A 144,179-nucleotide genomic window follows, 5' to 3' on the forward strand; every position below is an offset into this window, starting at 1 on the left:
GTGTCCCTAGCCTGTTTTCCAGAAGCTGGGAATGGGCCACTTGATGATTACCTGTTCTGTTCATTCCCTCTGGGGCACCTAGCATTGGCCACTGTCAGAAGACAGGCCACTGGGCTAGATGGATCTTTGATCTGACCCAGTATGGCTGTTCTTATAAAGTGACAGATGTCATGATAATTAACTATCTGCATACATGCTTCCCGCATGATGCTATGGCTACGAGGGCTAGCACTGTCTTTGGATGTATGAGTAGGAAAATACCAAGAAGTGAGGTGACATGACCTGTGTATAAAGCATTAATGAGATTATAGGGAGACAATTTGTTAGTAGATAGTTCTTTATATTTGACAAGGCATAAACACCCTTCAATAGGCTGGAAGATAAAGCTCATGGGAGGATTCTCCAACATTTGAAGTATTTCAGATTGGATGACTTTCTAAAAGATATGCTCTAGATCAACCAGAAGTTATGAACTTGATGTAGTAATTATTGGTGAAATACCATGGCTTGTGTTATACAGCTCAGGCTAGATCTTCATAATGGTCCCTTTAGGCTTTAAAATGCATGAAAAAGAACAGCTTATTTTGTATACACCATTCCATAAATGTAAGCCAGACCTGTGAGATTCCCACCATAGAACCAATATCAGTTCCAGGGGAGGGCGGGGGGGGGGTGAGGAGGGCGAGGGGGGAGGCGGTGGCAGCGGCAAGGAGAGTCTTCATGGAAATTTGTCCAGCTGCCAACTCAAGTCAAAAGAGGAAAGTCCATCAGTCTGGAATGGAAGAGCGCATGAGCAGATATATTTTCAATACACTTGTTTAGCACAGGACAAAAAACAGTGTATATATTTCAGGAAAGAATTATACTTCATCTTTTTAAAAAAAAATCTCAATTTTATTAGGATGTTAGTAAATTATACAGGATAAAATTCAGGAATCCATCAGTAATGGTCATCAATGTGTGCTCATTTTTATTTTACTTACATACACTCATGTGAATTTACTCACAATTTCATTTCTTTTCATTTTTATTCACTATCTTCACAAAATGGATGCAGCACGTCTTCCATCAGTAAATTTAATGAAAAACATTTCTCTTAGGCAAGGCACAAAGAATTTAGACAAATTTTCAGTAATTTTTGATTAATTCCAATTTTTTTTTACATTAAGTACAAAGACAAGTTAAATAGTCACAAAATATTTCAATGTTACATAAAATCAGTTGTGACTGCAGCATAATGCACAAATCAAAGCAGTCCAAGATGTAAACTGTTTACCATAATTACTAAATAAAAGAGCTTGTTCTGTGTGAACATTTTCAACAACCTCTATCATTAATAAATTAATATTACTGCTCCTTTGTTTTAACCTCTCATTTGAAAACATTTAGAAATTCCATAGCAAATAATGGAAAATTCCAAAAATGAAAAGAGCTGAGATAAAAACTATTTCAAGGCCATTTGACAGCCTTAAACCAAGAATACACACAACCAAAAATGAGTTAATACTTTAAAATAACTCTAGTTAGACATTTAGAATGAACACTTCTAAGCATATGAATCTGTAAGAAAATATGGAAAACTAGCAACAGTTTCAGAGGTGTTCTCGTCTTGGACAAAGTAGTACGGTAGTTACAAACAATGTTCCAACAATTGTAGAAAGTAATATTTCTAAATTTGTTGTGATTACATTTCTTAGGTGACCAAAATGCTCAGGACAACCATCTAAGAACTTATTTACAAAATAAAAGCTTATTTCAGTTTCAAATGTATAAAAATCAGTTTTGGCACTACCAATAAGGCAATGCACAATATATCCCTTACATAGTAAATAATACAATGAAAGGTAAAATTAACTGAAAAGAAATTCTATGCAATATTATTTAAAGGGACACTGTCAATTTAAAAAAAATCACACACGTGTACACCATTAAAAGTCAACATTAGCAAATAATTACCTCATACGGAGATCAGAGATAGTGAAGATTTTCTTTATATTTGCAACAGAAAATATCTGTACTATATTTAATACCACTGTGCATTGCTTTTTGGTAGTGTCTGATGTTTTCATGACTATCAATTTGTAGAACTAGTTTTCTTACCTACAATTACTAGCAACACATTAGGAGCCAGATTCTAAATCCATGGAATGAAAAGAAAACAAGTCTTCTTGTTCTCAAGTTTTGCCACTGGCTTTTACAAGAGCAAGGAGAGTTTTGTCACTCACAGGAGAAAGAAGATAAATAGACAAAATACATTTTAAAAATGTAATCTCTGTTATTTCTCCTAATAATTTCTTTTTACATTTCCATCAGCTTGGCAATGAAAATTAATTAATCCAGTTTCAGTTTCTCAGTGTTGTAATAGTTAGGCTGAAAAGATTGCAAGCAAAAGTTTATTTGTAATCACTTGTTTCCACTGGAATTCTAATAAATCAAAGAAAATTTTCATTAGCCTTGAAATTTTTAAGAGCTTTTTCAAAACCTAAAGGTTAGGGACAAACTTGAATTCACAGTGTCCCTTTAAAGCTGAGCAAGCATAAGATTATTTTAGACTACCAAGAAGCCTATAACACTTGGTTATGCAAACAAAACCTAATAAGTCAGCATGCATATTTAAGACAAAACAAAAATTAAGTTTTATAAGATGTTTAAATAATCCAAAGGCAAAAAAAAAAAAAAAAATTTACTCTCCTTAAGAGCATTCTCATAAAACGTGAAAACTTTGGAACACAAATCAAGTTAAAATATTCTGTTCAATGTTCATACAAATAACATTCCTACAATTACAAGCATACATACAATCAAGATACTTTTCATTGTTACCTAATATTTAATTACTTAAATTTACAAGACAAACATAAATAAAGCTGTTAAAACAGGCAAGTACAGTACTGGTCTGTTATTCAGCACAAATTGTTTTGTACTTCTTTCTTCTTGAAACCCCATCAGGTTAGGAGTTTGTGAAGTCATTCTTCAAATCTAAAAATAAAGATCAAGAGAATTAGATTCCTATGTACATGTACAAATGCTTTATATTACTGAGACACATACAAAATGATGAAAAGTTCTATTTCTCATTCTGGTCAAGGAACACAATTACCATTGAATGCTAAGCCTTAGAAGAGGCCACAGTCTTTTAGGTTATTTTTTATGATGACGTCAGTTACAGCATCAAAAACAAACTGCACATTCTTGGTATCTGTGGCACATGTGAAGTGAGTATAGATTTCCTTTGTGTCCTTTCTCTTGTTCAGATCTTCAAATTGACACTGGATGTATGCAGCTGCCTCTTCATAAGTGTTGGATCCTGAAGGAAGGGAAAAAGTTGATCAATAAACATTAAATTTTAGACTAAGGGCTTGTCTACACTTACTGGGGGTTCGACATGCGACGACTGATGCACTGGCGGTTGATTTAGCGGGTCTAGTGAGGACCCGCTAAATTGACCGTCGATCGCTCTTCCGTCGACTCCTGTACTCCACCTGAATGAGAAGTGTAAGGGGAGTCAATGGGAAAGCGTCTCCAGTCAACATCGCATAGTGTGGACCCCGCGGTAAGTAGATCTAAATACGTCGACTTCAGCTATGTTATTCGCGTAGCTGAAGTTGCGTAACTTAGATCGATCTCCCCCTGTAGTGTAGACAAGGCCTAAGCAGCAATGAATACTATACACTTTGAAGGAAGCCATGAACTATTTTTTTTTAAAACTGCTGGACAGTTTCTTTAAAAAAATGGAAGAATTGTATGCAGTTTTAAGTAACCTCACAACTACTGTTTTAAGTATAAAACTTGCTGGTGGTAAAACATACTGGATTATTAATGCTTTAATTTTTATCTATCTAGCTATCTATCATCTATCTATATCTATATCTATATATCTATATCTATATATATGGCTATGGACTCAATCCAACTCCCATTTACTTGGAAGCTTTACCCTTGACTTCAATGGGAGGTCGATCAGGTTATTAAAGAGCTATAACTGCTCTGCAAATAGAAATGATGGTTTTGTTTCCATGGAATTGTTTGTTCATGTTTTCAGATTAAACACTAAGGAAAATAAATACTGAGGGAAGCAAAAACAAAACAAAAAAAACCTTCCCCCATTCCATTTTTGTTTACACTCACTTTTCTTTTTCATGGGGCTTTCTTCCATCTCCACCTGCCTAAATTTGTATTTGGCCTATTCCCTCTTTTCTCTCCCAGTTTTAATTACTTTTTTCAAGTAAGTATTCTCTGCACAACAGAATGATAGAATTTCATATAATTATATAAATCTACCAATAGGTAGTAGAAATCTAAATACAGACCACTGCTGAATTACATCATCCTCTCTTCCTAAAGAATTCTTGCATATCATGTTTTTCCTTCCAATGTGTTTAAAAAAAATCTAAATGCCCTAAACCTCTTTAGGAGAAAATCCTATGATTTGGAGCAAAATGGAGTACAGGAAGAGCCTAAGCAGAATAAATTGGAAAGGATCTCACCACGAAGAACGTTTAAACACTTTAAATACTGAACAATGAACCAAATATTTGTGTGGATTCTCCCCCAGTGTTTCCAAACATTCCATGTATTTGAAAAGATGTTTGACATTAGCTTTCAATAAACCATGAATGTAACAATACTTTTGATTAGTTAAATATTTTAAATTCTTGTTTAATGTTAGTAATTGTCCAACTATGTCCTCAAACCATCATCTTACAATACATCTATGTTGGAAAGACTATCAGAGTTGCCATTTTGTAAGCAGTTACAAGTTTGGGACAGTTTTCTCCCCTTATATGTACAGTTTTTCGTATCTTTGAGGTTCAGTTAACTATATTTTGGAATATGTTTAGACCTGGTTGTGATTTTTCAGGCTGTCAATGCTCGCAGCCCAGAGATAGTGAGTACTGGTCTAACAGGAGCATTCCTGCTCTACAATGAGCAGTTATAAGGCTAAATTCTCTTAGCCTTACTCATATTCATTGTTCTATTGACTCAGCTGGGACTACTCATGTAAATAAGGAGAGAAGGATTTGGCACATACTTTGAAGTGACTAAAAGTGGCATAGTGAAGTTTCATGTTTTTGTTACTCAACTTCCATATGAAATTGGCTCAGTTTACAACTAAAAAACGATCTCCCCTAACTACTAGCTACAGACGCATCTTTGATTCCAGATTAAACTGTTTCTTACTGGTTCATGCATAAAACCAGTAATAAGACTCCATAACGGAAGTGACTTGACTTCCCACGTAAGTAGCAGAATACCTGCATATTCAGGGTAGCAAATAGTGAGGGGACTCCTTTTGATTTTTTCTTCAAAGAGATCCTTCTTGTTTAGGAAAAGAATAATAGAAGTGTCTGTAAACCATTTATTGTTGCAGATGCTGTCAAACAATTTCATGCTTTCATGCATCCGATTCTGCAATTGAAAAGAAGATACTTCAGCCTACCCTCCATTATCCTTTTCAATAGTAATGAAATCAGGAAACATATACATGTTTGATATGGTGAAACTCTTCTAATCGAGTAATAAAATCTCCTGTAAAAGTCTTTTTGTATATTGAATCCCAAAACCCTACCCTAATGCTGTATGAAACAGAGAACAAAATAATCAAAGCACAATTTCCTATTATAATTGTGGCGGCGTTCAGGTGAGTAAATTATTTTTTCATTTACTTATGACTGAAGTTTTGAATATTGAATGTCTAACAATTGCACAGTTTAGTGTCACTCTTCCACATATAGCTGCAAATGTCATAAAGAAAAAGAATTCCAGCGAAGCCAGTGACCTTTAAGTGGAAATTGATTACTGAATAACTCCTCTTAAAGAAGTTAAAAAAATCAAATATGGCAGCCCTGCCAGATAGTCAAGTACTCCAGTGTTACCAGGAGATCAAATGAAAAAGTGCTTTACTCACAAACATTTTCCAGTCATGCATATAGCCTCTGCCATGCTTTTAACTGTTTACATCAGTAGACTACCACCCACCGGGGACACAATTTGCCTAGGCTTGACTTGAAGGCTACTTCCTTACCCCCCAAATTACAGTCTACAGGAGAGTCAGCACCACAGAAGTCCTTTACTTATTAAGCCAGCTAGAGAGCAACACAGATTAGGATCACTCTTGTCAGCTCCATGAATAAAGAGTGGTGCTAGTTTGTGTCTGTTTTCGCTAGGGGAGTCTGATCCTGAAAGAAGAGAAAAGAAGAGTTGCTGGAAAGAAAAACCAAAGAAACGAAGACATAGCAAGAGGAGACCAGCAAATGCAGGGAAAATTTTCAGAGAAAGAGACATATAGAAAGGAAGATTGAAGGACTGGAAACTTTTTTTTACCTAGAAAGAAAACACAGGGAAAAGACAAAGTGGTGGTCTAAATAAGCCATATGGTTTTCCACTAAAAATTGTTTGAATCACCAAAATTTGTCTTAACAACCCCCTACTATGCAATTTAAAACAAGTGTTCACCTCTGTTACCTAATTTAAAAATAGAATGTCTTTTGGAACATGGAAAAGAGCTACCTGTAAACCAAAGTATTCATTAAGAATTTCTTTCTAGATATTTTCTTATGCCAGTAATATTCAAAGAGATGGCATTTTCTTCACCATTTCTACTGTCCACCGGGACACTTGCAAGTGGAAATTACTTCCTTGTGAAAACAGAGGACACACTTTTCATAAAGGGTTTAACTTCTTTCAAGATCATTTAATTTTTATTTCCTCTTCTCCCCCTTCCTTCAAGATTAGTTTACTTGCCATTTCCTCATCTTCTGCTAGGACCAAGTCATAATCACTGAGCGCTACACAAAAGATTATTGCTGTAACTCCCTCAAAACAATGAATCCATTTCTTCCGCTCTGATCTCTGGCCTCCCACATCAAACATTCTGCAAAACAGAAAAATAAAATAGTGTTAAAATTCCAGCCTTCTGAATACTATACATAAAATTAAAGAGCAGACTGTACTAGTCTGATCACACAATTTTATGGCGAAAAGGCATTAAAGTTTTAGAGTAATAGCCTAGTGTTGAAAATTAATTTTAATAAAGCCTTAAAAATCTCTTCAATACAATAATTTGCATTACTTTCTAGCAAAAATTACTTTGAAATTAAAGCAAATAAAATGCCCTGCAGAAGTAAACATGATCTGTACTACACAGTTTCTCTGCAACTGTTTATGGCTGCAAGATGTCAAAACACTGCAAAATATGCACCTGGATTTAGTTTTATTATACATGTACTTGAATGAAGAGCTTTTCAACTTATTTGGCTTAGTGAAAAAAATGCGATCTCTAAAAATACAATAGACCATGAAAAAATGTGTTTTCTTAGACAAATACTCTCTAAGCTAGGGTGCAAAATCCTGTACATTCAGGAGCACAGAGTAATTATGTGTTTCACTACTTTGGGGGGGGAAGTTTTATAAAAACACTTGGATAATACTCTGAAAATTGAGTAAAAATTACATTTCCGGTTTTTATTTTCACTGTTTCAACATTTCTAAATCCAAGTCACACGGTTTATCACTCAAACTATAATTTTTCTAACTTTCAGCTTTTCAAATTCAGCCTAGAAATCAAGTTGGATTTTGACTCATGCACAGACATACAGCTGGGGTTTGGCAAACACATCAGTTGCTAGTGTTTAAAACAGAAAAATCCAGTTCTCTTTCCTATAGCTAATCGGGTTGATCTTTAAAGAACTCTAATATATAACCTGAGGTAAGCATTTCAGTACCCAAGAGATGTTCAAGATGTTTTAGTCAGCGTGGATTTCTCTGTTGGTGGGCATGCACCTTATGGGTGGGAGATCTGAGTTTTTGAATAGCACTGTTCTTTGAGATCATGCATCGAGGCCTGTGGCCTCCTGATACCACTGTACAAGGCATAAAGGGCAAAGTGGCCACAACTCTCCCTCAGTTTCCTCACAATTCAAAGCTTGTGTTAGCTGAGGACTCCTAAAAGCAATCTGAAGTTGCAACTCAGGCTGGATCTTGGGCTCTGAAGCCTAGAGTGGAGTGGACTAAGAAGCCCAAGCTGCAACTTCAAAGCGCTATCTACATAGCTATTTTTAGACCACTAGTGCAAGCCCCACTATCTAAGTCTATTGACCTAGTATGGAAGGCTCTGGATGTCGTGGGCTGTGTAAACATGTTCTAAAGCAGAGGTTCTCAACCTTTTTCTTTTTGAGCCCTCCCCGCAACATGCTATAAAAACTCCATGGCCCACCTGTGCCACGATATCTGGTTTTCTGCATATAAAAGCCAGGGCCAGCAAGCAGGGCAATTACCTGGGGCGCCATGCCACAGGGGCCCCCACAAAGCTACATTGCTCAGGCTTCAGCCCCAGGTGGCGGGGCTCAGGCACCTAGGCTTCAGCCCGATGCGGTGGGGCTTTGGCTTTTTGCCCTGGGCCCCAGCGAGTCTAATGCTGGTCCCTTCTTGGAGACCCCCAACAAACCTGCTCGTGGCCCCCAAGGGGTCCTGGTCCCATGGTTAAGAACCACTGCTCTACAGGCCCTGAAAGTATTCAAAACTGCAATTTAAATATTCATCATTACAATTTAATCTTTACTTTGGAAATTGTCTTTGCCATGTTTGATATACATGGAGTTATTTGCACCAAAACAAAGCTTCACGATCAAGTTTGTTGAGAAATTATAAAAGACCTATCAAGAACTGCATGGAAAGAAAATTGCTTTGCTGTATTTCTGCAAAATTAAAATTTAAGGTTTTAAACAGATACGATAAGTAAAATCCAAAAAGAACCAGCTTAACTTCTGAGATACAGCTTATCAAAAGGGGATAAAAAACTTGCTGCTACTATTTTAGATTTATTCAGTGCTCAGAAGCACATTAGGTGCTTACAGACAATGAAGAAATGTTGCCCTACCTCAGAGAACCTTTTTTTAAAATGTAGACATGACAAAACCAGGAGGGATGGAAGGATAAAGTGTACAATAAGCTAGAAGTCTACAATGTTATGTGGTTATTTATTTATGAACCCTGATATATTAAAATATGTCTCTCTTCAAAACTTGTCCCTGTCCATTTGCATCTAAAAAATTCTGCTCAGAAGCAAGTTACTTTTACTGATTCCTCACGTCTATAAATCCACTACTGCTTGTTTAAAAACAAACAAAAAAAACAACCCTCCCCCTAAAATCCTAATGACTTCCCGCACTCCTTTTTAACTACTACAGTTTAACCCTTGTGATGTTCTGCCTATAAACTCTAAATTTTATGGAGTTCTAGCCTTTTTTAAAAAGAAAGCAATCAGGCAACCAATTAGGCACAGCCTAGCCGGATGACACCTTTACATCCAAAGTAAAAGTTAAAAAAAATCTACAAAAAGTATGAATAAGTAATCTAACAAGATGTCAGAAATTTGAAAGCCAGATCTTCAGCTTCCTGAGGAACAAACAGAACTGATAACTAGGGGCCAATAACTCACAATTTGTACTACTGTCACTCCCAGGGGTTTCAAATTCCCTGGCTTTGCTAATCAGTTTGCTTATCACTCTACACCTTAGGCTAGATCCGGGTCAGCAACCTTTCAGAAGTGGTGTGCTGAGTCTTCATTCATTCACTCTAATTTAACGTTTTGCATGCCAGTAATACATTTTAACGTTTTTAGACGGTTTCTTTCTATAAGTCTATAATCTATAACTAAACTATTGTTGTATGTAAAGTAAATAAGGTTTTTAAAATGTTTAAGAAGCTTCACTTAAAATTAAATTAAAATGCAGAGCCTCCCGGATCAGTGGCCAGGACCCGGGTAGTGTGAGTGCCACTGAAAATTAGCTTGCACGCCACCTTTGGCACGTGTGCCATAGGTTGCCTACCGCTGGGCTAGATATTCAATAGTGAGGCTTTTTTAATTTTAGCACTGGAAAAGTAAATTTCACACAGAATTCGGGAGACAGAGGGGAGAGGATTCATTTCCATCTGCCGCAACAGCTACATTTTTTCATGGTTGAACAAAAACAATTCAATATACTTAAAACCTTCTAAAGTACAGAAATGAAATAAATTTCCAATGTAGTAAAGTCTTAAAACTTGGATTTGTCAAATGATACCATGCATTTCTATCAATATAAATACTGATGGGTTTTTTTTTTAAAATGGGAACAGACACAACGGTTTAGATATTTAGAACAGAAGTTCAGCTAGTGCACAAGAATCACAATTATCTAGTAAATATATTTTTATAACAAATGCTACTCTATAGTGAATCAATACTAAGTTTGTTGCTCTTCTCATTACAAGCCAATTCAGTGTACATAAAGCAAGAAAAACACTTATCTCCAGTTCCAAAACAACTTCTAAGCTTTAAAGCAGACTGAAAGAACTGATTTATGATTTCTTTTTCGAAGTCCAAAAATGGAAACTAAATAGAACATACTATTTTAAGAGGAAAGTCAACTTAAAAACAAAACCCGCACACTTCTGCCAACATATTGTATTTACTATTGCTTCAATTAATACCTAAGATCACATAGCAGATTTATTTATTTCATTACACTTTATTATGTGCCTTTGACAGTAGTCTAGTCAGTTTGTTTCCTCTGCAGAGTCAGGTAGCTAGTCATATTTCCCCCTTATTTGTGTGAGCCTTTCATATAGCAACAGAGGAGAGAAACACTTTAAAAAAGTGTGACTGTAAAACCACAAGATTTTACAGGCTGGAATTAGGGGCAAGGTTAGTAATCTACTTGTAAAATAAAATCTAAACTAAGTTAAAATTGATCTAAGAACTCTACCACAGACTTTAAATGAAAAGTTACATTGCTTTGGTAAGCCATCCAATTAATAAGATTTGCATGCGACCTTAGCAAAGTCACAATCATCCAGACCAATTGAAAATTGATGTTCAAGGTCTATTTCTACCTTCAGATACACGTAGAATAACTTCACTGAATTCAATGGAAACTGCATCATTTATCCAAGGACAAAATTGTTAGTGATAAATCACTAATAAACAGCATCCTCATTTTCAAAAGACTGGTTGGCCTAGCAAGGATTTAAAAAATGTTTGTTAAGTTAAAATGCAGCTGGACTCCATTCTTTTAAAAATATTTTTTACTAACACATCAAGAGCGAATAAGAGCCCAATTTTGGTCTTCAAAACTGTAATTCTGGATTTGACCATTTCTTTCCCCTCACATTTACACTGGAAGGAAGCCACATATTCCTACTAAGGTATGTTTGTATGTCAGCAAGGAGTGAGGCAGATGGAGCAGCCAAAGTGCCTATTTATTTGTATTACCATAGGAGCCTTAGAGCAGCCAGTTGAAGCTTCGCGAGACCTGGGGCTGGGAATGAGGTTGGGGAGGGAGAAAGGTATATTTGGCTCTTCCCTCAATCCACCTAAAGAATATGGGAGGGGAAAGAGAAACATCAAACACCTCAAAGCCAGGTGAGAAAAACTGAAGGGACATCTGTGTCCCCTCGTAAGAACAGATTCATTAAAGCAAAGAAGTGATGATTTTAACCATCTAATCTGACCAAGCCAAGAATTTCATCCAGAAATTCCTCCACGTCAATACCCTGTGTTTGAGCTGACGTATATTTTACAAAGACATCTAGTTTTGACTTAAGACTTCAGGTGATGGAGAAGCCACAACCCTTGATAAGCTGTTCCAATAGTTAAGTACCCAAACTTAAAAATGTGTGGTTTATCAATAGCCTGAATTAATCTATTTTAGGCTTCTTAGGCAGTCTCTGATCTTGTCTGCTAGAATAAAGAGCCCTTTACAGGTACTAACAAGTGATCAAGTCACCTCTTAACCTTCCCTTTGATAAATTAAATAGATTGAGCTTCCTAAATCTTTCACTGAATGGTGAGTTTTCCAGACCTTAACTCATTTTTGCAGCTCTCTTCTGAACCCTTTCCAATTTTTCAACATCCTTTTTAAAGTGTGGACACCAGAACTGGACACACATTCCAATAACGATTTCACCAATGCTGTTTAGGGGTAATACTACCGCTCTATTCCTGCTCAATGTTTCCCAGCTTATACAACCAGGTACCCACCATGGCCCTTAAATACTCTTCGGAATCACTGCTTTTGAGGATACAGTTTGCCATAGGGGTAAGATCCAGGCTCTGGTCTGGCACGCCATCCTCGGGCATACTCTCAAAAGGTCCGCTTAGAACCAGTCAACTGTATCACGGGCCCAGACATAGAGGCTGGGGAGGTGTACGGCACATGCTTCCTCCTGAAGCCCTTGTTCCTCTGCCGGCCGAAGTCCTGTCTCTGCTGGTATTGCAGCAGGTAAAATCGGCTCATAGGTTGGGACTTGTACTGTTTGCGCATTGGGGCGGAGGTGAAGGCCCAACGACTTAAGAGTGGCCCTTTTTTAAGGTTGTGAAGCCAAGCGTCAGTTTGTTTGGAAAAGAGGGAATTCCCCTTAAATGGAAGGTCCTGAATTGTTTGTTGGACCTCGAGGGGCAGTCCAGAGGTCTTAAGCCAAGAGCTCCGTCTCATGACCATCTCTGTGGACATAGTTCTAGCTGCCGCATCCAAGGCCTCCTTAAGGGATGCTTTGACCACAGCCTTACTCTCCTCTATAAGGGCCACGAATTCAGATAAAAGAGTTCCTTAAACGTTATCATCACTGACCAGAATTAAAATCACAGCAGCCCATGCCCTGGTGGTTTGATATCCTCAGCAGGAGGTCCTCTGTGGAATATTCCTTCCTGCCCAATAAACCCCGTTTCCCAGCCTCTCTCACTTTGGGTGATGGGCCTTGCTGCCTTTGTGTCTCTCATTTGTTCGCAGCAGCAATGACTAGGAATCCTGGAGGGGGATGGGTGTATAGATACTCATACCCCTTGGGGGGTAAAAAGTACTTTCTTTCCACCTGCTTTGCTGTGAGCTGGAGCGATGCAGGGGGTGGACACAGAGCCCTCATAAATTGCAAGATGGCCAGATTCAAGGACAGGGCCACTTTTGCTGATCCTGAAAGTGCTAATATGTACACTAGGGCAGGGGCTGACTCTGCGATCTCCTCTAACTGTATCCCCAGGTTCTGGGCTACATGACGCAAAAGTTCTTGGTGAGCCTTTTAATCATCCTGAGTGGGTGCTATGGTCATCCCCACCACGGCCTTATCAGGGGAAGACGACAATGAGGCTTGGATTGACACCAGGCCTTGCATGTCCTTTCTTGTTGGTGGGTCCTCCACAGGGTATCCTGTGCTTCAGCCACCTCGGCACCCAGAACCAAACCCCATTCTGAGGGGAATAGTGGGGGAGCTCTCACTTTTGAGGGCGCTGAGTGGGATCACACTACGTGAGAACCTTGGTATGGTTGAACCATCCAAGGGGTCCACATTGGCCACAGGAGTAGCATTTATCATTGGGTCGGTGGCCATGCTGATGGGATGAGCCCTAGTGCCACGGCTGTGGAATGCCCATGGTCAACTCGATGTCTGCTCCCTTCTGACCGAGGAAGTACTTGTTGCCAAATTGGGCTGCTGCTACGATGAGGGGCAAAGTGCTGCCTCCATGAGAAGGATTTTGAGTCTGTTTTCTCTCTCCTCCTTTGTCCTGGGCTTAAAGTTTTTACAAATCCAGCACCATTCCTGAATATGACAGTCTCTCAGCTTTCATGCAGGTCACTAACTGGCATGGGCTTGTGGCACGCCACGCATTGTTTGAAGCCATGGGACCGAGGCATGCTCCAGTGTCTCAGGAGGACTACTCCTGCAGGACAGGAACCTACTAAGGGCTTGTCTACACTGGCAATTAACAACGCTGCAACTTTCTCACTCAGGGGTGTGAAAGAACACCCCCAAGTGCAGCAAGTTGCAGCGCTATAAAGCGCCAGTGTAAACAGTGCCCCAAGCGCTGGAAGCCAAGCTCTCAGCACTGGGAGCTATGCCCCTTGTGGAGGTGGTTTTTTTAGAGCACTGGGAGAGCTCTCTCACAGTGCTGCACTGCACAATGACCAAACAAGGCACGTAAAGCGTTGCCAGTGTAGGCTAGCCCTAAGTACCCTAAGCACCCTAAGCGATCTAACTATTTGTTAATTTATTCTAATCCTAACTATTTACATGCCATTTAAAAATCTATTTACAGGATAAAGAAAACCACTCAGGAGAATCACTTGCAAAGCAAGAGACAAACAGCGTTCCAGCAACCGTCACAGGCGGTAAGAAGGAACTGAAGGTGTGGCAGGACGTCACATACCTATATACTACAGTATGAAGGTGCCACTCCAGGGGGCACCAGAGTCAAGCCGATGGATACCACTAGGGGAAAAACTTCTGGTGACGGTGCACGCACACCTACATTGGAATAGACATGAGCAAGCAGTCAAAGAACTCCAGTTACTATAAGGTAAGTAACCTTCATTTCTTCTTTGAGTGCTGGTCCCTATGGGTATTTGCTGTGGGTGACTTCCTGTGATGCTTCCCAGGGAACCCAGGGTTGTGAGGCACCTTGCTACCACCTGCCCTTAGTCTGAGGAAATCCTGTCTGTGCCTGCCAGAGTCAGTTCTCCAACTGCACTGATCTAGGCAACATGCACTCCTCTCTAGATCTACGCAGAAACTACTCTCTCCCCACAGGTTAGCCAAAGGCACACACCAACCCCCAAACATCTCCCCAGAGTGTCCAGCCCATTCCATTGGACACTCACAATATTCACAGGTCCGCTGCTTCCAAAGAAACAGTATTTCCCCCAACTTACAGTTGCACCTCAGATCATCTCTGTGCTTAACCTTTAGATATATTTACAGAAAAATCAAATAAAAATTTATTTAACAAAGAATAGCGATTCAAGTGATAGCAAATAGAAATACTGGAAACATGGTTATATACAAAATAAAATAATGTACATTTTAGAGCCTACAGATAATTAACAAAATAGTCTCATGTCTAGCATATTGCTTAACAGCGCTTCACCTGATACCTCTTTTCATGAGGCACAACACTGTCAGCTTGATGGGGTCTAAATTAGCTGTTACCACTCAAGAAACAGATTGTGGAGTCATTGTGGATAGTTCTCTGAAAACATCCACTCAATATGCAGTGGCAGTCAAAAAAGTGAACGGAATGTTGGGAATCATTAAGAAAGGGATAGAAATAAAAAAATATATTGCCTCTATATAAATCCATGGTACGCCCACATCTTAAACACTGTATGCAGATGTGGTCGCCCCATTTCAAAAAAAGATGTATTGGAATTGGAAAAGGTTTAGAAAAGGACAACAAAAATGGGGTATGGAACGGTTTCCATATGAGGAAAGATTAATAAGACTGGGACTTTTCAGCTTGAAAAAGAGACGACTAAGGGGGGGGATATGACAGAGGTCTATAAAATCATGACTGGTGTGGAGAAAGTAAATAAGAAAGTGTTATGTACGCTGTCTCATAACACAAGAACTAGGGGTCACCAAGTGAAATTAACAGGCAGAAAGTTTAAAACAAACAAAGGGAAGTATTTTTCTTTCATACAATGCACAGTCAACCTGTGGAACTCCTTGCAAGAGGATGTTGAGAAGGCCAGGACTATAACAGAGTTCAAAAAAGAACTAGATAAATTCATGGAGGATAGGTCCATCAGTGGCTATTAGCCAGGATGGGCAGGGATAGTGTCCCTAGCATCTGTTAGCCAGAAACTGGGAATGGGAGACAGTGGATGGATCACTTGATGATTACCTGTTCTGTTCACTCCCTCTAGGGCACCTGGCATTGGCCACTGTTGGAAGACGGAACACTGGGCTAGATGGACCTTTGGTCTGACCCAGTATGGCTGTTCTTATGTTAGCTTGCCTCCTCAGTGAAGGATCCATCCTTAGAGGGTTTTTAAGGCCCAGCTTGACAACGCCCTGGCTGGGATGATTCAATTGGGGGTGGTCCTGCTTCGAGCAGGGGGTTGGACTAGATGACCTACTGAGGTCTCTTCCAACCCTAATCTTTTATGATTCTATGAACCAGAGTGTCTCCTGGTACCCTAGAAACAAATATCAAGACAATCATTTATCCTTACTCATAAACAGGACATCCCCTGCTTACTGTTTCTTCTTGGCTTTCCTCTTATTGATTTCGCAATCTCCTGATTAGCACCAGGCTCAATATGCATACAGTCATACACTGTGAGGCAGACAATACCTAATACGCATATGACCAGACAGGGAGATAAACATCTGTTACCACCTGTCTGAAAAAAAAGTGTTACTAACCTTTCTGGAACTACTGTTCTTCGAGAGGCGTTGCCCATTCCGCATTAGGTGTGTGCGTGCTGTGAAGTCACCAGAAATTTTTCCCAGTGATCCCCACTGAGTCGGCTCTAGCTCTCTCTGGTGTTGCGTGCTCATGTGCCAGTATAAGGGGCCCAGCCAACCTTGCACCCTCTCAGTTCCTTTTTTGCCAGCCAACTCTGACAGAGGGTTAGGGGGTCGTGGAACGGACATAGAAGATTAGGGTTGGAAGAGACCTCAGGAGGTCATCTAGTCCAACGCCCTGCTCAAAGCAGGACCATATGCAACACATCTCTAAGAGCAAGTTATGGAAAGGTTAGGAACTGTTTTTCTTCGAGTGCTTGCATATGTCCATTCCATGTTAGGTGACTCCCAAGCAGTACCATAGGAGGTGGGATCGGAGTTCATGGACATGCTGACCGCAACACAGCTCGACCAAACCTGGAATCATCTCTAGCTTGCTGGGTGATGGCATAGTGGCAAGAAAACATATGTACCAATAACCAAGTCACCATTCTGCAGATGTCCTGGATTGGCACCTGGGCCAGGAATGCTGCTGAGGAAGCTTGCGTCCTTTTAGAATGGGCCATCACTATAGCCAGTGGTGGGAACTCTGCCTGCTCGTAGCATGTGTGAATGCATGATGTGACCCAGGATGAGATCCTCTGAGCCGAAATAGGAAGGCCTTTCATCCTGTCCGCTACTGCCACAAAGAGCTGTGTGGATCTACGGAATTTTTTGTCCTCTCAATGTAGAATGCCAAGGTACATCTAAAGTCCAATGTGCGGTGACGTTGCACCTCCCTGTTCGTGTGCAGTTTTGGGAAGAAAACTAGCAGAAAAATAGCCTGATTACGGTGAAATTGCAAAACCACCTTTGGGAGGAATGCAAGGTGAGGGCAAAGCTGTCCCTTGTCCTTAAAGAAGGCTGTACAGGGCCCTGATCTCCTGGCTAAAGTGATAGCCACCAAAAAGGCCACCTTCCAGGAAAAGTTTGACAAGGGGCATGTTGTCAGCAGCTTGAACAGGGGGTCCCCATGAGTTTTGACAAGACCAGGTTCAGAACCCACAGGAGAATGGGCTCCCAAATCTGAGGGTATAGTCTTTCCAGGCTCTTGAGAAAACAAACAGTCATCTCAAGCGAGAAAACTGATCTGCCATCCACCGGGGTGTGGAATGCAGAAATCGCTGCCAGGTGTACTTTAACTGATGAAATTGCCAGACCTTGCTGTTTCAGATGTAGCAAATACTCCAGAACGGCCTGCAGAGATGACCACGTGGGCGAGACACCTTGCTGGGAAGAGCAAATGGAAAAACACTTCCATTTGGCGAGGTATGTAGCTCTGGTAGAGAGCTTCCTGCTACCTAGCAGAATCTGGTGGACTTGCTCTAAACAGGCCAGCTCCTCAGGATTTAGCCATAGAGCTTCCAAGCTGTCAGGTGAAGGAAGTTGACGTTTGGGTGGAGCATTCAACCGTGGTCCTGCTATATCAGGTCTGGGAGGAGAGAGTGGCATCAGAGTCGCTACTAAAAGGCCCAACAGCATGGCAAACCAGTGTTCGCAGGGCTAGGCTAGGGCTACAAAAGTGACCCGCTCTCTGTCTTGCTTGATCTTCAAATAGGACCTTGTGCACTAGAAGAATGGGGGTGGGGGGAGAGGAAGTGTCCAGTCCAAGAGAGCAGGAAAGCGTCCATAAGTGAGCCCTGGCTGTGGCCTCACAGGGAGCAGAATGGGTGACATTTCCTATTCTGCCTGGTTGAAAACAGATCTACCTGTTGAGTCCCCCACTGACAGAAAATGATCTTTACTAGGTCAGAGTAATAGGGACCACTCATGGTGATTGGAAAGGTGATCTGCCAGCTTGTTGCGGGCTCTTGGAAGATGAGAAGCTTTGAGATGGATTGAGTGTGTTATGCAGAACTCCCACAAGCAAATAGTTTCCTGACATGGGGGGTGGCGGAAGGAAAAAAAGGGGGGGGTGAGCTCCTCCCTGCTTGATGAGTTGAACATGGCTTCCATACAGTCAGTGAGTACTAGCACATTCTGTTCATGATGTGGGCGAACACCTGACAGGTCAGGCAGACTGCTCTTAGCACCGATATTTGTATGTAGGAAAGCTCCTCCTGGGACCACAGGCCCTGCATCCCGAGGTGCCCTAGGTGAGACCCTCATCTTAGATCTGACGCATCCGAAATTAGGGATAATGAGGGCTCGGGTCTGTTGAAGGGAATCACCTGAGCGGACCAACAGAGGATCTCCCCCACCAGTTGAGGGAGGAAAGGACCGGGCAGGAACCATGAGTCCAAGTGATGGCAACTTAGTGAGTACACCAAGGCTAGTCAAGCCTGAAGGGGTCTGAGGCATTGCCTCGCATGCTGCATTACGTATGTGCACGTGGCCATGTGGCTAAACTATTAATGACACCATTGTTTGGAAGTGGGCTTCTGGGAGGAAAGCCATGTCCTGGGAGAAATCAAGCACTGCTCTGTGATAAACTCTATCCTCTGTACAGGCCTAGCACCTGAAAGGTCGACTGTATGAGGTAGATACTGGCCTGCACCTGGGCCTGGGACCGGCCTTTGACCAGCCAGTCATTGAGGTTCAGGAAGACTTGTAGCCCTCTTTTTCTCAGGAAGGCCAACACTACTGCCATGCATTTCATGCAAACCTCAGGGATGCTGAAAGGCTGAATAGGAGAATCATAAATTGGTATTGAGTCTGGTTTACTGTGAACCTGAGAAACCTTCTGTGGACTTGGAAAATCAAGACGTGGAAATAATCATCTCTCAAGTCGAGGATGGTGTACCAGTCCCCCGGATCCAGGGAGTGGATAATGGCGGTCAGGGAGACCAGGTGGAACTTCAGCTTTTTGGAGTAGCCGCTAAGACGGCTCAGGTCTAAAATGAGTCAGAGACCCTCCTTGGTCTGTGGAATTAGGAAATACTAGAGTAAAACCTCTTCCCTCTTAAGTCACGAAGAACCTCTCTGGCTTCCACTCAGAGGAAGACTTGCATCTCCTGTGCCAGAAGTTGCTCATGAGAAGGAAAGCATGTGGGAGGTGGTAGTAGAAATAAATGTAAGCATATAACCCCTTTCCACACAGTTCAGCACACAGTGGTTTGAGGTGTTGAAGGGGGGCAGGCGGTCTGAAAACTAAAGGTGGATGTGATCTAGTGGCATGGGAACTGGTATAATGCCCTAAGGAATCCCATCAAAAGTTCTGTTTGGCTGGTAGGCCTCAGTATCCCAGGTAGGGAGGCTGAGGCGGATGGGGGCAGCTGCCTGCATCTAAAACCCCTGCTTCATTTTTTTTTGCAGGTCCTGATGGGGCGATGGAGCTGAGAAACAGGGGCCTGAAGTGTTTCCTCAAAGGCACCATAAAGACCCAGAGACTTGAGGGTGGCTTTGGAGTCTTTCAGACCATGGAGCTTTGCATCTGTTTGCTCTGAAGAGCGAAGCGCCTTCAAAACAGAAGATCTGAATAGACTGCTCGACCTCCATTGGAGCCAAGAGCATCTGTGCATGACCACTGTAGAAGCCATGGATCTAGCCGCCCAGTCTTTTGCATCCAGGGGAACCTGCAGGGAAATCCTGACTACATACTTACACTCATCTACCAGAGCAGAGAACTCCTGCCTGAACTCCTGGGGAATTGAGTCCTTGAATTTTAACATCTAGTCACAGACGTTAAAGTCATACCTCCCCAGCAACACCTGCTGGTTGGAGCTGCAGAACTCCGTAGAATAAACCTTTGTACCAAAAGGTCTAGTCTGAGTCTTTCACTTCATGGGTTGCTACTTGACTCCCTTGTCCATCTCTGTGGTCTCGGCAGCCGACGAGACCACCAAGGACCTGGGAGGGTGATGGGAGTACAAATAATCGTACCCTTGAGTGGGAACAAAAAATACTGTATTTTCTGGCGTATAAGACTACTTTTTAACCCAGGAAAATCTTCTCAAAAGTCGGGGGTCGTCTTATACGCCGGGTGTCGTCTTATAGGGCGGGTGCTGAAACTTCCGAGCCGGACTGGAGAATCTGCGGTCGCCGCATATGGTGGGGGGAGCTCAAAAACGGCCGCGGCCGCATCCCCGCCCGATGACGAGGTGAGGGGGCGCCTCACCGGGAAGGTGTAAGTGAAGGGTGGAGCAAGCTGCAAGCGTCCGGGACGCCTGGGGTATGGAAAAAAGAGAGAGAGCGGCGATGTGCCCAGAAAAACACGCCTCTTTCACCCGTCTGGCCCGCCCTTGTATCCTATTACCGTACCTCCTTCTCTGCCTCTCAGATCTCGCTCCTGAGGACTGCAGTGAAGCGGCGCAGGCGCGCATGTGCAAGATCTGAGAGGCAGAGAAGGAGGTAATAGGATACAAGGGCGGGCCAGACGGGTGAAAGAGGCGTGTTTGCGCTACCACTCTGATAGTCTTGGAGACAGGGAGGGCTGGGCAGGCAGGGATAGCTGACCAATCCAAGCAGGCTTTGTATACAACAACCAGCCAATCGCCGGTAAGGTACATCGCTTGCCGTGATTGGGTGGTTGTTGTATACTGGGTACCGCATACAGTACAGCACCAGTATCTGTACCTGTTCATACAGTATAGCACCAGTACATACAGTACAGTATACAAATGTTCAACAGTCAAAACCCCATCATGGCTCCACCGGCAAGAAGAAAGAAATATGAAGCCAGTTTCAAACTTAAAGTTGTAAACTTTGCCATGGAACATAATAACTGTGCTGCTGCAAGACAATATGGAGTAACAGAAAAGATGGTTCGGGACTGGAAAGCAAATGAAAAAGCATTAAAGAGTATGCCAAGGGGTAAGTGTGCATTAAGAAGAGGCACTCCACATTGGCCAGAACTCGAAAAACATGTAGCAGACATGGTGAATGAGCATCGCCAAAATGGTTATGTAGTGACACGAAATAAAATACATTTGTTTGCACTTCAGTGGGCCAAATCTAACCCAGATCACAGCAACAGATTTAAGGCCACTGTATCCTGGTGTACTAGATTCATGGGAAGGCATAATATGGTACTGAGGCAAAAGATGAAAATCGCCCCAAAATTACCTGCAGATCTTGATAGCAAAGTAAATAGTTTCCATCGATACGTAATACAACAGCGCACTAAACATGGCTATGCGTTAAGTAGTATTGGAAATATGGATGAAACTCCAATGAATTTTGATATGGTTGGAAATAAAACTGTCCATCAAAAAGGTGAAAAAACAATTTTAATTAAAACAACAGGACATGAGAAGTCCAGTTTTACAGTGGTACTAGGATGCACAGCTGATGGCGCCAAACTGAGACCAATGATTATTTTTAAAAGAAAAACAATGCCGAAATTCAAGTTCCCTGTTGGTTGTTTTGTACATGTGAATGAAAAAGGCTGGATGGATGAAGAAGGGGTAAAGCTATGGCTTGATAATGTATGGAGCAGGCGACCAGGTGGACTTATTCAAAAATGTAGTCTACTGGTGTGGGATATGTTCAGGGCTCATTTAACTCCCAGCACCAAGCAAATGCTTGCAAGACTAAACACAGATGCGGCAGTTATTCCTGCAGGATTGACATCGTTGGTACAGCCACTGGATGTGTGCCTAAACAAGCCATTTAAAGATCACATTCAAGAACAGTGGAATGAATGGATGGTTAGCGGCGAAAAGTCATTCACAAAAGGAGGAAACATGCGTGCTCCACAGTTGGATGTTTTGTGCAAGTTTGTCATAAAAGCCTGGAATGATATTGATGCAGAAACAGTAATCAAGTCTTTCAAGAAGTGTGGCATATCAAATTCATTAGATGGTATGGAGGACGACTACTTGTGGCAAGATGAAGAGGAAGCCGAAGCTGAGACCACACCATCTGATACGGAATTCGATCCATACGATGACTGCCTTACAAATGTATCACAAGATGTCATTGATGAACTTATGATATCAGATGACGAACAGGAGGATTTTGAAGGCTTTTAAAGGGAAACTGTCACGCCAGCAAAACCTGTAAAAATACCGTAGCTTGCAGTTATGATGGGCGTTGCTAACTCGCCAGGGACTTGCCCGGCACTTGCTCTCTCTCTCTTGTTTGTTATCTTCCTCCTATCATCATCAGTTCCAGTTTGGTTGACAGCTTAGAAAACAAACAGCATGGCAGCTCCCATGGGTTTATTGTCTTATCCTTCCTTTCAGCTTTAGAGTGAATTAGGAAAAGTTTAATCCACTTGCACTGTTTTATGTTTACATGTTTGATGACAAACAGCCTTATGTTTATAAGTGACAGTTTTCCTGCTAAGTACCTGCATGTCATAAGCATTTGAATTAAAATTACCATATTGAAATCAAATCTGATGTTTTTTTTAATTTTTTTTTGGTGTGCGTTGGAAGAGGGGTAGTCTTATACGGCGAGTATATCCCAAACTCTATATTTTAACTGGAAAAGTTGGGGGTCGTCTTATACGCCCAGTCGTCTTATACGCCGGAAAATACGGTACTTCTTTTCGGCTCTGAGGTGGGAGGCAGGGAGGATTAGGTTTGCCACAGGGCTTTAACTGGTCCCGTGATGGCCTCACTGAGAGGGAATGCCTCCTTCAATGGGGGTGCCACGCTCAAAGTATCATCCAGGTTGTTGGAGGACTATCTCCACTTTCAGCCCAAGGTTCGAGACCACTCTTTTCAACAGCTCCTGCTGAGCTAAGTCATAGTGGGGAGGTGACACGCCCACCCGACACTGCCTCATCCGGGGAGGACGATGAGTAGGCCTGCACCAGCAGGGGGTCCCCTCTTCTTCTTCTGCACCGATCTGATCCTGAGGGTCTAGACTTGGTACTGGAGTCCAGATCGGGTGTTGCTCGATGGGATGGAAATGCTTTCCTCTCTGAGACCACTGAGCATGAGCTCCTGGAGTCAGGAAAAAATCCCCCGGGTTCAAAAATGGCCATTGCATCTACATAGGCCAGTGCCCACTGCGCCAAGCACTTGGGGGTAGCCCTACACCTGGATCCACAACCTGATAAGGCTGACTGGGGTGGTACTGGGAAAAGTTCCTTGGCTGGGAATACAACTCCACTTCTGAGTCCAATGACGAGCCTTCCTCCAGGACCCACAGAGGAGCAGTACCATTCGGTGCCAGGGAACGGTGCTGAGGCAGGGAGACCTGAGTCGAGACCAACAGGGACAGTTTCCCTCTTGACGGTACCGAACAGGAGCTTGGGGCAACATGCTGCCTTCTGCTCACTGGCACCGACATCGCCAATTCTTGTACTGCCAGCGACAGTGGTACTGAAAGTACCAGCAAGTCCCTGGCTTCAACAAACGCCTCCGGGGTTGATGGCACCACAACTCTGCTGGTGCCACAATGTCCCTCCGGTGCCAAAGGTTGATCTGGGACCAGACTCAACAGAGCTTGCGTATAAGACAGAGACAACGAGCCCTCTGAGTCGGGGCAGAGGAGTGGCCACACTCAGCTGTGCTCTCCATGCTGGGCTTTCTTCAGAGTCAGGGAACACCTTCTCTCAGCCACCTGCTTATGTTTTTTCTTCGGCATAGATGATGGGAAATGGTGCCAAGAGACTCTCACAGTGGAAGGAGCACTCCACACCAACACCGAAGTGTCAAGTCGACCAGCTCAGCTCCAACAAGGGTCGGCACGCCACCTACACCAAGATCTTTTGGCCACAGCATCACACTGGGAGCTCACGTTCAGCTGATTATCCACCAGCACCAAATCTTTTTCAGAGAGTATCTGCTTTCCAGGAAAGAATCCCCCATCCTGTAATTGTGGCCTATATTCTTTGTTTACATTCAGCCACATTAAAATGCGCATTGTTTGCTTGTGCCCAGTTTACCAAGCTATCCCAATTGCTCTGAGTGACGTGTCTTCTTCATTATTTACCACTCCTCCAATTTTTGTGTCATCTGCAAACTATCAGTGATGAGTTTATGTTTTCTTCCAGGTCACTGATAAAAATGGTAAATAGTGTAGGGACAAGAACCGATTCCTGCAGGACCCCACTGGAAAGAGACTCACTCGAGACAATTTCCGATTTACAACTGCAGTTTGAGACCTATCAGTTAGCCCATTTTAAATCCATTTAATATGTGCCATGTTAATTTTATATTGCTCTAGTTTTTTAATCAAAATATAGTGTGGTACCAAGGCAAACACTTCACAAAGCCTAAGCATATTACATCAACACTATTACTTTCATCAACCAAACTTGTAATCTCATGGAAAAAGATATCAAGTTTGACAGGATCTATTTGCCATAAACCCATGTTGATTTACATACTACACAGACAGCACATATAACTCTTCCCCTGTATCCTTTTCATGCATTTGCTTTGCTGAGAGAAGTGGAGGAGATTCCAAAATGTTTAGTTTCAAAACACCTAATGCAAAGAAAGATAACATCTCTTAGTAAGACTTGGTGCAGAGATGTCTGCACCTTAGAAGTTTCTTGAACTCTCTTTACAAAAGCTCATTTTTTCTTCATGAAGAAAAAAAATAGATTTGAAAAAGTAGTCAGTAAACAAAGAATCATGTTGCAAACTTGGATAGAAATCAGCATTTAGCTTTACTAGAAAAGATATTTTGGTCGTTTCACTTCCCAAATAGTGAATGTTCATAGTCTGTCAGCTCTTCAACTGATTTTCAAGTAGAAGAAAAGCTGATTTTTCAATCACTAGTTCTTCAACATTACACAAAAGGGATTATTTGAAAGGAGTTTATATGTGCACATTATTCATGTAAACATGTAAGCTTACACGGGAATTAAATAGGCTTTCCTGGTGCTGCAATTCAATATTAAATATGCCTCCAAGAAGTTGTGTTATTTCATTGTACTTGGTCTCACTATGAAAGTCATTTCCCCAATCCCTTCTCTTCCCGCTGACACCCTATCTTCTCTGAAAATAATTCCAAATGCCAAGAAATAAGTTGTGACAAAAATAAGTCAAAGTTGTTAATCAACATTTAAAACTTTGAATAAAACATATCACAGGGGTTATGTGTACAGCTTGAATACTCACTTAAAATGAAGATCTTTGAAAGTAAAATGAGTTTCCACTATTCCTGTAGTTTTCACTCTAGTCCTGAGAACATCCTGTTGAGTCGGGATGTAACTGGTTTGTGCTATCCTGTCCAAATCATTCAAGTAACTAAAGATAAAATAAACACCGCTTTTAATTATTTAAAAAAAAAGTTGAGATTTGCACAGATAAAGGTATTTTATCTGTTATAAAAGTTAACATATCTAAAAATCCTCACATCTATTCAGCACATTCAGTTTAGCGCTCATCATAGACATGTGCGGGGACAGTATTCTTTGGGGTAAAAACAGAGAACCTGCATACTACATTCACATATTACGGGTTATTTATCAGTTTAAAAATAGAATTTGGCAAGCCTTTACTAGTTAAAAAAATGCATACTGAAAAATATTAAGAAAGAAAACATTTAAGCAATTCATTCCATCTTAAATAATTCTTCCTTCTAAGTCTCAGAACCCGTGTGGTTTTCTTTCAGTTGGTGCAAGCAATTATAAAGTAGGAAAACATGTAAACAAAGAATACATATTATCTTTACACCTGTCTACAGAATTAAAGTATTTTAATATGCTGTCCCTTAATGGGAATTATTAAATGTATGAAGAATGTTCCAACCAAAATACTGAATCAACAGATGTTCATGTGACTTAATGCTCTATGATTCTGTTTATTGACTAGGTGGCTGGTTTGGCACACTGTAACACAGTAACTTTCCTTCTAATCAGATAGTCTTGAAAACAAAGCCTTGTGTTTTACTTTCTGAAATTCTTGAGATGCATGCCATCAGTTCAGTGCTTTAAATACAGTACATATGTGATTTTATTTGCATTCACTTTGAAAAGGAACAGAAAAAAGGAACGGCTACCTATGTGAACAGAAATTATCAACTTCAGGGACATAATTAGGGGTTAAGTAAACTGTGCTGTCATTATAAAATTGCAGGAAAGAGAAGAGAAGGTTACTGGAGGTTCTTTGAGATGTGTGCTCCCTATATGTATTCCACTGAGGGTTATGCACATGTGCTGGAGCTTTTCAAAGTACTATTGCTTGACTGTCCGCACAGGCACCTTTGTATTGCCTTGTGGGTTCGATCAATTGTATTAGTACCGATTGTATTCCATGGAGGGTGATTGACAAGAGGGTGCAAGGAAGATGGTGGAACCGTAGAACCGAGGACTACTGCACCGAATGAAGCATCCGTCGCAGCATCACGTACTAGAGGATAGTGAGAAGGAAAGGTATGTACTGAACTCCACGTGGCTGCCTTACATATGTCCACAAGGGATCTATCATGGAACATGGCTCTGGTTGGTGCTTGTGCTCTCATGGAATGGGCTTGTATCCCATCTGGTGGGGAGTTCCCTGACAATTGATAGCGACACTTAATGAACCCTGAGACCCACTGAGAGATTCTCTGGGTGGAAATGGCGTGTCCTTTAATTCTCTCAGCTATGGCAACAAATAGCCTGGGAGACTTTGAGAATGGCTTCGTCTTTTGTAGGTAAAAGGCTAGGGCCCTACACACATCGAGGGAATGAAGCCACCGTTGCTCATTAGTGGTTTTGGAAGGGAGGTAGGCAGATGTATGGGTTGGTTGAGATGGAATTGGGAAACCACTTTGGCAGAAACTTGGGATGCAGTCACAGTGAGACCTTGTCCTTATCTAGTGTGGTGAAAGGGGAGGAGGGGAGACACCATAGTTTGTCCAGTCTGACCAATCGATGACCAGAGCGTTGATCAGTGAGTGAGCACCGAGTCTTCTCCTGGAGCAATACTGGGTGCACTTGGTGTTGGTGCCAAAAGGTCTCTGATTAGTGTACCCCAACGACCAAAGTTGTCTGTGATTATCATTTCGTGCAACTCCCATTTGTGGTCGGTTGTAAAGTTCTTGCTGAGAGAATCTGTGATCACATTCTGGGTGCCAGGCAGGTAGGCTGCTGACAAAAGGATATGATGTGCAATGCACCATTCCTAGAGGTGAATTGCCTCCATACACAGCGCTGGGGACTTGTGCCACTTTGTTTATGTAGTATACTGTGGTGGTGTTGTCTGACATGACGAGGACATGGCAATAGCAGATAGCTGGTAAGAACACGTGACATGCTTTGTGTACTGCTCAAAGTTCGATTATGTTTATGTGCATCCTGGACTCTCGCATGGGTCCAGATACCTTGTGTCATGTGATCTCCAATGTAAGTGTCCCAGCCCAGTGGTTCTCAACCAGGAATACACGTACCCCTGGGGGTATGCAGAGGTCTTACAGGGGGCACATCAACTCCTGTAGGTATTTGTCTATTTCTACAACGGCTACATAAAAAGCACTAGCAAAGTCAGCACAAATTTCATACAATGACTTGTTTATACTGCTCTATATACAATACACTGAAATGTAAGTACAATATTTATATTCCAATTGATTTATTTTATAAGTATATGGTAAAAATGAGAAAGTAAGCAATTTTTCAGTAACTATGCTGTCACACTTGTATTTTTATGTCTGATTTTGTAAGCAAGTAGTTTTTAAGTGAGGTGAAACCTGGGGTACGCAAGACAAATCAGACTCCTGAAAAGGGCACAATAGTCTGGAAAGGTTGAGACACACTGCACCAGCCTGTGAGTGACACACCCAATATGAATATCACAGTCGGCAAGGATGGGAGGAAGGGCATCCCGGAGCAGACTTGTAGTGGGTCTGTCCACCACCAAAGAGAAGAGATGACACTGAGTGGAATGTTAAGTAGGGTGTGCACAGATCGGTGCATAGGAGAATAGATTCTTTGCAGACATAGCTGTAGACAGTGAAGATGCAGACGGGTGAAGGGCGTGATGTATGTGCACGCTGCCAAGTGCCCTAGAATGGAAAGGCAGGTCTTGGCAGAGACCAAAGAGTTGGAGATTATCAGGGCTATTTGGTTCAGTAGGCTTTGGAATGTGACCTGTGGCATACAAGCTCATGCAGAGATCACATCAATGTGAGTTCCTATGAATTCCAGGGACTAAGGAGGGCACAAAGTTGATTTTTCGACATTGATGCTCACTCTTAGGGAGAAGTAGAAGCAGCTGGGATATCAATGCTTGAGCTTCCTCTTTGGACCACACTGCCATCAGCCAGTTGTCCAGATAGGGGAAGACAAGGATTCCCTGACATCATAAGTGAGCCGCTACCACAGAGAAAACCTTTGTAAAAACTCACGGGGCAGCAGTGAATCTGAATGGGAGAACCCTGTATTGGAAGTGTCGTTGCCCCACTTTGAACCTCAGGAACCTTCTGTAAGTCATATGTATGTTGATATGGAAGTATGCATCTTGCATGTTGAGAGCCACATGCCTTTTTCCAGTGAGGGAATGATGGCCACAAGCGTGACCATATGGAATTTCAACTTGCAAATCGAATGGTTGAGGTGTCAGAGATCCAAGATTGGTCTCCATCCTGCTTTCTTCTTGGATACCAGGAAATAGTTGGAGTAGAACTCTGTGCCACAAAAGGCTGCCAGGACTGGCTCCCCTGCTCCTCTCTGCAGGAGGAAGTCCACCTTTAGGGTAAGAATATGGTCATGAGGAGGGGGGCAGGAAGGGGATGTGGAGGAGGCGTCATCGAACTCTATGGTGTAGCCACATCGAATGACATCCAAGACCCCTATGACCATTGTTATATAACTCTCAAGCAGAGAAAGAGTTTGAAACAACCCTCGAAAGGGGCGGAGGGTAGGAGCACTGGTGTGCAGAGTGACCGATAGCGCTCTAAGTACACTAAGAGACCACTTTCGTGATGACAGAGTGTTGTGCAGAGGTCTGCGTTGCCGGAATAGGCAGACATGCTCAGAGTATCTTAGGGCACTTCTGAAGAGGTTCGTAGGCCCACTGACGGCCAAAGCGTGGAGTTCTGTATTGTTGGGCTGATGGTGGGCGATAAAATTTCCTCCTTGGTGCTGGTGTATCTATGCCCAAGGATCGTAAGATGACTCTAGAGCAGTTGTGAGCAACCTGTAGCCTGTGGGCTGCATGCGGCCCATCAGGATAATCTGATTGCGGGCTGCGAGACGTTTTGCGGACGTTGAGCATCCGCAGGCACACCCTACCCCTCTTCCCCCCCCCCGCAGCTCCCAGTGGACGCAGTTCACTGTTCCCAGCCACTGGGAGCTGCAGGAAACGGTGGCCTGTCCAACCATGGGCTGCAGGTTGCCCACCACTGCTCTAGAGTTTTTTAGTTAGTGTAAGGAATCATCAGTTTTCTGGTTGAAGAGGTGTGATTCATTGAAGGAAAGGTCCTCAGTAGCGTTCCGCACCTCTCTAGGGAAACCTAAGGAGTGTAACCAGGATTCCTTCCTCATGACAATTCCAGTCACCAATACACGCAAGGACATGTCCGCTGAACCAACTGCAGCCTGAAGCATGGACTTGGTGACAAACTCGTCTTCCTGTACAATTGCTTGGAATCAAGTACAATCCTGATGAGGTAACTTATCTGCAAATTCCTCCATCCAGCCATAGTTCATAAAGCCATTCTTGGCCATCAGTGCCAAGTAATTAGAGATCTGGAACTGCAGTCCAATTGAGGATAAGACTGTTCGACCCATGAGGTCAGGTCTCTTACCCTCCCTGTCTGCCGAGACGGAGCGTGGGTATTGTTGTTTGGTCTGCTCTAATGCAGCCTGTATTACCAAGAAGTTAGGTGGAGGGTGTGAAAATAAAAGTTCTGGTCATGGGTGGTGGGGGAGAGGGTAAGAGAGGCTCAGTATCTTTTTGCAGCCCCCTTTGGGGTTGGTACACACGTGTCCAGGATGTGCCATACATTGCGTGCTGGTTGAAGAATAGCATTATTGATTGGTAAGGCTATCCTTGCCAGTACTAATGTGTGCAGAATATCTAGTAACTGGTGCCGACTGTCCCACACCTCTTCCCGTGGGATCTCAAGGACAATGGCTATCTCCATAGAAGTTCTTAAAACTGACGATAGTAATCTGGTGGGGAGGAAGGTGTTGATGACATAGCTGCATCTGGAGATGACAAAGGGAATCTCTCCTGATCTGCCAGTACCATTGGAGCCGGCCTGATAGGTGCCTCATCTAACCCCATTTCTGAACCTCTGCCGGACAAAGGGCGGGAGGGTGAAACAGTGGAGTTCTCCTGAGCCGAACGAGACTATCCTGGAGGAATATACTGGGGCCATGAGCTCCAATATGGCCAACCCAGTTGATCCTGCTGCTGTTATGCTTGTGCCCAAGGAGACAGATACCAGCTTCTTGGGTAAGGGTAAGGTGGAAACTGCTATGGAGCTGTTGGAAGTCTCCGGTAGTCGTATTTCCTGAATGGAAGTGGCAGACCATGCTGAACGCCCAGATTGTCAGATTCAGGGAAGTCGGAGTCTTGCATGAATGCCAGTGCCGACGGAATGGGAGGTGTTAGAGGGGTACGGCCAGCAGGTGATATATGTAACGCATGAGATGGAGCTCTCTACAGAGGTGAGTGCATCAGAACATGCGTTCATATAGCTTCCTCCAGGGTGAACGGTTCGTGAGGGCTGAAACTGCTTCCGAGTTTCCACAAAGTCAATAATAACCAGAACCAGTAAAGGTATCTGGGATGCGACCAACCAAAGCAGGAGGGGTACGCAGATCTGGCACCGGGACCGGCAGATCCGGCAAGTGGTGCAGCCTCTTATCACTCAGGCGAAACCACAAGACAATACAAGGGCAAATACGCAGACCACTGAGCAAAACTACTTTGAAAAGCTTCGGCTCCAGGCGCATGTGGAATATAATAGGGACCATCACTCAAAAAGGAATGACAATTTCCCCAATAAAGCTAGTTACCTAAAATATTGAAGCCCTAGAGACTTTGAGGGATCTTATTAGAAGTAGGAAAACGACGCACAAAAATGACTTTCCAGTTCTTTTGGTCATGGATGTGTTTTCTTCAGGCTCATCTTTCTATTAAGTTATTTGCTATCTTGAGTTTCATCCTGTTTGTCCCTATTCTTGATGGCTTGAAGAGTCTAGAAAGTTCAAGCTGTCCTTCAGGTTCAGAGCAGATAAAAGCAGGCTGGAGATCTCTACAGCAGTGTTTTTCAACAACTGATCCGTAGACCAATGCCGGTCCCCGAGATCTCCCTGACAGAGTTTAGGAAGGCAGCAAGCCAGTCCCTGGTATCAAAAAGGTTGAGAAACACTGATCTATAGTATCTCAATGCACTAATGGCATCATGCTTTTGTTCATTATATATGGATTTGAATCGGTCACTTTGTTATATTTTTGAAAATTAAACCAATCATTTAGCCTGTGTACCGATCAGTATTGGTAATTCATGGTTTAGATATGCTTCAGCCACTCTGTCCCGATCCTTTTCCTTTCTACTGCAAAAAAAACTAGTAGCAGCAAATTTGAAGAGCACTCAGGAACAGAAGATTTATTAAACTTAGTGTACTTTCAGATAATTCAAAATCATGATTTACACATCACAAGCCTGTAATTGCATCATCTTATTACTATTATCATTCTCCTTCTACCCTATTTTCCATCTGTTTTTCCTCTCTTGCTGCATCTAGTCTTAATTAGTTTTAAACTCATTGGGGCAAGAACTATATCTATCTATGCATTTGTACAGTGCCTAGCACAACAAAGACAAATCCTGATTGGTATTTTTGGATGCTACCACAATATTAACGTAATGGAAGTGAAGCAAAGTTCAATTGATAATGCTGATTCAGAGCCAACAGTCATGAAAGGTTTCCGTATACAGAACAAGTAGCCTTGAGACCACAACAACTCACCCCACCCCACCCCCAATATATGGGCAGAAATATAACAACTGGCCATATAAAGCATTCGAGAGTACCTGTTAGTTTTTATTTCTCACATTAACTGCTCTGGGTACTGTTCACAGATTTGACCTGTTAATTCCAGCACAACACTTAGGTTCCCCACCCAATTCCTTTTCTTCGAGTTCAGACTTTACTTCAGGACTGCTGCAACTGTCTGATCCCAGAAAAGGACCTCTCTGTCTAGGTATTTCTAAGACTCCCATCAACATAGTATCAGTTCTACACTTACTAAGCTGCAGAGTCATTAAGCTGGTATTCCCTGGATCTATTGAAACAGGCTTGAACTCCACTATCTTTCCACAATCTCTTGATGACTCCTGCAAGTTCCGTGGTCATAAATCCTTCCTCTGCTGCTCCAGCTAGTACAAAGAGTTGTCGGGCATCATCCTGTAAGAAACATGGAAACAGAAAACTTGAGGGGGAAAAAAAAAACTAGAGCAGAAATCCATACCATTCCTTTAAGTTAATAGAAGGATTTAAAAGCATCAGCCCAGTCCACAGCAAATGGATGAATTAGTAGACTAAGGAAATGAGTATGTCTACACAGCCCATGACAGTGACCTCCCGACCCAGGCTGGCAGACTAGGTCTCACAGAGCTCATGCTACTGTAACCCACATGCCTAATAGGGAGATCTCTTTAAGAGATCTATAGGGGTGGGGTAGGAATAAGTTGTGTCTGGGTCCTTATTGTTAGGCAGATGCACAATTAGATCTCCACACTCAGAAGTTTCTGGACTTGGATGTGGCAGTTTTGGGAATGCTAAATAGGTTCCCTGTTGCTGAACTCAGACTCCATGAGGGCAAGTAGTCAGGGCAGCTTCTTTACAAAAGGCCATATGCCCTATGTAGTTTGGGAGAAGTTGAGCTTCTGGAGCAGAAAGCAGACTGTTTTCCCTAACGCTAAAGCATTTTGCAGCAGTTAAAACTCTATATACTGATTAATTGTTTAGCTAACTAGCTAACGGAGTTCATTTCAGCAGAGCAGGAGGAAGAGTCTTCATGGATTTCAACTGAAGATTTCTACAAGCAAGTGGTGGGAAGATGTTGCTTTTAACTCAGCAGACTATATAAATTTCATGATCAAAGACTAATAGAGACTCAGGTGAACTCAACCTAAGCTTTTGGGAACTCAATTTCTTTTAACTGGGTTTCTGTGGGGACTGACCTGTTTAGATTTAATTTGTAAAAAGCAACAGAGGGTCCCTGTGGCACCTTTAAGACTAACAGAAGTATTGGGAGCATAAGCTTTCGTGGGTAAGAACCTCACTTCTTCAGATGCAAGTGCTGCATAAGCACGAAAGCTTATGCTCCCAATACTTCTGTTAGTCTTAAAGGTGCCACAGGACCCTCTGTTGCTTTTTACAGATTCAGACTAACACGGCTACCCCTCTGATACTAGATTTAATTTGTTTTCTTTATTTATGCTTATGTACAAACTGTGAAGATAATGTATGTGGATTATAAAGTAGCCATGTTATGTTGTGAAAAATATATTAACTATGTTTCTTTATCATAAGATTTTATAAAGTTGGTACTTAATTAAGTTTACTCCTTTTGTTCTTTCTGGGACTTGAGTGTGGGGAGGTTGACCCTGTACAATCCTTGCTGAAACAACAAAGAGTCTGGTGGCACCTTAAAGACTAACAGATTTATTTGGGCATAAGCTTTCGTGAGTAAAAACCTCACTTCTTCGGATGCATAGCTTCCTTGCTGAAAAAATCTTTAGAGACTGAATCTGGGTCTCTTACTGCTTTTCTATGGGAGCTGGGGTTTTTAAGGCACTGGAGACGGGCAATGAAGTGAACTCTAGCCCACCCAAAGGTTACACTAACACACTAAAAATAGCAGTGTAGACAGCACTTTGAAGTTGTAACTCAGGCTGGAGCTCGGGCTCTAAAGCCCACCCCTGTGCCTGGGCTTCTAAGCCCAAGCTGCAACAGCAACACATCTATTTTTAGAACAGTAGCACAAGTCTGAGTCTGTCCATCCAACTGTAGAAAATAAAAGCCTATTGTTAATTGAGGCTTTTATATATCGACACATTGGTAGTAAATCAAATATCTGCGTGAAGACACAACATTTTATTGATAAGGAAATTTGTAAGATTTCAACAAGAAAAATAAGTGGAACCAGCATATTTCAAGTTGAAGCCAAACTCCAATCTCATTCTAGTCCTCAAAACCAACTGGATACAGTTATATTTACACTCAAATTTTTACAGATACATTTACGTGAATTCTGAATTTGTAGTACACTATTTTTTAAAGACCTACAAAAAAAATCAGCTGTGAGTAGAAGCCATAAATTGCTAGCTCTCCTCAAAGCATTCCTCCTCTTCTGTCAGCAGATGCATCAGGTAACCAATCGTCTCAATATACTAGAAAAAGTTTTCTTCATTTTTCCCCAAAAATACTAGAGGTATTAACCTGCAAGCCTATTTTACCCAGCAAGAATTCATTCTCTCTCAATGCTGGCCAACATCGAGCAGCTAATAGTTTTTAATAGAACAAATATGAGGGGTTTAAAAACTAAATTGTTGAATAAAAGGCAGAATATAGAAAACTATTCAACCATGAGTAATTTTTGTGGTACATGTATTGCATTTTATTTCTCCTCCCATTTCTAGATATGGTGAGAATGAAGAGCAGTTCTTGTTTTGAGGGGGGTTAACCATTATGTTATCATATTAGAACACTATGGAATTCATAAGTCATATCATAGTATCACTAGTTAAAAAATTCTTATCTTACACTTATGCTGCTCTGACCTTCAATACACACAAGTCTAACCACAAGAAAAAAAAAACCCTTCCTTACAGCTTAATTTTCAGATCTGTTTGAAATGATAGCACAGGAATGGCATCTCCCAACATCACGAGAATTGTAGGTCATTGTCTTTTTGCTCTGATTCTCCCACAGGCAAGGCTTGCTTGTTTGTCACCAACTCAAATATGGGTTCCAGTTCTCCAGGAAAGAGATTGCAGTTCAAATTTTGCCTTCATTTACAAGAGCAAAACTTTCACTGAAGGACAATTAGACTGACAGGTGTAACTGAGGGCAGAATTTGACCACAGCTGTTCTATACACTTACCAATATAGAGATGAAAAAACCCTGCCCCAAGGAGCAGACAATCTCTACAATGGATTACATAAACAACTGAAGTAGTAACAGACACCAAGAAAGGACATTTGTTAAATACACAGATATTCTCTTTATGAATATATACATATGAGTAGTTGAAATATTTGTTTTATTTTGAAGTATAAGCACACTTTTTTGAGAGTGGCAGAGGTGATTTCTCTGGAATGATTTGAATAAAACAGTGGAGTCTTGACAAGAGAACTGAGAAACATACTATAAGCAAAGGGGAGCATGGCAGGAGACACAGAGACAGCTCCTGCAGCAGAATATGGAAAGTAGGTCTCAATTAGACTGGTATCTTTGGTGGAATGGAAAGGGATAAGAGACTTTGGATTCAAAAGGTGACCATGTTAGAAATGTAAGTAGGGGCTGCATGATGCAGGGCACAATTTATAGAGCACAGAACTATTTATGAAGCTAGCAATCACCTGCATCTCTTCATCCCACCTCCAATTGCATCAACAAATCTACTTTTTGTTATCCTTCAGTGCCACATTTCCCTTTACAGAAACAGTAGACACACCAAGTGTGGCTGTATTAGGGGACATTAGGATCAACTTTTCTTTTTATGAAGTTAAGTAATGTGGGGTTTCTTCCATCCTTCACAAACAGTCTGGAATAGAGGGGCTTCCCTTCAGGAAAAAGGTTACTAAGTTTTCCGTAACTACTGTTCTTTGTGATGTGTTGCTCATGTCCCTCAGTGGTATCTGGCAGACTGGCTCTAGCGCCCTCTGGTGCCATGCGCTCATGTGCTGGTATAAAGGGCCTGACTGGCCCCTCACCCTCTCAGTCCCCTCTTGCTGATTACACTGGTCTACAATTTTTGAGAAGTCGTCTGCTTCAGAGATAAAATGTGCTATTTGTTATGTATTTTGATGTGCTGAATGCAAATATGACAATTAAAACTGATTGGCTACTGTTTCTAAGATATTTAAGTTTTTACATTTTACGTCTATGTATATTGTCTAGATAGTAGAGTTTTAATCAAATTGTAAACCTAGGTCTTTTCATTTTATGGTTGCTTTACATAATAATATTTCACCTGTCCTGTTTATGTAACACTTGAAAAAATCAGCAAAAGGGTTATATAAATAAAATTTATTATGAAACAAAAGGCAAAACACAATTATGTACATAGTTTAGTCTTATTCAGTGTCTACTCGGCGCTTCTTGGCTTGTCTCTTGTATTCATTAAATGGAGCATCTCTTGTCACTGTCCAGCAATAGTCTGCAAGCATTGATGGGCTCCATTTGCCCTGATAGCGTTTCTCCATTGTTGCAATGTCCTGGTGAAATCGCTCGCCATGCTCGTCGCTCACTGCTCCATAGTTCGGTGGGAAAAAAATCTAGATGAGAGTGCAAAAAAAATGTATCTTTAGTGACATGTTGCAACCAAGGCTTTTGTATGCCTTGAGGAGGTTTTCCACCAACAACCTGTAGTTGTCTGCCTGGTTGTTTCCGAGAAAATTTATTGCCACTAACTGGAAGGCTTTCCATGCCGTCTTTTCCTTGCCACGCAGTGCATGGTCAAATGCATCATCTCGAAGAAGTTCACGAATCTGAGGACCAACAAAGACACCTTCCTTTAGCTTAGCTTCACTTAACCTTGGAAATTTTCCACGGAGGTACTTGAAAGCTGCTTGTGTTTTGTCAACGGCCTTGACAAAGTTCTTCATCAGACCCAGCTTGATGTGTAAGGGTGGTAACAAAATCTTCCTCGATTCAACAAGTGGTGGATGCTGAACACTTTTCCTCCCAGGCTCCAATGACTGTTGGAGTGGCCAATCTTTCTTGATGTAGTGGGAATCTCTTGCACAACTATGCCATTAGCAGAGAAAACAGCAGTACTTTGTGTATCCAGTCTGCAGACCAAGCAAGAGAGCAACAACCTTCAAATCGCCACAAAGCTGCCACTGATGTTGGTCATAGTTTATGCACCTCAAAAGTTGTTTCATGTCATCATAGGTTTCCTTCATATGGACTGCATGACCAACTGGAATTGATGGCAAAACATTGCCATTATGCAGTAAAACAGCTTTAAGACTCATCTTCGATGAATCAATGAACAGTCTCCACTCATCTGGATCGTGAATGATGTTGAGGGCTGCCATCACACCATCGATGTTGTTGCAGGCTACAAGATCACCTTCCATGAAGAAGAATGGGACAAGATCCTTTTGACAGTCATGGAAACCCTAACATCACCTGCCAGGAGATTCCACTGCTGTAGTCTGGAGCCCAACAGCTCTGCCTTACTCTTGGGTAGTTCCAAATCCCTGACAAGGTCATTCAGTTCACCTTGTGTTATGAGGTGTGATTCAGAGGAGGAGGATGGGAGAAAATGTGAGTCCTGTGACATTGATGGTTCAGGACCAGAAGTTTCATCCTCTTCCTCGTCTGACTCAAGTGAGAATGATTCTGGTGCATCAGGAACCGGCAGTCCTTCTCCGTGGGGTACTCGGCGTATAGCTGATGGAATGTTTGGATAATGCACAGTCCACTTTTTCTTCTTTGACACACTTTTCCCAACTGGAGGCACCATGCAGAAGTAACAATTGCTGGTATGATCCGTTGGCTCTCTCCAAATCATTGGCACTGCAAAAGGCATAGACTTCCTTTTCCTGTTCAACCACTGGCAAAGATTTGTTGTACAAGTGTTGCAGCATATGTGTGGGGCCTACCTCTTGTCCTGATCTCCAATTTTGCAGCCAAAATAAAAGTGATAGGCTTTCTTAACCATAGTGGTTATACTGCGCTTTTGTGATGCAAAAGTCACTTCACCACAAACATAGCAGAAGTTATCTGCACTGTTCACACAAGTACGAGGCATCTCTGCTCACTTTGGCTAAACAGAGATGTGTCCCTTTGCAAAAACAAACACTGACAAATAAGAGAGCACGACACTGTATGATTTCTAAAGCTGATATAGGGCAATTTGTTCAGCAGTGATGTAAGCTTCGTTATGATTGCATCATCCATGACTTCTAGGAATAACATGATGCAATTCATATCATGTATGACACAATACCAGCTTCAGATTGCATCATTCATTGTTTTGCCTAAAAAGCAAGTACTGTCCAAACCCAGTCATAGATTTAGTCATAGATCCAGTCAAAGATGTATTTTAGTCATTTCTGGTTTAAATTGAGATCCCTTCCCTTTATAACTCACTTATCCTCCGCCATTCCCAAATCAAGGGTCGTATATACTGACCCAATAGCATATCTTGAAAACTAGAGCCAATCAACAATTTTAAGCATCATTTTCGTTCTCAGGGACCCAGAATTAGTAAAGTTTGACTACATTTATTTCAGAAGCATTTTGGCTGTAGAGCAGTGTTAACTCTGACAGAGGGGCAGGAGGGTGGGTCGTGGAATGGACACGAACCACACATTTTGAAGAACAATAGTGACGGAAACGTTAGTAACCATTTTTTCTTCTTCAAGAACTTGGTCATGTCCATTCCACTTTAGATGACTCACATGCGGTACCCAAGGAGGTGGGTTTAGAGTTCATAGACATGCAGATTGCAACAGTACTCTTCCAAACTTGGCATCATCTCTGGCCTGTTGGGTGATGGTGTAGTGGGAGCAGAGAGTATGTACTAACAACAATAAAGCAGAAAGAAAAAGCCTCAAAACACACTCCCCCCGATTTCTTATTTTCCATACCAAGACTACACTAACAGATTTAGCTGTACCAAAGTCACTTCCAGGAAAATATATTTTCTAACTCCTCATTTAACGCTGTAGTTATGTTCCTGAAAAATGAAACTTTAAGTGAAATGATGTTAAACAAAACCAATTTTCCCATAAGATTTAATGTAAATGCGGGGGTTACGTTCCAAGGAAATTTTGGGGGGGGCAGACAAAAGGCATTATATACTGTACAGTACTGTACTGTGGTTGGGAGGTGCCCCTGGCTTACCCCACACAGGCACAGCCTGCTGCAGGCAAGGATGCTAGGAAGCACCTTGCACAGCGGCAGCTTTCCCACAGAAGAACAGGTGCCGAGTTTGCCGGGGGATACTCCAGGCCCGCCTCTTCCTGGCCCTGTTCCACTCCAGGCCCACCTGTTCCACCCCCACTCCACCTCCTCTCCAGAATACGCTGCATCCCTGCTCCTCCCCCTCCCTCCCAGCACTTCCCTGCTGTCAAACAGCTGTTTGGTGGTGCTTAGGACTTTCTGGGAGGGAGGGGGAGAGCGGGGACACAGAACTTCTGCCTCCTCCCCATCCCTCCCAGAAAGTCCTAAGCGCCACCAAGGGAAAGTTGGTGCTCTTCCACAGAATCTTACAAGCAGTGGACAGAGCAGGCAGCCAAACGACGTTATAAGGGAGCATTGCACAACTTTAAATGAGCAGGTTACCTAATGGAGCAGCGACTCAACTTTGAAACAATGTTAAGCAGGGGACGTTAAGTGAAGCGTTACTGTGTGTGTGCGCGTGTGCACACACACAGCCTTTCTCTGCTTGCTGAAGGGTTTAAACAAAGTGAATGTTGATACTACAGAGCTATATATGCTGAAGGTTTAGTCCCCCCATCAAGCACGCCAATTAGTGATAAACCAAGTCCACAGAGCTACTTAAATTACTTATTTTCTCAGAGTCAAAATGTAAATTTGCACTGCAGCAAGAATTCAGAGCAATAGTATCAACTTAATTTTCATATTATATATATATAATTATATAGTGAAATTGTATATATGCACCCAGAACTCTGGACTATTGTAATATTTTACAAAATAAATAGCATTGGGTTTGTCCTGTTCCTACAGGACAGGAAACAAGTGATCTGACTGTAAATTTATGCATTACACAAAGAAAAAAAAGTCACAAAACTTAGTCATCTCCTCCTTATGAGCCACAAATTTCTCTCTCCATCTACTTCTTGTTACCACTATTAACATAGTAATTACTTTTGAATACCATCACAATAAAGAGTCTCCACCCACCCAAAAGCTGTCAGTTCAACATTTACACCTGGGGGAATTCTGCGCCACTCCAAAATTCATGTCTAGTGAATAATTTTTCCCCCTGCAGGAAATACATTCTTCCCAAGAATTGCTGCCATTCCACTTTCACCCACTAGAGGCCATTGTGGCGCCAGAACAGCCAGAAACATGAACCCAGCCACCTGTTCTGGCGCCACCGCAGCCTCTGATGGGCAAAAGGTAGAACTGCAGAATTCTGGGGCAGAATGATTTTCTGTTGGGAAAAAAAATTCTGTGCATGTGCAGTGGTGCATAATTCCCCCAGGAGTAGAAGATCATCACAGCACCCTGCCCATGGAGCCAGGTTAAGGCACACCGAGTGGGGTACATGGTGTTGCTGGGAGGTGGTCACAGACTGGGATTCAGAATGGCTAGTGGGGGGGAGGAAGGGGAAGACTGGGCATGGGCTCAGGGGCTAATGGGGTGACAGCATTGTGCCAGGGGCTGAATGGGAGTGGGGGTGCAAGGCCATATGGGGAGGAAGCTGCAGGGACGGATGGGGAAGGGTGTGCAGGGACAGGGGCAGATATGTGACTGAATGGGAGAGGCTTTGGGTCAGCCAGGGTCTCCATAGGGGAGGCTCCCCAACTATCTAACAATCCCACCCCCACCAAATCCTGTTCCATACTTCTCTCACCCACACCCAACAACCCTCCAGGTTCATTCCAGGCTCTTCCCTCTCCCTCAGCCCCTGTTACCTCTGACTCCCCCAAGCCTTTGCACTGCTTCAGATGGGTGCAGGAAATACAGTTCTGTAGTGTAATTTAAATGAACTACTCAAAGTTCTGTATTAATATGCCTAGTAAGGAATCTATTTGTCAAAAAAAATTACGAAAATCTTTTTTTTTTGTCTGTATTGTTACAGACATACTTTTTGACAGGTATTTTGAAATAAATTACCAAAATAATTGAAACTGGCATGATTATATTGTGTTATTTTGATAAATAAAATATGTACAATTTTGCAAAATTTTAAAATATTGTGCCTAGAATTTTTAATTTTTTGTTGCAGAATTCCCCCAGGAGTAAACATTGGTCTCTCTCTAATGCTACTGAATTATTTTCTACTATATTACCACCTAGAAGCTTCAATCAGAGTCAGGGCTCCATTGAACTGGTGCTATACAAACACACAGCATGAGACAATCCCTGTCCTAGGGAGATTACAAAAGGCAAGACACAACCAGTTGGAGAACAAACTGAGCAACAGGTGAGGAAAATGAGGGTAACAGTGAGAGAAACAAGGTCATATAGACTAGCTGTGTGCATAATTGGCAGGTTCTGAGCACATTATTATATATTAGTTTTCTTGTTAGATATGAAACAAGAAAATTTATATGATCTAGTAACTCCTATTAGTCAAACCATTATTATTTCTGTCTTACCCATCACTACAAACTTAATGTCAAAAGCAAAGCAGCATTATCTAGTAATCTGAATATAGGACTGGAATCTGAAGATCTGGGTTCTACTCCCAGCTTTGCCACTGACTTGGTGGCCTTAGACAGCTGAAAATCTCTGTTCACACTCTTCCCTGCAAAATTATGATAATGGCTACTTCATAGGGGCATTGTGGCTATAGTCATTAATGTTAGAAAAAAGTGTTTTTAAGACTTACATAAAAGAGGCATAAAAATGCAAAGCGTCAACATATAAAATGGTGCTGCTTTCCTGATAAAACCATTTTTCTTCCCCTTGTTCTTTGTTCCTACCCACCCCCTTTCTGTCATTCAAACTTGCAATCTTGACTTGTGAGGAAAAAGTAAATATGGCACAAGACCCTAAAGTACTAAATAATAAATAAAACATGTAATACAAATAAATACTTTACAAGTTTCTTTCAGTACATGATCTGCAGAATCTCTCCCCTTCCTCTATGTCCCTTCTGCGAAGACTAGCCCATACTGGGGCTACTTCCTGCTTCAGCTGTTGCAGCCAATGAATATTCCACACACTGACCTTGACCTCCATTGAGTGCAATAACTTTTTATACATTCCAGGGTACGGACTGACACTTTAGGTGTTAAGTCCAACATCTGGGTGTTACTGAGGTCCTCAAAACCCCTTCTTACCCAATCCCTAATTCTGTAGACACTTGAAATCCTGGGTGCTTGAGTATTCTTTGTTGAAAGTCCCTAGATACTCAAATTTCTGCAAGTGTGTATGCACACAGATGTCTCAGTCTAGGTGCGTGGGTACCTCTTTTTATGCTTTAGCTTTCAAACTAGGCATTTCCCCACCAAACTCACCTGCAGGGCCTGATCTGGCAGGTGTGCTCAGGGCATGCCTAAACTCACGCAATTCTCCCATGGTACAATTCTCCCATGTGTAGAAGCAATCTGAAAACAAATTTCCCATCTCTCAGGTGAGTGCCCGAAGCACTGTACTATGGGATATTCTGGTGCAGAGTCTCAATTTTCCCTGTTGAAACTGTTCCAATGTCTATAAATGAATAAATAATTATGCATTCGGACAGAGGAGCAGAATGACTGTGCAGAGTAGCAGTTAGGGCATTCACTTGGGAGGTAGGAAATAAGTTCAAATCCCTTCTCCACATGAGGCAGAAGGACAATTTGAATAGCCATCTATCACGTAAAGTGCAATGCCATTTATGGTGCTCTATAAATCAAACCTCCTGCAAAGGAAAATGGTCATTTATTTGGAATGTTAAAAGTGGACTATTAATATTTTTGTTTGTCTGCACCCATTAGGTAAGACAAGGTACGTTTGTATAAATGTTGCCAAAGTTCTTTAGAGTCTGTAAAAAGAACAGGAGTACTTGTGGCACCTTAGAGACTAATAAATTTATTTGAGCATAAGCTTTGGTGGGCTACAGCCCACTTCTTCAGATGCATAGAATGGAACATATAGAAGGAGATATATGTACATACAGAACATGAAAAGGCGGAAGTAGCCATATCAACTCTAAGAGGCTAATTAATTAAGATGAGCATTTATCAGCAGGAGGAAAAAAAAAAGAAAAAAAACTTTTGTAGTGATAAGCAAAATGGACCATTTCAGACAGTTGACAAGAGGTGAGAGGATACTATCTATTTCCCCATGTTAAGTATCCTCACACCTCTGTTAGTCTCTAAGGTGCCTCAAGAACTCCTGTTCTTTTTACGGATACAGACTAACATGGCTGCTACTCTGAAACTTTAGATTCTGTGTTATTCTGAAAAGTATTTTTCTCGCTTTAAGGAGTTTTGGTTTTTTCTCTTCTCTTCTTTTTTGGAGTGTGGAGGGGGAAAAAAGTTCTAATATCTTTACCATGAAGTAACAATGGACAGAAAATGATGTTTGAATGACATATGGCATGTTAGCTGCATATCTACATTTGTATGTACTTCAATACTCACAGCCCTGGTTGGATCACAAAAGTCTATCTTCAATCTCCCCATTGCTCTAATGATAGCAATAATGGACTGAATGGTATTACTGTAGACAACAGCTTTGTATTGTTTACATTCTTCTTCTGAATAACCAGCTTCATGGATAATCCTATGGAGGAAAATAATATTAAGTCTTCTATTCAAATGCAAGCAAATAAATAATTTCAGTTATATCTTTTAACCATACTTACTTCATTTGCTTTACAATTGTGCTTTTCCCTGATTCTCCAGCTCCTGAAAAATAAATGTGTAAAAATTACTAAAAGACATCCTTCTTGACTTCCCTTCGTTTCCAAAGCTAGCAGTTAAAAAGTCAGTTTTCACATTTCAAGAATTCCTTAACAACTGATATATTACTGAAAATTTTTAAAACACAATTGTTACAAGTTACCTTTTAACACCAGGCAGGAAGTTTAAATTACAATTTCTTGCTTTTGACACTTACAATAGGAGGAGATCTGAAATGCCTTTATATTCCTAGCTATACTCCATCAAGCCACAAAATCGTCTCATTTAAAAAAATTGCAGGAATTTCTAATGCAAACAAATGGCCAAATACATATGTGTAGAATCCACTAACTAAACCAGGGGTGGGCAAACTATGGCCTGGGGGCCACATCCAGCCCTCCAGACGTTTTAATCCGGCCCTCAAGCTCCTATTGTGGAGTGGGGTCCGGGGCTGGGGGATTTCACCCCCCATCTCTTATCCAGCTCCAACGAATATGGGCAGTCAAGGGGCTCCACTCGCTGCCCCCGCAGCTCCGATTGGATGGGAACCATGGCCAAAGGGAGCTGCAGGGGTGACGCCTGTGGACGGGGCAGCGCGCAGAACCACCTGGATGTGCCTCTGCATAGGAGCCAGAGGGGGGACATACCGCTGCTTCTAGGAGCTGCTTGAGGTAAGTGCTCCCCAGAGCCTTCAGCCTTGACCCCCTCCCATGCCCCAACCCCTTGTCCCACCCCTCACCCCCTCCCACCCTCTGAACCCCTCGGTCCCAGCCCCACTCCAGAGCCCACACCCACAGCCGGAGCCCTCACCCCCTCCTACACCTCAACCCCCAATTTAGTGAGCATTCATGGCCCGCCATACAATTTCCATACCCAGAAGTGGCCCTCAGGCCAAAAAGTTTGCCCACCCCAGAACTAAACACCAACAAGTTGACAATCTTTTCCCTCACGTTTTCACAATACCTCCCCTGAAAGACAGTGTAATCAAAATGTCATTAGTGTGACATCTAAAGGCTTGTCTATGGGGCCCCGCAATGCAGGCTATGGGTGTGTGAGTTGCAAAGCATACTAAAGTGTTTACCGGAGCTGCCCCACGTAGACGAACTGAAAGACACAATGGGACCACATTAACAAAAACTAAGTACACCTTTTAGTACACGGTCAATCATTTCATTCGTCAGCTTCTGGCACTTAACACGCCTTTCAGCTTGACTTGGGCTAAAAGTTGTATGAGATTCAGTCTAAAAACAATTTATACTTTTTAAAAGTTATGAAAATCATTTGTGTAAGTAATTTGTTATTCATATGAAATATACAGCAATGAATGATTCCCTCCCCTCCACATGTAAGTAGTTTTTGGGTTTTTTTCTGTGCCTGGGACGGTACATTTTACCACAATCTGAAGAGCGAGAGAGTGTGTGTACATGCACATACACACACTACATACATATTCTCAGAGGTTCTTCTCAAGACTCATATGGGATGACCTTCATAACTCACTTGTAGTTTCACTACTCATGAATAACGCAGCCATCCCAGACTCCTATTGATAGAACCCTTATATGGTACCACATAATCACATTCCATACAGTCACAGATAGACATGATAAGTAAAGGAAGGGAGAGAAGGGTTCCCCAACACCACCAACGAGCTCTAGGGACAAATATTTCCCCACCTCAACTGACAGGGAGGGAGAGAGGATTGACTACATAAGTCCTCCAACTTTAGTATCAACTTCTAGTAAATGTGTCTAATAACGTTGGTGCCTCCTGCCTACCATACATTGGAAAGGAGAAGAATCTTTCTCCCCCATCCCATAATTCCATCCTACTTCAGGGCTTGTCTACACCAGCATATCTGCACTTGTGCAATCCTCCACTGTACTCATGTAAAAAGTGACAAACTGGGGCAAATTGTACTAATGCAACTAACACTAGAGGTTTGCATGAGTGCAGCTACATCACTAAAAATAAATAAATAAAAACAACCAAAGAAAAAATATACCCACTATGTCAGAACCAAGTGTGCCATGGAATCACAGGGTTATGGAGGAGGACTTGAAACTTTTCTTGAGGGAATTTTCAATCTACAAAATCATTCCGGTCAACAGTTCTATCTACCGAGATCAGGGTCTCCCCGTACCAAGAATGGATGAGGGGGAGAAGTTTTAGATACTGAACAATAGCTTTGCCTTGTGGGGCTACTATATTTTAAAGGCAGCCTTGTTAATCCACCTCTCTCTCCCCAAATTAAACAATCCCCAAATCACAATTTTCTCCAGGGAACCCAGACTGAGAAAAAGATATTTGCCCTTTTTGTATCTGATAATTAGCTTTTTTAGGTGGTGAGCAAGAGCTTATTGTTGGCATGTGCTATATTCCAAGGTGGAAGGAACAATTTCTACCTAACATTCCATATCATCTGAATCATATTGGTCTGAGATTAAGAAGTGTCCTCCATCCTTACAAGGAGAAAGGGAGGTGGACACTTAGCAAGCCCCACAGGACTCAGAGCTTCAGTGAACAATACTCTGATTTCCATTTGGGATAGAAGGGGATCATGAGGCATCATGCCCCAGCTTCCTCTCTTTCTGCTTGCTCTCACTTTGGAAGACACAGGTCAAGAACTCCATACACTCTGACTATATAGTTCCTGTAACTATCTGCAGAGGGCACACACCTGCAAGAACAGGAGAAGCCCTGCCACTAGTGGCTGCTGGTTTGGTTTCTCCACTACTGTACTGTTCGCTACAAGAAGAAGAAGAGGAGTCCAATGGAGCTTGAGCTAGTCTTTTATCAGTGGAGGAGGAAACCTTTCCTTTATTTTCCGTGTCCAGGATCTTTGCCCCCAGTCGCCCTTCTGCCCCTCATCAAAACCAAGAGCTCTGTGCTGACAGCTTGGAGTGCATCTGCAGGCAGAAGAACTACAGCTTATAAATTATCCCCCAAGTCCCTGCTAGTTTCCCCCTGACCACTTTCCTAGGAGCTAGGTATGTGAAGGAGCCAATTTCTAGGGTTGCTGATGCTTGACCAGTTCCTGCGTTTGATTCCTGCTCCCTGATGAAGGAGGGTGAATCTTTCTGCAGGAGCCTCTGCTGTTAGAACTGCTCCTGCCTCCAGGATAGCAGGACGTGTGGCCCTCCTTGGCCTTGAGAGAGAGATTATACCAGAGGTATTTCCAGAAAGCTTATGGGGGGGCTTCTCCAGACCTCCCTAAGTTCTTTGCTAAAAACACTGTCCTTTCTCAGCATGGGAGCTCAGACTTTTGCCAAGCAAAGGCAGAACCTGTACTTTTTTCCCCCAACACAGGCCCATCCTTTTTCCTGGAGAAGTCTAAGGCCTGGTCTACATTAGGATATTAGGTCAGGATAACAACATTGGAAAGGGATATGAAAAATCCACATCCCTGAGCAACACAGTTAAATCGACCTAACCCCAGGGGTAGACAGCACTAGGTCGAAGGGAAACTTCTCACATTGACATAGCTACTGCCTCTCAGGGAGGGGAGTACATACGCCGAGAAGGGAATCCCTCCCATTGGTGTAGGCAGAGTGTTCACTGAAACGCTGCTGTACACCGCTGTTGCATTTTAAGTGTAGCTAAGCCCTTAGACAGGGGAAGCACTAGGGCTAAGCATACACTGGACCTGTACCCTCTTTTCCTTAACTCTTCCTTACCCTGGGTGGCATAGCTGGTGTTGTGAAAGGGACTGCCTCAGTAAATGGGTAGGCAGCTGGTTGAAGGGGTGTCTGAGCACCCCTTGCCACCTTAAAGGGACCAAGTCCTAAGGTATTGGGGTGTTTTTATAGGGCTTCCTAATTTCCTCCTCTCTTCATGAGGAGAGACGCTTCTCTGCTTAAACTAAATCTGAGCCACCTCTGCACTTCAGTGAGGTAAGGCACGCTAGACTTAGCTGGTGCCTGGCATTGGACCTGGTTATGGTCAGTTACACTGGCCACCTATTAAGGGAAAATTCAGTATACATGAACTGTGGGCCGCAGCCTGTCAGTGTGTCAAGTGTGCTGCTAGGGCAGATGGACAACGAAGTGTGTAACAGGAGCTGCTTAAGTCCTCAAAGGCCTATTTCTTACTTCTAGCAGAAACTTGGTAGAGACAATGGTCTCCACCTGCTCAGCACAAACAAATGACACCACCAATCAAGCAAGCAATATTAGCAGTAGAATGACTATACCTAATCAGGTGAGGAATCTGTGCGAAGCCAAGTAGAAACAACTAAGATGTTTGTACACCAAATGCAAGGAGCCTGGGTAAAAAAAATGGAGGTACTAGAATAACTGGTGGAAGGGGAAACAGATATTATAGGGATAGCAGAAACATGGTAGAACAGTAGTTATAACTGGAGTAAAGGTATTGAAGGGTATGTGCTCTTTAGGAAAGACAGAAATAAAGGTAAAGATGGTGGAGTAGCGTATATTAAAGATGAGTAGACTGTAAAGAAATTAGAAATGATGGAATGGATAAAAACAAACAGTCTGTGTCAAAATCTCAAACTACAGAAGATTAGATGGGCTCTATTTTTATCTATCTTCAGTTGCACTAATTTTTTCAAATTCAGTCGATCACAAGTTAAAATAACTACCTTATATACTTGTTCATAATTTTTTTTTAGTAAAAAAGGAAAGCACCAGAGAAAGGGATCAGCTTATGAACGGGTATAGAGACGGAGAGGTGGGACACAGCCCCTCCCCCCAACAGAGGGAGCCAGGAGAGGAGCACAACCAGCAGAGCCAGAAGGGAAGAGGCAGGGCCAGAGTCTCTGCTTCTGGCCATGCTGCTCTCCCCCCAGCCTCTGAAGCAGCCGCAGTTCCGGGGCTGGCACGCTGCGGCCGTGACGCCTAGCCCGCCGGAGCAACTCCAGCCAGGCTAGAGACATCCTCCCCTGGCCCTCCCCAGATAAGGTGGGAAGGGATGGGATGGGGAGAGTGTGGGGTCCCGGGCTAGGGGTGGGGTCATGTGGGGGGTGGTCACAGGGGTCACTCCCCTGACCCCCAGTTTCTCCCCCCCCCCCAAAATTTCCCCATCAGTTGCTGTCCCGGCCCATCAGGGTAAGCAGCTGGCGCGCCGGGACACTTTGTTTACTTAGGTTTACATCCGTGCCTGCAGACACTCGAGGTAAACAAACCATGATGGCCTTGGAACCAAAGTTTGCTGACCCCTGAATTATAGGGTCAGCTTATGAACGGGTCATAAAAAATATTCCATTTTTACTTATCTTAGGGGGTTCGGCTTATAAACAAACCAGCTTATGATCGAGTTTATATGGTACATACATAACTTTCTCAGGAAAAGCGACTAGGCCTGGTAAAGCCTGATAAATAGTATTTCAGAATGATCAAATAAAACCATTTAAGAAGCAGAACAGTATATATATAGTATATATTACAGTATATATAATTATCACAATAGTATCAAAGTAGAATATAATGGAGACGTTGGTCGTGATTTCATAGCTCATGTTGGATTTAAACTTCCATTTTAAGACCCATTTTCAATATCCCTCTAACTTGACTGGAGAAATTAGTTTATATGCTTAAATTAGGTTTGAAGTAGAATTCTTCTACAGATTTAGAAGTCTACAATTAAAAACTGAAATGGTAAGAGAGCAGAAGTTAAGAGTTTCATGACTGTAGACACACCACATTATTTAGAAATTGAGAATGCTAGAAAAAAAAAAAATGTTTGCAGTGTGGTTGTAGCCCTGTTAGTCCCAGGATAGGAGAGAGAGAGAGAGAGAGATGTGGAAGAAACCACTGTGGAATGGGCCACCTGAATATTCTGAGAAACTCTACTTCCCCACACACACACACCTACTGCACATGCCTAGCACATCTCTTATCACCCCACATTAAAACCCATATGGAATTTCACAAAAAAAATTGCCACCCATACTTGATGGAGACCACACCCTGAAAGAAATTGTTCCTGAATACCCTCTTCTGGCCTTGAAACAATCCCCCATCCTTGTCATCATCAGAAACAAGTTCCCCACATAAGAGGACAGTCCAACTCAAAATGGCGCCAGACCCTGACATAACAGATGCAAAACATGCAGACATATCTCCACCAGTATGATGATCAACACCCCCCCACCACACAAAACACACCCGTCAAGATCCCTGGGTCTTATACATGTCTATCACAACATGCATCAAATACCACAAAAACAAATATGTGAGTGAAACCAGAGAATCACTACACTCTTGAATAAATTTCCACAAAACAAAAACACCCTATCAACTCAAGGGCGAACACTTTTCACAAAATGATCATTCCGTATCTGATCTCTCTGTCCTCATCCTCAAAAGAAACCTGCACAACACCTTCAAAAGATGTGCCTGGGAACTTAAATTTATAACTTTGCTAGACACTAAAATCATGGACTCAATAGACACCGGTTTTACGTCTCATTGCAACAGTCTAAGGGCATAGCTACATTAGAGAGTTTACAGTGGTGCAGCTGCACCGATTAAACAGATCTTCATCAGTTGCTTATCAATTAAAGTTTCCTTATATGAATAACTAAAGTTTTGAGTGTTAAGAACTTAACTGCATTCCAATCTGCCATGAGTTGGAGGATGACAGATTTGGGTGGGTCATAAGGGAGCACAGAAGGGAAGCCCCAAGCTATATTACGCTGGCACCTTAGGGATATGACTGGGATATACTAAGGTCTAAGCACAGAGATCTCCTTTTGCAAACATTAAAAGAGGAATGATTGTGAATTGAGGATGGGGCTAAGAGGAAGCCAATGAAAGAGTTTGGCTGGAAGCTGGAGCTGCGGAACAGAGCTGGTTCTGCATTTCCAATTCAATCTGGCTCAGGAATAGAGCCGGGGAGTTAATAAAACAATCTTATTTGCTCCAGGAAAACAGGTTGCAAGCAGGGCAGAGAAAGTTTTAACTGACACAAACTTGGGGATTGGTCCTGCTTTGAGCAGGTGGTTGGACTAGATGACCTCCTGAGGTCCCTTCCCCTGATATTCTATGATTCAGACAGCGCTCAGCTTTTCAGGTGAAACAATAGAAGTCTGTCACTGTATTAAATCAGAAACAAAAAGGACAGGAAATTCCAAAACAAAACTAAAGTTACAGTTAAAGTTGCAAAGCACCATTGTGAAGTATCAATGAACACATCTGTGTTAAAAGCCAACCTATACACATTAAAAATTATGGAAATAGGCTAAACACCCTATGCACATTCAGACCATAGAATAGAAACATTCTCAATCACCAGCATCCAAATCACCTTAACTCTGCCCTTGGGTGTGTTTGTTTTTTAAACAGGGGAAGGGTTAAGGTTATGTAGATGTTGGTGACTAAGCCCTGGTCTACAATAGGAAATTTGGTCAGCATAACTTTTGCTTGGGGTGTGAAAAATCCACACTCCTGAATGCCACAATTAAACCCACCTAACCCACAGTGTAGACAGCGCCAGGGCAATAGAAGAATTCTACTGTCAACCTAGCTACCGCCTCTGGGAGAGATGGACTACCTATCCTGACAGGAGAAGCCCTCCTATCAGCATAGGCAGAATCTTCACTGCAGCATTTTAAGCATAGGCATGCCCTGAGTTTTTTTGTTTTATTTTATTTTAATACCAGGGTGAATAAAAATTAATTATGTTAAAAAAAAAGATTTTTTTATTTAAATTGGATTTTTTTTTATAAAAAGATTTTTTCCTCAAAAAGCAATCTAAATATAGTTTTAATTAAGATACATTATAGCTCAAAGATAGCTTATCATAGAATAGGGATTATAAATTATAATTCGATAGTATGAGACGATATATTCATGTCATGTTTAAAGAAAGTTTTGTAAATAAGTTCCAGTAGTTCACGGATTAGGGACCAATCTTATGGGGTTCCAGGAGCTTCTGTATTGCTGATGATGTTTTAAAGAAAGTCACACCAGTGAACTGGTGGAAGTCACTTAAGATTCACTTGGATTCAGAGACTGTTGAAGTGATAATCTCACTTTTAACAGCAGTAACTGCTGCCGGTGTAGAAAGAATATTTTCTTCCTTTGGACCAGGGATGGCAAACCTGAGCCTGAGAAGGAGCCAGAATTTATCAATGTACATTGCCAAAGAGCCACAGTAATACATCAGCAGTCCCCCATCAGCTCCCGCCTCCAACCCACCGGCAGCCCCACCAATCAGTGCCTCCCCCTCCTTCCCCATACCTCCCGATCAGCTGTTTCGTGATGTGCAGGAGGCTCTGGGGGGGAGGAGGGAGGAGCAAGGGCACAGCAGGCTCAGGGGAGAGTGCAGGAAGGGGTGGAGTGGGGGCATGGCCTGTGGCAGAGCCAGGGGCTGAGCAGTGAGCACCCCCCAGCACACTGGAAAGTTGGCGTCTGTAGCTCCAGCCATGGAGTCGGTGCCTATATAAGGAGCCGTATATTAACTTCTGAAGAGCCGCATGTGGCTCCGGAGCCACAGGTTGGCCACCTCTGCTTTGGACTAAGTCATTCCAAATTGAGAAATCATTTGGGACCTGAAAAAGCAGGAAACCTTGTTTTTCTTTTCCAGATTATGAACAAATAGGAAAATGAAGGCGAAGACGATGGAGTTAGCTGCAGAAGCCAATATTTTAAGTTTCTCATGTTGACCTGGCTGACATTCGATTTAATTTTTTTTTTTAAATATTTCATTTAACTATTTTAGTTAAACAATTTTAACAAAAACAAACCTGATTTTAAAAAACTTGAATGTTTAACTAAATTAAAAAAATAATATGCTTGTTTTGTTAAAATATGTTTGCTGTTGAAGAAAAAAAAAAATCCAGAATACATAACGTTGTTGTTTTAGTTAAATGTCTGTCTGGTGATGTTCTCCTCCTAAAACAAAATGGCAAGAAAATCCTCCAAATATTAATGATTATCCTATTGAATTGGAGATAGTTCACCTCCCAAAGACTTCATAAATATTTGCACTTCAATTTCCTTTGGTAAATGAAATAACCAATCATTCATTTTCTGATATAGCTGTAAAACTAATCAGAAAAGTTTTCAATATAAATCACTTTAAAAATGTATAGTGTGTACCTTCTAAAAATGAAACCTACATCTATCTCTGAGTTGTGAAGAATATCTATTAAGGTTATAACAACCAACAAGAATGTACTTTTATGTAGAAATCCATGATTAAATCGAGTCTTTCTGACTAGTGATTTAAATCAAATCCACCCTGTTTAACACATTGATGTTATGTCTTCTCTTGAACCGCTCTTACTTTTTTTTGTTTTGGAATTTACAAATTACTTGAAATGCAATCATTTGAGAGAAGCTTGAAGGACTAAAGAAGAAAGTTGTCTACATAGTACCTACAGACTACAGAAAATAAAATATTACAGTAACTCACCCAGGAAGTAATGAAGCATGAAATAAAGATCAGAATATTACTATTAGAAGCCACAAGAATAACATGACAGAATTTGAAGTGATAATCACACTGATTTGTTGGACAGAAGATTTGAGATAATTCAAGATCTAGAAATCAGCCAGTGTTCAGATATTAGGTAGAAACAGAAACCATGTGTATGCCAAACTTTCAATGCACTCTCACTTTTGGTAAGCACTCTGGAAAACTAAGGAATTAATGCTGCTTTATTTCTTCCTCGATAGGTCTTTATTGTTCTAGACAAATCCTTAGAGTCAGTCTCTCACAACAATAACTCATTTAGCTGATTACAAAGAATACGTACTACTTAAGGTTACTTGTATTTTATTTACACCCCTATCATCTAGGGTAATTATGCAACAACTTATTTAAGTATAGAGAATATAATGATTTACCACAAATAGGCCTCTGTTAGTTTGTTTTGGTTTGTTTAAAGTAGTCAAATTGAACTTGAATACCTAGATTATTATACCTAGATTCATCAAGCCTGGAGCAAGCAAGAAAAAGTAAGAAAAGGTAATTCAGGATTTTTCATTTGGACCATTATTTCTACAAGAGTACGTTATAAGTAGTCCAATGTTTCAGAAGAAAATTGGAATTTAAAAATAACCCTAAGAATAGCATTCACCCTCCATAATTTCCACTTTTATCAATCTTTAAAAGACAAACCTTTAAACCCGTATTTATCTCTGGATTCCTGACCTGAAATTTAAGTTAAATTTAACATGATATCTTCAGATCATCCCCAATTCTTTCCATATTAAGGCTTAAACACATCCACACATCACTGTGTCAAATAAAGTGCTTACCCATCAGTTTCAAAAGAACATTCCAAATATAAAATGATGCATTTTGTCTTCCTACATCTACCGACACTCTAAAAGCAGAATGTGGCAAATTACCCAAGGGCCAAATCATGGACCCAAAACACAACCCAAACAAACAGACCATGGGTTGGGGAGAAGTGTTTTCCCAGGTTTCAAGTTTTTTCCAATATGTTCACCATATCTTAACAGAGACTGACTAGTTGGCCACATTCCCTCCCATCTGCAATTGCAAAGATCACCTCACTTCCCCCTTGGCACCTACACCAAATAAAATCTCTGAACACAGTAATTGTTTATATAGGAAATATTAGTATTAACATTATAATAGCACTCACCAGACCCATTATGTTGGGTGCTATGCAAATACATATTAAAAAAACCACTCTGGCCCTAAAGAACATTGTTCTATGCTCTGATCTTGCTCAGTTTCACATGTTAGCAACTTTCCTCATATAAGCAGTCCTGCTGAAGCAGATTACAACACACACACACAAGTGGCTTTAAGAAATTAAAGGAAATAGAAGGGAAGACAAGGATAGGAATGCACAGCTATAGTTAGCCATATGACAAACTAAACTCCAAGCCAGAAGTAATTTTTTTTATTTTAAACAAGGAATATTCATAGCATCAGTATTTCCTACTGACCACCAGTCCAGCTATTGTCTGTCAGAAAGTATAATGTTCTGTGTAACTGCAAGTCTACCTCTGCTCCAGAACCTTACTGGTCAACAGCTGACCTCCGCTGAATACAAGGAGTGCCTAGACTTCTGCTGTGATACATCCAGAACAAATTTACTCCATAGTTCTTCACTTCCCTTCTCTGGGAAAGAGAATATGAAGTAAGACTCACTAAGCAGGAGGTCTCAGGATCAGCATCCGTGGTCCATGAAACCAGTACTATTTTGCAGAGAGGGCCACCTGGTAACAAGTCTGTGATTGAGCAAAAACACCAAGTGTATTGCATAAAGGTGTATAGAAACAAACCCTCTTTCAGATGAACTTTCTGCTGGACTGGAGTCATCATCTCCTATATGACTTCCCTTTCATTCCCCTGACACTCAACGTATACCTGCGATTGGCCTGGATCAGATGACTCTGGCTTCCTGGGGTTTGGGCTGTGGGACTAAAAATTGCTGTGCAGATGTTTGGGCTTGAACTGGAGCCCAAGCTCTGGGATCCCACGAGATTGGGTCAGCCACAGGTCTTTTATTCCAAGGTAAATGTATGGTCAGAGTCGTAAAAATGTAAGAATGGACAGAACAAACTCATATTAACAGCCCCACTGTGGCCTCGTCTGCACTGGTATCCAGATCTCCTGCAAGTGGCCAGAGAACCACCATATCCACTGCTTTTGTTCCCAGATCTCCTGTCTCAACAGAAAAGGAGGATTCTGCATTCCAGCCTAGACACACTCCAGTTTGCAGTGTTGAGGATAATATGCTGACTAATGTTGACCACGTCTGCTCTCAGAGGCAGAAACCTCTCAAGCCATCCTCTTACAATCCAGGAAGGTTTCCACCCTAAAATGTTGTCTGTCCCCTCCACCCCTCAAAAAGGAAACGGTTTACTATCTGTGTCACTGGTAAAGGACTTGCTCCATCTCGAGCTGGGGTCTCTGCAGTCCTAGAGTACTAATATTTTCACCCTCTACAACTGAAGTCTGAAGGCATAACCTTCCTAAAGGTCTATATAGCAGCAATATCTGCTCATGACAATTATGTCGTCTCTCATCCTACAATCTTCAAATTCCTTAATGGCACAGCGAAATTGTTTACCTTTATTAGGGAGCCCATGGTTTCACAGGGCCTAAATACAGTCCTATCAAAGCTGATGGGCCTCTCATTATAAGCCTCTGGCACAAACCTCTCAACATCAAAATGGCATGCTCATACCAATTACATTTTCTAGGAGTGTGAGTGAGTTAGTACTTTATAGCCCATTCCACTTTACACTGTGGTTCTTAGGAGACCCCATCCAAGCTTCACACCTCAAATGGATTCAGATTTCCTCCTCTCTCAATATATTTCCCTCCCCATGTTCTTACCCAGATTCCATTCCCACTCAGGAAGATTATCTCCATTTCCTAGATGTAAAGAGGTTCTGTTTTTACTTGGGGAAAAAAAAATCTTTAGAAAATCAAATAGATTGTTTATAGCATATGGGGACAGATGTCAGGGATAATTCATTATGAAAGACTCTCACTGGATTAGATGTATAGAACATTAGCAGTATATTTTATCTTTAAAACCAGTAATCCATGGTTTAAACCTCACCAAGACCTCCCACATTATCAGTGGCATCTCTTAGGCAGGTTCCTCTGGTGGAGATAAGCAAAGCAGAAACTTGGAGTTCAGTTCACCGTTTCACCAGATGCTTGCTACTCCTTGGATTTAGCATGGCACTACAATGACCAGTTTAGGAGAGCGGTGCTATTGTCCATATTTAGCTAAAAACTCCTAACCCACCATCATCTTGGTGGAGTACCGCTTATGGGAGGCCCTCAAAGAAGAAAAGTCATTTATTAATAACAGTTGCTCAAAGAAGGGCTGTGTGTATTCACCATATTGGCCCACCTTCACCTCTACTTCAAAGTTCTACATATCACCACAATTTGGCAGTCAGGGAGAAGGAACTCTAAGGCGATTGCAGTGCACTCCCTTAGACAGAAGAGCAATAACATCACCCTCACAAAAGATCCCTCAAGAACCCTTTAACTGACATGGCTTTTCAAGGCAGTTCCGCGGCCTGGTATCTGGGGAGCCATATCCTACAAGTGGGACTACACTGAGGCCCTGGAAGAAGAAAGCTGGGCTTGCCCTAGGGCGCCGCTTTACATCGGAGCAGTGCCATCAACACTGGATGTGTTGCATTGGCATAGTACCAGCAGTACAAAAATCCCTAATGTAGCCAAACCTTTAATCTTTAACCTTCTTGAATGAAGAGCCTAGGTACGAGCCTAAAACTCTAGCCAATGTTCCAAAGCAAACTATTAAGGAACTCTGATATAGGGCCCTATTTTCAAAACTCAAGTTCTAAGTTACATATGCAAAATGTGTTTGCACGTGCAAATGTATGTTTCACATAAAAGAAAGTTTGTGATAAATTATACACACATCACAAAAAACACTGATTAAAAATAAATTGGGAAAATGATTACAAACAGGTTAAATATAAAATATTTAATTGCTTGACAGAGCTTTGAAATACAGCAAAGATTCAAATTACCCGAGCAGAGGTTCATGTCCTCCAACAGTTTCAAATAATTTGCTCTATCAGTCTTCCCTGCTTCTGCTGAGGAATGGTTCTCCTTTAAAAACAGAGCCATACCCCTACACGCCCCGCCCCTTCTATGGCTAACCAGTTGGCTTCATTAAGGCTTTAACACATTAAAATTTATGTTTGTAGTGTGCAAAAAGCAGCAGGCACCCACAAGTGTGAAAATTTCGGTTTAAATCCATAAAGGTAGATACCTTAATAGAAGTGACTTGCTAGTTTTCGGAGGATATTAAGACTAAATCTAGTTTGACACACCCACAAAAATGCCACTGAACAGCACAGAAAGACAAAATTCAACTATTGTAGAATCCAGGGCAGAGGCAAAACACCACCGCTACTAACAAGGTCTGAGGTGTTAAATCATATTAGTTGGGAATCCCAGGCAATGACCTTAAGAGCTTTAGCAGCAAATAATGGTTTTGCTACGAGTTTACTGGATTTGTCAGGGATCAGTAAGTGAACCACCATATAGCTGACAAATCCACTTCCAAGACAAATATATAACGTCAGGGAATAAAGAGGACACTGGTCCAAGCTTTGGGACTTTATATTCAGTCCATCACTAGTCGCAAGAAAGCAATGGTGAATTCATCAGTGACTATTAGCATCAGACATCTCATTAACCATTAAAGCTACAAATGCCTAATCCTATTGACATATTTATATCCAGCTTCTCAACACTGTAGGGCGTTTCTAGTACTAGCAGATCCTAAGTTCAGACCTTAAAACTGTGTACATCGTTCAGTTACTATCTTGCTATCAGCCACAGAAATTCATATATAATTTTAATAGCTGCTATCTTAAAAAGTGGTAGAGCTATCTAGACTGTAAACTAAGAAAGAGACTCTCTTTATTGCATGTTTATGCAGAAATTCACAATAGGACTCTATGTGAACATAAATAATAATATAACTAGAAATTGAAAACCAGAATGAAGCATTCATCTCCAGCAGTTCACAAACTATTTGCTGCTAAAGTCTTGTCAGAATTGACATTTGAGGAAATTTAAGATAGTCACTTGCATGATCAGCAATATTCAGAAGATCAGTTTCTCAACTTTCTAATGCTAGATGTTTCTGGGTTACAATTTTCCTAATGTGGATGCAGACTGAGATGTAGAAATCCTGGAGGGAGGGGAAGGGGGCGGGGGAAAACATGGATCATTCAAATGCTTTCAGAATGGCTCGCTTCCTCAACACAAGTCCTGCTTTTTGACCATAGATCAGAAAGGTTTCAATCCATGTGTTAATATCTATTTTACTTCCTGTTCTATAAGACAGCAAAACACTTCTACATAAAACTCCTCCATCCTCCGACTCAGACCACTTCTGGTGAAAGTATTGTAACATATAGTGATAGGAAGACTGTTACCACAAACAGGCTCATACAACAAAGGCCTCATCGACACTAGAAAAGTTAAGCTCAGTTATTTATTATGGGTACAGCTCCACCAGTAGTAACAAAGTGGTTTATGGGTCCCATTTTGCCTAATGCAGGAATCTTAGAAAAGTTATTTCAGTTTCAAAACTGGATTTTCAAACACAAACATCTCAGAACTGTTAAATTTAAGAGATGCATCTCATCTGAAACAAGAGTTTGTAAAGCTCATCATCATTAAAGGACCAATAGTTTATTAACAAGGAAGAAAAATTAATGAACAGTTCAGAAAGCTCCTGCAAGCTCTTATGTAAGTAAGTACTTAACTTTACTCATGTGAGCAGCCCCAATGACTCCAATGGAGTTACCCATGTGAAAAAAGTTAATCATGTGCTAAGTGTATGTAGGACAAGGGCCTAAGAATATTCCGTTTTAAGTCTACATTTAGCCATTAGATTTCCAATAGCTACATCACACACAACCCCACGGAGGTTTAAAACAAAAACAAAAAAATAGACAAACTTTTCTTAATCATTGTTTCACCAATGATAAGCACATTTCAACAGTTCCAACATGTAACATCTTCATTACTGCGTACTGCATGCTTCTGTAAAGGCAGCCCGTTTAGAGCTGATTGCAGAGATTTTTTTCACCGTTTTTCTGTTGCCTAGTTCCTGTAAGCTCCTACTAAATATTTAATTAGGTGCCTTTGCTAGGTATATTGATGTCAAGTACAATACATGTATCTTTAAAAATTATATAAAACAGGATTATTACACACTACCATTTGACTTCAAAAATCCTTCTATTATTCCAGTGAACTGCAATATTTGCTAGTAAAATTCCTTGAAAATATGTTTATAAAAGGCAGGTAGCTCACATTTTTCCCATTAACACCTTATTTTCTTATTTCAATATCCCTTTTTTAAGGAAAAAGATTGTACTTGTATAACGTCAGCACCGACAGATTAGAAATTCCAGTTATCTGGAAGCTGCAATGTCTTGTCAGTTACCCCTGAATCTAGGGGAGAAAAGCAAGCTGTTTTCCCACCAGAGTTAACACTGTGGTATGGTTCTAAGAAGCATCTTCTGTTCATTCTTAAGCCTGATAAGCCAATCAACTGATTAGATGGCAGAACTGTAAGGAACAGTATTAAGTTCTAAGAGGACAAATACCTTAAACCATAACAGCTAAACTAAAATAAATGCAATAGACATGTAAAGATGTGCTTTTCCTATTAGAAGCAATATCGGCTATTAATAGACCTGACTTTATACAAGTATGGTAAAAATATCACTGCTAGGTTGAGTCAATGGTTCTCAATCATACTGGGTCTATGACCCAGAGAAATGGCCAAAACTGACTCACAACTGACCACACCCATAATCCTTTGTGCTTGTAGAGATGTGGAAGCGGGATCACAGGATGTTTTTTATATCATTTTGTGTGTTGGCAGACAGCATGCTGATTGAGATGCTTCTCTCCACCACTTACACAGCACTCAACCTCAGGGAAGCAGTGCCTCCAGAGATTTTGCAGAAAAACCCACCACCTCTGGCATCCCACTTTCCATGCCCAGAGCTACATAGCAACTGGGTTTGGGGCAAGAGACAACAAGCTTGGGAAGGAGAAGACAAGGAAATAACCTGCTTCTTCCTTTTCCTCCCCAGGAAACTTCACACACCAACCCAACCCCAATCAATGGGTGAGAGGCATAAGATGTCTCTTTGCACCTCAGAGACAAAGAGCTGAGTCCAAATCTTCTTGTGTCAAGAACACAGATTCCTGAGGCACAAGACTGTCTCAGCATGAAAAAAAATTTTCTCTGTCCCACTAGTCAAATTGCTTGTCCATGCCCTAATTATTTTTCAGCTCAACCATGTCACCCTTATTTTGAGTCATTTCACTGACTTCCAATTTGCCTGTGTAATAAATTCAAAATTCTTGTCCTCACTTTCAAGACCTTACATTATTCAACACTTCTCTACATTTCTGACTTGATCTCATTTACTGTTCCCCACCACCACAAGTGCTTATTCCACCACAAGTGCTGTTCCCCACCACCACAGTTCAACACAGGGCCAACTGATATCTTTGGTCATGTTGTAATAAGGTTAGTCTAAACAAAGCTTGACGGTAAATACCGAAAAGTCTAGGGACAAAACTTTCTTGATGACAACATCGGGTCTCCAGGCTATCAATTAAGTTCTCTACACTCTTCTGATGGAAAGCCGTTACACCACTGTGTGCTAAACATTAAGACTGTATACAGTTTTGCGCCAGCTGTGTTGGTCCCAAGAGATTAGAGAGACAAAGTGCGTGACGTAACATAACGTTAAACCCAGACCTGAAGAAGAGCTCTGTGTAAGCTTGAAGTCTGTCTCTCACCAACAGAAGTTGGTTCAATAAAATATATTATCTCACACACCTTGTCACTCCAACAGTAAAATAAAGTAATTTAAATTAAGGTTAAAAGAAAGTTAAAAGTGTACTAAAGTTAACATCCAACCCTGCTAAACAACAACTTCATACGCTTCTGTCAGACAGTTTAAAAAAAAAAATCTTATAAAGTTCTGAATATTAGAAAGTTTGGAAGAACACTTAGGTTATGTCTACACTAGAGACCCAAGTTGCACTGCTGTAAAATATCCCATGTAGCCGCTCTATGCTGATTCACTAGGCTTTTTTTATTGAAAAAAGTTTTTTGATCAAAGTGAATGTCTGTTTTTTCAACCAAAAAGTAGACAACAACAAAAACTGTTAGAAGTTTTCAATTGTCAGAAACTGAATCTTTTTTTACCTCTTCTATGAAAAACAAAAAAATTCATAGTAATTTTTAATTTTGAAGTTTCCTCAAGAAAACAATGGGCATTTGCCAGCTTTATTTACTACAATTCAGTAATAAATTTTACAAAATATACACCAGAGAGATTGTATACCCTAAAGATACGATTGTTGGAAGATCACCCCTAAGAATGTGGGATATTTTGACTCAAAAAGATTAAAAAAAAATCAAGAATAAATTACCACAACCTAGTGTCTCTAAGGCAGTGGTCTCCAAAGTGTGAGGCATGCCCCCTTAGGGCACAGCAGGGCCCTGAGCACCACCCAACCCCACTCCGCTCCCAGACCAGCCCCCAACCACAGCACGGCCCTACTCCAACTCCAGCCCTGGCCTAGCAGCAGCTTCGCTCCCAGCTCCCCGGGGCGTGGACAGATTCCATTACAGGTAAGGGGTGGGGCACAACATAAAAAGTTTGGGGACCACTTTCTAAGGCCTACCTTAATTGCACTGGCTTGACTAAAAGTGTGATGTTAAACTGATTTAGCTAAAGCAGTGCAACTTTGTGTTTAGACAACATTTAAACTCAATTGTTATTTAACATTGGGAAGATAAATCAGGATCAAATCCAATGAGACAATCCACACAAAAAGTTACCCTAAATCAGTTTAACATCAAACCTTTAGTTTCACCGATACAATTTCTGCTCTTATACAAGCCCTTAATAAAACATACAATGAAAAAAAGCTAGAAATACTAATATTTTCAATATGTATAACACCTAGCATTTGAATATGTGTTAGCACAAGAACCAACAAGAAACACTTAGGTCAGGGTACTGAAATAAAAATAGTTTTTGTAGATTCTAGAGCATTGGTTCCCAAACTGGGGAGCGTGAAGAAATTCCAAGAGGGGCATGAGGCTGCCGGGCCCTTGAGCTCCCGGCCGGGGAGGCTAGCCCCCAGCCCTTCCCCTGTAGCTATGCCACTGCGCGGGCAGCGCGGCTTGCGCGCGCCCGCCCACCTCGCGCCCGCCGACCTCCCAGGCTTTCCAATAAACCTGTCCTGCTGCTATGAGCAGCCTGGTAAGGGGGTGGGGGAGAGTGGCAGGAGGTCCCAGAGGGCAGTCAGGGAACAGGGAGCGGTTGGATGGGGTGGAGGTTCTGGGGGGATGGTCAGGAGACAGGGAGCGGGGGGAGGGCAGAGGGTTGGATAGGCGTGGGAGTCCCAGGGAGCCTGTCAGGGGCGCGGGTGGATAGGGGTTGGGGCAGTCAGGAGACAGGGAGTGGGGGGGGAGGCTGGATGGAGGGGAGTCCTAGGAGGGGGCGGTTAGGGGACAAGGAGCGGGGGGGGGGGGGGTTGGATGATAGTAAAGAAGAGGTGGGGGGCGTGAGGGTTTCTCAAAAATTAAAAAGGGGGCATGATGCCAAAAAGTTTGGGAACCACTGCTCTAGAGTAATTTTGTCCCTAGCCTCTGTTTGCCAGAAGCTGGGTATGGGGGACAGGAGATGAATCACTTGATGATTATCTGATCTGTTAATTCCCTCTGGGGCACCTATTATTGGCCACTGTCAGAAGACAGGATACTGGGCTAGATGGACCTTTGGTCTAACCCAGTATGGCAATGCTTATCTAGCAAGAAAAAACACCAGAAGAAATAAACCAACTTTGGTGCAGGACAGATGGCGAGCCACACAAATAGGTCAAGAGGTATTCCCTGAATTATGGGCCTGTTCATGCAGTCCTTAATTATGTAAAATCTTAGTCCAATTATTTTCAATGGGTTCTTCCTGCGTAAGAACTTTAGGATCCAGACCCAATAAAAATTAACCCTCTGGTTTTCACAGCCCATTTTATAGCAAGCTTTCAACTCCTGGGTTATGCTATTCTCAAAATGTATTGGTATGAGCGGATTAGCTATATACACTGGGACTGCATGAAAACTGTATAGAAGAATATGTATTTTCCTATATTACAAACCCTGAATTTGTAAAACTTTTAATTAAGAAGAAACAGTTGCTGAGAGGACATTATTATTTGTGAAATACAAAAGTGAAAATACAATTATTTAAAAATCATGCTTTTTAAAGGGTACGTTCAAAGTGCTTCTATGGATGTCATGCAAATGTTTGTGCATACTATAACTGCACAAGTTAAAAACGCCACAGAAAATAATGAAATGTTTAAAAAAAATTTCAGTTGGAGCTTGTAGGCACTACCATAATAATAAAACAATCAGTTTCTATCACCTTCAAGAACAGAAACACTAGTACGTCTACACTTTTAACACTGACCCCCACATACTTTTAACCTTTCATGCAACAATCAATGGCTGAGGAAGCACTGCACTAACCAAACCGGCCTGACACTGAAAAAAAAATCAGTTGTTTCCTTCATAAGAAAAACGTCAAGTGCATGAATGCAGTGTAGGACTACATTTGTTTTTCTCCATACAAGGTTTGTTTCACCTCTACATCTATGCAGGAGAGAACTTAAGTTTCCTGTGCAATAGATATCCAATGTGCCATTTTAAAAGTTAGAATAGAAAAGAAGAAGAATTGTTTCGTGTGCAAAAAATATATCAGAGTAGTATTCTGGCAGTCAACATTTCCTGAGAAAAATCAGAAAACTTTTCTTTTTGAAATTACCATTAACTACTAACGCAGCTCTTAAAAGGCAGAAAAACCATGCAGTTCATTGAGTTTGTATATGTGAGTTAATACATTCCTGTTCAGTTTGTACTTTTAAAATATATAATATAAGATACCTCACAATAATAGCGTAGTGCAAATCTCACTTCCCTCATTTGTGGGTTGATACTTTTAAAAGTATCTTCTGCTTATAACAAAGGATTATGCCACATCTACTTTAGTGAAGGGTTTAAAATGCTCACTTCCGATTTTCTGAAACCTCTTAAAAACTTTCTGGTTTACACATCCCCTCATTCTCCAGACACTTGTAAGTCTGTTAAAAATATGTCAAAAAACCCCACCCCAAATAATCATGGAAAGGACAAACAAACTACTGCATTCATACACTTGTGGCAGGAGACAAATATATAGTGATTCATTGAATTACACATCGCAAAAAAAACCCAGTCACAAAAGGTCATTTAAAAGTAGATATTTAAAGTGTAGGCAAAATAAGTGTTCCTCGTGGAAGCAGAGCATTTGGAGAGTAAAAGCTGTACCTTTTTGTGTGTCCCTTTAATGCCTGCTGTTTCAAAAGGCGGGTGTGAAATGAATGGGCATGTCTACAGGGCGTAAATGTTAAAAGTAAAAATCGTCCAACCCAAGGGTGCTGTCTACCACACTGATCATTACAGTTTCCAAACACTCTTCTTCTAAGCCAGCAGAGGCCAAGCGCGCCGCTCTACGGGGGGGGGCGGGGGGCGCTGCCTTCCCTATCCCCTCTCCCCGAGCACTTGTAAGAGGCATGGAGGCCACAAGAGCATCCACGGTCCCGTCCGCGAATGATCATCATACAGGGCAACATCTCCGGTGCCACACGCCACGTCTCGCCCTCGGCAGCGGGCGCGCAGGAGTGTTCCCCGGAACCGTGCCAGGCCCTGGGGAGGGAGTTACCGGCTGCCACCAGCGCACAGGCGAAGCAGGATCCCTGCCCCGAGGAGCCCAGGCCCGGCAGGCGCAGAGCAGCGGACCCGGGGGCACCGGGCCCACGGGCCGGGAAAGGCGGCAGCCCCGTCCCTTACCTAGGAGGAGCAGCTTGACCTCCCTGGCCGCCTTCTCGCCATCCTCCCGCAGGTTCCTGTCGATCATCTTACTCCGCTCCACCGCCGCCTTGTCCTCCGCGCTCAGCGTGCAGCCCATCTTGGGGGCGGTAGGTGGTTAAGGATCCCCCCGTCTAGATGTCCGGGTGACAGAGCTCACCCCACACACGCGCACCGGGGGGGCACGCTACACAGACAAGGCTCAGAGCCGTTTCTGTCCGGGCGTGAGTGGAGCCAACGGTCCCCGAGAGCAGGGACCCGCTGCCGCCCTCCTCTTCCTGAGCTCCCTCAGCCCAGTGATGCTGCCCAGCCCCAGCTCCCAAGGCGCCGCCTGTCTCTCGCTCTCCTCAGCAGCGCGCGCACTCCAAACAACACCTCGCGGGGGGGGGGGGGCGCGCGCGCCGCTCGCTCGCGTACAGGCTTTCTCGCTCTAGGTCGGGGGGGGGGAAGGCAGTGCGCGTGCGCAGGACAGCTCGGGTTAAAAAAAGCCTGGGGGGAAACTGGGGAGATGGAAAAGAAGGGGGTAGGAAACCCGGATGAAAAATGGGAAAGGGGCAAACCACCTCTCCCAATCCACTCTGCGTCGGCGTGACGTCACCGGGCCGACAGTTTTTAACGAAAATTCTGTTAACGGAGAGAACGGAAGAGAACCGTTGAAGGGATTTGAATTTCAACGGTTGCAGTACCAGACTCTACCAGTCTTACTGAAGGGAGGAGTCACCCATGCAAGACTGTACCAACAGGAGCGGGGGAGTCCCCCAGTTGACTGGAGAAAGTAAGCCCCGCCCACCCGTTCACTGTGGCTATGCCGGCCAGGGGAGCGCATCACTCAACCCCGACCGAGCTCCCTGCAGTGGGGGGGGAAGAGCCCTCCAGTAACCCCCAGGGGTCAAAACTCATGAAACTCTTTTAAAAGGGAGCGAGGAGCCGCTAGGAACCGCCCTGTCGCTCGCTTGCTAACAGAAGGAGAGGAAGGAGGGGCCTGTAGCCCCCCCTTCTCTCCTGTGAGAAGAGCGTGGGCTCCTGACGGGAGGGGAGGGGATGGGGTGCTTTGGCTTCAGCAGCTCCAATTGGTTATTCTGCCCTTGAAAGGGGGGGGACAAGTGGGTTGGGCAGCCAATCAGAGGGCTCAAATTCGCTAGGGGGGTGGAACTTCTGCCATGATGAGAGAAGTCAACGTCTCTCCATGGCAGGAGTTGACCAGAGGCGTGGCTGGTCCCAGCACTGACCTATTCTCCATGCGGCTGCCACGCCACCCATCTGGGTTTCACCCAGCCAAGTATCAGAGGGGTAGCCATGTTAGTCTGGATCTGTAACTCTTTGTTGCTTTTTACCCAGGCAGTTCATTTTGGGGGTTCTGGGTCCAGCTGCCATTTAGGGTTGCCTGGTGCCCAAAAAGGGGACCTGGCTGTGTCTGGTCACATGCACTGAATGGACACCAAAAGTTGGGTTACCACACGGCTGGGGGAGATGCGGATCATTAACCCATTCCAGACCCTGCTCAGCCAGGGCTGCCTCCTACCTGTAGGCAGGCTCCTTGTCAAGCAGAAACAGCTCCAGCCCCAGCCCTGGAGCAGAGGGACTCCTGGGGAGCAGAGGGGTGAAGGGATATCTAGATGATTCAGAAAGTGGAGGGGGAAGAGGTATGAGCAATAGGGATGGGCCTTGGGGGAAAGAGGCAGAGCAGGGTTGGGGCCTTGGAATCCGGTTACTAACCATTAGAAAGGTGGCAACCCTAAGCAGTAACTGTGGTTCACGGTCCCTGGACTGCACTCCCCCTGTTTCCTTGCCATCACAGTGCCCTCACCCAGCTGCAGCCATACTGGGCCCACTCTGCCTTTTAGGCCCTTGGGTGCAGGGGAGGGTAAATGGGGTGCAAGGGCATGGGCCCAGCCAGCTGAGCTTGTCCAAAAGAACCTGGGCTCCTGCACATGGGGTGCACACGCACTAGAAGCAGAATCGATACGGACAACACAGCTCCAAGAACCACTGTTACTGAAGAAGATGTCACATTCTCTCTTGGGAATAGTGAGCAGTATTGTATAGTTAAAGATGAGAAACTTGTAGTTCCTTCTGATTTTCACACACTAAAAAAATCCCCTCTGTGAAAATGTCCACAACTGACTTCAACTGAAATGTGCTTGTTAGGTTTTTTAAGTTTGAGTTTATTTGGTATCAAATTATGGTTGAAAAAATTTCATTTGTAAATGAAGAAATTATTCCCCATTAAAATATCTTAAACTCTCAAACTGTCTGAACATAACATTTCAAACTTGGTATGATTTAAGTCCTCACTCAGCAAAGAAAATGAAGCCAAATTTGAAGAAAAATGGTTTGGTTAACCAGCAGCGGGAAACAGCTGCCTGGGCCAGAAGTCTTAAATCTCAAATGTATAATTAGCAGAATAAAGGGAAGATGCATCTCTCCTCATTCGCCCTCCTTCACCACAAGAATCTGCTTCCTGCCCTGCTCTTCCCACCCCAATTAGTTCCCAACTCTTCCAGCCACATGTGCTTTCCATGCTCAATTTTGGTTCACTTCTGGCACCTTCCCCCAACCACCCTCTTCCCCAAGCTATTTTCCATTAAAAAAATGAACAACTTTTTACTAGCTCTGCTATTTATTAGTGTTATTACATATCAAAATAAACTATGGTCTACTGTGGCTTTTGCACTGCCATGTGAGAGACCTAGTGTCAGTCTCATTTCTCAAACCAGAGACTTTTGGGAGCAGCTGCATAATTTACTCATTTCCAAGAATGAAGGGGGTGACTAATGCTACCATAGTGATCCTTAAAGTAGATTAAAATGGATGGAGGAATGGTGGCCATGAAATAAAATCAGGGGGATTTGGGTCACTAGGTTAGCTATTTGAGGGGTTGCAAAAGTGATGTGTATGAACTTGCAGATGAGCTTTTGTAAAATAACCCAGTTCCTTTGTACATATCTACTAATTTAAGAAGTTATTCTGATTCAATCACTTTTAACTTACTCCTTTTGAGCTAAGAATCACAGCATGTTTGTATTGTTCATCACAGTGGCTCAAATTTTGACAATAGGACAGATCATTCCCCCTGAGACAGGGATTTGTTATAAAATTTGGGGTGGAAGTATACAGAAATGAAGAATTTCATCTCCACAGTATCATTTCCCACATATGCAAAAGCCTGGGTTTTGCAAGTGAGATGAAGCAAAGGATTAGAGGAAGCAGATAGCAGACAGCTGCTCTTTTTGGTATCATACCCTCCCTAAAAATCGGAGCTATTTTACCACTTTCTCCTCTCCCTGAGGGAGAGACTGGGGCAGCAGGCAATAGGGTAGTTCATGGGAATAAGGTGGAATCATGGAAGCCAGTGGGCATGAGGTACATAGGATGTAGTAAAGGAATTCTGTGGCTTTCAGAGGTTGAACCCCCTTCCATGAGGCCCAGGGAGGATGGAGCTGAATGAACTCCGATATGGCCCCTCCTATCCAGCTACTGAATAAAGCTGAAACTACTATAGCTGGGTTAGATAATTGAGTCTCAGGACACAACCAGGCAGACCTGAGGGACTAGGTACAGACCTGATCAAGTGCACCTCAGGACTCTGGAGCCACGCTACCCACTTACACCAAACAGAAAGTGGGGTTTAGTGGATGGAGAAGTGATGTGGTAAAGGGACATTTGCCTATTGGATGCTGATACCAGCAGGCGGGGAACAGAATTAATGGACTACTGCCATGGGAAAGTGTTTTATTATTGATATATTGTTGTTGGGTTTTCCCTAATTGATGCTGTTTCCTTTTCCCCAAATAAGGTTTTAAATATTTAATACACAGATTCACTGCCTGCGAGTGGAGGATTATTGCCTATTAAGTACACCAGAGGAAAGTACGTAGTGATCCCAGAATTTCTGATTGAGGGCTTGAGGTGGTGGTGTTTGGTTAGTTTTAAGAGACATCCCTAGCTATTTGAATCCAGACGTTGCTGCAGATGACATCTAGGAGAAGGGTCATATTATGATCTACGTATTTTATATCTATATAGGGCTAAATTGTGCAACCCATACTCTTGTTGGTGACCACTTAGCCAAATAGTCTCACTGAATTTCATGTGAAAACCCATGGAAGTGTTTCCAACATGAGTAATGGTTGCATTGTCTAGCCCTTATGTAAGCAAGGGAATAGTCCCGCTATTGTGGGGAACTTTCCTGGCTTATACACTACCTCAGTGAAGTGGGTTAGTATAAGGATCTGAGTCCTCGCTCCCACTTCCTTTACCCAGAGGCCTGCCTGACCTCAAGGGCTTCCTTTCCACTCTCCTGTGTGGCAGAGTCCTCATAACACAAACAAGGCTGGGCCCAGGATTCCTGCGGGGGCTCGACCCCCCAACCTTTTTGTTGTCACTTAGGGCAGGGGCTAGGGTGTCATTCTAACTTTCTCTGGCCCAATTAATATTTAGTTATTCAATTATTTAATTAAATTGGAAAAAACTTCAACAGGAGAGACTGAGGGAAACCAATATTAGCATAATCCATAGGGTAGTCAGTGGTAGCAGCATGTGAAGTTAGATAGCCTCTGATTGTGCCCCAGGCACAATTTAGGCAGCCAAATGCCTATCTTTTCCTGGTTCATGAATCACACACAGATAGCTGCCTCCCTGTAACCCAGACTTAGGCACCAAACTCTATGAGATGGGTGGGGCTTATCATACCCCTCTCACCAGCATCGCCTATTGACTAGCTTAAGCAGCTCCCTGCCTAGTGTGCTGGTTTAGTGGGTTGCACTCTAAGGAGCCTATCTCTCCCCATTCATTATATAGGGAGTGTGGGTGCCTACTCAGGCTTTGTGGATTGCAGCGCTCTTTCTGTGATTTTATAGGTGCCTAAAAGTTAGGTATTGTGACACTTTGTCCAACACCTAGTTCCCATTTGTGTATCTGGACCCATGAAGCCACTAATACCCTTCAGCACACCACCTAGTAATATATTTGTAGTTGGAGTCCCACCAAGAGATGGTAAATTGTAGGTCTTGAAGGTCTTCGTAAATAATTTACTCTCCTATTTAATATTATACAATAAGTCATTGCATGCCTTAGAAAATTACACTCATGTTGGAAATTAAAATTCATGCCAACATTTGTAAAATAACCAGTACAGGAATGTAGCTAATAAAAACCTAAAATAGTCAGGAGTTGCCTCAGATGATAATAAACCAGTTTAGAGTACGTCCCAGTTCATTAATTTCATTGGTGAAGAACAGCATCCAGATGTTAAATGTAACACCTCTGTAGGGATGGCTTTTCCACTACTGACTTCATCAAATCTAGATCATCAACTTGCCTGTCTACATTTAATGCAAACCAGAATTTTGTTGCAGCCAAAAGCACTAAACAACATGTGGTTTATAAATTTTATTGTATCATAGTCTACCTAACATTATCCAGCTGAGCAGGCAACTGGACAGTATAATAATTTGAATATACTGATAAGATTGCAATGAATGCAAGTAATTACTATAAGTGCTGTGGGGGATTTCAGTGAAAGTAAAATGTAATGTGTTGCACAAGAGAAACAGTGTTGGATAGAAGAGGAGCTGTGAGAATGCCTTATAATGTAGGGCTTGATTCTGCCCTCAGATATATAGTGCAGCTTCTGTTTACTTCAGTGGAATTAGTTCTAATTACACTAGTGGAAAGGAGAATCAGTTTTGTGTGAGCATGCTATGCAATCCAGTAATCCTTACAGATAATTTCTGGCAAAATATTTGCAATTAAAGTGTTTTTAAATGCCTGAAATAACAGTGATAGAGGGGCATTTGGTGCTTAGTTTATTTTAAATTAACCTTTCAGAAAAAAAGTCAGGTTTCCCACAAGTCACACTGGTCAGCTCTCAGTTATCGTGACTCCAGAGACCAATGGTCTGAGATGTCATAGATATGAAGACTCTACTAGAGAAAGTTATGGCATCAGGCCATAGCTGCTCTAGTAAATGGATTTCTTGTAGTATCATGCATATGTTTTCAAAAGGCTTTTTATTAAGATATAATATGAAAAATCATACCAAAGAAGGCCCCATCCCCTACCATTCCCATACAACCTGAACTGATAATGAAATAATCATGATTTGGTGTCCTGAATGCCCCAAGTAAGCAAGAGGGATAGGATATTTCTTAGCCCCTACAAAATAACAAATAATTAAATTAAGAAGTAATGCTTCTCAAAAACTTGTAAGTATCTAAAAATACTAACCTGGGCTTCTGCAGGGATATAATGTCAGTCTTGATGTGACATAATTATGTGTTCAGGATCATCACAGCAGAACAGGAATGATTGCCGGAACTAGGAGAATTAGGCATTTTTAAAAAAAGTTTAAAGTTAGTTAAGTGTTAAGTCAAATCATGATTATTTCACTTTTAGTCATATTTGCAGTTCTCCTTTAGGCACGGACAAATGGAGTTTCCTTCACAGTAAACATCACATTCATCACTAGATTTAAATACCTAGTAGACACACACATCTGATGTGAATTTGGCAACTCATGAACAATTTTTCTTGTCAGCAAAAATATTGCCAAAGTTGAGTAAAACATTCTTTTCGCTGTCTGAAAGCCCTTGAAATTTTCAGTGCAACTTTTTTGTGGTGCACTTTCAGATATTGAATTACAATGACATTTTTTCAGGTTTCCTTATTGGCAGAGTCTACTTGATATGTTCAAGATTGTCCACAGAAACCATTTTGCCTTGCTTCTCCAGGCATATGTAGAGTGAATGGGATATTCTTCCCAAAAGACACTAGAAGGCAGAGCAATCCTAAAATCCAAAAAGACACAAGGGGTGAGCCGCTGACACCCTGCTCTGGCCTCTTTACATCTGGTAAAAGGGCCGGAGCTGTATAAAGGGGCCCTAAACTTGCCAGTTCTAGCTCAGGGAGAATTCCTGTGACATAGGCACTGTGGAAGACAGCCGAAAGACTTTCCTTTGAAGACCCCCTTTTAAGCCCTGGCATATCGGGTGTAGCTGGGGTAGGAGGGGTGAGTTGGGAGTATGTTGCAGATATTCCAGGCATATTACAGATCATAAGGCAACCCAGGGAGGTTACCATAACTCAGACAGGTCCCTGAGGCTGTCCAAGTTACTCCTGGGGCCACTTCAGTCCCCAACACAGCCCAGGAGCAAGAGGGCACAAAGGTATCTTAAAGGTAGTTTGGACTCTCTCCCTGCTGTCTGAAAGTTCTGTGCTGCAGCTATAAGAGGTGCAGCACAGAATCCCATCTCAGATGGGAAACAGTGATGACCTGTTAACCTCACCAAAGATAATACAAGGATGGGAGAATGTCCAAGGGAGGATGCACTGAAATTTGCATATTCTGTTTATTAATATTAAACTCATAGAAATGTAGGGCTGGAAGGGACCTTGAGAGGTCTAATCCCCCCATGCTGAGGCAGGACAAAGTATACCTAGAGCATCCCTAGTAGTTGCTTGTTTAACCTGTTCTTAAAAATCTCTAATGATGGGGATTCCACAACCTCCTTTGGTAACCTTTTCCAGTCCCTAAGTATCCTTATAGTTAGAAAGTTTGTCCTGATTCCTAAGTCTCCTGTGCTGCAGATTAAGTCTATTATTTCTTGTACTGCCTTCAGTGGACATGGAGAACAGTTGATCACCATCTTCTTTATAACAGCCCTTAACATATTAGAAGACTGTTACTGGGTCCCCCCTCAGTCTTTTTTTCTCAAGACTAAAAATACCTAGTTTTTATAACCTTTACTCCGTGGTCAGGTTTTCTACTGAAATTTAAAAACACTGAAATTTGCATATTATGTTTATTAATATTAAATGTAGACTGTGCCATTTGAACCTTTTCATTCAATTATGTTAGTCATTAATCAGTAAAGGCCAGATTGTGCAAGCCTTACTCATGTTGGTTAACACTTATTCATGCAAGCAGTTTCATTTAACTGGTGTAAGTAAATGTTCATCAACATAAGAGTTGTGCATTTGGACCTTAAGGTAATGTATGTTTGAGAGTAAAAACCTGAATTCAGCCTTGTTTAGCCGTCTTGGTTGGGTAAAAAGGTGAAGTGTTGAAAAGATGAGGAAGAAAAGAAGTTCAGAAGAGGAAAAGAAAATGAAAAAGAATTATCAAAGGTTTATATAAACAAAAAGGATATGAATCATATTTCATACAGACCTTGTCTTTATTTCTACATAGTCTTTAGAATATATGGAAGACAAAGACTGCTCTGAATCAGAATTATAGAATCATAGGACTGGAAGGGAGTTCAAGAGGTCATCTAGTCCAGTTCCCTGCACTCATGGCAGGACTAAGTATTATCTAGACCATCCCTGACAGGTGTTTGTCTAACCTGCTCTTAAAGATCTCCAATGATATAGATTCCACAACCTCCCTAGGGAATTTATTCCAGTGCTTAGCCACCCTGACAGTTAGGAACTTTTTCCTAATGTCCAACCAAAACCGCCCTTGCTGCAATTTAAGCCCATTCCTTCTTGTTCTGTCCTCACAGGTTAAGGAGAACATTTTTTCTCCCTCCTCCTTTTAACAACCTTTTATGTACTGGAAAACTGTTATGTTCCCTCTCAGTCGTCTCTTCTCCAGACTAAACAAATTCAATTTTTTCAATCTTCCCTTATGGATAATGTTTTCTAGACCTTTAATCATTTTTCTTGTTCTTCTTTGGACTTTCTCCAGTTTGTCCATATTTTTCCTGAAATGTGACACCCTGAATTGGACACAATACTCGAGTTGAGGCCTAATCAACATGAGGTAGAGCAGAAGAATTATCTTGTGTTTTGCTTACAACACTCCTGCTAATACATTCCACAATCATATTTGCTTTTTTTGCAACAGAGTTACACTGTTGTAGGCTTGTCAGCCCTCCAGGATTGGCCTGGGATCTCCAGAAATTAAAGATTAATCTTTAATTAAAGATTGTGTCATGTGATGAAATCTCCAGGAATACATCCATCCAAAATTGGCAACCCTACACTATTGACTCATATTTAGCTTGTGATCCACTATGACCCTCAGATCTCTTTCTGCAGTACTCCTTCTTAGGCAGTCATTTCCCATTGTGTAGGTGTGCAACTGATTATTCCTTCCTAATTGAATTACTTTGCATTTGTCCTTATTGAATTTCATCCTATTTACTTCAGACCATTTCTCTAATTTTTCCAGATCATTTTGGATTTTAATCCTATCCTCCAAAGCACTAGCAACCCCTCCCAGCTTGATCTCATCTGCAAACTTTATAAGTGTCCTCTCTATGCCATTATCTAAATCATTGATGAAGATATTGAATAGAACCAGACCCAGATCCCTGTGGGACCGCACTGGATATGCCCTTCCAGCTTGACTTTGAACCATTGATAACTACTCTCTGGGTATGGTTTTCCAACCAGTTATGGTCCCACCTTATAGTAGCTCCCTCTAGGTAGTATTTCCCTAGTTTGTTTATGAGAAGGTCACGTCAGTCAGTATCAAAAGCCTTACTAACATCAAGATATACCACATCTATTGCTTCCTCCATTCACAAGGCTTGTTACCCTGTCAAAGATGTTATCAAAAGTTATCAAAAGTTAAATTGCCATAAAATTATTACAACTGATATCCCCTATTAGTTAACAAACATTGACACTACACACATATAATTCATAAGAAAAATCATTCAAATATATCTAAAATACCTAAAAATGTAAAATTAAAAATGACATACTAGTATTAACACAAGAGTACCAGAAAGATTATTAGAGTTAAATTTTTCTGCTCTTGAATCTGCAAATTTAAGAACTTCAGGCTTTTTAAACAAAAGTTTCTGTTCCTTTAAAGATCTTAATGGTTGCCGGGTGAATGGTAAAGTATATGTTATACGCTGATCTTTCAATAGTTTTCTTGTGGGATTGAATGCAGATTTCTGCCACCATAAATGGAGAGAAAAGTCATGGAAAATTACAGATTTTCCTGTTTGAGTCAGTAAAGATCTCTCTTCCACAGCAACCTGTAAAATTCTGTCTTTAAAGTTCTGAAGGCAGATAACGATAGTTAAGGGTGAAGGCTGTCTCTTACAACCATGCTTCGTATTCCTGGAGACTTTAGGTAAAATCCTAGCCCACTTAACTTGTACAGATTTCAGTGGGGCCAGGACTTCACTCTTTTTTTTCCCAGGTGTTGCATAATGGTGTCTATTGTTTGAGTTCATTCAGACAACATTATCATTTTGTTGCACTGCTGTTAGTTGATTTTAAAATTTGTCTGTCCTTTTAGTTGATCACTCTAAGGTGGATTGCAGAGTCATTTGGATTTCTGAAGACTTCCAGTCCATTACTATGATCACCGCTAAGGTAATTTCTTTTGTAGTTGCCAAAAAGCTATATTTTTCAATGTGAATGGATCCACCATCTCAACTGTCTTCCTGATCCATTCCCATTTCTTTTAAATCTGCAAGTTGTGATATCAAGTTGAGCAGGTTAATCTTTGAGTAGTTTCCACAGATGTTTAGAAAGTTATTTCTGTGGTCTGATCAGCTGGGAAGCTAAAAAAATAGTGCTTTGGAAGAAGATCTTAAAAGAATTCAGCCAGGAGCTCTTAGGGACACAGCTTAGCTGTTGTACTGTTTCATGTCATACAATTTAAGGCCAGAATGGACCACCAGATCATCTTATCTAGGCCTCCACATCACAGGTTACTAAACTCCACGCAGTTACCCCTCCACATTGAAGGCAATAACCTGCAATAATCTAAAGTCTTAGTGCTCTGAGGAGTCTAAACTATTGTATGCCACAGGCAGCGAATAGGAGGGACTGAGATGTACCAATGCCCACGACCCTATCAAGCAACCCATGCTGCAGAGGAAGGCAAAAAACCCTAAGGTCCCTGCTAATCTGATCTGGGGGAAATTCCTTCCAGATCCTGAAAATGGCAATCTCATTGACCTTGAGCCTGTGAGCAAGATCCACCAGCCAAGCATCTGAGAAAGAATTCTCAATACTGCTTCAGAGCACCAGCTACCACCGTCCAGTGTCTTATCTCCAGCCAGCTCCATCTCTGCTTCAGAGGAAGGAGAAAAAACAACCCAGAATACACTGGGGAGAAAAAAATCCCTCCTGATCCTTCCAGGAGATCAGCTGAAATAGCCATTACAGAATTTTTTTTGTTATTTTTTAAGTCAGAAGGGATAATCTCAATGTTATTGATATTGACACATATATACAAACACTCTGAAATAGTAAGATAATAAAAGGTACATCACCAACTTGAATCTTTTTTTACTAACTTAAAAACATTCAATTTTCAGACAAAGTCCCCTTTTAAATAGTGTGTGATCTTTTCTTGCCTTTAGTTAATACAAATAATTTTTGGGATCAACTCTCCAGTTACAGGTATAAAAGGAAATGCACATGAAGCTTTGTGTCCTTAAAGAGACATTAAAATTAACATACTATCATGGCAAGTCTGCAATAAACCACCAGGATGAGCATGCTGCCAAATAGATCTAAAAACTGCATCTGTATAATAATAGTATAGAAAAATGGAGGTTTGAGTGATTTAAATGGCAGATAGGAAAACAAATTAATTAAGCCAATTTAGGACCATTTCATTAATCTTATAAATTTTAGGGGTGTTGATTAATCACAGTGAACTCAAAAAAATTAATCGTGATTAAAAAAATTAATCGCGATTAATCGCAGTTTTAATTGCACTGTTAAAAATAGAATACCAATTGAAAGTTGTTAAATATTTTTGGATGTTTTTCTATATTTTCAAATATATTTATTTTAATTACAACACAGAATACAATGTGTACAGTGCTCACTTTAGTGCCCTCAGGAATCAAATTATATTTTATTACAAATATTTGCTCTGTAAAAATGATAAACAAAAGAAATAATATTTTTCATTTCACCTCATACAAGTACTGTATTGCAATCTCTTTATCGTGAAAGTGCAATTTACAAATGTAGATTTTCTTTTGTTACCTAACTGCACTCAAAAACAAAACACTGCAAAACTTTAGAGCCTACAAGTCCACTCAGTCCTACTTCTTGTTCAACCAGTCGCTAAGACAAACAAGTTTGTTTGCATTTATGGGAGATAATGCTGCCCACTTCTTATTTACAGCATCACCAGAAAGTGAGAACAGGCATTCGCATGGGACTTTTGTAGCTGGCATTGCAAGGTATTTACGTGCCACATACGCTTAACAGTCTTATGCCCCTTCATGCTTCGGCCACAATTTCAGAAGACATGCTTCCATGTTGATGATGCTTGTTAAAAGAATAACGTGTTAATTAAATTTGTGACTGAACTCCTTGGGGGAGAATTGTATGTCTCCAGCTCTGTTTTACCTGCATTCTGCCATATATTTCATGTTATAGTAGTCTCAGATGATGACTCAGCACATTTTAAGAACACTTTCGCTGCAGATTTGACAAAAGGCAAAGAAGGTACCAATCTGAAATTTCTAAAGACAGCTTACAGCACTCGACCCAAGGTTTAAGAATCTGAAGTGCCTTCCAAAATCTGAGAGGGACAAGGTGTGGAGCATGCTTTCTGAAGTCTTAAAAGAGCAACACTCCAGTGTGGAAACTACAGGACTCAAACCAAAAAAGAAAAACAGCCTTCTGCTGGTGGCATCTGACTCAGATGATGAAAATGAACATGTATCAGTCACACTGCTTTGGATTGTTATTGAACAGAACCCGTCATCAGCATGTCCTCCATAATGGTGGCTGAAGCATAAAGGGACATAGGAATCTTTAGCGCATCTAGCATGTAAATATCTTGCAACGCTGGCTGAAACAGTGCCATGCAAACTCCTGTTCTCACTTTCAGGTGACACTGTGAGCAAGAAGCAGGTAGCATTATCTTCTGCAAATGTGAACAAGCTTGTTTTCTGAGTGATTGGCTGAACAAGAAATAGAACTGAGTGGACTTGTAGGCTTTACAGTTTTACATTGTTTTATTTTTGAATGCAGTTATTTTTTGTACATAATTGTACATTTGTAAGTTCAACTTTCATGATAAAGAGATTGCACTACAGTACGTGTATTAGGTAAATTGAAAAATACTATTTATTTTGTTTTTTACAGTGCAAATATTTGTAATCAAAAATAAATATAAAGTGAGCACTGTACACTTTGTATTCTGTGTTGCAATTGAAATAATTATATTTGAAATTGTAGAAAACATACAAAAATATTTAAATAAATGGTATTCTATTATTAACAGTGTGAGGGGGCAACAAAATGGCAAATGAAATTTAATGTGGATAAATGTAAAGTAATGCACATTGGAAAAAATAACCCCAACTATACATACAATATGATGGGGGCTAATTTAGCTACAACAAGTAAGGAAAAAGATCTTGGGTAGTTCTCTGAAGATGTCCGCGCAGTGTGCAGAGGCGGTCAAAAAAGCAAACAGGATATTAGGGATCATTAAAAAGGGGATAGAGAATAAGCCTGAGAATATATTATTGCCCTTATATAAATCGATGGTACACCCACATCTCGAATACTGCGTACAGATGTGGTCTCCTCATCTAAAAAAAGATATACTGGCACTAGAAAAGGTTCAGAAAAGGGCAACTAAAATGATTAGGGGTTTGGAACGGGTCCCATATGAGGAGAGATTAAAGAGGCTAGGACTCTTCAGGTTGGAAAAGAGGAGACTAAGGGGGGATATGATAGAGGTATATAAAATCATGAGTGATGTGGAGAAAGTGGATAAGGAAAAGTTATTTACTTATTCCCATAATACAAGAACTAGGGGTCACCAAATGAAATTAATAGGCAGCAGGTTTAAAACAAATAAAAGGAAGTTCTTCTTCACGCAGCGCACAGTTAACTTGTGGAACTCCTTACTTGAGGAGGTTGTGAAGGCTAGGAATATAACAGCGTTTAAAAGAGAACTGAATAAATTCATGGTGGTTAAGTCCATTAATGGCTATTAGCCAGGACGGGTAAGGAATGGTGTCCCTAGCCTCTGTTTTTCAGAGGATGGAGATGGATGGCAGGAGAGAGATCACTTGATCATTGCCTGTTGGTCCACTCCCTCTGGGGCACCTGGCATTGGCCACTGTCAGTAGACAGGATACTGGGCTAGATGGACCTTTGGTCTGACCCGGTATGGCCGTTCTTATGTTCTTTATGTTCTTATGTAAATTTGGTTGAATATGACCAAAATTCTGGTGGTAGCACTCATCTTCTAGGTGCAATTATTCATTGCTTAACAGTTTGCTACTGTTTGGTGCACAATGCAGAATGGTTTGTGCCCTGATCTAATATGCATATACTGTTTTGAAACCTGATCCTGCGCCACTGAATTCAATGGGCATTTTGTCATTGGCTTCAATCCAACTAGGATTAAGCCCATAGTTCTGGGTGTCTCTTGTAAATGAATACTGACAAGTGAGTAAGCATTCAGCAGACCTAGGGAAGGCTTACTCACATTCTCATATTGCTAACATGTTCCCTCATCATAGGCCTCAAATTAGGTGCCCAGATTCTCCACATCGTGCATAGGGAGAGTGAGGCACCTAGGAAAGGAATTTGCAGAAGCCAGCAAGCTGTCCAGGGAGTTGCCTAAACTAGTCAGTAGGAAATGCCAAGCAGAGGGATGGGGTCTAAGTACTGCCCCTCAATGGTAATTAGGCACATTACTCCAGTGCCAGAGGAAGGTTCTTCCCTCCAATTGGGATTCTCAGCAGTGAACCCTCTCCTGGAGGTCGGCGTCAGGTTGGCAGCCTGGTCAGCCCTTTCTCATTAAAAAAGAGACTCCCCTGCTCTATTATAGTTAGGGCCTCACCTGGGATACAGGAGACTGTTTTCAATCCCTGCTCTGCCTGGTTTGAAGTAGAAATGTGATCTCCCACCTACTAGGAGAGTGCCCTGACCACTAGGCAATGGAGGTATTCTGGTGGGGTCTCTCAGTCTTTCCTGTTGAAATTTGTATAATTAAATACTCACTGGGCCAGAGAGAGAGAGAGACTATAGGCCCATGGTTAGGACACCCACTAGGGATGTGGGGGAGTGAAGTTTAAGTCCCTTCTCCAATGAATATTATACACAGTAGAATATCTTTAGCAGGAGAAGTTGAGATAGTCCCACCCCACCATGCTCAACTGGCAGGTGACTTGGGCAGCTGAGATGTCAGAGACCTGGATTCAAGCCTCTGCTCCAAATCTGGCAAAGCAGGGATTTGAAAACAGCTCTCTTCTATGCCAGGTGAGTGTACTAACCACTGGGCTACTGGGTATAACAAGACACGAAGGGCCAGCTAAATTCTTGCTCTCACCTGCATTTTCTGAGGGCTAGGTATGCTCTGAGCATGCCTACTGGATCAGGCCCTACAGATGAGGGAATGCATACATTGAGAATCCCACCAGGATCTGAGTGCCAAGCAGTTTTTTAGCAGCAGCAGGACTTAGGTGGTTTTGTGCATGCTGGCCAGTGGAAACTAAGGTGCCTACAGACTCAGCTAGCAGTTGAGCAATAACTTTGTGAATGTCAGAGGTATCTACATGTTGGATTCAGGCATCTAAAGAGGCCATTAGGAACGTATGTCCTTTTGCAAATCTAGCCCTTAAACTCATGCTTTGGCCTGGTCCACACTAACCCCCCACTTCGAACTAAGGTACGCAAATTCAGCTACGTTAATAACATAGCTGAATTCGAAGTACCCTAGTTCGAACTTACCACGGGTCCAGACGCGGCAGGCAGGCTCCCCCATCGATGCCGTGTACTCCTCTCGCTGAGCTGGAGTACCGGCGTCGACGGCGAGCACTTCCGGAATCGATCCCAGAAGATCGATTGCTTACCGCCGGACCCAGAGGTAAGTGTAGACCTACCCTTAGTTTTAAGCATTTGAATCATCCCACTGAAGTCAATGGGTGAAATCCTGTCTGCATTGAAGTCAATGGAAATTTTGTATTGATTTAATGAGGCCAAGATTTCACCACATGAGAGCTGTTAAGCATGTGGTTGGTTAGGTGCTATTCTGGACTGGGGTCAGGGTGCTCGACCCCCATGTCACTAACAAGTTGTTGAGTAAGCTGACACTTGCTATATTGCACAGTTGTTATTGTTATAGCTCAGCTGAGACTTCTTAAGTCATGATGATGATCCTATATCCACAGTCTGACACCAAACTACTTGGGAAGAAGGATATTCTTTTGGTTAAGGTGCTGGAATCTGAGGATATGGATTCGATTCTCATCCTCAGTGTAACTTTTGACTAATCTATTAGTCTCTCTGTTCCTCATTTCACCTCTGTAAGATGGGGTATAATACTTCCCTGCCTCAGAGGGATGAGGATATATATGAGGAATTTGCTCAGATACTTGCTGATCAGAGCTATAGTAGTAGATAAATATTGTTTTATATTTGGTAAATAATGTATTAAGGAAAATAATAATTATTAAACTCATTAAAGGAAATATGGGTTACTTTTAATGCATTAATTTTCAACTTACAAACAGGAATGAATAAATTAGCCCTTCAGACAGTTTAACTTGAGTGTTCCTTGTTTGAGCAGGCAGTCCTTTCTATATTGAAATAAAACTGGTCCAGGTTGATTGGATAATGTTAGCTGTACCATTTTATTGCTTATATGTTAAATATACATAAAGTGTGTATTAGGTTGTATTTTCAATATAGAGACTTATTTTTTCTTATACAGTACATTGTTCTCCATAACTGTTACAGAAAGTCAAAATTGTTTGCAAAGTTCATAATTTTTAGTTTCCACAGTAAATGGAATACCATTAGGGTGTTTAGCTAAATAATAAATTTATATTTAATGGGGTCATGAAATTATAAATTACCTTTCTAAGGATAATCTTTCCTTTCAAAGCTAGAAAGTTCTACCTTGGTGCACTCAATTGATTTGTTTAGGCCTCACAGAAAAATTAACCCATAACTAGGGAGTTTGTCTTGCTCTTTTACTAATGCAATGCAGTTGTAAAACTACTACTAAGCCTGTCAGTATTGCTGGACAGCAGACCTTCTCTGTTATTACCAATACACAGTTGAGTCTACTCTTTCAACCTTAACTGTCAGAAGCCCGGTTGAAGTCAATTAAACCACTGCGTATGAGTGTAATATGAGTAAAGGTTGCAGGATTAAGTTCACTCCTTTAAGTATTAAAACTCCAACCAATGAAAATTTAGTATATTAATAAAAATGCAACTCCTTAGAAAAAAGCTTTCACTGATAATCTATAGATGTGGTGGTTAGCAACAGAATTAATGCTTATTAGACAAAATAGACTCAAAACGATTATTTATAGGTTACATCCTGATCCCATTGCAGTCAAGGGAAATTTTGCCATTAATTTAAAATTGGACCAATGTGACATTCTGTACCTCGTAGGAACACCCTGCACCCCCATGTTCATCCTTATAAAATGATTTTGCAGTATCCAATGCAAAGTTTGTCATGTTGGGTGTCTTTGGAAGGCTCATGATGCACTGAGCATTGTTGTTATAGTGATGTTATAGTAATTGTTGTTACAGTAATGTTATAGTTATAATTTCATGTATATAGTTATGAAGCTAAAAAGGTATCCTCATGGCTTAAAGCAAGTCCAGGAAAAAACTCTCCATGAGCAGAGCAGCAGTTCACACCTCATCAGGGCATGTATGGGACAAACCCAGCCCAGCCTTACAGGAACAAAGGATACTGGCCTAGGCAACAACAAAGAATCTTTTGGACTCTTGAGTGAGTCCTTTGGTCAGTTTGGGTCTGCGATGAGGTAATGCTCACCTGACTTGGGTGGGGGGGCAAAACCAAGAGGGAAGAAAGGACATGATAAAAGGGAGAGACATTTGCCATGCTCTTCCTCTCTCTCTTCCACCTACGTCTACAGATACCACCACCAAGTGACTGAAGCGCTGATCAAAGGGGAGAGCCTGGTTGAAGGACAACCAGCCTGTGCTGAGAAGCATCTAAGTTTGTAAGGACAATGAGAGTGTTAAGATCAGCTTAGAATTCATTTTGCTTTTATTTCATTTGACCAAATATGACTTGTTATGCTTTGATTTATAATCACTTAAAATCTTTATAATTAATACATTTGTTTGTTTATTCTACCTGAAGCAGTGTGTTTGGTTTGAAGCGTGTCAGAGACTCCCCTTGGGATAACAAGCCTGGTACATATCAATTTCTCTGTTAAATTGATGAACTCATATAAGCTTGCAGCATCCAGTGGGCATAACTGGACACTACAAAATGGAGGTTCCTAGGATTGTGTCTGGGATCGGAGATATTGGCTAGTATCATTTGGTTGCACAGTCCAAGAAGCAGCTTATATGCCAGAGGCTGTGCATGAACAGCCCAGGAGTGGGGGTTCTCACAGCAGAGCAGGGTAAGGCTGGCTCCCAGAGTCAAGGATTGGAGTGACCCAGCAGATCACTGGTCCAGATAACATCAGAGGGGAATGTCACAACCAGTATCTAACTATGTAAGCAGCAACAGGTAAGACTTACAGCAATGTGTATAAGCCATTTAGTTAGGTATTAGCCCTGAGTCTTATCAATCCTGTTTTTTAAGATACTTTCCCTATCTCTGTATTTCACCAGTGGTCAGAAGTTTGTTTCTCCCAGTCTCTGAAAATGGTCCCCACAATAGCCAGAGTAATTAATTAATTAATTAATTGATAAAATGCCAAGACAAATCAAATTAAAGGGTAAATGATATAAAAGCTTACCTAGTCTGAAAGCTGGGTAACCTCAAAGAGGTTAAACATTTTCAAGTTACAGAGGTTGAAACAAGTACTCACTTTAATAGTAGAGTACAGGTGTCCGTAACAGGTTATTTCCTTTTCTTTAAGCCCCTTTCTCCCCTACATGGAAGAACCCATATAGAAGAAAGATAAACTGAACCTTTAGCTTCTCAAGAACTCTTCCATTTGCATGTGTGAGACAGAATCACCATATAATAGCCAAGATTAAGTTCTTAGGGGGGAAAGAAACTGTTTGCTGCATCCCTTATTTGATGCACTTGGGAGGTCCAGCTGTTTCCCCTTACTGAAGCACAATTATAAAAGTGAGTCACGAGCCCTTGCTTAAACAATTTTAAAACCCCCAGATAAGGAAAGCTGGCATTGAGAAATCTGTAAGAAGGAACAAAAGCAGGGAACATTTTGTATTGTCAAGGAGCTTAAACAGGAAAGGTTCTGTATTGAATGTTATTAAAGAGGTCCTCGACAGAGAAGTTGTCAGTACACTGAGTATTTGGGAAAAAACAGGATTTTTCCTATTTCAACTTTTTTTTTAATTATATCTATATTCTTGCTTAGTTTATTTAAAGCAGGGATAATGTTTTAGTAAGATCTGCTTTCCCTGTTAACTCTTGCCCAGCACAGGTATTAAAACATAAATTAGAAGGTTATCAGGGAGGCTTAGGCTGAGAAGTTGTAAAAATGCTCACCTGAGTCCCTGCTTCCTTGACCTTCCTTGCAATTAGGCTGTCAGAAACTTCCTGGCTTTGTCTGCCCTTGAAAGCTTCTCACGTGGAGTCAGTAGCATTGAGGAACAATGAGCTAAAGTTAACATAGTCCTAGCTCAAAAGCTACTAGTTAACATTAGAAGCTGAATATTTGATTAAGCTGTATTTAAGCGTCCATGTGTGCTTTCCCCATACAACGGTTTCTCCCTTCCTGGATACAGACCATTTAACTTTTAGGACTCAATTATACAACCTTTACCCATGTTGGTAAGCACTTGCATCAGTAGTCTCACTAAAGTCAAACATCAGTAAGTGCGTGCTAATGTGAGTAACAGTTGCACCATGCAGCTATTTTTATCCTTGGCTAAAGTGTTAGCTTTTTTTCATGCAAGTTTACCACTTCCATCCCTTTAAGGCTGTTTGCTGTCTCTGCTTACCATGTTAGATAGATAGATAGATAGGTCAGTATTCTTAGTTGTAATTTGAAAGTTACAATATTTTTCCATAATTGGAATTTGTCTCACAGATGACTTCTCACATGCTGCCCAGTCAGTCTCAAACTGTGGTACTTATAAATGAGATATTTCTGTGTTTTGTGTTGCAAAAGTAAAAAGCTACATTCAGCAGGGACTCAAAATTGACAGTTTATAACTAAAATAGAGCAGATTGCACGTTGATACAGTTATAAAATAATCTAAAATTACCTTTTAAAATCTCTCACCCAGTGAGTTCTACCACTCCTCAGCAATCTCATTCTCTCTTCATTCTGCTCCCTCTCAATCTCATTTCCTTCTTCTCTCACCTCATCCAGTCACCACCTGAATCCACTCTTCATTTCTCCCTCGGCCATGTTACATTTCCAAAAATGCCACAACAACTGGCCTTACATGATGGCCTCTGAACTGGAAACATGGAGTCCTGGTGTCGGCAAAAGCAGTGGTATTTTGATGGTTATATCAGTATTGTGAGGTCCGATAGAGATCTGTTAGCTATATCTACTAATCAATACTAATCGTTGTACAGCAAGGATGAATAACTGCAATTACATATATATACTGCTAATATTCAAAAAAGGATGACCTGGGTAACTATAGGTCAGTTAGCCTGACATCCATCCTGGGCAAAACTATAAAAAAGTTGATATAGGATTCAATTAAGAAAGACTTAAAGGGTAGGAATATAATTAATGGCAGTCAACATGGTTTTATGGAAAATAGGTCATATCAAACAAACCTGATTTTATTCTTTGAGATTATAGGATTGGTTGATGAAAGTAACTGCGTAGATGTAATATACTTAGGCTATGTCTGCAATACAAAGTTAAGTTGACTTAAGTTACATCAAAGTACAGCCACTGCTGTAATTAAACTGCTGTTGCAAGTCCACGCTACGCCTCGTATCAGCAGAACACATCCACTGTAGCAGCATTTGTATCAACACAGAGAGCAGTGCACTGTGGGGTAGCTATCCCACTGTGCAACTGGCCGCAGGGTGTTTTGGGAAGGATTTGCAATGTCTCATGGGGCAGGGGGCAGGATCAGTACCACATGATGCAGGTTTCTCAATTCCATCATGCCATGGGCATCCTACTAGGTTTCCAGCTGCTTTTCAACTGCCCTGGTAACCGGCGAGCCAGCCATCTGTGTCAGAAAGCAGGATCCTGCACTGCTCTTCAGTATTGTGTTGTGAATTATGAGCACAAGACTATAAGAGGAACTCAGTGGGGGAGGGTATTCACCACCACACTGACCCCAGCCCCTTTTTTGTAGAAGCAGCGTGTCTGTGGCTCCATACCAGAGGCAACTACTTGCATCCCTTGCCTTCTCCTATGTTTGCCACAGCTCTTTGAGTTTTACACAGCACTGTTGCATGTCCCTATCCCTTCTATGACCTGAGCAAGTTCCTTCACAGCCTCCTCTTCCCAGAGACCCAGAAGATCCACCATCTCTCATGTACTCTAGGCAGGAGCGCATTTGCTGTGTGGAGCCGGCATGCTTAGCTCGGCAGTTGCTATGGGAGCACTCCACACCGAGTAAACAGGAAGAGCAAGTTCAAAACTTCCCTGAGGCTTAACAGGGGAGAGCCGTTCACCTGTGTACCTGGCTTCAGGGCAGCAGAGTTCAAAATGGTGACCAGAGCAGTCATGGTGGGCATTGTGGGATACTTCCTGAAGGCCACTTAGTGCAACGTAAGCAATGCAGTGTTTACACTGACACTACATTGCTCTAACTACGTCACCCTAAGCTCCGTGCCTCTTGTCAAAGTGGTTTTATTATGTTGGCGTAGCAGGTGAGTTAAAGCTTTGTGAGGAGCATTGCAGTGTGTACATCTCCATAGTTAGGTCAACGTAAGGTGCCTTATGTCGACAAAACTGTGTAGTGTTGACATGGCCTTAAGTATCAGAGGGGTAGCCGTGAATCTGAATCTGTAAAAAGCAACAGAGGGTCCTGTGGCACTCACTTCTTCAGATGCAAGACATCAACCCTAACCCTAACCCTTGCATCTGAAGAAGTGAGGTTCTTACCCACGAAAGCTTATGCTCTCAATACTTCTGTTAGTCTTAAAGGTGCCACAGGACCCTCTGTTGCTTTTGACATGGCCTTAGACTTCTGATTAACAAATTAGCACTATACAATATCAACAAATCACATCTTACATGAATTAAGAACTGGAAAACTGACAGATCTCCAAAAATATTCCTCAAAGGGAATCATCATGGAATAGGTGTGTTTCTAGTGGGATTCTACAGGGATTTGTACTGGGCCTGATGTTATTCAACATTTTCGTCTGATCTAGAAGTAAACATAAAATCACTACTGATCAAATTTGTGGCATGGACAGGGCTTTTTGTATAATAGTTGTAATTTCTGTTACAAGAAAACATGATAAAGGGTTTTGTAACTTGGATAATAAAGATTTTATTTATTTATAATGAAAGATGATCAATGCACCTTGAAACGTTTGTTTTCCTTTGAACTCATTCTTATCTGACTCCAAGCTTGACTGCAGTTAGTCTTTGTAGTTAAAATTTCAAAGTCCGATTCATATCACTGCTGAAAATCCACCAATGAGCTGGCAAAGACAATTATAGGTATATGAGTATACACTAAAAGTGACTTGTCAAGACACTCTCAGACACTTGTGGAATACGTAACTGACACTGACGAACATTTTGATTATTTTCACTACAGAAAATTTGAATGGCAGTAACAAATTCAAAGCTGGAGCAGTAGTAAAAATAAAAAATTGGAACAATTATTTTCATGTGCATCTCGTGAGATGTCTGATACCCTGGGTATCCCATAAGATACTCAAAAGGGACGGTGTACGGAACTGATACATGTATTTGTGGAGCGAATTAGGGAAAGAGTTGGTGGAAGTTCCTGATTAAACAAGAGTTGTGAAGTGAATATATGATCTGCTCCAGCAAAAATCATACTAAAAGGGCAAATAACCTGACTCTCAAGGGTACTGGAGCCAATGCAGTAAGTATCACACTAGCATTTCCACCCACTCCTGGTGTGGTAGGACCCCACAAACTAGGAACAATGTGATTGTACGTATGGCAGCAGTAACTGAACCAGGTCAGACTAGACTGCACCAAAATAAAAAATTATTCTATTTTGAATACTGAAGTTATTCATTTTAACTTCCACTTACATGACTCTTAATAAATGTATATATTTTGTTTATTCACAAGAATTTTGTGGGCTGAAGCAGGCGGTGGGTATTTTACTATTCATACATCTCTGCTTCTTAGCAGTGCCTATTCAGGGCTAGACAAAAGCCCGATTGAACAACTAGGAGAAATTTTGTATTATACCGTCATGTAAATGAGCAGCTAGGACATTCTCTGGACAATTACATAAAAATGGCAAGTGACCTGCTGTACAATAGTTGCTTTCAACACGATCCAAGGCCAAAACAGGCTTTTGACAGTTGCATAATACAGATGGATCATAATCAGCCAACACAGAAATATTTCCTCATTCATGCAATAAATGGAATCACATTTAGCAGAAGTTGAAAAAAAATAGTAATGTCAGATAAGAAAATTGATCATCATCCATTGAAGGTGAAAGCTTTCCTGATGTTATTAATGACAATAAAGCTTAGAATTCAGTATTAGGTCCTGAAAGCCAGATAAAAATCAGAAGTCTAGAAAAAACTGCAGTATCAGGAAATTTGGGAGCTACTCAGCCTGTGAATGGAACTGGTTTTGCAAAGACCTCAGAAATGTTGCAGCACACTGTGAATGTTTTATGAAATGAATAACTGGAGATAACATGTGTTGTTAATATATGTAAAATACACCAAATTATATTTAGAATATCTTGCAACACTTTAAAAATATAGTTTCTAAATTAATTTAGTTCTTGTACAATGAAAGGTAATAGATAAACATATGGTGACCATTTTGTCCCGATATCCGCTGGCAGCACTGTGTTGTTGTTTTTTTCCCCCCTCAGCTGGCAGGACTCGGCTTTTTTTTTTTTTTTTGCTCTGCCGGCGGGCCCCCTCCCCCTATTCTTCCCCTCAACTGGTCACCCTAGATAAACAACAGTGACCAGTGAAGTTTTCTATCCAAAGAAGAGGTATAATTTAAAGAGCAGCAGCACATTCTTCCTTGCACTGCTTGCTGTTATATTTTCACTATGACCTGGAGCAGGGCCAGCTCCAGGCACCAGGCACCCAAGCACATGCTTGGGGCGGCACCTGGTAAGGGGCGGCGGGGGGAGCGCGGCGCGGCATTCCGCAGGGAGGGGGGGTGCTCCGGCGGTGCGGCAGTTGGCGGGGGGCGGGCTCTGGCGGCGGGGGGGGGGGGGTTCCGGCGGCACTCGGCGGGGGGGCTCGGGGGCCCGCACTTTTTTTTGCTGCTTGGGGCAGCAAAAAAGCTAGAGCCGGCCCTGACCTGGAGGAACGTCTCCTAGTATTAAAGGATAATTCAGTCTCCCTGTACATTCTCTCCTTGACTTCCAAGATGACAACAAGGGTGCCAGTCAATGGAACACAGGAAGTACAACACCATTTTAAACCAATGGCCCATTTTTATGGTGTCCTTTTGTTGAGAATAGCCAGTATGAAATATTCCACAGGAAGGTACATAATGCATTGTAATGGACAGTCGTGCAACAGCATTTTCAGGGGGAAGCTTTTTTTCTAGTCCCACGCAGGAAGCGATTGGCTCATGGCCTGATGCATGAAAGTTGATGCCTCTAAAATATTTTTTAAATCTAGTTAGTGTGACTGAAGATGCTATTGTTATAATTCATATGTCTAATCTCTTTAGAGCCTTCTGAATTCTTTGCCTCAATAATACTTTATAGTAGGGGTTTCCACAGATTAATGATGAGTTGTGTTTTTTAAAGAAGTATAACTTTTGATAACTTTTAAATATGTTTCCTTTTTAGTTTTCTTTGTTCATTATGTACAAATTATATATTTTTGTTGAATGCTAAATTCTGGTAATGTTTTTCTTGATATGTCTGTCTCTCCACTAGACTTGGACTGAGACCCCTATCTTGTGTCATATACACCATCAAACTGCATCAGATGGCAACACTTTTTGGCTGCTAATCACCTTTGTGCTGGATTTAAGTTGTCAATCTTGTGTTGAAAGATTTTATATTTTAAATCTGTGCAAAAGATTCAACTTCACTCTAGAGTATAGTAAAAACTAGCCTCTGTTCAAAGTTACCTACATCTGAGACCAAGTGGTGCTTAATCAGAAATGTTTTTTTGTGTCTGCAAACTCCATCAAAGACATTTACCAACTTTCTCCCCCCAAATTGGATATTGGCTAACTTATTCAAGCTGCTTTTTATCAATGGATTTCAAAAATGTTTGCTAGGAACAATCACCTGGGACAAATCAATATGGCCATTAGTCCTGCTTCTGGTTCTAATGAACCAGGAAAACCTGTGTGAACTGGAACCTACCATATGGAAACCAGATTTGATTAAATTCAATCCATTTAGATCTTGACAGCCTCCAAAAGCATGCAAACCTTTTCAGAGACAAAAAATAACATACCCATTACTATTGATCAGGTCTCTATTCTGTATCCTATTACTAATCATCTGATCCATTGAGGCACTCAATGAAATACATTTTAGAAATGTGGACAATAGATATGGTCCATACTAACATGTACATGTGCATGAGTTCATCCAGCTTGAGGCATGATTAAACTGAACTGTATAAAGTGAGAACCATTCTATATGTCTCATAAAATACACTAGCCGTGGACTCAACTTTTACCCCCTGCCTGGGGTTTCCTTTTACTGTTTATTTAAATAATAGCAAACATAAGCCTCAATCTGATCTTCTTGTTTTAGGACGGTTGTTTCCCTAAGGTTTCTCTCTCTGTTCCTTCCTTTAGTTCATTCTCTTTTCTGAGTGACCCTAAATTTGGTCTGGCAGTTAGGGAGAGTCAGCAAAATAGCTCTACATCATTATGAAGGGTCCTAGAGCCTGACTCCAGGGTGAATCAGCAGATTAGCTCTACTTCTCAGTGGAGGGTTCAGAATGACAACTTCTTCATAATAAGAAATGTGTGCTCCTATGAAAATAGTATTGATGCACTTCATTGTCAGAAATGCATTCAGAAAAGTCAAGGAAAAATAAAAACCTGTATACTCTGAAAAACCTCAGGAAGACTAATCAGTATTAATTAACTTTTCTATTTAATTTATTCATTATTATTATTCAAGATAGTTCCAAGACACGAGTCTCATTCTGATTCCCTTCCGACCCCCACACTTACAAAATTCAGGGAGTCTGAATATGAGCTTTTCTTGTGCGGAGGCAAGCTTGGACAAAGCATAGAGGAAGGCAAGGTCTCTTCCCAAAGACTTTATAATCGAAAGAAGACAATACAAAACAGATATTAAGGGCCTGATCCATAGCCCATTGAAGTTAAAGTGAGTCTTTCTACTGACTTCAATGGGATTTGGATCGTGCCCATAGTGCCCAAAGTGGCCAGATGAAGGGTTTGTATCTCAAAGCATAGAAAAAAAAAATAAATTGTAAATGAATATTGAGCGCTTATTTTATGAGTGGATTAACCTAGATAGGATTTGTGGAGGAAGTGGAGTTTTTAATTGTCAATGAATCATTGGCTGTGTTCTGTAAGAGGCGGTCTCAGTGTCCTGGCCAGATTCCAATTTGGGTAATTACATTTGCCTATTTAAAATCCCCTCTGTAGTTCCAGTTGAAAAAATGTTATATTCCACTTATTTTTTGCTTAGGAATTTCTGTTTTTCTGTGCACAAAGCAACCACCTTTAAACATCTTTAAACCATCCTTCTTTGGCTTAGCCTACCACCACTGCTATCCTACAAATCTGTCTGCTCCCACTCTCATGATTCTTCATGTAATTGTTTGTATTGTAACAAGACAGATTAGACTGTAACTACTCAGGACACAGACCACATCAGTCTGTATTTGTAAAGTAACATGCACACTTAATGCACTCTATAAATATTAATAAATAATAACATAAAAATGGATTGTGTGCAATATGCTAGCACAGAATGACTGCCACGTTCCACCTCAGATGTAGCTGCATTGCAGTCATGGATAAATGCATACATTATATACCTATGAAGTGCAGTGGGAGTTTTTAGGGTGAGAGGCATGACACATACATACATGTAAGTTTCAGGGTAGCAGCCGTGTTAGTCTATATCCTCAAAAAGAACAGGAGTACTTGTGGCACCTTAGAGACTAACAAATTTACTAGAGCATATATGTTTCACTCTGTATGCATCTGAAGAAGTGGGTTGTAGCCCACGAAAGCTTATGCTCTAATAAATTTGTTAGTCTATAAGGTGCCACAAGTACTCCTGTTCTTTTTACATGTAAGTTGTTATTGTTGTACAAAGTCTTTCTCAATATGAACTCAGAAACAATTACCCCCTAGATGAAATCCATATCATACATATCTCAGATATATTCTTTTCATAGTTTCAGGATAATCTGTGAATTATTCAAGCAAGAGGTGTGTACTAACTCTTCTCAATTCCTATTAACAATAACAGATTGGTTGTAAAAGAGCCAAGTTGTCAAAAAGGATATTGTCAAGACTTGTGGGAGGAAGAGTCCTGTTCACCCCTTGATATGCAGAGGAGTTTACTCTTGTAAGTTCTCTCTTCAATGTGGGGAGGATAATTCACTAAGGAATCTTAAAACTTGTACTGTAGATGTAAATTACATGAGGAAAGCAACTTAAATAAAACAGGCTATGTTGTTGATTTGTATGCAAAAGAGATATCAAAACAAGTCAAATAAAATGACAGTTGGAGAATGCCTGATGAATTTGAGCCTAATGGAAAATATAATGTTCATAGTGATGCAGTCCGAAAGTGTCATCAATGTCATAAAACACCTGCTGTTTGAATGCTTTAAAGAATCCTAATGAAGACGTGCAGTCCAAAAACATGATTGCCAACCAGCTCCAAGAGCTGTTGTGATGGAGGAAAAAGATGGATTGCTATGGAGACAATAGATAGCTAATAGGCAGTGTGGTAGGTGGAATAAAAGGGGAGGAGGAGTAAACAGACACAATTAAAAAAATGATAGATAATAATATGCCTAACACAAAGAGTTCCTGATTTTATGTTGAAATTTGTAGAGGGTAAATTTAGATACTGTCAATAAAAACTGATGACGCCATTAAAGCATTGTTGGAGAAAATTCCTTCCAGAGAATGGTCTAATGTTTAAAGCAGGGAACTAAGAGAGGTAATTTCTGGGTTCTACTATTCCTAACTCTGCCACTGATTCTATGGCCTTAGGCAAGTCATCGCACTAATTTACTGTGGAGTTCTGTAAGGATTACTAACTGCTAGGAGTTCTATGGATACCTTTCCCTAATTAGCCAATTCATTTCTTTCCTGACAGCGGCCAGGAAACTGACTAGGGATGACAAGCCAAGACCAATAGATGTGATCCCTTTATTTTCTGAAACACCTGTTTGTCTGTAAACGCTATATATATATACACACGAGAAGGATCATTAAATAATGTACTCTAGGGGAGTTGCACCAGATTTATGTTCACTGAAACAATCACTACATAGTGACAATCAGAAGTGTAGAGAAACCATACAAAAAAGTGGCTATTGCTGTAACATTATTGGATGTCAAGTGACCTGCATGCACACATTGCAGAGAAAGGCAAAAACCCACCAACGTCACTGTCAATCTGACCTGGGGAAAAATTCCTTCCCAACCTACATATGGCAATCAGTTAGACCCTGAGCACGTGAGAAAGAGAGAGCCAAGCACCTGAGAGAGAGAGAGAGAGAGAATGCTCAATGCCATTCTCTGGCCCACCCCACCCAATGTCCCATGGCAGGCCATGGCCAACCCAGATGCTTCAAGGAAGGAGCTAAAAATACCCAGAATACACTGAGGGAGAATACCTTCCTGACCACTGCAGGTAGCTGGCTGAAACCCTGAAGCATGAGCTGTTAGGAACAGAAGTCATAAACTAGAAGTGAGCTCCAGAGCTGCTGAGCCCTGACCCCTACCAGTACAAGCAACCTAGCGATACAATAATTTCCTTAAGTGTAGGTGTTGCTTACAAAATATCACATAACATTGAAACATTACAAATATCATAATGGGATGGGGAAATTCCAGCTCCAACCTTCACACTTAATACTTGTCCAAACTTGACTCCTTCTGTTTCAGGACCAGATTACAAATACTGTTCCTTTGGTAACTCTTCTGTTCCCTGATTTCCCCTCATTTCACTCAGATGGCTGTGCATAGTTCCCTTTGTCTAGCCATTCTTCCTCTTCATTTCCTGGATTCTTGCTTTGTTTCTGTCATTAGTCATGTCTCAATCATTGAAGACTGGAAGGAGAGAGAGATTAAATCTCTTTCTAGACTCCAGAATCTATCAATCATTCACATTATAGCTAATCAGCATAGGAACATCCTAAATTAGGATTTCCCCCAGGAATTGAAATTGGGGGGAGGGGAGTGAGGGGATTTCGAATTTACAGGGGGGTGAGGGCTGAGGGGTGATCATAGAATATCAGGGTTGGAAGGGACCTCAGGAGGTCATCTAGTCCAACCCCCTGCTCAAAGCAGGACCAATCCCCAGACAGAATTGTGAGGGCGTGTACACTGAAAAATATAGTAAACACTGAAAAATATTTCACGACCATTTTATTAGATTTAACTCATGTTTTAAAATCATCACACAAATTAAAGTGGACTACTCAAGTCTTCTATGAAGCACTACATCTACATCTTTCTTGGTTTCTTGTAATTTTGCACAATTCTGTTAACGAACTTCTTGAATGCAGTGTGTTCATTTTTGGAGGTTTCTCATGCATCTGGTACTCCAGTCCTTCAACTGATATGCTCATTAGTTCATTCATGTGATCAGGCAGAAGGCAACTTCTTTAAGAACACAAAATTCTATTCAATGACCAAAAAGAACTCTCAACAGTAGCTTTTGTGACTGAGAGTAGCAAGAGATGAATTCCTATTTCTTTCAGCCCAGGAAACATGGCACAAAGATCAAGTCAAGTCACTAGTAATAATAAAAAAGAAGTTGAAGTCAAATCTTCATTCATTCGTTGTATGATATTCCACTCTGTGTTCAAATTCTCTATTCTGTTCCAATCACACGGCAGCCCCATTGCTGGTAGTGCCTCACTCCACTCAACTGTCAGTGTTTTATAAGACAAGCATCTGTAAAAGCTACGTAGAGGTTGAGTAGAATCCAAAAGTTGCTGTTGTAGATTGGAAAGAATCAAGTCTGTGTATTTTTTCAGCTGTCTTAAACCCTTCTTGTCCTCTTCACTTAAGGCACATAAGTGTCTTCATTAGTCAACTTCTTACTGAAGTCTTTGCTTCTTCTAGTATGTTTTCAATGGATATTTCTCTGATTGATCCAAGTGTAGTTTCTATTGCAGGATAAAGATCTACTACTGTTGTAGCAGATGCTTGGATGGCATTGTTTAATGACCCAAGTGGTTTCAACAGTAGGCTTACAAGAGAGAGAATGGCAATTGTCTTCTCTAAATGTAGTAGCAGAAGTAGTCCACCAGCCTCAATACTTAGATCTGTCCCATGTTGGTAGATATTTGCTGAAGACAGTAATAATGGTTGCAGTAATTTTAAGATAATAGCCAAGGATAGTTCATGAGAAAGCCAGCGGGTTTTCCCAGGTTGAACTAATTTGAACTTCAGTCCCAGCGCATCTTCTATTTTTTCCATGATGAAAAAAAGAGTATAACAAAGATATAAAATGTATGACTTTCGAATGTTTTTTTGAAGAGTCTGCAGCTCGTACTAGTGCTAGTTGAGATAATGGAATCATAGAATCATAGGACTGGAAGGGACCTTGAGAGGTCTTCTAACCCAGTCCCCTGCTCTCAGGACAGAACTAAATATTATCTAGACCATTCCCAAGACGTGATTGTATAACCTGTTCTTAAAAACCTCCAATGACCAAGATTCCACAACTTCCATAGACAATTTATTCCAGTGCTTAACTACCCTGATAGATACGAAGTTTTTTCTAATGCCCAATCTAAACCTCCCTTGCTGCAGTTTAGGCCCATTGCTTCCTGTTCTATCCTCAGAGGTTAAGGAGAACAATTTTTCTCCCTCCTCCTTGTAACAGCCTTTCATGTACTTGAAAACTGTTATCATGTCCCCTCTCCGTCTTCTCTTCTCCAGACTAAACCAACCCAATTCGTTCAATCTTTCCTCATAGGTCATATTTTCTAGCTCTTTAATCCTTTTTGTTGCTCTCCTCTGGACTTTCTCCAATTTGTCCACATTTTACCTGAAATGTGGCACCTAAGACTGGACACAATACTCCAGCTGAGGCCATATCAACTGACTGCTATTTATTACCTTATTATTTTCTAGGTGTTTGCAAATTGATTGATTAATTATTTGCTCCATTATCTTTCTGGGTACTAAAGTTAAGATGGCCTCTCCAGTATGTATAGGTGTAAGCCCCGCCCCCCCCTTTGCACACCACTTGCCAATTAGGAGAGTGGCCAGTATCCAGACTGCAGTTGGCCCCTGAGGCAAGTGGCAGGACTAAGGACTGCCGGTCCCATAGAAGAGGGGAGCTACCGGAGTGGGGGCGCAGCTGGAGGGGGGTGCCCACATGAGGATGCTGTGGTCCGGGGAGCGATGCGGGTCCAAAGAGTGGAGACAGCAGCGACGGCAGGCCTGACACCACTAGCTGAAGGCGGACTGGAAGGGTCAAGAGCTAGTTAGGATTACACTTTTCTCTGAGCAAAATTTGTACTCCACTATGTCTTCCAGAGAAGTTTGCAGCTCCATCAAATGCACAACCAGCCATCTATTTGGCATCCAGTTTACAAGCATTTAACTCTTCTAAGCTCTGGGTTGTCAGAGATGCAGCCAATGTGTCTTCTATAACCTGAACATCTAGAAATGCATCTACTGGCTTATGACTGACATAAAATAACGTATGCAATGACTTTAATACTTGACGTCCATTTGCATTGGTGCATTCATCAGCCATGTATGCACATTTTTTGAGTGTGCTTAGAGAGTTCTTCACTTTTTCAACTGCTAAGCCTTTCATTGTTGCACCACATGCTTCTAACCAGTCAGTTGAGTTTCTTGCCGAAAGATAGCGAACATTTGCCAGACTTGTTCAGAACCAGTGTCCAAGCTCAGGATTAACAAGTGATAATGCACTGAATATTGGCCTCCAGTTTGTAGTGTGTGGTATCTCTTGCTTAAATAGAAAGTATGATACAACAGCCATGTTTGTTTGTGTAAACTGTGTTGTGCCTCCAGCATTCTTAACAGTCTCATTAAGTGCCTCTAAAATTGGCTTTGACAGTGACTGGCTTATAAGGCTTTCTGCATGTCGATGTAGTCCAGAGGCTTGGTGTTTTGCAGCCTTTTCACTTAGTTTGTCAGTATAGGCTTTGCTGATCGGTCTAGCAAACCAAGCTCCTTGGTACACAGCTTTACCAATGGGAAATAGTTTTACCAGTGGAAAGCTTTCTTTCTTCGTAAGCTTTTTTGCAAGAGATGCACCAGTAGCCATCTTTAGTAACTTCAATAAATGGGAAAAGTTTGACTGACAAACATCAGAAACTGCCTTTAGGTTGTGGTGACACTGTTTCTTCAGTGGGTAGTTGTATTTGTATTTTGGGCAGTTTGGATGTAGATACACCACTTGAACCTTCAGTTAACATGTTGGTATGTTCTTGGTATGTTCATCTTGGTTGGCTTGACCTCGGGGGCGGAGGGGGGAGTGATGGGGAAGTTCAAGGGGGTATATATCCCCGCTCCCTCCCCGGAGGGCTTGGGAAATCCCTTCTGAACTGTCTACTGTAACTTGGGAGAAATGAACTTTTGCTGTCTCTCTTCCTGGGACAGAAGATTGTTCTGAATTCATGTGAGCACCAACATTGCTCATCTGTAAAACAAGAATAAAACTACTTCAATAACTTGTGAATGCCATAAGGATCCGCTTATTAATGATTGAAAAGTGCTCTGAGGCCCTTGAACAAAAGAAACTATATAACTGCAGTTCTCAAAATGTGGGTCAGGACCCCAAAGTGGGTCTCGACCCCCTTTGAATGGGGTTGTCAGCACTGGCTTAGACTTGCTGGGGCCCATGGCTGAAGCCCGAGCCCCACTACCCAGGGCCAAAGCCAAAGCATGAACGCTTCAGCCCTGGGAGACAGGACTCAGGTTACAGGCCCCCTGTCTGGAGCTGAAGCCCTTTGGCTCTGGCTACAGTTTCAAGTTCAACAGAGTGAAAGTCACCGCTGATACCTGCTTCAAATTTAGAGCCTCCAGGAACACAAGAAGACCGAGGATAGTGACCACACATACACCCACAAGTACAAGTTCTAGTCTGTTTTACAAGTTTTATTAAAGTTACAGTTAAGGTTATGATTACCCATGCATATAAAAATTCTGTAAAGACCTATGCACAAGGTACAAATATAGTCATACTCCCACCCTTAATGATATTCTTAAGGTCTGATGTCTGCCTTGTCAATTGATCATCAGTAGAGGGATGATTCTGAGTACACCTAACACTCTGCGCATGTACATGAAGATGTCAACCCTCCTTTTCCTTATTTGTATTGTGTCTCTCAAGAATATTTTTTAGGTTGTTTGTAGTTCCTTTTATTCTCATTAGCATTTACACACAATATGTACCCTGCCGTTAGTGCACGTGTTAGAAAAATGTGTCTTGGGGTGTCTTGCAATCATACATTGTATATTATGCTTAATTTTTATCAGTACCACCCATTGGCACATCTTTTCCTGCAATCTAATGGCATAGGGTCATCCTTTGGTCACTTACTTAGGTCAAGCATTTATTAAGCCTGAGGCCTAGTATGGCTAAGCTAAAATCTTACAGGCCTCAACCTGTGAGCCTTGCGTTTTAACCTTACTTACTTAGATACCTAATACATACATATCCGTTCTGACAACTGATCAATCTTATACTTCTACAACTTAAATCTATTTAGCATACAATGATTATATATGACATAACATGTTAGTTAATCATAACATCACACAATAAATGAATGATAAAATGAAATAATTGGCTACACGTGTATTCCTGACTGCCAGTTCAGTTAGCTAACTGATGGCTGATTTCCTCTAGCTGTCATAGCAATAGTGGGTCATGAGGATGGATTTTAAGAAGGAAAGTGTAGTGTCCTTATTGATTAATTCAGGAAGAACATACTCTGTGAAATGGGATCTTGGATGAAAGTGCTGAGATGTTTGGGAGATTTAGATAAATGGGCATTCAAAGGCTGGCATAACTGGTGGAGCAGCATGGGTGGGATTGACAAGATAAGTGTCCAGGGTCCATAAATAGAGATGGGAGGCAGAATAGTGAGAAAGACCTTGAAAGCGGGGCAAGAAAACTGCATTTTAGTGCAGGAGGGAAGGAGGAGACAATGGAGAGATTCAAACAGAAGAAAACATGGTCAGGACTGATCTTAGCAGCTGCACTCTGAATGAATGGTAAGATCAATATGTGTGTCAGAGGAGCCCACAGGGCTAGTAGTTGTGGCAGGAAATAAGGAGTGTGTTGTGAGTTTTAACTATAAGACAGAGAGTCTGATTTTTAAAAATGTTACGAGGGGGAGAGGGGCATGATTTGGGCATGGCTGGGATGTGTGTCCCAAGGGAGAAGGAGGAGTCAGTGACCCCCTTCCAGTCTATGGGCCTGAGTGACAGAAAGAATGGTAGTGTCAAGAGTAACAGAAAAACCAGGAAGGAGTGGGAGTTTGGGAGTGAAATCAGGAATTCAGTTTTGGACATATTAAGTTTGAGCTGCTGGTCAGAAAACCTGGGAGGAGGAGATGTCAGAGAGAGCAGTGTGGGACTGGATGGATGGAGACAAGTCAGTAATGAAAATATAGATTTACAAGTTTTTGTGATAAAGTACTGTAAATGACTGTGCAGTGTTGTGTTATAATGCATTGTTAAAAATGCCATGTTGCAACCCCAGAGGAAGCTAGATTTAAGTACTGGTTGAAATTATCTTTATATTACCATTGAAAACTCAGCACTTCTTGCACTAATATTTGGCTTTATCACACTATTTTGCAGTGTTAACTATAGTACTAAGTAATAATGGTAACTTTCTAGTAAACACAAGTATCATTGCACTATGAATGCTGATTTCTATTGGCAGCCACTCTCTGGACCAGATCATCAGCTGATACAAATCAGCATCACTCTATTGAAGTAAGTGGGTCTATACTGCTTTACATCAGCTGTGAATTTGGTCCCATATATTTTGTTGGAACTTTTTGAGATAAATGGCACTGCAATATATAAGTATGACAGATATTCATGACTAATCCAAAAGCAGAAATTTTTTGAATGTATTAGATATTGACAAAAATCTCCTTGACCAAGTTGGATAGTAAATCATCCTTAAATTGTATAGGAATAACTGTCCAAAATGAAACACAGTTGAATCTTTTTTCTTTTGTCCATTCTCTTTTTTGAGAACACAGTAAATCAGCTAATGGAAACAAGAAGTGTACTATGTAGCTTCTGGCAGTGGCTGACACTAGTTCAAATAGAAGGCCGTTAGATACAATTCTCAACACAGTTGTGACCGGGTCCCAGTGGGGGCCAGCTGTGGTCACTCAATTAGGGTGAACTGCAAAGAATGGGGCAGACAATCCCCAAAAAGCTGGTGGACATTCCAATACTTAGATTTACCAAGCCAGCATAAAACAGCTTCTTAATTACCTCACTGGTTACTCAGAAGTCCAAACCACACAGTTCCCTTAAAATGATCCAGCCTCAGGCCTCCATCCAGGTACCCAAGTTAAATAATAAATAAAGATATCCTATCTCCTAGAAGTGGAAGGGACCTTGAAAGGTCATTGAGTCCAGCCCCCTGCCTTCACTAGCAGGACCAAGTACTGATTTTGCCCCAGATCGCTAAGTGGCCCCCTCAAGGATTGAACTTACAACCCTGAGTTTAGCAGACCAATGCTCAAACCACTGAGCTATCCCTCCCCACAAATATGATGAAGATTCCTGAAAATCTTATTTCATCTTATAAAGAAAAGGTTCTACCAATCCCAAAGGATCGGACACATTACCTCCCAGGTTAATGAATGTTTCAGATCTTACCCAAATACATGCTACAGCCAATTCTTATTAACTAAACTAACATTTTAAAAAAAACAAAAGAAAGAGAGAGTATGGTTAAAAGATCAATATACATACAGACATAAGTTCAATTCATTGAGGTTCAGATTCATAGCAGAGATGGTGAGCTTTATAGCTGCAAAGATTTCTTTCAGAAATAGTTCATAGGTTAGAGTCCAATGTCATTGCAGGGTGTTCCAGTCTAGGATTGGGATCTCAGTCCTTTTGCCTAAGCATCCCCTGTATGAAGCCTCAAGCAGATCTGAGATGAACAGGATCAGGACCAAAGGATCTTTTATACAATTTCACGTCCTTTTTGACAAGTTGGAGTTCAAAAGGTAATTAGCATGACTTTGAAGGAGGTCCATCACCGGTACTTAGCAATACAAATGAACATAAGGCAATTTGCTTGTTCCTCCACCATTCACAGTACATTTCAAAGAGAGATGAATACCGAGATATCCCATGTTTACAATTCATTTACATGCTAGCATGTTCTTTTGATCTCTGAACTATCAGAATACAGCATGATGGGCAATCACTGGTTACCGAGTATGATCATCTTCCATGGGAGTTATGGGTCCTCAGGTGGCTAATAAGGCCAATCCTTGAACAAGTTCTATTGCAATGAGGGCAGATGTTTTCAGGTTCAGCAGGAGGCTGATGACCATGATTGGAAGCCAGTCTCTCCTTCCTTCTGTGCCTCTTGTCCTCTTCAGCTTGTCAATGAACAAGTTCAAAATGCAGGGGACCATCACGTAGAACTTCACTCCAGTTTAAGTGAACCTGGGCAAGTATGTCCCAAGTGTCAATGTCAATAATACTACACATTGTTCTTCAGTAAGTCCTTATAACACTTTTATTGTCCACCCACGTTATGGTACCCTTCTTTCAGCTGAGAAAACAGGACCTGTTTTGGGAGGCGATGGTCTGGCATCTGGACAACGTGACTAGTCCAGCGGAATTGCTGACGGATGATCATTGCCTCGATACTGGTGGTCTTTGCCTCTTCCAGGACATTAATATTGGTGCACCTGTCTTCCCATTTGATCGTCAGAATCTTACGAAGGCAGCGATGATGGTGCCTCTCAAGGACTTTCAAGTGGTGTCTGTAGGTTGTCCAACTTTTGGACCAATACAACAGTGTTGGGAGAATAACGGCTTGAATAAACGAGAAGCTTGGTTTCTGTTTGAATGTTGTGATCTTCAAAAACCCTGTGCCGTAAATGAGAAAAAGCTACACTGGCACAGCTTAGGCGATGTTGAATTTCTGCATCAATATCTGCCTTGGATGAAAGATGACTTCCAAGGTAGAGGAAATGATCGACATTCTTCAGTACCACTCCATTGATTTTTGGAGAGGGCTGATAGAGCACTTTAGTCTTCTTGATATTAAGAGTGAGACCAAGACATGCGTAAGCATTGGCAAACACATTCAAGATAGTTTGAAGATCTTTCTCAGAGTGGGCAAAGATTGCGTTGTCATCAGCATACTGAAGTTCCACAATAGATGTTGTGGAAATCTTACTCTTGGCTTTCAGCCTGCTAAGCCTGAACAGCTTTGTGTCCATTCTGTAAATGATTTCAACGCCACCTGTAAACGTCCCAGTAACTAGGTAAAGAATGATGGCAATAAAAACCACAAACATGGTTGGAGCGATGATACAGCCCTGTTTTACTCCTGTTTGTACTTTGAAAGTACAACCAGCCAGTGCTGCTCAGAACAGTTGCTTTCATGTTATCATGAAGCAATTTTAGGACATTGAGGTATTTATCAGGACATCCAATCTTAGAGAGTACAGTCCAGAGGGCCTGGTGATTCACTGAATCAAAGCCTTTAGTTAGATCAATAAAAGCCATGTACAGTGGTTGGTTTTGCTCCCAACACTTTTCTTGCAGCTGCCATGCTGTGAACATCATATCCACAGTTCCACAACATGGTCGGAAACCACTCTGACTCTGGTAAAATTTCTTCTGACAGGGGCAGAAGGCAAGTTGCAAGGATCCGCACCAGAACTTTGCCAGCAATGGCTAGGAGGGAGATACCACGATAATTTCCACAATCCATTTTATCCCCTTTCTTGAAGAGGGTGACAATCAGGGCATCCCTCATTTTACTGGGTATCTCCTCCTTTATCCAGATTTTAAGGATAAGCAGGTAAAGCTACTGAATTAGCTCTGGTCCACCATCTTTAAAGATTTCAGGGGGGATCCCATCTAGACTTGCTGCCTTGTTGTTCTTCATCTGCTTGGTGGCATTGTGTACCTCATACAAATTAGGAGGGTCTCCGAGCTCATCCCTAAATGGTCGTTGAGGGATTTGCTCAAGGACTTCATCTGCAGCCATAGAATTATGGTTAAGGAGATCTTCAAAATGTTCTTTCCAGCAGGAATTGATGGCTTCGTTGTCCTTCAGAAGTGTGGTTCCATCCTTAGAGTGAAGAGGATTCATACCATGGCAAATTGGCCCATAAACAGCCTTGGTGGCACTAAAGAAATCACGTATATTGTGGATGTCTGCGAAATGTTGGAGTTCTTGCACTTTCTCAGTCCACCATTTGTTCTTGAGTTCTCTGGTTTTACATTGGACTTCCACCCTTGCCTTGGCATGGGCTTCTCTCTTTATATTACAATTTATGTCATTCTGCCAAGCACGAAATGCCATTCTCTTCTCATTAATGAGTTGCTCAATTTCAGCATCATTCTCATTAAACCAGTCCTGATGTTTTCTGGTTTGGTAGCTATGGTTTCCTCACAGGCATTGATGGTTACTGCTTTCAACTGGCTCCAGTGTTCCTCAGTTTCTTGGAAGTGGTCTTGCTTAATAGGGTCCTTCAAATCTTGAATCTTCAACTTGCGCCTGACCTGCTTCTTTTGCAGTCTCCATTTGGGAGCAATCTTAATTTTCATTGTGGATTGAATAAGGCAATGCTCAGTCCAACAGTCTTCAGCACTTGTCATTGCTTTTGTGAGAAGTATGTCACTATGATCTCAGGCACGAACTATAACGTAGTCAAGGAGAAGCCAGTGCTTTGACCATGGGTGTCTCCAAGATGTTTTGAACTTTTCCTTTTGTTGGAAGAGAGTGTTCATAATAATAAGTTCATGTTCAGCACACTTGGTCAGGAGCAGAATTCCATTTGAATCGCTTTTGCCAACTCCTTCTTTCCCAGTTGTTCCCTTCCACAGGTCTGAGTCTCATCCCACACGTGCATTGAAATCCCCCAGAAGGATGATGTTGTTTTCTGTAGGGGTCTCCAATAAAATGGTTTCCAACTGAGAATAAAAATCTTCCTTTACCTTCTCATCGGCATTCAGCGTTGGTGCGTAGGTGCTCACAATAGTTGCCTGTAGATTTTTGGTGAGCCTCAATCTGAGTGTCATAAACCACTCATTGATGCCAACTGGTACCTCAGAGAGGCAGCTGATAGCAAAGCCCACTCCATACAATCGGTGTTTGCCCTTACTCTCTTGCCCTTCCCCTTGCTCTCCTGCTTGGTCCTGCTGAGATTGTGACTCCAGTCACCGTAGGGAGAACAAAGACTGCTTGCCTGCTGCTGCTGATTCGTGTAAGGAATAGGAGCAGGAGCTTGATTACACCTCACTGCTTGCCAGCCAGATCAGTGGGCTGAGTGCACAAGGGGATGCAAACTTGTCCATAAAAAGGGGTGGAGAAACTGACTGCCCTTCAAAGTCACAATTCCTTTCAGTGCCCCTTGCCCAGGGCCCGGGTGCAAAAAGCACATACTAGTTCATAGATATCATACCTGAACTGTGAACCTCTTAAAGTATGGACCAAAACTTTGGTAACTTACACATTGCAGTTGCAGGGTGGCTACGGATCACATTTATGTTTTATATTCACATATACCCAAAACTGAAGTCTTGGATTTCAGAGTGTGTTAACTCCACAAGTGAACTATGCAAACAAAATAGATTTAGCAGGACTCGTTTCCACCTGTGAAAGTCTCAAAGTCCTTATCAGATTCTCCTTCAGAAAAATGCCCCCATCATACAAACAAACATGGGACACACAATGGAAGGTTGCCAATTGCAGAAGGGCAGTTAAGGTTGCTTATTAATTGTGCATTTTGGTACTCTTAATGTTTAGGTTTTGCTTTTTTGTTGGTTTCCTAAATTTTCTTTTTTGAGTTTCTAGGCTTTGTAACATTTGTGTGTGTAAGTGTAACACTGATAGACCCCAGTTGTTGGCGGGCAGGACCAAACCTGGGGCCTCGGGAGCTTAGTGTATGAGCCTCTACCGCATGAGCTAAAAGCCAACTGGCTCTTAGCTAAGGCTGTAGAGCAGAGTCATAGTCTCTCTCCCTAAGAGGTCTCGATGCCACTAGATGGGACAGAACACCACACCCAGGAAGTGTGTGTGTTACATAAGGGGGGGGGGAAGGATGCCATAAGACTACAAAGCAAACTCATTTCCCTCCTTTCCCCCAATAAAATTGCTGGATAGTTATAGCCTTAGCTCCAGTTTAAGAGGGTTTTTTTGTTTGCTCGCTTTTTGTTTTTGCGTAGGATTTTATATGCAACAAAAACAAAGACACGTTTGATTAAAAGAACACTTCAGCTAACATTCTGAAAATATTCTTAAGTGAATTCAATAAGTAGAGATGGTCAGGTAATAAAAACACAAACACCTGTAAATAAACTGTCAACTACTGAAAAAATATTCACAAATAATTTATTTGAGAAATAGTGTTGGACCATCTATAGAATTGATCAGTGCAATAATGTATTAATATAGCATTTATCCAACAATCATTTTGAAAAGTTTGGGTTTAGGCAGCTCTATTACTATTTCTTAGCCAAAGCAGTTCTGTTTAATTTAAAAAAATAATGATATATCCCAAATCCTCCTGGTAGCTTCCAGCCCTAGTATCTAGGCTGGAAACTGGACAGATGCATCCAAGGCGGAGACACAGAAGAGAGCACCAGACCTGATATACAAAAGTCACTTGAGCCTATTGTATGAAGTAACCTTTTGCATCCCTTACACACTCCAACTGTAGGTTGTACAGCAGCACCCCTGCTCCTGGACCCATTCTCTCTCGACTTGTCCCTGTGCACCACCATGTATGGAGTGTACTTACCCTGCACAGGCCCCCAAATCCTTGCCCACCTGTCCACAACAGAACTACATTAATTCCCTTGCTAAGGGACCTGCAGCAGTTGTGTGGGATGGGATGAGGAAGACAGGGGTTGCACTGAAACATGTTTCAACAGCTCTCTCTAGTCTAGTGAATTCACCTTAGTTAGCGATTTGGAGAATCCCCATGAACTGCAAGGTATATTGTGTTTACAGTAAACTGGATGCTTTCAACATGCAGTCTACCATAATCAGGGTAACTGATGGCTCCATTGTGTCCTTGCTGATCATAACAGACACAACAACAGGTGCAATAATTTACAATAACAATCTCTTTTGTAAATGGCATTGTGTCTGTGACATTTAGCTAGAATAGTTTATCCAAAAATATATTGGTATTTGAAATAATGACTGGTAGTGTGCTGCCAGCTGGTAGTAGTATTATCTATGAAATGGCACAACATAGTCATATACATTTTTTAAAAGCATGAGACTCATTTTCCCACTGGTTCCTATAATAAAACACATGGGATAACACAATGTTAATTTTCATCCAATGTTTTATAGACTTTATATATTATATACATGTGTATATAGCTTATGAAATGGCTTATGTATTTATATTTGTACTATGGTACAACTTGGAGGCTGCACTGAAGATTAGGGCCCGCTTGCACTAGGTCTTGAACACAGTATCAGACAGTATTTTCCCCAATAGAACTCTCCTTATATTGGTGGGAACTTCCATACATCCATATACAAGGTGTTTTTTTGTTCCCCCCATTCATGGTTTTCTGGATACCCATTGATGGAAGTTACTCCAGTTCCCACTGAAATTACTGTTCATATGCGGGCCTTAAATCAGTGTAGTGCCTGGGAGGACACATCCCACTACCTTTGGAACTACACTGGTGAAAACACTCCTCTCATGTCTGTCCCACACTGCATCAGCCCTTGTAGAACTGCTCTGTCTTAGCCATCTGTCCACAGTCCACTGCTCCAGGGTTATCTAGGCTGGAAGTCACTCACTTGTTCAAATTGTGCTTGATCACTGACGCAAGACACGGCAAGTGAGAGTAACAATCAGAAGAAATAGGAAAGGAAGATCAGGCAAATAGTAATAAAATATGCATTTACATGATATTTACAGAACTGTTCACAGCCAGATGGTTTCCAGTCTGTTAATTTTTTAAATTCTTATTAAAAAAAAATAAACAAGATAACCACCAGAAGTCCCTACTAACCTTCTACCTAACAGTTAGCAGTTTCCTATAGGCATCCCGGCAGAAAGGATTTTTGAATAGGTATTTGATGAAGGGCCAGGGCAATGGCTTTCCAGATTAGATTGCAGAAGGTGTTCCATGCATAAGGGAATGTGTGGAAATAAAGCCTGATGGTATGGAAGAGGAAGAGAGACAGATGAAATGAGGACCAGAGACTTGTGCAGAAATATAGTGCAATATACTGTATATGAATGTAAATCTTAACACTTGGTTATAAAGTTACTAAGGGAAATGTGTATTACCTAATGTATTTACAAGTAGGCACACATTGATAGATCTACACATAATATATAGTCTATACTTTTGAGCTATATTATGAACACATTATAGGTGGCATCAAGTAGAACAGCATGGCCTAAAGAGAGGCATCATTGGTTAGTGGGTGGAGGTGTGGATAGGGAGCCAGTTACTCCTGGGTTCCCAACTCTACTACTGATTTTCTGTATGACTGTGAGAAGATCACTCAATCTCATCATGAAAAGGCTGCCCTGTCTCTACTAGATTTTTTTTCCCCAAAAATTCACCGTGGTTACTACCACCATTACTGCTCCACTGGTGACAGTGAGAGCCCTAGTTTTGATCAAGTTCTGGAGATCACTGGCACTTTAATCATGAGTACATTCTCTAGACTGGCTCTGCACAGGGTTCTATGTCAGAGTGGTTAAAATGCTGGCAGCCCCAGGAAAGCAGAACCAGAAACAAACAATGGCAATGAAGGTTAGTGTAAAACACAGCCTCTGCTTTATATATATACATACATTCTGCTTAATGTGGTAGGTTTGGCCAGTCCAGTCCCAAAGGGTTTAGGGATGCTCAACCAAATGCTAACTAGAGGTGAAGTCTGAGTTTAAGTCAAAGAGGTTGCTGAATGGGGATTAAGAGAATAAGATAAATATCAGACAAAGATGAAACATTGTGAATATCATTTGTATGAAGGACCGTATTTTATGTCATTTAAAGTTTGATTTTCCAGACTTTTAATGGCCTCTTAATCGGTACAGCCATTTAAGGGACAATAGACTATCCATTAGCTTGTCCTAATTAAAAGGATTCTACTGCATTAAAAATGTTGCTTTTTAGCCTAATTATATATAATAACATTAACTAATTTCGCCCTGCATCTGTCACAGGCAGCTTTTGTTGCATCGTCTTTCTTTCAATTTTCATAATGTAAATACTCCATAAATATAATCCATCTTCCCTGCTCTCTTCTGTGACATGGCCTGCCTTGTGCCAGTTAAGCATCATTAGTGTTCAGGATATTTTCGGTTTACAGTTTGTATTGCAGAACGTATACTTTCAAGCATGATAAAATATGCAGAAGATAATTTACCTGCTTTACCTGGAAGTGGGACTGGGCAACAAAAACTCAGTCACATTTGTGAAAATTCAGAGTAATTCCACTTGACTTAAACAGAATGATTCCAGATTTGCACTAGTGTAACTCACATCAGACACTGACTCATGGTGTCCACAGCTGTTGCATGCAGTATTCCCCCAAAAGCACATGTGGCCATAGATCCAGAATGTGGAATGTCTCACTCTACGTAGTGAACAAAACCACTAACCCAGGAACCTATCCTTGTAACAAACCCCGATGCCAACTCTGTCCACATATCTATTCAAGTGACATCATCATAGGACCTAATCACATCAGCCATACCATCAGGGGCTCGTTCACCTGCACATCTACCAATGTGATATATGCCATCATGTGCCAGCAATGCCCCTCTGCCATGTACATTGGCCAAACCGGACAGTCTCTACGCAAAAGAATTAATGGACACAAATCTGACATCAGGAATCAAAATACTCAAAAACCAGTGGGAGAACACTTTAACCTGTCTGGTCATTCAGTGACAGACCTGCGGGTGGCTATATTACAACAGAAAAACTTCAAAAACAGACTCCAAAGAGAGACTGCAGAGCTAGAATTGATATGCAAACTAGACACAATCAACTCCGGTTTGAATAAGGACTGGGAATGGCTGAGCCATTACAAACGTTGACTCTATCTCCCCTTGTAAGTACTCTCACACTTCTTATCACACTGTCTGTACTCGGCTAGCTTGATTATCACTTCAAAAGTTTTTTTTCTCTTAATTAATTGGCCTCTCAGAGTTGGTAAGACAACTCCCACCTGTTTATGCTCTCTGTATGTGTGTATATATATCTCCTCATTATATGTTCCATTCTATATGCATCCGAAGAAGTGGGCTGTAGTCCACGAAAGCTTATGCTCTAATAAATTTGTTAGTCTCTAAGGTGCCACAAGTACTCCTGTTCTTCTTTTCACTCTACATAGTTATATATCTTGTCTTCACATTCTGAACAGACATCAGTCTCACTTCACCTATTCATACAAATGTATAGCTAAGCTTTGAAAATAAATCTACAAATATCTGAGAGATTTAAAGTGTGTTTTCTGGCTCATTAACATTTTTATCTTAATTCAAAGGGATATATAAAACCTCTGATTTACCTACAATTAAAATAGACAGACTATCAAATCATATGCGCAGATTAGTAACAGTATATGCAGGCTGAGTCAGACTCCCAAACAGAAAATGTTCTGAATAACAAATAGGAAGTAAATTTGCTCAACAATCACTATAAGTATAGGACGGAATATGTATAAAATAAAGGTGATTGCTAGAGCCATTAAATTATAACCCAAGGGCACAAATGTCAGCTGAAGGTTTATGTCTGACATCCTGACAGGGATTTGTTAAATTATAGTTACTCACTAGCTAATTTGAATGTACTAGGACATGGAAGCCAGCATTTCTGCATTTGGTTGTATTTTCCATTTACTGTTTGGAACATCCCTGGACTTTGTTTTATTCTCTCAATACCCAGTATTCACATTAATACCCCTTCCATTAATCATCTAATTTTATTATACATAACTTCTGAAATTTGCTGGGGCCACAGTAGCTATAGTATAGGACCAGCACTTATCCTGTGCAAATGATTGCAGTGCAATGTTACACAAGCATAGAATATTTAATGTAAGGCCTGGTCTACACTAGGTGGGGGGATTGATCTAAGATACACAACTTCAGCTATGAGAATAGTGTAGCTGAAGTCGACATATCTTAGATCAAATGACTTCCATTACTTACTTTGCTTCCTTGCGGCGCACCGCGGCTCCCCCGTCGACTTTGCTTCTGCCTCTCGCCGAGCTGGAGTTCAGCAGTCAACAGGAGAGTGATCGGGGATCTATTTATCGCGTCTACACTACACACGATAAATCGATCCCGATAGATCGATCGCTACCCGCCGATCCGGCAGGTAGTGTAGACATACCCTAAGTCTCTGCAAAATCCCCAGTGAAACGCCCATTTAGATGTGATGAATTAATTACTGCTATTATATATTAAATACATTCTTCATTTTATTTAACAGTTTGAGAACACTGTTTATTTGAAAGAGCACAACAAAATGGAAATGAGTTATTATACAAAATGTGAGAGAGATTTCCTGCTGGGAAGGAAGTTGAAAGCCTTTTGGGTTATGGTTGGTTAGTAGCAGCTGTCACATACCTTTCATTCGACTCACATGCAAAGTACATACCACAAAATGGTGCAACCTTGAACTGTGTTCTCTTTCAGACATTAACTTCTTAGGGACAGCAAGCATGCTGTGGCAGAGTTTGGCACAAGAGATAGGTGATAATTATGGTTTGTTTTCCATCATGGAAGTATAAATCTTTCGCCTTTTATATACGTTTCCATCAGAAGCATAACTGCTCTTCAGCTAATGCTATTTCCTGTTGATAATGGCAAGTTTGGGGTGTGCAGCAGATAAGAATAATTAAAGATTGATGTACAAATAGAAGGACAAGATATGTAAGTGCAAAATGAATAGGGGAACACTATAAGTGGGTGGGAACACATTGGTCCTGTATGGGCAACAGTGTGCAGAGAAAGCTGTCCCACTGCTACAGCCACTGAAAAGCCTGTCAAAAAGTCTAGTTGACTGCAGTCAATCTCACTGTCCTATTCTAGTGTACTCCAAAATGTGCTTATAATTCAAGAGCTCAGGAGCCGATTTTCAGATATAAACAACTGCAGTTGTTTTCCAACTTGCCTATACATCTTGGTGCTCAATACTCCATGCCAATTACAGGCCAAACCCTGAATACCCTAAATTCCCAGTGTAGTCAATGGGATTTGAGGATCTCAGCATCTCATAGGATGGGACCCTACTGGAGATTTTCCTTGGAAACTGAGTTATCTACCTGATGATACAAGAATACGTACACTTCATTCAACAACTACATTAAAATCTTGCCAGGATTTTAGCCACTAATTTGGCCTGATTCTTCTCTCACTTGCACTTCCTTCATACTGGTACAACTCCATTGACTTCAGGAGAGTTACTCCTGCTATACACCATAGTAACTGAGAGGAGGATCAGACTGATTATAGCAAATGAAAAGAAAAAAAATATGGAAGTTGTGGACACAAATTAGCGTATATTGATTACTGATTTCTGCAGAAGAGATTGAATGACTAGCTATGCAATAAAAATAGTCCTATCACTGAAGGTATAAAGTAAGATAAAAATTACTGAACGTTTTTCAACAAATGGAAATATGATAAATCATTACAATGCAAATTTTATCTAACCATCACTCAGTCAGCGAACAACATTCTAAGAGTAGTTTCTTAGTAAACTCTAGTCTCGAACACTGTAAATTTGAAAACACCATTTTGCCACCTGCTGGTTAATTCTGTTCTTTCACATGGTGTCTGTTCTTAGTTTTCAGCTTTTCGTATTCTAAATATGCTGTGCACTGCACATTACTCAGGCAGTAAGAGTCTTTCTGAAATGCAGACATTACTTGAGGTAATTTACTCTGAGTTGCTAAGTATTAGGTGTGAAATGAAGGCTGGCTGTGGTGCACCAACCAGCTCAATTATTTTAGGGTGCTCTCCATTTTGGAGAGTTTCTTGATGTTCAAGATTATATGTTGTTTCATTAAAGACTGGCACAGGCACTTATGGGTGCAGGGAAAGGCAGAGTATTTTATCCCTTTTAAAAACTTTAAATGCTTACTGTTTCCTAGGTATTGGAGAGACAAAGTGGGTGAACTAATATCTTTCATTGACCAATTTACTAGGTACGACACTCACTGCTTCAAGCTTTCAGTGTAGATAAAAGCCTCCCATTCTCTCCCTCCATTCCTGTTTACACCTCCTATCCCATCCAGGTATAATCACCCACTACTCACACCTCCTATGGACTTACTAGCCTGCTGGAGGGAAGCCCCAGTTAGGTGGATGTGATCCGGTGTAGTGGTTTTTGATGATCACAAGGCCCAGACGTGCACTCTTTCCTCACATCAATGTGGTGTAGTTGAGGCCTCGCCAAACCAGACAGCAACCATACGTTTTCCCAGGAAGGTTCCAGAGTCACCTGAGACAGGCATTCTTAGCTGGGAGCTCTAGTAGTTAGGTGTAAATGAGCTTATTTAGGTTCAGCATCTCAAAGACAACTGTGTGTTGTCCAGGAACCAGAAGAGGGAGCCCTGGGGAAAACAGACTAGGGGTATGTCTACACTACCCGCCAGATCGGCAGGCAACGATCGATCCAGCGGGGGTCGATTTATCATGTCTAGTCTAGATGCAATAAATAGATCCCCGAGCGCTCTCCCGTCGACTTCTGTACTCCACCGCTGCGAGAGGCGCAGGCAGAGTCGACAGGGGAGCAGCAGCAGTCGACTCACCTCAGTAAAGACTCCGCGGTGAGTAGGTCTAAGTATGTCAACTTCAGCTATGTTATTCACATAGCTGAAGTTGAGTAACTAAGATCGATTTCCTCCCCAGTGTAGACCAGGCCTAAGTGCACTCTTTCCATTTGTATATTTTGGTTTTGGAGTTTACTGCTTGTAAAGTAGCATGGAAAAAATTCAACAGCCTGCGAGATTTGCCAAACTATGGCTATGTCTACACTAATGCTGGATCAACGCTCCGGCCATCAATACACCAGAGGTTGATTTAGTGGGTCTAGTGAAGACCCACTAAATTGACGGCAAATCGTTCTCTTGTCAACCCCGGTACTCCACCCTGAATGAGAAGAGTAAGGTAAGTCGACGGGAGAGTGTCTCCCGTTGACCCAGCACAGTGTAGACACCGCAGTAAGTCAACCTAAACTACGTCGACTCCAGCTATATTATTCACATAGCTGGAGCTGAGTAACTTAGGTAGACATAGCCTATGTTACTGTATTTTGGTTAAACTCTGAATTATACCCCAAGATTGCAAAGAGGTTTGTTTGAGCTCCAATCTGAGCCTCCAGTGAACTTTCTCTCTTCCTACTATGACTCTAGCCTGGCTACAGTAGATCAAATATCCCTGTTGGTGCAAAACCCCTTCCTGTGGTCTTTATATGCCTGCCTGATTGGAACATTTGGTGCTCATTAAAAAACATAAACATAAAGTGGAAGAGAGTTAAGGATGAAGCTGGTGTAATGTTTGTGTGAAGAAGTGCTCTTGTTTTCTTTCCCTTTTAATGGGAGAATTGCATTCTCCCCTGGTTTTTCAGATCATTCCCACCAATGTATAAATTTAAGAGAGGTGAGGCAGTGTTACACATAGACTGAGTTCCTGGTTGTCTGATTGCACAACTTTATCAATGTGCTTAATTCCCTTCTGTCCTCTTTAGAAAGATGGGAATATCAACCTGGCAAAGAGGGGAAGTCAAATACATATGAGCCAACTAGTGAGCATTGATGGAACCACACACACATAATAATTAATCATAATAAATAATAATGTATTAATATAGTGCCATAATCATGCATTTTGCTTTAATGACAACTGAGAGTGGGATTTTCAAAGGCACCTTAGCGAATTTAAGCGCCCAGCTCCCATTTAAATCCAGGCAAAAAATTACAAACCCCTTTCCCAAAGAGCTAAGATTTATACTGTGGAAGGACAATAAGCAAGAGTAAGGGGTGATGGTGAAAGGGAAGATGTGGGTTACACAGATACTGAGAGATAATGAGGATGTGTTGTATTCTGCCAGTTTTTTAATATATTTTTTTAATTAGGATACTGATATCAATCTTATGCACCACCTGCCCCCATTCCCACAACATGGGTGTAAATAAATGGAATTTAGGGAGACTATATTCCCTCCCCCCCTACAAACACACACACATTTAGGGATTACATTAATAAAATAAAGGATAGGCTGAGTTTGGAATAAAAAAATATTTTTATTATTAAAAGTGGACAGATTTACTCATGGCACAAAACTATTGATTGAAGCATTACTTTTTAAATAGGAGTAAAAAGAATGAGTTACAATCTGAAAAAAATTCCAAATAATGATCTTCACTCTGAGTTTCTTGAAATGAATTCTTTTACAACATCTATAGGCTGTAAGTCATCAGTTTTGTCCTTGCGGACATGTAAAATTATATACCAGTTAAACCGTGATTGTCCCATTGTGGATCGAAGCCACCTATTAATATAATGTAGAGCACTGCAACTATGCATTTACTGCATTGGCTGCCATTTCCACCAAAATCATTTTTATCAGCTTCACCACTCCACGGGTGACATTCCCTTTGGCTGAGTGAACTGAGATATTTCTTAACTGACTTCAGCTTTCTTTTGGTAAGCTGACAGTTCACTTTCAACAGATGAAGCTGTAATCAGTTGATCATGGTTGAAGTCAGAACCATACATCCGAAACACATCTTGAACTTGTGTTTCTGTTATGTTTGGAGTTGTTATGAGACTTGCAAGTTTTTAATTCAGGCCTTAGGCTTCATACCAGGCGCCTTATACCATACCTCATACCAGGCCTCATATCTCAGGCTTTCTTTCTACTACAGCACACAATGCAAAATAGTTCTTTGAAACAGAAGTCAATACTTCTGCATGGCAAGTCCATCTTGTTGGAGAGGGAACACAGATGCCTGGTGATGTACTTAACACTTCATATTTTACATACTGAAATATAATATCCTGTTGGTGTTTTTTTAATTAGTATTGTGATTTCATAAATACTTTCAAGAGTATCTCATAGCAGTGGTTCTCATCCTTTCCAGACTACTGTACCCCTTTCAGGAGTCTGATTCATCTTGCATACCCCCAAGTTTCACCTCACTTAAAAACTACTTGCTTACAAAATCAGACATAAAAATACAAGTGTCACAACACACTATTACTGAAAAATTGCTTACTCTCTCATTTAACAGATAATTATATAATAAATCAATTGGAATATAAATATTGTACTTACATTTCAGTGTATAGTATATAAAGCAATATAAACAAGTCATTATCTGTATGAAATTTTAATTTGCACTGACTTTGCTAGTGCTTTTTATGTAGCCTGATGTAAAAGAAGGCAAATATCTAGATGAGTTGATGTAACCCCTGGAAGACCTCTGAGTACCTCCAGGGGTACACGTACCCCTGGTTGAGACCCCTGTCTTATAGATTAGGGTTACTTTAGCTGCCAATCTTGTCCATAGCAATGAGTTCATTTAGCCTGTGGTTCCTTCTGTTAAAAATCAGGTTGCTACATTTTAGTGGCACCATCACAACATTGTCCCATAGGCGCTGACTCCGTGGGTGCTCTGGGGCTGGAGCACCCACGGGGAAAAATTGGTGGGCACTAAGCACCCACTGGCAGCTCCTCGCCCTGCCCCAGCTCCCCTCCACCTCTATTCTGCCTCCGTCTCCTCCCCTGGGCGCATCGCATGCCCACTTTTTCCCCCTGGCTCCCAGGGCTTGCGCCGCGAAACAGCTGATTTGCACGGCAAGCGCTGGGAGGGAGGGAGGAGGGGGCGGAACGCCACACACTCAGGGAAGAGGCGGGGCAGGAGTGGGGATTTGGGGCAGGGAGGGGGCGGAGTTGGGGCGGGGTCTTTGGGAAGGGGTTGGAATGGGAGCAGGCAGGGGCAGAGAAAGGGTGGAGTCAGGGTGGGGCCAGGGCCGGGGGGGCGCGAGCACCCACTGGCGTCAGGGAAAGTTGGCGCCTATGCATTGTCCACAACATTTATTGATCCTCAGATTCAGACACAATAAAATATCTTTTTTGCTGATACGATGGCCTTTACTGATGTGTAGGCTACACTGAGCAATCCAATAAAATCTTTATGAATATTCATATAATCAACAACATATCACAGATGTAGAACAACTTGCTCTTTGTTGGTGAAGTTTGTTGTTTCAACTACCATAATTGTATGTCACTTTCCAGAAATTTTCTCAAATGTCCCTCACTATTTTCAGAGCCATGATTTCCATTGTCTCATTTTGAATAGCTGAATTTATGAATTTATCTTGACTCTTTTAAAGCCACTTTGAAATATCAGGATCATATTCTGCTGCAAACAAAGCAGTTGAATAAAGTTGTAGACAACCTCTTGTGGGGAGGATAAACCTTAATGTTGATGCTAGAAGCATTTTGAATAAATGTTTTGTAATTTATTCTTGTAATGTGAGGTTATTACAAACATGCCAGCACCTTCACTGAATTTTAAGAGGCACTTAGAATTATTTTCAAACACATTATGCTAGGAGAATAGGATAGCTCTCGTGCTTATGAAATTAAATGTTCCAGCTAATTAAGGAAATTCCTAGAACATTTCTGCTTTTTGTCAACCAGGGACAGACCCAAAGTGTCAACGATTTACACCACTTTAGCCATAAAACCTCCAAGTGCGTTTATACACACTCTGAATGCAGCTTTAGAACTTCTATTTTGTTTTAACATTCTACACTATTTGCTTTTATATTATGTTGCATAAGTGTTAGTCTGACAGCGTGACTCCAGCCCTTGAAGAAGGAAGAGGCCAGTGCACCTGTGACTGGTCAGCTGACCCCATCTGGGCTTAAAAGAGGGCACCTGGGCCCTAGAGGGGACAGAATGGCAGATGAGGACTGCCAGAGACCAGGAGAAGTTCTGTGAAGGAAGTGGTAATGGCTTGTAAAGCTAGAAGTCATTCAGTCAAAAGACAAACAGAGGAAAAATAAGTGTCTTATCAAAGAAAAGGACACATCCCTCTTGTATAAGAGAGAGATGATAGTTTGCAATTAAAGACTCCTGCCAAATATTTTATGCAAACCATGAATCACAAAAGCTAACTGTCATAAGGTGGCGCTGCCAACGGCACCCTTCACCATCAGGTCAAGGCACAGCAGATGCTCCTGCCTCAGTTTCCCTCCTTCATTGTAGCACCTTGGAACCCTAATCACGGACCAGGATCCCATTACGCTAGGTGCTGTACAAACATAGAACAAAAAGACATTCTCGGCCACAAAGAGATTTCAGTCTATCTATAAGACAAGAAACAACAGATGGATACAGTCAGAGGAGTACAAGGAAAAAATGAGACAGTGCTGGACAGCATGGTAGGCAGTGGTCTCATCACCCCGGCAGCCTAACATGTATTTGAGAAAGAAACCTCATTGTGTAAAAAAATGTAAGGATGCTCTCTACTTAGGATCAAAGGTAAGTGATACTAGGACTGTATTATCAGAGGTATTAACTAAGTCGTAAAAGTAGCCTTTTACCCCTCTTTGCAAAGAGCAAAACCTTAAAGCCACACAAGGATACCAGAGATATCCTTATTGAAACTTAAGTCTTTTATAAGTACTCTAAAGTCTTCATTCCTCAAATGTTAAAGGGCAACGTTTATGGTTGGAAAATGTTTTACAGAAGACATTTTTTGCTTCTTATTGATGGTTTTGCTTAAAGGTGAAAACCTTTCTTGTCCCTTAAAAGCTTAAAAAGGCCTAAGCTTCCTTTAACATGTGTAGCTGCAAATATTTTGTATCTAAATGCAAGTCTTCACATAATAGCTTTCTGATGCCATTGTTATAAGAATACTAAGATGTTTTATTTACATATGTAGCGGTCATTTGATGCTTTAACTGGTTAGTTGTGTAAGAAGCCTTTTGAGTATAAAATATGGATATTAACTGGGAATTAATTAGTTTATCTGTCAATGCTTAAGCAACTCTTTACTAACCTCAGAAAGACCGGAGTCTCCTTTCCAAGGATTGGTAAGAAGAAATGACAATAACTTATTTGGCTATCTACATTTACACACTCTCTCTTTAAGAATTATTTAAGTTTAAAAAGACTACTAAGAGTGGAAAGACCTTTATATAGAAAATAGAGTGTTCTGCCTCACTTAAAAGGCAATTTCAACTCCTATTAAACCCTGATAGAACTAAAGGGATAGCTCAGAAAATGGACTCAATAAGAGTTGAAATGTAAACTTTCCAGGTGTTCTGAGAGTTTCGCACCAGAAGGAGAAAAGCAATTACAAGCCTGCTGCATATGTATTAGTAGATTGCATATTCATGAGCTGAAGATGCTAAGAAGACTTTTCCATGAAGGTGCTGAGCCAGTGAAAGGTGCCAATGGCTAATATTTGAATCCAGCCAAGACACTGCCAGAGGTGTGTCTTCCTCTTTCAATGAGATTATAGAAAGGGAAGAGTAAAAAAAAAAAAATCTCTCTGAATTGAGAGCAAACAGCAAACTCTTATCATCACTGCACTCTCAGCCGCTCAGCCTACCAGCAGCTGCAACCAGACAGCTAAGAACATCAAGAAGAAACAACCTTGCAACCCAACACTGTTTCTGACATCAACAGACACGTCAGTATCATTGGTGAGATGGAGTTTGCAAAAGCGCTGCCGAGGGATTAGATGTAACTTTTTCTTGTAATAATTTTAATGGGCTATTGAATTGCTATTGTAATTTAAGGTATTAACAGCTTCTCCTGTTTCTTTCAGCTATGGTTAAACTATAAGGAGATATCAGCGAATCTTGGTAAACACATATAGAGTGGGATTTAATGAGAATTTAAGTTTCTTAATATTTATTTATTTGCTTGTCTCAAGACCACTCCTTGAATGGCTTTTTTTTAAAAACAGAGTTAAAACTTTCTTCAGTTTCATAAGAATTAATTAAGATCACTGGCCTCTACCTGTTTATGAACTCTATAAGTTATCCACAGTAAACCAAACAGGATTCACCAACCCTTCAACTAGATTCCTTTAGCCATCTCTAAATGGTTTTGTTATCTGATACACTGTGACAGGACTCATTACTGATTTGGGAAATAATGTACTTTGGTTTTAGTTTACTTAAAGAGTATCTCCGTACCAGAGTAACTGCACTCTCCAGTCTGTCATATCTGTTGAAAGGTTGTTTGTGATGTTCTGTTTTTATTTATTAAAGGAAAAGAATGGAAAATAGTCATAGTTAATAATTATGATTATTTTGCTTGTCTTTAATCATGGTGTCCCCCAAGGCATGGAAAGAACTTCATGTGACTAAAATAGTGGTGATTAAATCCCTGAACTGGCAGTGATGAGACACTCAGTAAGATTTGGCCTAACATTTCTTGTTTCTCTAGACTACAGGTTTTTAGTAATTTTGGGGATCAAATTACTTAGCACTCAACAACTTAAAACTCACCTTTCTACCCCACACTCTCCACTTAAGGGCATATTTTCAGCTTCTTCAATATAATGGCCTCGCAGTGCAAGTCCTTGTCTAGCCAGAAAATGTATACTACTTAGCATTTTCATTGGGTTTTCTTCTTTCTTTTGACAGTACTGACAACTTAGCACATCACCACCATTCTTAGCGGTCTTTGGAAGAATATTACCTGCTTTCTGGTGACATGAAGACGCTTGATGCCTTTTGAATTTGTCTCGAGCGTTTTTCCAATGATAGAATCCAGATTATGCGAAAAGCTTCATCTGTGTACTTATTCAAAAGTAGTCTGTGCCTAAAATCTCTACAACAGTACAAACAACATCTGCTGTCATTAACTTCAGAATAATGGAGCCATTAAAAATAATCAAACTAGGATGGGCAGAATGGTCTTGTTTTCCAAAGTTATACACAGGGAAAGAATCAAGTCATGGTTGTTGAGGTAACTGAGAAATGCTAACAGTATCAGGCAACTGGCATTTGGTTCCTATTGCAGGAATAGCTGAAAATTACAACCAGCAGAAGTTGATCCACATGTAGTTTCTTCCTTTTGAATCAGCCATGCTTTAAGTGATTTCATTTTAGCCCCTTGAAAATACACACTTTGTTTTTGTAATTCACTCAGTCACTACTCAGAAGAACACAAGAACATAAGAGGAGCCTCCTGGGTCCATAGGCGGCAGGTGGAGCCCCTCCTTTGGGGAGGCTAGCCCCCGGCTCCACCCCTTCTGCCTGCACCCCCTTCCAAACCCCCCCCCCCTGCAGCCAGAGCCCCAAGCGCTCCCACTCCCCACTCCTGCAGCCAGAGCCTTGAGACCCCATGCTCCCCTGCCACAGCCCGAGCCACAAAACCCCCCTCCCATGTCCAGAGGGTCCCTGAGCCAGCCGGGGCCCCCTCAGTTGTGCCGCACCTCCTCAGACCCCAAGCTGCCCCATGGGAAAACCTCTTGTCTCTTCTCTTCCAGAGGAAGAACCTGAGCTTTTGATGTGCACCATGCAGATTCTGGGGCATAATTTAATCTTTCACAAATTTATCAAGCTCCATCTTTAAACCAGTTAGGTTTCTTGCTCCCATTACTTCTAGGAGAGATTGTTCCAGAACCTCACTCTGATGGATAGAAACCTTCTTCTAATTTCCAGCCTAAATTTACTCATGGCCAGTTTATATCCTTGGCCTTGTGCCAACATTGTCCTTTAATTAAATAGCTCTTCTCTTTCCCTGGTGTTTACCCCCTTGATGTATTCATAGAGAGCAATCCTATCCCTTCTCAGCCTTTGTTTTGCTAGGCTAAAGAAGCCAAGCTCTTTTAGTCTCCTCTAAAGATAGTACGGTAGCATCTCCCTTCCCCATACTATCTTAGTTATCCTTCAATTCACCTGTTCCAGTTTGAATTAATCTCTCTTGAATATGGGTGACCAGACTTGTACACAGTATTCCGGATGAGTTTTTACCAGTGCTTGTACAATGGTATGAATATTTATACTGGAAATACCTAACCAGTGAGAGTGATGAAGGACTGCAGAATTAAAAAAACACACACCCACACCCACAATACTATCTAGAATATTGAAACATTTAGCTGGCCTCTGGTTTTAATCACTGCAGTCTTTGTAAAGCAGTCTACAATGAGCCAGATGAAGAAAAGGAGCAGCCTACATCTGGATCTGTGCATGCAATAGGAAAACTACTCTTTTTATGTTTTGTGCAGCCCCCTGGGTTCCTGTCTCACCCAGAGCCACTGACAAGGAAAAGACTACATATAAGATGACAGCTGGAGGTCCTTTGTCTCTCTCTCTCTCTCTCCCCCATGCACGATGAGACTGAGGTGAGAGGCTGCACAAGAACAAGCATAGAATCATTATGTCTGGCCTACCACCTCTTTTTGTGAAAAGAACACATGGAACTCATGAGGAGAGGAAGGACAGAAGAGACGAATCAAGGAGGAGGCTCTGTGAACCAGCCCCAGTGAAGTGGCAGCCGACTAGACCTATCCTAGGTCTCTCTAAAGAGAGAGGGAATCAGAATTCTTCTTGAACAGAAAGAGGATACATTTTTAGCCTTCATGAGAGAAGGAAGGAAACAACCAGGCTGGCTGCAGAAAGAGGGGGAGAAGCACAGACAGGTGAGCCTCACCTAGGCACACAGAATTCGCCTGCACAAGAAGAGGAGACCCTGCTTGCTGAGCCACTTCCTAGCCAGGGAAGAAAGGAGCCAGGGCCTGTTGCAGGAGAGACCTTCTTCAACCCAGCTCCAGCTAACAAAAGCCAGCTGAAAAAGAAGATTTCAAGCAGACAAGACTATCAGAGGACTGTATCACTCCTGGGCCAAAGAGAACAAAATATGAGACATTTGGGACTGTCCCAGCTAAAGTAATGATATAAAAACAATATTCAACAGCTATTATTTTTAATACTAGCCCCTCCCAATAAAAACGTCTGTGCCCCTGCTACTTATAGAGAAGCATTTGCTACCCTCATTTCCAGAGAGTGTGTTTGAGGTTTACAAAATCCCCAGCATTGGGATGTTTCATGGAGTTCCGCAGAGAGCCAATGATGACCTGGTTTTCTTCAAAAGAGCACGTGATGGATTTTTGAAGGTGACTCATTCCTAATCCCGTCCCTCTGCACTAGCTTCCACTGAATTCTGTGGATCATGGAACCTCTTGCATGGAAAAATCTTCATTATAATGAGAGTAGTGGTCTTTAACATTCTAAAGCACGCAGTTACTATGCTTTAACAGACATCTTTCTAGTCCACTCAGCAATCTTGGAAAAATCTATCTTTACCCTTTGCACTTTAAACAGAATATTTTTTCTCGTGTAAAACTGTGAGAATTCTTAATATACTGGCTTTCTGAAAAGCCAGCTTAAAAATGCTGGGTTTCAGGGAAAGTCTGGTTTGTGCTGCATATAAAAAAGGCATTTGGAAGTAGAAGAATTTGATTGTTCAATGAAACTATGAAGAATGGCACTGTCTATGGCTCAGAGGAAATCATTACTCAGCCTAAAATACAGATACTAGCCAGGTTATCATTATTATTATTTATCATCACCATAATCATATACTTTCCTGTAGCACCTATCAAGATAGAATCTGAGGAGCACGTAACATGGCAATTTAGCAGCAAAAGTATCTGAAGACAAAATGTATGATCTGAAACTACATTTGGTGTACATATTTGTCCTTCTTTGGAGTGATTAAAAATCTTATGGTTCAACACATCAGTTTTGCATGTCAAAACACTGAACTATAATGCCAGGAGAAACTGATCTTCTCTGACAAACTGAGGAACAGAACTATATTCTTTTGCATTGGATGCTACCAAGTTTCATGGGATCTTCTGCCATGGCAGTAGACAGGGGATTTTGGGGGCTGAAAGCAGGGAAGGGGTGGGAATGGGAGACCCACGGCTTTGTACAATCTCCAGTCCTATCTCCTCTGCCCATAGGTCTAGTCTCCTGTCTGTCTGTGTTTCCCTCCTCATCTCCTAGCCCCATCCATGCCTTCCCACCTCTGACTTATGCCAGTAGCTGCTCAGTATAACCTGGCATCAGCAACTGGTCCATGTGTTATAAATACTGTTGCCCCTTTGGCCAGGAAGAAAGCCACAATATGGGGCCCAGCAGCATGCCTTCTGTTTGGATGAGAAACTGGTGACATGGGGTACATTCCTGGTGTCAGGGCACCGGAACTGGGCGAGGCCAGGCAGCCATGGCACATACACTTTTAAAAGTGGGAGGGCCATACCTGCCCACTTTTTAACATGGGTGTAGTAGCCTTGGGCAGGCACTTCTAATTCCAGTGCTCCTGCCTGCTGTTATCTATATATTCACAAAAATGTACGCAATGTCCTGTTTCCCTGAACAGTGGTAGAAAGCAGCCAGCAGGCAGCTTCCTTGTCCGGAGATCCCAGGTGAACCTCTCCAGCCTGCACTCAGAAAGTGACCGTATCTCTGCGTCAGCTTCTTTTTAGGGTCATACTGCAACTGCTTCCACCCACTCACTCAACATGGTACCCAATCTAGCCCCTGCATTGGGAAATGTTCCACTCCCAGACCAGGGGGTTACCTCACAACTGGTAAGTTCACTGGTTCTCCACTTGTAAGGTAACTTCTGTCTCTTCACGTGTCAGTATATTTATGCCTGTATCTGTAAATTTCACTCCATGCATCTGAAGAAGTGGGTTTTTTACCCACGAAAGCTTATGCCCAAATAAATCTGTTAGTCTTTCAGGTGCCACTGGACTCCTCATTGTTTTCTTATGTTTGTTTTCAACCTGCTGCCTATTAATTTCATTGGATTTTCCTGGTTTTTGTGTTATGTGAAGGGGTAAATAACACTTCCTTATTCGCTTTCTCCACATTATTCATGATTGTATAGACCTTTCTGATACCACCCCTCTTCCCTTAGTCTCCTCTTTTCCAAGATAAATAGTCCCAGTTTTTTGTGACATTCCCTAGGGTGCAACCTGAACTGCTGTGTCTCCTTAGCTTTCTAGTTGGGGATGCCTTTTACACTGCTTTGCTCGTGAACAGCAAACCCCACCAGGCTCTGTTCGCTCATAGCCACCAACATGTAAAGTCACTCTCAGCTGAATACATGAATGCTATGCTCGCCCATCCTCCATGAATTGATACAGGGCGACACCTGCATATCCCTCAATCCCACCCTTGCAGCCCAGAAATGTGCATCTTGTTCTATTCAGTAGCCCATTGGACCATACAAGCTCATAATTAGTCCATTATTCCAACAATGGGTAATGAATATGCACCAGCCCTATTGATCCAAACATACTGGTTTAAATAAAACAAGTTTATTAATGATCTTGATGATGGGATGGATTGCACCCTGAGCAAGTTCGTGGATGACACTAAGCTGGGGGGAGAGGTAGATATGCTGAAGGGTAGGGATAGGGTCCAGAGTGACCTAGACAAATTGGAGGATTGGGCCAAAAGAAATCTGATGAGGTTCAACAAGGACATGTTCAGAGTCCTGCACTTAGGATGGAAGAATCCCATGCACTGCTACAGGCTGGGGACCGACTGGCTAAGCAGCAGTTCTGCAGAAAATGAGAAGCTGGATATGAGTCAACAATGTGCCCTTGTTGCCAAGAAGGCTGCAAGAACAGCCTATTGGGCTGCATTAGTAGGAGCATTGCCAGCAGATCGAGGGAAGTGATTATTCCCCTCTATTTGGCACTGGTGAGGCCAGTATTGCATCCAGTTTTGGAGTACTGCGTCCAGTTTTGGGCCCCCACTACAGAAGGGATGTGGACAAATTGAAGAGAGTCCAGCGGAAGGCATGATTTACAAGGAGAGGCTGAGGGAACTGGGCTTATTTAGTCTGCAGAGGAGAAGAGTGGGGGGATTTGATAGCAGCCTTCAACTACCTGAAGGGGGGGTTCCAAAGAGGATGGAGCTCGGCTATTCTCCGAGGTGGCAGATGACAGAACGAGGAGCAATGGTCTCAAGTTGCCGTGGGGGGAGTCTAGGTTGGATATTAGGAAAAGCTATATTGCTAGGAGGGTGGTGAAGCACTGGAATGGGTTACCTAGGGAGGTGGTGGAATCTCCATCCTTAGAGGCTTTTAAGGCCTGGTTTGACAAAGCCCTGTCTGGCATGATTTAGTTGGGGTTGGTCCTACTTTGAGCAGGGGGTTGGACTAGATGACCTCCTGAGGTCTCTTCCAACTGTAATCTATGATTCCTTCTATGATTCTATTAACTAGAGAAAGATAGATTTTAAGTGACTATAAGTGATAAGGTCACTTCTGATATAAGTCAGAAATGGTTACAAAAGAAATAAAAAGATAAACGTCCAAGCTAATTCCTAAACTTTATCAAGACTAATAGGTTTAAAAGCAAAAAGGTTTCTCTCACCCAAAAGCTTTTAGCAGTCTGTGCTGGCTGGAAAAACCTCCAGGCCAGTACCACTCCCCCCAGTTCAATGATGCACCTTTTGTCTTTCAAGTGATCTTGCTGCCATAAGTAGAGATGGGGGAGGAGAGATAATTTGTGTACTGTGAATTCTTCATTCTGATACCTTTCCCTCCTCTTTGGCGATTACCCCCAGCTGGAGTATAGACAAAACAGTCCCCTATGTACGTGAGATCTGTAATGTATTTTAGGTGAATTGTAAATTTCCTGCTTACACCTTCTGTGTATGTGAAGTTTGAGCTGTCTCAGAGATGACATGCAGATTCTTTGTTTATAGTCTCCCCTGCTGGTAAATGGATGTTTCAGCAGTTAATAGTTTTCTGACACCTGTGGTCAGTCCTTTGTTCTCTCTAAGGAGCTAGTCTATGGTCGTTCCCCAGAATGACAAAATATTTCAGTAACAAACATACAGCAAAATGTCATTATTTCACATGCGGTGTTGTTACACATATTTCAACTGGATAATAATATTCAGCAGATTAGAAGTTTTCAAATGACACTGCACAAGGCATACTTTGTACAAAATATAACATAACCATATAAAAGTGGTGAACATGGGATACAGGGTGTTACAGTCTTTTTGATGTGTCCTCATAAATTTAACCCTGAAATTCTCTTATGAGTGATACAGAATCTCAAGGAAATCTCATAGCTCCACATTGCTTAGGTTGTCTGGCCAAGTAAACAGATTCATTAGTCTCACAATACCCCTTTAACAACTCTGTGGGTGGTTACCTGCTTGTATCCACCCTTTCAAAAGAACATTTCTCCTATCTTGCCCCTTCAAGGCAGCCTGTTACAATATGTATATTTATAAATGTTTGTCTTAAATATTCCTCAGTATTCATGTAAAAAAAAGCTCTTTATGTCACTGCATTTCCTATATTAATTCTAGACCCACACGTCCTTAAAGCAAAACAAACAAACAAAAAACCTCTAAAGGGCAACTCAAATTTGGCATCTGTAGGCCAGATTATGGAGATATGGAGAGCCAAAACATTAGCAAAATTGTCAAGCTTGACAACAGGCAAATTTTAGAAACATCATAACTTTAAAAAACTTTTTTTTCTTTCTCCGAACTTCCCAGAAAAACTCACCCCAAGAATGAGATGCGCCATGTGAAATGTCAGGGTCAGTTTCTTTCTGGGGAAGTTAAGAGAAGGGTGGTTTGAAAGCTAAGTTTATAATGGGAAGCTAAACCTCAAACTTAACTGTGGAGCTGCTCCCACTTTCCATAAATTATGTAAGTGGTACCATAATGTGCCATTACTTTAATATGTTTACATATCAATATAAGTATATAATACACATATCTTGCAAAATAGTCAAGAACATATCTATCATACGGTATGTCTTCACTACACAGTTAACCTGAGTGATCAGTACCTGGATCTGAGTACCAGGTTAGTCAGGGTGTGAGAATTACAACAGCAAAGTCTGACCCACACTACTTTGTCCTCACTGTTTCTGCACTTGTCCATGTGTGTCTGTTTCTTTGTGCTGAGATGCTCTGGGATTCTTTCAGAGTTAGTTGTGTCAATTGCAGGAGAGCTTTGCTGTCCTTCAGGGGGAACTGTGGGAAGGCCATTGGAGGACTATCAGCACTTGAATGATTAACTTATGCCCCTACTGCAAAATGGGCAGGTTGCAGCCCAAGATAAAGTGGAGCTCAGGTTCTAACCTATACCCCCAGTCAGGTAAGCTGTTTCTGGCTTAAAGCACCTCTAAACCAAGTTTCTATGTAGATGGTAGGGCGGGTTGGGTTAAAACCCAGGTAAGAGCACAGGTTAGCTGTTCAGTGAAGACGTATCTTTAGGCTTTTGTAATGCTGTCCTTTACTATAGTATTCAAGCATATTTAGCAGCTAAAGCACTAAATTTGCCCCTTCATCCTTTAGAATGATGACAATGATCATGAAAAAGCTAATATTTTATTCACTCAGGAAAACAGGTACATAAAATCTGAAAGGCTGATTTTATAGAATAGAGAGATATTCATAAACAGGTTTTATAATGATTGGGGGGTTTGTTTTGGCAAAAGCAGACGTTTTTAAAAGCTTTGATAGTGTTTGAAAGTGTATGAGGAGATATGGGAATCATAAGGCTTTTCCATACCCTACAAACATGATCCCTGCTAGAAGCTGGTATAGAGAGTGGAATTCTGAAAGGCTGTTCCTCTAGAGAGATCTATGTTAATACAGTACACATGTAACAAGTATTTAACATGCTACATGTTATATAATATTTACCGTGAGACACAGGCAATTTAAAAATATTAAAATTCACTTTATCAATAAATCACCTTCTATTTGTTCGATGTGCTTAGGCAAATGATGTAGGTATTTAGTAGAAGCTAAGTACTTAACATCTTCACTCAGATCCTCCTGGTAGTTGTTGGCAGCTGTAATGCTTTACCTGCAAAGGCACAAGAGCTACTGGCAAACATATTAAACCACTATACATAGGGAGAATGGAACAGTCAAAGTGCATTTCTCAGGTCCATTATGTCTGTTTTGTGCTGGGACTTGACCTGGGGCAAGAGGGTGTATCCAGGGAACCCCTATGTTCTGGCAGTCCATAGTTGGCTGAACAGCCCTGGGGTCCTACAGGCTGCTCTAAACTACAGAAGGGCCTGGGCCACCACAAAAGTATCCTAGAATGGGAAAGGTGCAAATGGCTTTTTGACACCTCCTGTCTTCAGTTGCACCCAGCTCTCCTTGGGTGCAACTGAGAATCAATCCCAAGATCTGTCAAGCAAATCTGAGAGGAATATTTTTCCCTTTATAATTTAGAGTAGCAATGATGCATCTTACATTTCAAATATAGTGTGCTAAGCACTTTGAATAGAAATTTGCTTTGATTGCACATAAATTTGGAACTAAGTTTTGCCTTTTTATGTGTCTTTTCCTATTTTGTTGACTTAGACCTTGCTTATGGCATTGTCCAGAAGATGAGCACTATAACCTAATAATAAGGGTTGTTTTTTTTTCACTGTCATTGACTCCCATGATACTTGCAAGTGCCACAATGCAGCCAAAGAGTCCTTAGTCTTCCTGACATCCTGGCATTTCATTTTAGCACACAATCCAATATTGTGTGTCCCTGAGTGCATTCAATTTCCAAATACATATTTTCAACAAAATAAATCAAACTCCTCTCCTTAGCTATTCACTATGGAATATAACACTGTTGACTCTGTACACAATACATTTCAATGCACAGATGAGAATTTGTGACTTCAAGTGTGTTAGACTATTTGTTTAGCAGTGCAAATATTAACAGCCTTTATGAAGTTCTGCCTCTGGATCAATCTCAGAATGTCATAGCTGATCCACAAAAGCCGGGATTTAATGATTTGTGTTCTGTATTATAAAATGGACAAGTTCCCAACTATCAGTCTGTTTGCTTTTTCTATTTCCTTTTAACTAAATGTGATTATAAAGGAGACCTTTAAAATATGTTCAATAGTTCGTATAACACTACAGTCAAGATTAATTGCATACATAGTAAACTACATGTGAAAATTTGAAGTCCAGTTATGGTGTGATGTCTAAACAAAAATATACAAGTATCTCCGTCTCAGCATATTTGAACAGCTTTTAAGGTAGCCAGATATGTTATTCTAGAATTAACAGTTCACTTAGTAGTTGAAAATCATTTTGTAAAATAAAGATATTTCTGCAGGCTGGCAATCGTTAGGGCATATTGTGCACAAGACTGAATTGATGCAAAAGAAATTAAATATCATTACTAATTATTTGTATTACAGTGGCACCTCTTCTGTTCTATATAGGTTCTTATACTGTCCTGATCATTGTAGTATCTGAATGCCTTCCAACGGTGTATTAAGCAATGTGACTGATTGATTTTTCTCTCGCAGCTAGGGGCCATATGGATAAGGGCCCCTTTGTTAGCTACTGTACAATCACGTAACAAAAATTCTGTCACTATTCCAAAGAGCTTACGGTGTAAGTAAATATCTCAAATATAGGAAATCTCTTCTTAAAAATTGCAGGGAAAACACCAACTCAAGGGCTGAATCTTGAAAGATAAAAGCATGTGCTTGTGTAACCCACACACCTCCTGGGGGTGGTATTCTGTCCCATCTAGCAGCACTGAGACCACTTAGAGAGAGAGATTAATGAGTCTGCTCCACAGTCTTAGCTAAGAGACGCATTGCTTTTAGCTCATGCAGTAGCGGCTCATACATTTAGCTCCAGAGGTCCCAGGTTTGATCCCACCCACCGACGACTGGGGTCTGTCAGTGTTACACTTGGTAGTCAGTATGAACCAGAATAGTCTTTCTGGGCATGCTCCAGTTTGTAGGTGCTGCATGCTTTCCCTTCAGCTCTCCTTTTTCTCTGCAGCCAGTGCATAAGGCAAAGAGAAACAGACACAGAGCCCCACTGAGCATGGGTGCAGGAGTCTGCCTGCCCAGTTCTCTTTGCATTATCGGGGCCTATGTAAGAGCTGTCAACATATCATTGATCTCAGTGGGTGCCGTTCATGCTTTTTTGTAATGGGCAGCTACACCCTTTGGGATATCTAGTGTTGAGGTCAGTGCTATGATTCCTCTGGAGCTTGTGTTCAGGCCGTGCAAGCCCCTATTCAGGTGTGTAAATTCAGAGAAGTGCTCTCTGCTCCTTCTCCTCTCCCTTGAACAACACAGGGTCAGTCAGTATATGGTCCTTGATCGTGATTTGGATTACAGGGATCCAAACATGATAAATTGTTCCTCATTACATTTCATTCCATTTTTACCTACTGTTCTGCATTAAGTTATTGGATCCTGTTTACAGTTTATTCCATTTTACAGATGGTTACTGCAAGGACAAAAGGAAAAAAGAAGTAGCTTGAAAATAGACAATTATCCTTCTTTTAAGCTGCTGTAATCATAAGATACTTACAAAATTCCCTAGATCTACACTCACACACAACAGCATATGCCCTAGATAACTTTTCTCATTCTGACAGGTTTCAGAGTAGCAGCCGTGTTAGTCTGTATCCGCAAAAAGAACAGGAGTACTTGTGGCACCTTAGAGACTAACGAATTTATTAGAGCATAAGCTTTCATGGGCTACTGCCCACTTCTTCGGATGCATTATTAGTCTCTAAGGTGCCACAAGTACTCCTGTTCTTTCTCATTCTATTAGTAATAGGTGGATCCATTACAGATAACCACGAACACCACAAGTTGAGATCAATGGTATGTTGATAGCAGTTACTTACTTAGGCTCCAATCCTGCAAAAAGAACAAGTGGGCAGATTCCTGCACCAACACAGAGCCCCATTTATGTCAGTGGGGCTTCATGTGTGGTTCCCCTTGCAGGTTCAGGACTTTAGGGACTACAGCTTTTACAACCTGGTCCAGTCCTTCTGTTTTGAAGGGATCCCACTGCTGAATCCCATAGGTTGCTAAGCTCCCTGAGTCTGGACAGTGACTAATCACTGTTCCTAGCTCTGGGTCATTCAGGTGCACCACCCAAGGGCAGACTGTGTCTCTGACACCCCTCTTGGCACTGCGACCCCACATTCGAGCTGCTTAGACCCTCAGCCCTCTTGAGGCCCCCAAGTTGCTTAGATACATTCATTCCAGAGGCCACCAGGATAGATATGCTCTGGTTTCTCTAGTTACACCCTTTGAGGACCATGTGACAGTTAAAGCAAGAAACACAGGCTTTGCAAAGGAATTTCTTAAATACACATGCACTTTACTCACAGCACGAAGAGAGTGGCAGATCTATGCAAAACAACAAACACCCGAACACAACCCCCTTCAAAATGAGCTCACCCATCCATTTGGGTTCAAGAGCCATCCCTGTTGCTGGCGCTGGTTGGCCCCTTGCACACAGAACCCCTCTGCTGATAAACACAGTCTTGGTCATGAGTTCCAGTGTGAAACCCCATGTCCCAGTTAAGCTTGTTTCCTACAGGGTGGTAACATGGATAAGACTCATTAGCAAGTCAATAATCTTTGGTAGCTGTCTCGATTACTCTTGCCTGTGTTAGCACTCCACAAGGGGAGAAACTCCCCTCCCTTTTAGGGGGACCAGATGATAAAGATGAAATATCGGGATGCAGGGAGAGAGGGCGCGGCGGAGGAAGGGGAAAAAAAAGCCAGTGGCGGAGCAAAAAAAAAAAAAGCTGCCGGAGCGCCCGCCCCCCCTGCCACCGCCATCCGCCAGGCAGCACAGCCCCGTCTCCACCCGCCTCTTGGTGACCACAACAGCTGAACGCGCTCCGGCCCAGAGCTGCCAAGCCCACGTGCTGCGCTAGATCCCCGGGGCAGACTGGCTCACTTCCCGGCCGCCCTCCCCACCCGGGCCGGGCTGGGCCGCTCCGTGAGCCATGGGTGCGACGCAGGAGGCCCAGGCCTGCCTCGCCTTGTACTGGGGGCTCGGGAGGAGGGAGCTGCTGCGGGATCTCTGCCGGGCCGTGCTCACCTTCCTGGAGAAGCTGGGCTGGAGCAGTTCTTAGGGTGAGTGCTGGGGGCCACTCCCCCCTTCCAGGCTTGCCCCACCATACAGCTGATCAGCGCAAGCCTGGGAGGGAGGAGGAATGCGGCGTGCTTGGGGAAGAGGCGGGGCCAGGGCGGGGATTTGGGGAGGGATCCAATGGGGCAGTGAGGGGGCGGGGCTGGAGCAGGGCCAGGGTGGGGATTTGGGGAGGGATCCAATGGGGGAAGGAAGGGGCGGGGCTGGGGTTCGGGGGAGCGAGAGCCTCTCCGGGCTCCGCCTGTGCGCCAGAGCAGAGGGCAAAATTGCTTGTTTGTCCAGTGTCCCAACCGAACATCGTGGGACAAACAAGTATCGGGACAGTCCCGATAAAATCGGGACGTCTGGTCACCCTACTCCCTTTGCAGGGCCTTGCTATACATCACAAATAGTACAAAAGTCTGGTCAGATACAAAATGGGGTTTCTACTTTACAGTGCAGGTTACAATCACAAATGACACAAAACAGAATGAAATTCCTGATTGACCCAGGCATATTCCCCAAACTGTCACAACAACAACAATCAGATTCAGTGTTTTGTTTTCAGTGTCAGCCTCTGCTTTGCTGGTGGCTAATTTTGAAAGCCAAAAATGAGCAATGAAAAGGAGACACTTATTGGACTATTAGTAACATAAAATCATATTGAATCAGTGATAGCCGTGGTGATGATACAGTGCAAAATTCATCCCTGATGTACTGACATTGACTTCAGTGATGTTACACCAGAGAATTTGGTCCACAGACTCCAGTTTTCAAAAGAGACCAAATTGTGCTTGGAAATGGATTCATCATGTAAGTGCACAACCATGTGTCTTGCATGTCTCACTGCCAATCTTTGTATGCAAATGTAGGATTTGAATGTAGAGTTTATGACTACTTTGATCATGGGGCCCAGAGTAGTTTTGTGGACCTAGCATGTTTTTTTTGTCCTTTAAGAAACTAGTGCAACTTTAGAATTAATTAAACAGCTTGTATTAAGTATAGCTCATTATGAATTTTTGATTGGTTGATTTTGTAAATTCGACATCAATAGTAAAATTAAGCAACTGATGTTAATAAATGCATTTATGGTTACTAACAGGCAGTTAAGACAGGCTTTCTGTGGGTGCCTTATACCGTGAGTCATCTGCACAACAAATCTAAAGTCTCCGCCGGCCACATTCAATGAAATCCTTGAGTTCACTGAAGCTTTTTGTTTCAGACAGTTTGGGGTTTCAACAGAGTCACATGGTCCTTTTAATCATAGACTGACCAGAAACAATCTTATCTGATAAGAAGATAGAGGATGGACACATACATCAGTGGTTTATATGCTGCTCCTTAACCTTCTTATCACTTTGTATTGAATTAGTAAATTACCATTGGTAAAATCCATATTTCTCACCACTTTCTCTGTCACTGTCCTGGGGAAAAAAAACGAAACTTGTTTTTTTTTTTTAACAAGTACCACCACTAACATCTCTCAAAATTTAACAAAACTTTCAAAATGTCAGTAAAAATCACAAAGTGACACAAAACTTTTTGTGATTCCTTTATTAACTTGCAAAATTAGTGGAATTGACTAACAGGTATTATTTTAATTTATTTTTAATAAATACACAAGTCTTGTGGTGGGTAGATGTAACAGGGCATGATCCCCGGCTCCTGTTTTCTCCTACAAATTACTCGGACACCTCCAGTTTGTAGGTATCACCATGCAGTCTATTTATACTGCTACACGCCACAGTACTACCTTCACACACTAGTGCAACAATGCTATTTACAGTGTTATTCAGCCTCACAATCCCTTCTTCCACAGGATGGGCGGTATGGGGGAAAAAATCTCTCCAACCAGAGATCTTCCTTACTCTGGCATTGTTAACCTCTTTCTCACTCCCTCTTTCTTCTGCCCTGTGTTCTTTTCTATTCTCCCAGTTAATGGGCTAATTAGCTCTGTGGCTCTCCTCAGCCCAGTCTGATCTAGTAATTAGCACTCCTTTCCTCACTCAGGCTCTCTTCAAGGGAACTAATTGGAGTTACAGGGACTAGAGTGCTGGTTCAGCTGCTGGTTCTCCGGACTCTATAACAGTAGAGCCAGACTTCTGTGATCCTAGAACTACATCAGCATCCATTTCTAATTGCACTCATTCACTATATATTAGCCTTTTGGCTTTCCTACAATTGGTCTTATTTTATAAAAAGGTGATGCAGCCTAATAAAATTTTGCACAGTAAGGGTGAATTGGTATTCAAAAAAATTAATGATCTTAGATACAAGGTCTGATTCCAATCTCACACACACAATTATCTCCAGTGATTATTCCATACTGACATCAGAGTTAGAGCAGAATCATGCCCATGAACATATAAATGTACTGTAGAGTATGAATACATGAAAACAGCTCCAATATTACAATAATTGAAGTCATGAAGTGCTGTTTTTAAAAACTACCTGTTTTTGCCACTAGATAGCAGCATGTGTCTTCAGTGTTCAGATTACGTTTCATGCCCAGCTAAACTCAAGATCTCATATCCTATATATTCATATTTACTTAGATCTTTCCTGAAGGTTGCTGTAAGATCGGTGGAGAAAGCTATAGTATAGCATATGGTAAATATATAAAGCAGTTACGGGCGCCATTTACTAATTTTTGTTGAACATTTGAGCTATAAAAAAAAAATCTGCTCTTACAGGGGTGGAGAGCCAGAGTAATACTATTAATTTGAATGGAGTTACTCCAGCTTTACATTGGCATGCTCAGGGCAGATTTTGGCCTTTGGGGATTTTAGAGACTAATTTTCTAAGAAGATGAGCAAAAATTAATGCAAGGAACGCAGTGAACTCATTCAGTACCCCTCACACATTAAAGTGACAACAAGGGTGCCTGCACTTGAGTGTCGGATTTATTACTATAAAAAAAGAACATTTTTTTTTTGTAAAGAGACTGCTTCTGTCAGCAGTATTGTAGTCCAAGGGTGTATGAGCAGTGTGCTTTGGGATGATTCACTGCTAGTCCAGTAGGAAGTGTTGAATGGCTTGCTTTAATTGACGTATACAGTGCAACTCACACACTCAGCTCCTGCTAGAAGTATTTTGACGTAAATCTTCCCTTATTTAACAAACGTAGGAGCTAAAAATATACACTTAGGTAAGAGGTGAATGGAGCCTGCTTTTTTTTTTCTTGCTCATGAAATAAAATTGAAAGGCTTGTTAATGCAAAAATAAGGAGCTTTGCCTTGCAACGCTATTTAAAAAATCTTCGCTGATGTGATGCAGGCTTGATTCAAATATTGCACATACATAATGGACAACATTAAAAAAAAAACAACCTCCAGAATAAAAAATGTGCCAGCAACCATTACATAGGCACATCACTGAACAGATGGACAAACTTCTGGCAAGGGGAGTTTGGAAACTAGTGTTTGTGATCCATGCTATTACCTATGAGGAAAAAAATAATGGGAAAACAGGCCCTAGCTCTAGCAGAAGTCAAGCCAATTTATAGAAGTGGGTAAAAATCACACCCTCTCTTAGCTGGAAGGCAGAGTTTACTCTGAGGAGCCTCCTTCACTGATGCGTGCCTGGGTACCAAGAGGACTTGAAAAAATTCAAATATCTGAATATTAGGTTACATCTGAATATCTCAGGGTTTGTTTGTTTGTTGAGGGGTTTGGGAAGGTGAACACTGCCACAGAGAGCTATGAGAATTCTGTCAATCATGGAAACTGGAAGTGCATCTGTGATGCTATGGTCATAGGCAAGACATGCTGGGGTCTATTGACCTGAATTTATAGGGCTAGTTTATTATTCACCAATGATCTGACCAGAAGATAATTAGGTTCTTATCCCAAATTCAGGCTACAGAATTAGAGAACACAGGGAGTTCAATGTCTTGTGCAGACTTTCGGGATGTGTGGCAAGGACACTCATACTGAGGCCAACACCAGAATTTCAAGATCTTTATTAAAATAAATGAAAGAGAAATCAAAGCTATAAAGCACAGAGTCAAAAAGAAGTGATACAGTCCTATGGTCCCAGGTGGTAACATCCCTTTTCTAACAGGCTACTTAAACTAGCATACTAACACCCTTGGAGACCTGGTAATGGGAGACAGAGGACCAGCCTTGTCTCTTGCATGCCCAATGAATTCAATGGTCCAAGCTCCTCAATCCAAGCTGGTAGAGATCAGGTTTGAGCGTTGAGTAGCTAAACTACATTGCAGAAGCTGAGCTGATAGCTTAACACAGGGGTCGGCAACCTTAGGCACGCAGCCCATCAGGGTAATCCTGGTGGGCTGCGAGACATTTTGTTTACGGGGACCCGGCTGCAGGCCTGGCCCCTGCAGCTCCCAGTGGCCACCGTTCGCTGTTCCCAGCCAATGGGAGTGGTGGGAAGCAGCAGCCAGCATGTCTCCGTCGAAGCTGGACTACTTGAGCTGGGCAGGAAATATTTTTCCCACCTTGTGAATTTTTGAGATTTTGAAAATGTTTCCCCTGAATTGGAATGAAAAATCAAAATCTCAAATCTTTTTGTGAACTGAAAATCCAGATTTTGTAGCAATTAATCAAAATGTTTTTTTTATTTCAACCTTTTTAAAAACTATCACTACCATACATAGTTATACACAACGTTATTCCAAACCAGAATTTTTAATTTCAACATCAAAATTGTGTTTAAAAAAATGTAGTAGAGAAATATGTTCCAACTGGCCCTTTCCGACAAAACAGTTTTGGTTTTGCTTGATGAGCATTTTCTAATTTAAAAGCAGTTAATCAAAAAATTCCCAGCCACCTCTGCTGTTTACATCTGCTGAGGATCTGGCCCATGGAGCAACGGGGATGTACGTGCAATCAGAGTATCAAGAATAAGTCTCCATTTCTGATTTTATTAGTTCCCTCCACACAGTAGTGGCACACTCTGTAAGATATTTTTCCTAATTTCCCTTATGGTCAGCCTTTTTGAAGCTTCAGTGTGTGACGTGTTGTTCACAAGTCTACCATCTCACTGAATAGCTCTGAGGCATTTTCTCTTTATACTCTTTGGAGTTTTATGTTCTTCTGTTATGTTCCCTCTTTATCTCCTATTTTTCTAATGAAAAGAATCCTCATATCCCTGTCCTTTTATCATACCTCCATTATGAAAAAAAAGCCTATTCAACCCATCTAGGTCAGATGATCTACTTAACTGGTGTTGAAATAAATGAACAGATAGATATGGGCTTCATTCAGGCCCTTCTTTCATCTGGGAATATTGTTATGTACAGTGCATATTTTGACCATTTTGTTACTATAGTTGGTTCAAAGAGAGTGAAAACAATGTAATGAGAAAATTCAAAATTGTTATAATTTTCCAGGGTTTCAGAGTGGCTGATTTTTCATTTTGATTTGTTTTTCTGTTTTTAAAAATGTTCAAAAATGATAGGAAAATAATACAGGATTTCAGCCATTTTGAAAAAAAAAAAGGAAAGAGGAAAAGGAAAAAATATATAGTAATAAAAAATTAAGCCAATCAATGTAGATAAATCTATTCTTTTTCCCAAGAATTTTGAAAACTCAAGCCCACCTATACCAGGAAGAACCAGCCTCTCTAGCGAAGGGAAAATCTCTGTTAGGAATATAATACTAATGACACAACAGATGAGCAGCTCTGACACTATCGACCTGAAGGTAGTTGCTCACACATACACACTAAGCAGTTAATTAAAATATGCATATAATTTAGCCAATCATAAGAAGCACAGTCGTCAATCTCTCCAAAGTATGGAGTCACTCATATATCCTAGAGAATTCATTTTTCATAAAAAAATGAATAAATATAAATTATATCTTCACTGCTTTGAAATTTAGGGACCCTTGACTAGCCCTCCTCTTGTTTGCAGGGAGACTTGCACATGGTGACAGAGGAGAGGACAGCTGACACTGCAGCAGTGGCTACAGCTCCCTCAAACAGCAGTAGCCCTAACAGACCAGGAGAGAGGAGAAAGGCAAACCTGTTGCCTTCCTATTCCAACCCAAAATTGTCTGTGGCAGTATTGGGAGGAACCACCTGCCTACATACACACCAAAGAGGGAGACAGCAGGAAGTCAGCAGGCTCCCTTCTATCACAAAAAAAGGAACCTGGAAGTATCTGAGGAGGAGAAACATCTCCCAGCTCAGGAATGGCAAGGAGATAAGGGAGGACTGGGAAGGAGCACTTGTGACCATCCTCACCCCCCACCTCCTGAGGAAAGCAGCCAGGGAAGTGGGGGAGTGGGGGGATGGGGGGGGGGAAATCATCATCCCTTCCCCTCACAAAAAAAAACACTCCAGGAAGCTCAGCAGGCCAGTAACTGGCCCCACCTTAAACCCAGAGCTTCCCCTCTGTTTGCTGCTGTAGAGACCAGGCCACTGAGAAGAAGTGCAGAGAAGAAATGATTTATGGAAACCCCATCGCAGGCCCTTTAGGGTGAGGAGCAGACTAACCAAGTCTCCCAGGATATCAGGGAGTTTTGCAAACGAAAAACTCCCAACTTTTGCTTTCATAATGGAACCCATCCTGCGGTGTGATCTACTGTACTTGAAAACATACAGAAAGCTTTGTAGCTTAAGTACATCACACCTCTCTAGTACCTGAAATTGTTTGCTCTCAGAATGAAAAGAATCAGGTGGACTGTTAAAGTTGAGAACCCAGTTCTACAAACATCACATAGAATGAAAAAGCAGAAAAATTGTTTCTACAGATCAGCATTTGGCAAGTCTCGCCTGAAAATCTTGATGAACTAGGGAACCCTGCCACACCATGTAGTTTTACATATTTTTCAGTACCTGCCTTTAATAGATGGAGCATGGGCATCTTCTGTTTGCCAAAGGTGGAATGAAGTTTTTCATATCCCTCACTTGTGGAGGAAGTTTGAATTTGAGCTTAACCAACCAGCTACTTCTTTTTTAAAGTCGACTCACCCTGATCTCATTCAGCAAATTATCAAGAGACATGCCATCATCTGCAGTGTGTCAGCTTCAAGGTTGATAGTAGTACTGAGTCTGCAGAAGCTGCCTGTGACATCCTTTCTCAATTGGTGAATTGTTCCATCAAGACATTAAGTTTGATTTCATCAGTGAAGCCAAGTTTTATTAATGTCTCCAAGGCTCGTTTTGCATCAGCGCTGACAGTAGTTTTTGTAAACTCCAAGGCATTATCATCCATCAAAACTGATGACACACCAGTTGATGATCCATTCTTGTTTCTAATAATAATGCTACTCTAAAACTGCTAAAAATGAGCATCTGTCCTCGTGTGTCACCTGCTGGAATTATTTGTGCTGATGACCAGTGTCATGCCCTTAGGCAACTGGCTTGGAATTATTACAAAGTAAGTGATGAACTGCTGCTGGCCCCCTTGCATGAGAAACATGTTGACCTTGAACGTCTTTGCATAGATGTTGTGAGTGAAAATCCAGGACAAATTGAATTTCATACAATTAAAAGCAAAGTTGGGATGCACTTGTTAAGCACTCCCCTAAAGTCAATTTTGTGATCTACTTCTTTTTATACAAAGAAGAATCTGATACATTTTGCAAAGAGAAAACTCCCGTTACACGCCTTTACTTGGTCATGCAGTAAGCAAAGCCATGCCAGGTCATTCTGGAATGAACTGCCCCAGGTTGATCAAATTGGTGGTGTGTGCTAATGGACTTCAGCCACTGAATGATGAACTCATTTGCACTGCTGAATGCTGTAAGAACCTAACAGCCATGGGATTTGGTGAATGTGAAGTTACCTGCAGAGATTTTATTGAGTTTGTAAAGATGCGTGAAGCCATTGCTTTCTATTACAGAGGAAGTACTAATTCCAGATAATGATTACAACCTGGATCAAATTCATTCTGAAATCTCCAAACACTGTGGAAGAATGTGGTTCCCCTGTTATGAGGCTACCTGGTAAACTAGCTACAGAAAATATTAATATGGTCAAAACTGGATCAAGGTGTTGCTTTCTATGCAAATCAGGACTTACAAAAATGAAGCATCAAAACTACTTAAAATTTTCAATTTCCTAAGTTTAATGAACTGCATAGAAGCAAAAGCAAAGCGCTCAAGTGTGGCAATGCTAGATTAAATTAGAAAATAGAATATAGGATACTTAACAGTGGACACTTTGAAAGGATGTCTGTGGGTTAGAGGTGTTTCTTCCTCCAATTAAATTAAGCACTTTCATTTGGCTTCTGTTTAATTAAATTGTTACATTAAACACAGTTAGTACAAGGTTTTTCATGTGTTCTATACTGTTAGTCTCACTGGTGTGGTTAAAGGGACTGTGACGCTTGCCTGCTTCATGGGGAGTTAAATGACTCCTGGAACATTCAGGTAAATTGAATTATTTGCAATGTTACTTTCTCCAGTGGTTCACTAATAATATTTTTTGTTGAACACATAGAACAAATACTTTATATCATAATAGCAATCTGAAATAGTCATCATCATGTTTCCATTACGCCTCTGGCGTTTAGGGCAGCGACAAAGCTTCTCCACGTCTGTCTGTTTCTGGCAAGTCTGTCAGTGGTTCCCCAACTGTGCCCCAGGTTTTTCAGCTCAGCGTCCACAGCTCTTTGCCATGTTGGTTTTGGGTGGCCTTGTTTTCGCTTGCCTTCAAGTGTCCATCTTAATGCTATTCTGGTGATGGAACCGATTTCCAGCCGAAGTACATGACCAATCCATCTCCAACGCCTTCTGGCAGTGAAGGTGCTCATATCCTCTTGGCTGCACTGTGTCAATAGATCTTGGTTTGAGATTGTTCTGGGTCAAAAGATACAGAGGATTTTTCTGAGGCAGGTTGTATGGAATGAAGACAGTTTGGCCATGTCAGACTTTCTCATTCCCCAGCATACTGTACTATGAAGTAGTGTTGAAAGTACACAGCTCTGATAAATCTTGAGTCTGGTTTTAATATTGTATTTTGATGATTTCCAGCAATCTGAAATCAGTGTAGCTAATTAAATCTATTTTCATGTGCTTGTACACGTGTCTGAATATTGTGGCAAATTAAGGGTTTATGCCACAATAAATAAAAAGCTTTTGATTTCACTTGCACTCTGTGCTACATTTTTACTCGATCAGTAAGATATACCATAAAGGCAGTGTTGTATAGTTCATTGTTTTCTCTTCCTATGATAGAAGTATGCAGGTACAGTAGGGGGGAAGGATGTAATTGGAGTGTACCACTTGGCTCCAATTATTTCCCTTCCCTGGCATAAAATTAAAAGCTTTGAGCAACCCAAGGCTTTTCCCGTGCTAGGGGCCCAACTAGCTTCAGTCTGCCCTAGGAATTGTGGGAGCCTCAGATATGTCTTGCAGAACTCTGCCATAACCACTAAATCCTCCTATAATGCGTGTTGAGTATAGTGAGCTGTTTTTGTTAAGTTAGCAAGACTTACAACCTAAATGGGAGTGTTGCCTGAATAAGGACTGCAGGATTGACTTCTTGTTGCACGTCAGCACTAAGGAATTCCTGGGGAGAAGGCAATCTTACTTTAATTGGAATGAGGTAAAGGTTGTTAGTACAAAGTAGTACATGTATTTTTTTTTGTGACCTACTTTGTACACTAATGTAAATTGTAGTGCATTCATATAAAATGCATTTGCAATGCCTTTCATACCATAGTTGGTCTATTACCTGCTGGTAGCAACAAATTACGGATTTTGTTATCAACATTTTTAGGGTTAGAAAATTTGCCTTTTTGAAATGTTTTGGGGTTTTTTGTTTTTTTTTTTTGCTTTTCCTTTTTCTCAATCTCTTTCCCGTTTTTCCATAATCATCCTTTTTTACCCCTTTCCATTTTGCACCCATAAAAGGCGGGGGAGAAATGAAAGGAAGAAACAAGGGGCAGAAGGGGGTAGAAAACAAAAAACTCAAGTATCTTCCCTATTTTCTAATTTCATCAAAAAAACAGATTCAGGAGAAAAAAACCCTTTTCCCCCATGAAAATCCCAATTTAGGAAAAACAGCCATTTTTCAACAGCAAAAATAATTTCAGTTGAAAAATTACAACCCGCTCTAATGGAAATAATACTTGGCTGTGCCTCAGGACCTGGTCTCTGAGAAGCCTCTCTTTGTTCCTTTTCTTGCAGGGCTTTGCCACCCCAGTCTGAACCTGAAGCCCTTAGTTCCCTATGGTGAAATTCCTCCTTGCTCAGACAGCCAGCACAAAGCCTATGCATCACTTAAGCTCCACCACCTGGGGCAGTGAACATTGAGTTTTTTAGTGGCTGGCTTTTGGACATATAGCTGCACTAGCTGCTTAAAAGCTCTGGGCTTTCTTGCTAATGCTGATCCACTCAGAGTCTTTCCTCACACCCCTCCTCCACAATGCAGTGATTTTCCACAGGCTTCTATGATGAGGAGACTCAACCACATATTTACTGAATTTGGCTTGGGCTTGATTTTGCTCTAAGATTTAAAAAAAATGTCAGCTTTATAAATAGTGTTTATAGCTGTTAGCACAATGTTATTAAATAACCATGTTGCATTGGCTCTTGTGAATTTATGTGTGAAAAGCAAATGAGGCTGGAACATTAGGTTTAATAATCTTATTTATCACTGATCTTGATAAACTCTTCTGATCAAATTTTAGTCATTTTAATTCATTGAGAATTAAGATAACCAGTTCATTATATTGAACACCAAAATAAATCAAATGGGAATGCCGTCAAAAAAATATTTTTTCTTTCACCATTTTATTAACAGTTTTAGCTTATATGCTTAAGAAGCAAGTTAGTATTGATTGGCTGACAAGGCTTGAAACCATAACAATACTTTGTGCTTTATTACTGTACCGTGTATCTCTTCATCCAGGGATTTCAAAACATGTTACCAATATTAATTATTATCATCAATCACTCCCATGAAAATGGTAGATATTCTACCAGTTTTACAGCTAAGTACACTGAGGTCATGTCTAGACTACAAAAGTAAGCCGACCTCACTTACATTGGCATACAGTCACTGTAGTAATTATATCACTTGTGAGTGTCTATACTTTGCTTGTGGTGTTGGCGGTGTGCATCCTCTCCAGGAGTGCTTGAATCGATTGTACTGTCAATGTGGGGCATTGTGGGACAGCTCCTGAAAGCCAGTAACAGTCAATGTGAGTAACGCAGTGTCTACACTGACACTGCATCAACCTAATTATATCAACCTTGCCGCCACTCATGGAGGTGGAGTTATTAAGTTCAGGACCATCTCCAGCGTTTTTGCTGCCCCAAGCAGCAAAAAAAAAAAAAAAGCCGCGATCAGCGGCACTTCGGTGGCAGCTCCACCGTGCCACTTTATTCTTCAGCGGCAATTTGGCGGTAGGTCCACCCCTCCGAGAGGGACTGAGGAACCCGCTGCCAAATTGCCACTGAAGAGCCGGATATGCCGCCCCCTTTCTATTGGCCGCCCAAGCATGTTGGCAGGAGCAAAATTTAAGCATAGACACTTCCATAGTTAGGTTGACGTAAGCTGCCTTGCGTAGACCTAACTCTGTAGTGTAGACCAGACCTTAGGCACAGAAAAGTGAAATGACCCAGGGTCATAGAGTAAGTC

General features: G+C 41.5%; 1 protein-coding gene and 1 pseudogene across 1 annotated transcript; one reads left to right on the forward strand and one right to left on the reverse strand.

Annotated features, from left to right (window-relative positions):
• Positions 1-877: 877 nt before the first annotated feature.
• Positions 878-65,617, reverse strand: GNAI1 (G protein subunit alpha i1). The gene is made up of 9 exons (XM_034765721.1): positions 65,208-65,617; positions 43,780-43,822; positions 43,556-43,697; positions 32,292-32,449; positions 25,224-25,352; positions 6,745-6,874; positions 5,256-5,409; positions 3,101-3,307; positions 878-2,979 (listed from the first exon to the last, which is right to left on the reverse strand). The coding sequence occupies exons 1-8, from the start codon at positions 65,323-65,325 to the stop codon at positions 3,117-3,119; spliced, it is 1,065 nt and encodes a 354-aa protein (XP_034621612.1). The 5' UTR covers positions 65,326-65,617; the 3' UTR covers positions 878-2,979; positions 3,101-3,116.
• A 72,627-nt stretch (positions 65,618-138,244) lies between these two features.
• Positions 138,245-140,540, forward strand: LOC117876258 (annotated as a pseudogene).
• Positions 140,541-144,179: the final 3,639 nt, after the last annotated feature.

Source organism: Trachemys scripta, chromosome 1, assembly GCF_013100865.1.
Source record: "Trachemys scripta elegans isolate TJP31775 chromosome 1, CAS_Tse_1.0, whole genome shotgun sequence".
Lineage (NCBI taxonomy): Eukaryota > Metazoa > Chordata > Testudines > Emydidae > Trachemys > Trachemys scripta.

Excerpts from the sequence above, each read along its gene's own strand:
- GNAI1 (XM_034765721.1), bottom strand. The coding sequence starts at position 65,325 with ATGGGCTGCACGCTGAGCGCGGAGGACAAGGCGGCGGTGGAGCGGAGT. Across the intron at positions 5,410-6,744 it reads TAGCAGAAGATGAGGAAATG|AATCGGATGCATGAAAGCAT; the intron begins GCAAGTAAACTA and ends TTTCAATTGCAG. Across the intron at positions 3,308-5,255 it reads TTGCTACCCTGAATATGCAG|GATCCAACACTTATGAAGAG; the intron begins GTATTCTGCTAC and ends CCCTTCCTTCAG.